This window comes from Hyla sarda, unplaced genomic scaffold (genome assembly GCF_029499605.1).
Source record: "Hyla sarda isolate aHylSar1 unplaced genomic scaffold, aHylSar1.hap1 scaffold_288, whole genome shotgun sequence".
NCBI classification, from domain to species: domain Eukaryota; kingdom Metazoa; phylum Chordata; class Amphibia; order Anura; family Hylidae; genus Hyla; species Hyla sarda.
In genome coordinates, this window is record NW_026609586.1 from 4,705 (window position 1) to 148,883 (window position 144,179).

Here is a 144,179-nt window from a genome sequence, read left to right on the forward strand (position 1 = left end):
CATTGTTGTCCCATAGGGACCTATAACTGCACACACTGATCTCTTATACTGATCATTGTTATCTCATAGGGACCTATAACACTGCACACACTGAACTCTTATACTGATCATTATTATCCCATAGGGACCTATAACACTGCACACACTGATCTCTTATACTGATCATTGTTATCCCATAGGGACCTATAACACTGCACACACTGATCTCTTATACTGATCATTGTTATCCCATAGGGACCTATAACACTGCACACACTGATCTCTTATACTGATCATTATTATCCCATAGGGACCTATAACACTGCACACACTGATCTCATACTGATCATTGTTATCCCATAGGGACTTATAACACTGCACACACTGATCATTATTATCCCATAGGGACCTATAACACTGCACACACTGATCTCTTATACTGATCATTGTTATCCCATAGGAGACTAGAACACTGTACACACTGATCTCTTATACTGATCATTGTTATCCCATAGGAGACTAAAACACTGTACACACTGATCTCTTATACTGATCATTGTTATCCCATAGGAGACTATAACACTGCACACACTGATCTATTATACTGATCATTATTATCCCATAGGGACCTATAACACTGCACACACTGATCTCTTACACTGATCATTATTATCCCATAGGGACCTATAATACTGCACACACTGATCTCTTACACTGATCATTGTTGTCCCATAGGGACCTATAACACTGCACACACTGATCTCTTATACTGATCATTGTTGTCCCATAGGGACCTGTAACACTGCACACACTGATCTCTTATACTGATCATTGTTATCTCATAGGGACCTATAACACTGCACACACTGAACTCTTATACTGATCATTATTATCCCATAGGAACCTATAACACTGCACACACTGATCTCTTATACTGATCATTGTTATCCCATAGGGACCTATAACACTGCACACACTGATCTCTTATACTGATCATTGTTATCCCATAGGGACCTATAACACTGCAAACACTGATCTCTTATACTGATCATTATTATCCCATAGGGACCTATAACACTGCACACACTGATCTCTTATACTGATCATTGTTATCCCATAGGGACCTATAACACTGCACACACTGATCTCTTATACTGATCATTGTTATCCCATAGGGACCTATAACACTGCACACACTGATCTCTTATACTGATCATTATTATCATATAGGGACCAATAACACTGCACACACTGATTTCTTATACTGATCATTGTTATCCCATAGGGACCTATAACGCTGCACACACTGATCTCTTATACTGATCATTGTTTTCCCATAGGGACCTATAACACTGCACACACTGATCTCTTATACTGATCATTATTATCCCATAGGAGACTATAACACTGCACACACTGATTTCTTACACTGATCATTATTATCACATAGGGGACTATAACACTGCACACACTGATCTCTTATACTGATCATTATTATCCCATAGGGACCTATAACACTGCACACACTGATCTCTTACACTGATCATTATTATCCCATAGGGACCTATAACACTGCACACACTGATCTCTTATACTGATCATTGTTATCCCATAGGGACCTATAACACTGCACACACTGATCTCTTATACTGATCATTGTTATCCCATAGGGACCTATAACACTGCACACACTGATCTTTTATACTGGTCATTGTTATCCCATAGGGACCTATAACACTGCACACACTGATCTCTTATACTGATCATTATTACCCCATAGGGACCTATAACACTGCACACACTGATCTCTTATACTGATCATTGTTATCCCATTGGGACCTATAACACTGCACACACTGATCTCTTATACTGATCAATGTTATCCCATAGGGACCTATAACACTGCACACACTGATCTCTTATACTGATCATTGTTATCCCATAGGGACCTATAACACTGCACACACTGATCTCTTATACTGATCATTGTTATCCCATAGGGACCTATAACACTGCACACACTGATCTCTTATACTGATCATTATTATCCCATAGGAGACTATAACACTGCACACACTGATCTCTTACACTGATCATTATTATCCCATTGGGACCTATAATACTGCACACACTGATCTCTTACACTGATCATTGTTGTCCCATAGGGACCTATAACACTGCACACACTGATCTCTTATACTGATCATTGTTGTCCCATAGGGACCTATAACACTGCACACACTGATCTCTTATACTGATCATTGTTATCTCATAGGGACCTATAACACTGCACACACTGAACTCTTATACTGATCATTATTATCCCATAGGGACCTATAACACTGCACACACTGATCTCTTATACTGATCATTGTTATCCCATAGGGACCTATAACACTGCACACACTGATCTCTAATACTGATCATTGTTATCCCATAGGGACCTATAACACTGCAAACACTGATCTCTTATACTGATCATTATTATCCCATAGGGACCTATAACACTGCACACACTGATCTCTTATACTGATCATTGTTATCCCATAGGGACCTATAACACTGCACACACTGATCTCTTATACTGATCATTGTTATCCCATAGGGACCTATAACACTGCACACACTGATCTCTTATACTGATCATTATTATCCCATAGGGACCAAAAACACTGCACACACTGATTTCTTATACTGATCATTGTTATCCCATAGGGACCTATAACGCTGCACACACTGATCTCTTATACTGATCATTGTTATCCCATAGGGACCTATAACACTGCACACACTGATCTCTTATACTGATCATTATTATCCCATAGGAGACTATAACACTGCACACACTGATTTCTTACACTGATCATTATTATCACATAGGGGACTATAACACTGCACACACTGATCTCTTATACTGATCATTATTATCCCATAGGGACCTATAACACTGCACACACTGATCTCTTACACTGATCATTATTATCCCATAGGGACCTATAACACTGCACACACTGATCTCTTATACTGATCATTGTTATCCCATAGGGACCTATAACACTGCACACACTGATCTCTTATACTGATCATTGTTATCCCATAGGGACCTATAACACTAAACACACTGATCTTTTATACTGGTCATTGTTATCCCATAGGGACCTATAACACTGCACACACTGATCTCTTATACTGATCATTATTACCCCATAGGGACCTATAACACTGCACACACTGATCTCTTATACTGATCATTGTTATCCCATTGGGACCTATAACACTGCACACACTGATCTCTTATACTGATCAATGTTATCCCATAGGGACCTATAACACTGCACACACTGATCTCTTATACTGATCATTGTTATCCCATAGGGACCTATAACACTGCACACACTGATCTCTTATACTGATCATTGTTATCCCATAGGGACCTATAACACTGCACACACTGATCTCTTATACTGATCATTATTATCCCATAGGAGACTATAACACTGCACACACTGATCTCTTACACTGATCATTATTATCCCATTGGGACCTATAACACTGCACACACTGATCTCTTATACTGATCATTGTTATCCCATAGGGACCTATAACACTGCACACACTGATCTCTTATACTGATCATTATTATCCCATAGGAGACTATAACACTGCACACACTGATCTCTTACACTGATCATTATTATCCCATAGGGACCTATAACACTGCACACACTGATCTCTTATACTGATCATTGTTATCCCATAGGGACCTATAACACTGCACACACTGATCTCTTATACTGATCATTATTATCCCATAGGGACCTATAACACTGCACACACTGATCTCTTACACTGATCATTATTATCCCATAGGGACCTATAACACTGCACACACTGATCTCTTATACTGATCATTGTTGTCCCATAGGGACCTATAACACTGCACACACTGATCTCTTATACTGATCATTGTTGTCCCATAGGGACCTATAACACTGCACACACTGATCTCTTATACTGATCATTATTATCCCATAGGAGACTATAACACTGCACACACTGATCTCTTACACTGATCATTATTATCCCATAGGGACCTATAACACTGCACACACTGATCTCTTATACTGATCATTGTTATCCCATAGGGACCTATAACACTGCACACACTGATCTCTTATACTGATCATTATTATCCCATAGGAGACTATAACACTGCACACACTGATCTCTTACACTGATCATTATTATCCCATAGGGACCTATAACACTGCACACACTGATCTCTTACACTGATCATTATTATCCCATAGGGACCTATAACACTGCACACACTGATCTCTTATACTGATCATTATTATCCCATAGGAGACTATAACACTGCACACACTGATTTCGTACACTGATCATTATTATCCCATAGGGGACTATAACACTGCACACACTGATCTCTTATACTGATCATTATTATCCCATAGGGGACTATAACACTGCACACACTGATCTCTTATACTGATCATTATTATCCCATAGGGACCTATAACACTGCACACACTTATCTCTTACACTGATCATTATTATCCCATAGGGACCTATAACACTGCACACACTGATCTCTTATACTGATCATTGTTATCCCATAGGGACCTATAACACTGCACACACTGATCTCTTATACTGATCATTGTTATCCCATAGGGACCTATAACACTGCACACACTGATCTCTTATACTAATCATTGTTATCCCATAGGGACCTATAACACTGCACACATTGATCTCTTACACTGATCATTATTATCCCATAGGGACCTATAACACTGCACACACTGATCTCTTATACTGATCATTATTATCCCATAGGAGACTATAACACTGCACACACTGATCTCTTACACTGATCATTATTATCCCATAGGGACCTATAACACTGCACACACTGTTCTCTTATACTGATCATTGTTATCCCATAGGGACCTATAACACTGCACACACTGATCTCTTATACTGATCATTATTATCCCATAGGAGACTATAACACTGCACACACTGATCTCTTACACTGATCATTATTATCCCATAGGGACCTATAACACTGCACACACTGATCTCTTACACTGATCATTATTATCCCATAGGGACCTATAACACTGCACACACTGATCTCTTATACTGATCATTATTATCCCATAGGAGACTATAACACTGCACACACTGATTTCTTACACTGATCATTATTATCCCATAGTGGACTATAACACTGCACACACTGATCTCTTATACTGATCATTATTATCCCATAGGGGACTATAACACTGCACACACTGATCTCTTATACTGATCATTATTATCCCATAGGGACCTATAACACTGCACACACTGATCTCTTACTCTGATCATTATTATCCCATAGGGACCTATAACACTGCACACACTGATCTCTTATACTGATCATTGTTATCCCATAGGGACCTATAACACTGCACACACTGATCTCTTATACTGATCATTGTTATCCCATAGGGACCTATAACACTGCACACACTGATCTCTTATACTGATCATTGTTATCCCATATGGACCTATAACACTGCACACACTGATCTCTTATACTGATCATTATTATCCCATAGGAGACTATAACACTGCACACACTGATCTCTTACACTGATCATTATTATCCCATAGGGACCTATAACACTGCACACACTGATCTCTTATACTGATCATTATTATCCCATAGGGACCTATAACACTGCACACACTGATCTCTTATACTGATCATTGTTGTCCCATAGGGGGCTATAACACTGCACACACTGATCTCTTATACTGATCATTATTATCCCATAGGGACCTATAACACTGCACACACTGATCTCTTATACTGATCATTGTTATCCCATAGGGACCTATAACACTGCACACACTGATCTCTTATACTAATCATTGTTATCCCATAGGGACCTATAACACTGCACACACTGATCTCTTACACTGATCATTATTATCCCATAGGAGACTATAACACTGCACACACTGATCTCTTACACTGATCATTATTATCCCATAGGGGACTATAACACTGCACACACTGATCTCTTATACTGATCATTATTATCCCATAGGGGACTATAACACTGCACACACTGATCTCTTATACTGATCATTATTATCCCATAGGGACCTATAACACTGCACACACTGATCTCTTATACTGATCATTGTTATCCCATAGGGACCTATAACACTGCACACACTGATCTCTTATACTGATCATTATTATCCCATAGGGACCAATAACACTGCACACACTGATTTCTTATACTGATCATTGTTATCCCATAGGGACCTATAACGCTGCACACACTGATCTCTTATACTGATCATTGTTATCCCATAGGGACCTATAACACTGCACACACTGATCTCTTATACTGATCATTATTATCACATAGGAGACTATAACACTGCACACACTGATTTCTTACACTGATCATTATTATCACATAGGGGACTATAACACTGCACACACTGATCTCTTATACTGATCATTATTATCCCATAGGGACCTATAACACTGCACACACTGATCTCTTACACTGATCATTATTATCCCATAGGGACCTATAACACTGCACACACTGATCTCTTATACTGATCATTGTTATCCCATTGGGACCTATAACACTGCACACACTGATCTCTTATACTGATCATTGTTATCCCATAGGGACCTATAACACTGCACACACTGATCTCTTATACTGATCATTATTATCCCATAGGAGACTATAACACTGCACACACTGATCTCTTACACTGATCATTATTATCCCATAGGGACCTATAACACTGCACACACTGATCTCTTACACTGATCATTATTATCCCATAGGGACCTATAACACTGCACACACTGATCTCTTATACTGATCATTATTATCCTATAGGAGACTACAACACTGCACACACTGATTTCGTACACTGATCATTATTATCCCATAGGGGACTATAACACTGCACACACTGATCTCTTATACTGATCATTATTATCCCATAGGGACCTATAACACTGCACACACTTATCTCTTACACTGATCATTATTATCCCATAGGGACCTATAACACTGCACACACTGATCTCTTATACTGATCATTGTTATCCCATAGGGACCTATAACACTGCACACACTGATCTCTTATACTGATCATTGTTATCCCATAGGGACCTATAACACTGCACACACTGATCTCTTATACTAATCATTGTTATCCCATAGGGACCTATAACACTGCACACATTGATCTCTTACACTGATCATTATTATCCCATAGGGACCTATAACACTGCACACACTGATCTCTTATACTGATCATTATTATCCCATAGGAGACTATAACACTGCACACACTGATCTCTTACACTGATCATTATTATCCCATAGGGACCTATAACACTGCACACACTGTTCTCTTATACTGATCATTGTTATCCCATAGGGACCTATAACACTGCACACACTGATCTCTTATACTGATCATTATTATCCCATAGGAGACTATAACACTGCACACACTGATCTCTTACACTGATCATTATTATCCCATAGGGACCTATAACACTGCACACACTGATCTCTTACACTGATCATTATTATCCCATAGGGACCTATAACACTGCACACACTGATCTCTTATACTGATCATTATTATCCCATAGGAGACTATAACACTGCACACACTGATTTCTTACACTGATCATTATTATCCCATAGTGGACTATAACACTGCACACACTGATCTCTTATACTGATCATTATTATCCCATAGGGGACTATAACACTGCACACACTGATCTCTTATACTGATCATTATTATCCCATAGGGACCTATAACACTGCACACACTGATCTCTTACTCTGATCATTATTATCCCATAGGGACCTATAACACTGCACACACTGATCTCTTATACTGATCATTGTTATCCGATAGGGACCTATAACACTGCACACACTGATCTCTTATACTGATCATTGTTATCCCATAGGGACCTATAACACTGCACACACTGATCTCTTATACTGATCATTGTTATCCCATATGGACCTATAACACTGCACACACTGATCTCTTATACTGATCATTATTATCCCATAGGAGACTATAACACTGCACACACTGATCTCTTACACTGATCATTATTATCCCATAGGGACCTATAACACTGCACACACTGATCTCTTATACTGATCATTATTATCCCATAGGGACCTATAACACTGCACACACTGATCTCTTATACTGATCATTGTTGTCCCATAGGGGGCTATAACACTGCACACACTGATCTCTTATACTGATCATTATTATCCCATAGGGACCTATAACACTGCACACACTGATCTCTTATACTGATCATTGTTATCCCATAGGGACCTATAACACTGCACACACTGATCTCTTATACTAATCATTGTTATCCCATAGGGACCTATAACACTGCACACACTGATCTCTTACACTGATCATTATTATCCCATAGGAGACTATAACACTGCACACACTGATCTCTTACACTGATCATTATTATCCCATAGGGGACTATAACACTGCACACACTGATCTCTTATACTGATCATTATTATCCCATAGGGACCTATAACACTGCACACACTGATCTCTTACACTGATCATTATTATCCCATAGGGACCTATAACACTGCACACACTGATCTCTTATACTGATCATTATTATCCCATAGGAGACTATAACACTGCACACACTGATTTCGTACACTGATCATTATTATCCCATAGGGGACTATAACACTGCACACACTGATCTCTTATACTGATCATTATTATCCCATAGGGGACTATAACACTGCACACACTGATCTCTTATACTGATCATTATTATCCCATAGGGACCTATAACACTGCACACACTTATCTCTTACACTGATCATTATTATCCCATAGGGACCTATAACACTGCACACACTGATCTCTTATACTGATCATTGTTATCCCATAGGGACCTATAACACTGCACACACTGATCTCTTATACTGATCATTGTTATCCCATAGGGACCTATAACACTGCACACACTGATCTCTTATACTAATCATTGTTATCCCATAGGGACCTATAACACTGCACACATTGATCTCTTACACTGATCATTATTATCCCATAGGGACCTATAACACTGCACACACTGATCTCTTATACTGATCATTATTATCCCATAGGAGACTATAACACTGCACACACTGATCTCTTACACTGATCATTATTATCCCATAGGGACCTATAACACTGCACACACTGTTCTCTTATACTGATCATTGTTATCCCATAGGGACCTATAACACTGCACACACTGATCTCTTATACTGATCATTATTATCCCATAGGAGACTATAACACTGCACACACTGATCTCTTACACTGATCATTATTATCCCATAGGGACCTATAACACTGCACACACTGATCTCTTACACTGATCATTATTATCCCATAGGGACCTATAACACTGCACACACTGATCTCTTATACTGATCATTATTATCCCATAGGAGACTATAACACTGCACACACTGATTTCTTACACTGATCATTATTATCCCATAGTGGACTATAACACTGCACACACTGATCTCTTATACTGATCATTATTATCCCATAGGGGACTATAACACTGCACACACTGATCTCTTATACTGATCATTATTATCCCATAGGGACCTATAACACTGCACACACTGATCTCTTACACTGATCATTATTATCCCATAGGGACCTATAACACTGCACACACTGATCTCTTATACTGATCATTGTTATCCCATAGGGACCTATAACACTGCACACACTGATCTCTTATACTGATCATTGTTATCCCATAGGGACCTATAACACTGCACACACTGATCTCTTATACTGATCATTATTATCCCATAGGGACCTATAACACTGCACACACTGATCTCTTATACTGATCATTATTATCCCATAGGGACCTATAACACTGCATACACTGATCTCTTATACTGATCATTGTTGTCCCATAGGGGGCTATAACACTGCACACACTGATCTCTTATACTGATCATTATTATCCCATAGGGACCTATAACACTGCACACACTGATCTCTTATACTGATCATTGTTATCCCATAGGGACCTATAACACTGCACACACTGATCTCTTATACTAATCATTGTTATCCCATAGGGACCTATAACACTGCACACACTGATCTCTTACACTGATCATTATTATCCCATAGGAGACTATAACACTGCACACACTGATCTCTTATACTGATCATTATTATCCCATAGGGACCTATAACACTGCACACACTGATCTCTTATACTGATCATTGTTATCCCATAGGAGTCTATAACACTGCACACACTGATCTCTTATACTGATCATTGTTATCCCATAGGAGACTAAAACACTGTACACACTGATCTCTTATACTGATCATTGTTATCCCATAGGAGACTATAACACTGCGCACACTGATCTATTATACTGATCATTATTATCCCATAGGGACCTATAACACTGCACTCACTGATCTCTTACACTGATCATTATTATCCCATAGGGACCTATAATACTGCACACACTGATCTCTTACACTGATCAATGTTGTCCCATAGGGACCTATAACACTGCACACACTGATCTCTTATACTGATCATTGTTGTCCCATAGGGACCTATAACACTGCACACACTGATCTCTTATACTGATCATTGTTATCTCATAGGGACCTATAACACTGCACACACTGAACTCTTATACTGATCATTATTATCCCATAGGGACCTATGACACTGCACACACTGATCTCTTATACTGATCATTGTTATCCCATAGGGACCTATAACACTGCACACACTGATCTCTTATACTGATCATTGTTATCCCATAGGGACCTATAACACTGCACACACTGATCTCTTATACTGATCATTATTATCCCATAGGGACCTATAACTTCACACACTGATCTCTTATACTGATCATTGTTATCCCATAGGAGACTATAACACTGCACACACTGATCTATTATACTGATCATTATTATCCCATAGGGACCTATAACACTGCACTCACTGATCTCTTACACTGATCATTATTATCCCATAGGGACCTATAATACTGCACACACTGATCTCTTACACTGATCATTGTTGTCCCATAGGGACCTATAACACTGCACACACTGATCTCTTATACTGATCATTGTTGTCCCATAGGGACCTATAACACTGCACACACTGATCTCTTATACTGATCATTGTTATCTCATAGGGACCTATAACACTGCACACACTGAACTCTTATACTGATCATTATTATCCCATAGGGACCTATGACACTGCACACACTGATCTCTTATACTGATCATTGTTATCCCATAGGGACCTATAACACTGCACACACTGATCTCTTATACTGATCATTGTTATCCCATAGGGACCTATAACACTGCACACACTGATCTCTTATACTGATCATTATTATCCCATAGGGACCTATAACACTGCACACACTGATCTCATACTGATCATTGTTATCCCATAGGGACCTATAACACTGCACACACTGATCTCTTATACTGATCATTATTATCCCATAGGGACCTATAACACTGCACACACTGATCTCTTATACTGATCATTGTTATCCCATAGGAGACTAGAACACTGTACACACTGATCTCTTATACTGATCATTGTTATCCCATAGGAGACTATAACACTGCACAAACTGATCTCTTATACTGATCATTGTTGTCCCATAGGGTCCTATAACACTGCACACACTGATCTCTTATAACACTGCACACACTGATCTCTTATACTGATCATTATAATCCCATAGGGACCTATAACACTGCACACACTGATCTCTTATACTGATCATTATTATCCCATAGGGACCTATAACACTGCACACACTGATCTCTTATACTGATCATTGTTATCCCATAGGAGTCTATAACACTGCACACACTGATCTCTTATACTGATCATTGTTATCCCATAGGAGACTAGAACACTGTACACACTGATCTCTTATACTGATCATTGTTATCCCATAGGAGACTATAACACTGCACACACTGATCTCTTATACTGATCATTATTATCCCATAGGGACCTATAACACTGCACACACTGATCTCTTATAACACTGCACACACTGATCTCTTATACTGATCATTATAATCCCATAGGGACCTATAACACTGCACACACTGATCTCTTATACTGATCATTGTTGTCCCATAGGGACCTATAACACTGCACACACTGATCTCTTATACTGATCATTGTTGTCCCATAGGGACCTATAACATTGCACACACTGATCTCTTATACTGATCATTGTTATCCCATAGGGACCTATAACACTGCACACACTGATCTCTTATACTGATCATTGTTATCCCATAGGGACCTATAACACTGCACACACTGATCTCTTATACTGATCATTGTTATCCCATAGGGACCTATAACACTGCATACACTGATCTCTTATACTGATCATTGTTATCCCGTAGGGACCTATAACACTGCACACACTGATCTCTTATACTGATCATTATTATCCCATAGGGACCTATAACACTGCACACACTGATATCTTATACTGATCATTGTTGTCCCATAGGGACCTATAACACTGCACACACTGATCTCTTATACTGATCATTGTTGTCCCATAGGGACCTATAACACTGCACACACTGATCTCTTATACTGATCATTATTATCCCATAGGGACCTATAACACTGCACACACTGATCTCTTATACTGATCATTATTATCCCATAGGGACCTATAACTTCACACACTGATCTCTTATACTGATCATTGTTATCCCATAGGGACCTATAACACTGCACACACTGATCTCTTATACTGATCATTGTTATCCCATAGGGACCTATAACACTGCACACACTGATCTCTTATACTGATCATTGTTATCCCATAGGGACCTATAACACTGCACACACTGATCTCTTATACTGATCATTATTATCCCATAGGAGACTATAACACTGCACACACTGATCTCTTACACTGATCATTATTATCCCATAGGGACCTATAACACTGCACACACTGATCTCTTACACTGATCATTGTCATCCCATAGGAGAGTATAACACTACACACACTGATCTCTTACACTGATCATTGTTGTCCCATAGGGACCTATAACACTGCACACACTGATCTCTTATACTGATCATTGTTGTCCCATAGGGACCTATAACACTGCACACACTGATCTCTTATACTGATCATTGTTATCCCATAGGGACCTATAACACTGCACACACTTATCTCTTATACTGATCATTATTATCCCATAGGGACCTATAACACTGCCCACACTGATCTCTTATACTGATCATTGTTGTCCCATAGGGACCTATAACACTGCACACACTGATCTCTTATACTGATCATTGTTGTCCCATAGGGACCTATAACACTGCACACACTGATCTCTTATACTGATCATTGTTATCCCATAGGGACCTATAACACTGCACACACTGATCTCTTATACTGATCATTATTATCCCATAGGAGACTATAACACTGCACACACTGATCTCTTACACTGATCATTATTATCCCATAGGGACCTATAACACTGCACACACTGATCTCTTACACTGATCATTGTCATCCCATAGGAGAGTATAACACTACACACACTGATCTCTTACACTGATCATTGTTGTCCCATAGGGACCTATAACACTGCACACACTGATCTCTTATACTGATCATTGTTGTCCCATAGGGACCTATAACACTGCACACACTGATCTCTTATACTGATCATTGTTATCCCATAGGGACCTATAACACTGCACACACTTATCTCTTATACTGATCATTATTATCCCATAGGGACCTATAACACTGCCCACACTGATCTCTTATACTGATCATTGTTGTCCCATAGGGACCTATAACACTGCACACACTGATCTCTTATACTGATCATTGTTGTCCCATAGGGACCTATAACACTGCACACACTGATCTCTTATACTGATCATTGTTATCCCATAGGGACCTATAACACTGCACACACTGATCTCTTATACTGATCATTATTATCCCATAGGGACCTATAACACTGCACACACTGATCTCTTATACTGATCATTGTTATCCCATAGGGACCTATAACACTGCACACACTGATTTCTTATACTGATCATTGTTATCCCATAGGGACGTATAACACTGCACACACTGATCTCTTATACTGATCATTATTATCCCATAGGGACCTATAACACTGCACACACTGATCTTTTATACTGATCATTGTTATCCCATAGAAGTCCATAACACTGCACACACTGATCTCTTATACTGATCATTGTTATCCTATAGGAGACTATAACACTGCACACACTGATCTCTTATACTGATCATTATTATCCCATAGGGACCTATAACACTGCACACACTGATCTCTTATACTGATCATTATTACCCCATAGGGACCTATAACACTGCACACACTGATCTCTTATACTGATCATTGTTATCCCATAGGGACCTATAACACTGCACACACTGATCTCTTATACTGATCAATGTTATCCCATAGGGACCTATAACACTGCACACACTGATCTCTTATACTGATCATTGTTATCCCATAGGGACCTATAACACTGCACACACTGATCTCTTATACTGATCATTGTTATCCCATAGGGACCTATAACACTGCACACACTGATCTCTTATACTGATCATTGTTGTCTCATAGGGACCTATAACACTGCACACACTGATCTCTTATACTGATCATTGTTATCCCATAGGGACCTATAACACTGCACACACTGATCTCTTATACTGATCATTATTATCCCATAGGAGACTATAACACTGCACACACTGATCTCTTATACTGATCATTATTATCCCATAGGAGACTATAACACTGCACACACTTATATCTTATACTGATCATTGTTATCCCATAGGAGACTATAACACTGCACACACTGATCTCTTATACTGATCATTGTTATCCCATAGGAGACTATAACACTGCACACACTGATCTCTTATACTGATCATTGTTATCCCATAGGAGACTATAACACTGCACACACTGATCTCTTATACTGATCATTATTATCCCATAGGAGACTATAACACTGCACACACTGATCTCTTATACCGATCATTGTTATCCCATAGGGACCTATAACACTGCACACACTGATCTTTTACATTGATCACTGGTTTCTCATAAGAAACCAGTGATTGATGATTCTGCCGCATGACTGCTCAGGCCTGGATCTCAGGCACTGAGCAGTCATTCGGCGATCGGAAAGCGAGGAGGCAGGTAGGGGCCCTCCTGCTGTCCTGTAAGCTGTTCGGGATGCCGCGATTTCGCCGCGGCTATTCCGAACAGCCGACTGAGTTAACCGACACTTTTTACTTTTGCTTTTAGCCACGCGGCTCAGATCTGAGCGCGCAACTAAAGGGTTAATAGCGCGCGGCGCCGAGATCGGCAGTGCGCGCTATTAGCGGCGGGTCCCGGCTTCACTATGATGCCGGGCCCGCCGTGATATGATGCGGGGTTACCGTGTAACCCCGCGTTATATCACGGGAGCAGGAACAAGGACGTACTGGTACGTCCTTGGTCCTTAAGGGGTTAATGATCACCCGACCCTGAGACAGCAAAGTGGCCCCAAACCACAACGCCTCCTTCCCCGGACCGGAGGAGCAGTACACAGTAAGAGGAGGCCTGCAGCTATATAGGGGCACAGAGAGGGGGCCACAACCATATGGCCCTGATTTATCAGAGAATGTCTACAGTAGAGAGATTATCCCACGTTTATCTGGGTGGGGGGTTTGACTAGAGTCCATCTTATTTATCGAGAAGGTGCAGCAGGATGATGAATTTTGCGCAGCTCTGCTGTGGTGGGAAAAGCTCGACCACATACACTTTTTCTAGACTCTTGTGAGGGAGGGAAACAGACACTTTCCCGGCTCCTGAATTTGGCAGGTTCGGTGTTTTTACATTTACAGAGCTGCCGGGGACATTTTTACTTGCATTTTAGATGCTACAATCAAATATGATTGCGGTGTCTAAGGGGTTAAAGCAGGGCATCACCGTGATCGGTGATGTCTGGCATTAGAGATGGGTCCTGGTGGCAGATAATTGCCAGGACCACCCAGCTACGACCCGCGCTAAGCTCCTGAGTATGTGTCATATAATGGGAGTGGGACGCTGTTGTCCACAAGGGGTTAAAGATTGAATTGTGGAAGGTAGAAAAAAAACTACGTACAGGTAGGAAAAAAAAAAGAGTTAAACTGTCTATATCAAAAGGCGTATAAAAGTCTAAAAATATGCTGCTTGCGCCTGAACTGCGCCAAAACAGAAAAAAAATGCACTAAAAGCAATGATAAATCTCCCCTTATATGCAGGAGGGTATACAACTATACATTGGGGCCTCCAACTTTATATATACACAATATGGAGGGGCAATACACATGGGGAGTTTGTTAGGAGACAAAAATGTGTCTGGAAGGTTCTGAGGAGACAAATCTTGGCCGGAAGAATTCATTTTCACTTCTAGAAGGTGTCCCCTGTGAGTCACTTAGAGAAGGCGTCCCCTGTGAGTCACTTAGAGAAGGCGTCCCCTGTGAGTCACTTAGAGAAGGCGTCCCCTGTGAGTCACTTAGAGAAGGCGTCCCCTGTGAGTCACTTAGAGAAGGCGTCCCCTGTGAGTCACTTAGAGAAGGCGTCCCCTGTGAGTCACTTAGAGAAGGCGTCCCCTGTGAGTCACTTCTAGAAGGCGTCCCCTGTGAGTCACTTAGAGAAGGCGTCCCCTGTGAGTCACTTAGAGAAGGCGTCCCCTGTGAGTCACTTAGAGAAGGCGTCCCCTGTGAGTCACTTAGAGAAGGCGTCCCCTGTGAGTCACTTAGAGAAGGCGTCCCCTGTGAGTCACTTAGAGAAGGCGTCCCCTGTGAGTCACTTAGAGAAGGCGTCCCCTGTGAGTCACTTCTAGAAGGCGTCCCCTGTGAGTCACTTCTAGAAGGCGTCCCCTGTGAGTCACTTAGAGAAGGCGTCCCCTGTGAGTCACTTCTAGAAGGCGTCCCCTGTGAGTCACTTCTAGAAGGCGTCCCCTGTGAGTCACTTAGAGAAAGCGACCCCTGTGAGTCACTTCTAGAAGGCGTCCCCTGTGAGTCACTTCTAGAAGGCGTCCCCCGTGAGTCACTTCTAGAAGGCGTCCCCTGTGAGTCACTTAGAGAAGGCGTCCCCCGTGAGTCACTTAGAGAGAGACAGACAGAGACAGAGAGAGACAGAGAGACAGAGAGACAGAGAGACAGAGAGAGAGAGAGAGAGAGAGAGAGAGAGAGAGAGAGAGAGAGAAAGATGGGGCCTCTTTAGACCCTTAGGTAGTGGCTGCTCACCTTGCAGCAAGTAAAAAAAACTTGCATATCAACCCACAACAGGGTGTAGGGAAAGAATCCGGAACCGCTGCTGAGCTTTAGGTTGCAAGAGTGGTGAAAACCGCCTCCTGAGTAGAATAATCAAGAGCAAAGCGAAAAAGAACATTTGAATGGCGCTGCTGGTTCCAATGGTGTAGGCAACAAACTGTAGCCAGAGATGCAGGTAGTACAAGACACTGGACAGTTTATTGGATGAACCATAAAACAATAAAATGAGAGGATTACGTGTTTCGGGGGAGCCTCCCCCTTCTTCAGATCAGTATATCAACAGTTACAAGCTTGCAGGTATATATACACAGGAGAAAATGGGCACTGGGAGGAGCTACAAACAGGTAAGTTGCATAATAGGTAGTAGTTGGGGTTGCAAAACATAATAAATAAGTGTACAAAGATATATTATTGCCAAGATCTCTAGTACATATGAGAATATACAAATCTGCAAAATGGATGAGCAGTGATAAAGATAAAAGCCCGTAGCTAATGTCAGCATCCGGGCTCCAGATGTGCATGCTGAGAGCTACAGTGCCGTCAGTGAACATTGTAGCCGAGTGAGCGATCGCAATCCCTAGCATAATGCGTGGTTGCTAGAGACGCGTCGCACGGGGGCAGTGCCACGTGACCGGCTGTGATTGGGTGAGCGAACGCGGTCCCCAGCAGGGCAAGTGGTTGCTAGAGACGCGTCGCACGGGGGACGGGTACCACGTGACAAGTTCCGTCCAGTGGTGCGTGCAGCAGGGAGGTGTACATGTGTCTGTGCTGCTGGAGGTTGTGCTGTGCTGTCAAAGAGACAGATGTATAGCGATACTTGACTCGCGCTGCTACGTGCGGCACAGAGGTATAATACATGTGGTGGTACAGTCTGAATGTAAACATAGCACCCTATTTTGGCGCATGCGAAATAAAGGATGGATGCATGGAGGAGGTTATCGAGTGGAAGAGGAGGCGTGTCACAGGATGCGACAGTAATGAATAAAATCACCATGGGAAAAAACGGGGGGGGGGGGGGGGGGAGCATAATATCTATGTATACAGAATTATCAGTAGTTGGGATGTAAACTGTGGATCAGTTAAAATACACCAAGATAAAAGTAGAGAACACAAGTGGTTAATACAAGAAAAACTATGTAGGGCGGTAAAGTCATTATTGGTATATAATATATAATAAACTATGTAGGGCGGTAAAGTCATTATTGGTATATAATATATAATAAACTATGTAGGGCGGTAAAGTCATTATTGGTATATAATATATAATAAAACTATGTAGGGCGGTAAAGTCATTATTGGTATATAATATATAATAAACTATGTAGGGCGGTAAAGTCATTATTGGTATATAATATATAATAAACCATGTAGGGCGGTAAAGTCATTATTGGTATATAATATATAATAAAACTATGTAGGGCGGTAAAGTCATTATTGGTATATAATATATAATATATAATAAACTATGTAGGGCGGTAAAGTCATTATTGGTATATAATATATAATAAACTATGTAGGGCGGTAAAGTCATTATTGGTATATAATATATAATAAACTATGTAGGGCGGTAAAGTCATTATTGGTATATAATATATAATAAACTATGTAGGGCGGTAAAGTCATTATTGGTATATAATATATAATAAACTATGTAGGGCGGTAAAGTCATTATTGGTATATAATATATAATAAACTATGTAGGGCGGTAAAGTCATTATTGGTATATAATATATAATAAACTATGTAGGGCGGTAAAGTCATTATTGGTATATGATATATAATAAAACTATGTAGGGCGGTAAAGTCATTATTGGTATATAATATATAATAAACTATGTAGGGCGGTAAAGTCATTATTGGTATATAATATATAATAAACTATGTAGGGCGGTAAAGTCATTATTGGTATATAATATATAATAAACTATGTAGGGCGGTAAAGTCATTATTGGTATATAATATATAATAAACTATGTAGGGCGGTAAAGTCATTATTGGTATATAATATATAATAAACTATGTAGGGCGGTAAAGTCATTATTGGTATATAATATATAATAAACTATGTAGGGCGGTAAAGTCATTATTGGTATATAATATATAATAAACTATGTAGGGCGGTAAAGTCATTATTGGTATATGATATATAATAAAACTATGTAGGGCGGTAAAGTCATTATTGGTATATAATATATAATAAACTATGTAGGGCGGTAAAGTCCTTATTGGTATATAATATATAATAAACTATGTAGGGCGGTAAAGTCATTATTGGTATATAATATATAATAAAACTATGTAGGGCGGTAAAGTCATTATTGGTATATAATATATAATAAACTATGTAGGGCGGTAAAGTCATTATTGGTATATAATATATAATAAACTATGTAGGGCGGTAAAGTCATTATTGGTATATAATATATAATAAAACTATGTAGGGCGGTAAAGTCATTATTGGTATATAATATATAATAAACTATGTAGGGCGGTAAAGTCATTATTGGTATATGATATATAATAAAACTATGTAGGGCGGTAAAGTCATTATTGGTATATAATATATAATAAACTATGTAGGGCGGTAAAGTCCTTATTGGTATATAATATATAATAAACTATGTAGGGCGGTAAAGTCATTATTGGTATATAATATATAATAAAACTATGTAGGGCGGTAAAGTCATTATTGGTATATAATATATAATAAACTATGTAGGGCGGTAAAGTCATTATTGGTATATGATATATAATAAAACTATGTAGGGCGGTAAAGTCATTATTGGTATATAATATATAATAAACTATGTAGGGCGGTAAAGTCCTTATTGGTATATAATATATAATAAACTATGTAGGGCGGTAAAGTCATTATTGGTATATAATATATAATAAAACTATGTAGGGCGGTAAAGTCATTATTGGTATATAATATATAATAAACTATGTAGGGCGGTAAAGTCATTATTGGTATATAATATATAATAAACTATGTAGGGCGGTAAAGTCATTATTGGTATATAATATATAATAAAACTATGTAGGGCGGTAAAGTCATTATTGGTATATAATATATAATAAACTATGTGAGCAAAATAAACGCTGCCAAGTAAAATGCAATCTTCAAGTGTGATTGCAAGGATATAAAAATGAATGTATCTAAAGATACAGAGATATATATAATATAGTACGAAAACATGACAGATAAGTAAAAAAAAGATCTGTCGGGAAGGGTGTCCAGGAAGTATCTCCCATTATCCCCAATGAAAATAGGGCATGCAGTCACCTCCAGCCCCCACGGCCGAACTGAGGGTTTGGGGGGTGGGTTAATATTAGAGTGGGGTGGTAATGTGAGTGGTGGGATGCTCGACAAACACTGAGAGGGTGTAACTAGAAGATGCATTCTATCATGTCGTTCAAGCCACCAGGAGATAAGGTGCGGAGGGTGTGAATCCAGAAATGTTCCCGTCTTCTCAGGGTGTTAAATCTCTGGTTCACATTTATGGAAATCTGTTCAATGGGGGGGGGCCTGAATGACTGAAATCTCCGTTGGGATGTTCTGTGAGGTGGCGGGAGACGCTGTGTAAGAGGAAGCCATGTACGGTATTATTCCGATGTTTGTTCATGCGTTCCCTAAAGCAGCGTATAGTTCTGCCTATATATTGTTTCTTACAGGTACATTGCAGTAGATAAATAATGTATTGGGAACCACAATTCAGAAATTATTTGATAATGTGGGTCTCTCCAGTGACAGGAGAGGAAATCATGTGGCATCTGTGCTTAATATTTGGGCAGCATTTACAGCGAGACAAACCGCACCTGTAGCTACCAGTGATGTCTGGAATAATGGATGGGATTGTTGGGATGCGGGTTTTAATTTACTAGGAGCCACCAGATTTTTTTGGGTACGTGCCCTGCGGAACGTAGGCGATGGTTTGGATGGAAGGATACTGCTGAGGTGTGGGTCACGTAGGAGGACACACCAGTGTTTGGTTAGTATGGTTCTAATGGCCTTGTGTTCTCTGCTGAAAGTGGTGATGAAATTGTGTGAGTGGTCAGTGGGTTCCATGGTAGATACAGGTTTTACTCCCAAAACCCATCCTGTTTACTCCCAAAACCTGTATCTACCATCGAACCCACTGACCGCTCACACAATTTCATCACCACTTTCACACCCTCCGCACCTTATCTCCTGGTGGCTTGAACAACATGATAGAAACACTGAGAGGGTGTAACTATAAGTTGCATTCTGTCGAGCATCCCACCACTCACATTACCACCCCACTCTAATATTAACCCACCCCCCAAACCCTCAGTTCGGCCGTGGGGGCTGGAGATGACTGCATGCCCTATTTTCATTGGAGATAATGGGAGATACTTCCTGGACACCCTTCCCGACAGATCTTTTTTTTTACTTATCTGTCATGTTTTCGTACTATATTATATATATGTCTGTATCTTTAGATACATTCATTTTTATATCCTTGCAATCACACTTGAAGATTGCATTTTACTTGGCAGCGTTTATTTTGCTCACATAGTTTATTATATATTATATACCAATAATGACTTTACCGCCCTACATAGTTTATTATATATTATATACCAATAATGACTTTACCGCCCTACATAGTTTTTCTTGTATTTACCACTTGTGTTCTCTACTTTTATCTTGGTGTATTTTAACTGATCCTCAGTTTACATCCCAACTACTGATAATTATGTATACATAGATATGATGCTTCCCCCTCCTGTGTAGTCCTTTGAGACCGCCGCAACACCACCTCCATGTCATCAGGAGTTCCTTCACTTGAGGATTCTTCAAGAACTTCAGTCCCCGAGGGACCAGATGGAGGGCTGGAAACAGGAACAACTTCTTCGGTAGAACTGAGGGGTTCTCTTAAGACAGATGGAGGAGTGGCTTCAACATCCGGAGCGGTCACTGGAGCAGGAATGAGGTTGGGTGTGGCGTCCAATGGTGGTTGACATGGGGCAACAGCTACTGACAACTGACTGGTTGGTGCGACCAGTGTCGGCTGACTGGATGGAGCTGGGAACGGTATGCCCCAATACATGGTGGGCTGCTGAGATGGGAACAAAGGAACGTCCATAGTGGGATGAATTCCTTCTCCCGGCACATACTCTCTCACAGACCTTGTCGGAAGTGGAGTAGAAGTAGCAGGAGGAGAAGGAGGAGATGGGCCAAGCATATCTTCTTTCCGGCACACTTTTATCCTATTCCGGTGGAACACCTGTGGCTCGAACCCATATTTTTGTATCTCATACACGTCCGTTTCGGGGTAAGGAACCGCAGTAATGGTGTATGGCTCCGTTTCCCACAGGGAGTCACACTTATGGGTTCTAGGAAATTTTCTGAGCCACACTTTATCTCCAAGCTGTAAGGGCTGAGCCGAAGCGTGCCGATTATAATCTTTCTGCTGGCGCTCATGAACTTCACCCATTTTTTTCTCAACAATGTCTTTGGCTTCCTCAATTCTTCGTCGATGCTCTGACACCCAACCTTGCGAAGCCTGAGGAGAGTTGTTGAAAGGTGCCTGTAGCCCAAAGGTTTGATCCTTTGGCAATTGACCGTGTCGGCCCATCATCAAGAAAAAGGGTGTATACCCCGTAGAGCAGTGAGCAGTGAACAGTGTTGTTGTAGATTTCCAGGAGTTCTGGCAGCATTTGAGGCCACTCTTCATGCTTTGAGACAGAGGCTGCTCTGAGCATGGATGAACACTTGATTGATCCTCTCAAAGAGTCCATTCCCTTGGGGATGGTAGGCTGTTGTCCGGAGCTTCTTGCAATCATGCAGTCAGCAAAGTTCCTGGAACAACTGGGCTTCAAAGGCGGTTCTCCGATCCGTGAGGACCAATTTGGGACACCCCAACGGTTGTATCCAATGCCGATAGAAGAGTTGAGCAGCAGTCTTGGCGGTAAGGTCCTTGACGGGGACCACGACCACCCACTTAGAGTAATGATCCACCATTGTTCGGGCATGACAATAGCCAGATCGAGTGGGGGCCAGCTTCACATGGTCCAAGGCAACAATTTGATTCGGTCTTTCTGTACAGATGGGATGTAAAGGGGCTCTTGCGTCCCTCCGGGGGTTCTTTATCACGTTGCACACGGCGCACTCGGCACACCATTTCTCGATGTCTCCCCGCATCCCAATCCAGTACAATTTCCTCCTGACTGTGATCTCAGTCTCATGGACCCCGAAGTGTCCGGATTGGTCATGATAGGCATTTAGAACCATGGCTGCATCCCTCCTGGGAACCACAATCTGGTGGATGCAGTCCCCTGAGACTGGGTCCAGAGAGTTTCGGTTGACCAACCCCTTGTGTAGGAACAGGTGATTTCTCTGCCGCCACAGCCGCTTCAATTCAAAGTCTCCGTGGACCTTGCGCACCCGAGTAGGTACCTTCTTGTGGAGGCAGTAGTCGAGGAGGTCCCCGATAACTCTGCTCTCATCCTGAAGTGTCTTCCAGGTGGACAGATCTTCAGTGACTTTGGGAGATTCAGGTCCGTCACCCACCTGGGTAGTTAGAGCATTCTGGCTCACGAACCTTCGGTAGAAGGGAGGCATTTCTACATCTTACCATACGTCTTCGGCAGGGGGTACTTCTCCCGGGGCCATGCGAGAAAGTACATCCGCATTAAAGTTGTTTTTTCCGCTGCGGTACTTGATGTTAAAATCATAGTTGGCCAACCTAGAGGCCCAACGCTGTTCAAGGGCTCCCAACTTAGCAGTGTTCAAATGGGCCAAGGGGTTGTTATCAGTGTAGACCGTGAAGGGAGTAGCAGCCAAATAGTCCTTAAACTTCTCAGTAATAGCCCAAACCAGGGCCAGGAGTTCCAGCTTGAAGGAGCTATAGTTAGCATCATTCTTCTCAGCACTTCGAAGATGCCGGCTGGCATAGGCAATCACCCTCTCCTTGCCATCTTGCACTTGAGACAAAACCGCCCCCAGACCTTTAAAGCTAGCGTCTGTGTATAACCGGAACGGCAGGCTGTAGTCAGGATATGCCAATATAAGGGTGTTCCGTGAGGAGATACTTCAGGGCTCGAAAGGCATCTTCTTGTTCTTCTGCCCACTGGATGGGAAGCCTCCCATTATAATTATCCTGGGCAGTCCCTCTCAGTAATTCGGTCAAGGGTCCAGCAATTTGCGCAAATTGAGGGATGAAACGCCGGTAATAGCCACCAAACCCCAGGAAACTTCGGACGTCTCGCACCGTCCTGGGTGTAGGCCACTCTTTCACAGCACTCACTTTGTCTGGACCAGGCTGGACTCCGTGAGCACTGATGACATGTCCTAAGTAGTACACTTGAGGCTTTAGCAAGTGACATTTGGAAGATTTAACCTTGAGTCCATGTCGGATAAGAACTTCGAAAACTTCTTTCAGGTGATCCAGGTGTTCCTGATATGTTCGAGAGTAGACTATGACGTCATCTAGATACAACAAAACACTATGGAAGTTAAGGTGCCCTAAGCATCGCTCCATTAGGCGTTGGAAAGTAACTGGTGCATTGCACAGTCCAAAGGGCATACTTTTGAACTCAAAGAGACCCATGGGGGTCACAAATGCAGTCTTCTCTCTGTCCTCCTCTGCCATTGGCACCTGCCAGTAGCCGCTCGTCAGATCCAGTGTGGAAAAGTATGCAGCAGACCCCAACGCAGTCAAGGATTCTTCAATGCGTGGGAGAGGATGGGCATCCTTATGAGTTATGTTGTTTAGTTTCCGGTAATCCACGCAAAAGCGGATGGTGCCATCTTTCTTTTTCACCAGGACCAAAGGTGCAGCCCACGGACTCTAGCTTTCTTGGATGACATTGGCCTCTTTCATCTCCACCAGCATTTTCTTTATGGTCTGATACATCCCAGGAGCCACAGGGCGATGTCTCTCTTTAATGGGTGGATTGTCTCCGGTGAGAATCCTATGTTTGATCATGGTGGTCCTGCCAAAGTCTGTGGGGAACATGCTGAAAGCTTCTTGATGTTTTTTAGCCACCTGGATGACTCCTTCCACCTGCTCCTTGGGGGTATCTTTGTCTCCTATCTGTAGTTGGTTCCACCAAAGTTCCGCAGGGTTCTGGTCAGGTCCTCGTTGGACCACCTGTGACTTCGAGACTACATCTCGGACGTCTAGATGGTGTAAAGTAGCCACTGGGGTGTACTTGGATAGTTGGACAGCAACTTGAGAGAGATTGATAAGTCTCACTGGGACCTTCCCATTCCGAATGGTTACCAGGCTTCTAGCAGCTCGCGCAAAGGGACAATCTTCCAGCAGAAGGGGCTCCAAGAGTGCTTTGTAATCTTGATTTTTCACCCCGGGTCGGGCACGGCACCAAATAACAGTCTACAGCCACAGACAGAGACTAACGGCTCGGATATCTTGAATCCTTACCCGACAGATTTCTCCATGATGATTTACGAACTTCTGTTCTGCTTGGAGGATTTTGAGGTGGTGTTCGGCAGCTCGCCGGCCTGGGGGTGACAGGAGAGGGAGAGATGCATGCAGTGCACAGACAATACCATCAAAACAGTGCCTCATAATGTTCATGCCTAAAAGGAAATCGGCTGCTCCCTCATCTCTAACATTTGTGACAATCACCCCTTGTCTTCGTAACACATGTTTTCCCACCTGCACCGTGGGCTCCCAGTAACCATGCCTGGGTACTGGTTTCCCGTTCCCTGCAATTACTCTGAACTCCGCTTCCTGAGGGTCACACAACTTTTCTGGGCCCCAGTACTTATAGAAACCCCCTGCGGAATAGTGGACACCTGAGACCCCGTATCTATCAGAGCTTGTAACCGGACACCTTCAACTATCACCTGTACATAAGGGCAAGGAGCAACATACATAGACAGTCCTTTCTTGTCGCTGGTTAGTTCTGGACCTTCTTCCATTAAAGCCCAGCATTGGCTCTTCCAATGTCCAATCTTACCACAATGGCTGCAGGCAGGCCTCTGATTACCAGGCAGTCTCACAGGAGGGGTATTAGGTGGATCAGCAGGACGAGGGGTCAGGTTTCTTAGGTGGGAGTGTTGCAGATCTAGTGGGATTGGGCCGGATGGCCATTTCTTTAAAGGCCTTGGCTAACTGTTCAATGTCCTGCTTAATGTCTCGCAAATCAGCTGTCCCAGGGCTAGGAGGAGTTGTTGTAAGGGCAGGCTGAGAAGGGACAGGTGACTGGGGCGAGGGTCCCGGGGGTTCGATCACTTTAACCGCCAGTCTGTCTCTTTAAAGCTGGGAAGGCCATATCGGGATTTTGCACAGCTAGCATCCCAAGTTGAGCCTTGTCCCATTTATTCAATGCTCCCTCTATAAAACGGTCCATCAGCACTCGGTTACCCTGATCGGGCGTGATGCCATCCAGCTTCTGCACCGCCTCTAATGCGTTCTGTAAAGCTACTGCATATGCTCTGAGAGTCTCACCTGGTTTCTGACGTCGCTCATATAGTCTGAGGCGTACTTCAGAGGGGGAATAAGATTCAAACACTTGAGAGAGCCCCTCGAAAATCTGTCCCACTGTGGCCTTGTCAGCCGCTGGCCAGGAGCGGACTTCCTCCAGGGCAGGTCCCTGGAGCTGTCCTAGAAGCAACTGTACCTGTTGATGAGGAGGGATTGCATAAAACCCGAAGATCCTGTAAATCTTCTCCCTAAAATCTCTCAACGTGAAGGGATCTCCGCTGTATGTGGGAAGGACAGGGTTTCCCAGGAAGACAGGTGCAGCAACAGGAGCTCCCAACATGTAGAGAGCAGCTGGGGATGAAGGTTGATCCGTTGGTGTAGCAGGAGGTCTATGCTGTTGTCGGTCAGGCAACACCGGTGTGGGTGGCAGCATTCTTCTGACTTGTGGTGGGGTCCTTATTGGCGGGGTCCCAGGAGCACGACCTTCCTGTTGGTCAAGTGATGGTGGTGGTGTTGCAGGCTCTGACATTCTTTTGAGTGCGCTGGCCCTTTAAATGAAGCTTGTATCTGTATGTCCCCAACTTTGGGCTCCGGCAAGATGGCCGCCACACCGACTTCGGTGGGACGGAGTTTCTGAATCCCACGCGCGGGAAGGCCTCGCGCCGGTTTTAACTCTTTTCAACGCGGATTGCAGCTCTGCTGTACTTTTCGCCTCCCCCCTTACTTTTCGTGTGGCCCCCCTGTAACGCTTGCCACATGCGTCACTCTTATACATTAAACACAGTCTCTTATATAGGGGGGGGGCACAATTCCACTAGTGGCAACAGTAGGCACACGCCCGAATCCTGTTCGTGACGCCAGAAAGGCTTTGTGGTAGCCCTTGGGGGGGGGGGGGTGTATGGTAGTGGTGGTATGGTAACGGTATATGAGGGGTTAATATTAACCCTGTCACTCATGATGCCAGGGTGAGGGCTGGTATTGAGGTATAGCTTCAGCCTATCGCCGCCCTTCCCAGAAACGACAGACGTATACAGATAATGACTGAAGGTCCACACTGGAGTTAAACTTGAACTGAAGTAAACTTTACTCTTGAATTGCGGTACATTCAGAATACAGTAACAGTCTCTGTAACACACTTCTATAGACTTCAATGACTGACAGTTGCTGCGGACCTTGCGTCTTTTGCAGGTTAATAGAATCAAGGTAATTGGTGCGTGGATCTGTCCGGATTTAGGGGTAGATTAGGTCCGGTGGTCCCGCAGAGTGTTTGGGAATTGATACACTCTATAACTATAATTGTTCAGCCGTTGCCGCAAGGCTCAGGCCTAACTCACTGTGATTACTGCTTTACAGGTCTTCTCTCATCAAGAGCACAGGAGCAAGAGAACTAAAATGGCTGCTGCGTCCCTTATATGGACAGGGGGCGGAGCCTAATTTGATAGGTCCAAGGTCATCTGACTTCTTATACACATAATACCAAAACGAGGCTAGAAATACCAAAGTGAGGCCTGGAACGCATCCAGAGTGAGGCTTGGAACGCATCACATGACCCGAAGGCCCTGCGACGCCATAGAAACAAGTAATTAACCATTTATTTACATATAATATGCTATTTACATTAGTCTATGTATAAATTACTAACTATACACTAGAATAGAGGCGACTAGGGGTAGACTGACTAATAGGGATCCCTACGTCCTAGGGACTCTGGCTATGGAGACCCATAAATAAACAAGTACCGTATAGAATGCGGTACTCGGACACCACACCTGCATCTCTGGCTACAGTTTGCTACCCACAGCATTGGAACCAGCAGCGCCATTCAAAGGTTCTTTTTCGCTTTGCTCTTGATTACCTACGTCACTGGGTCGGACGTCCCCTGTGAGTCACGTAGAGAAGACGTCCCCTGTGAGTCACGTAGAGAAGACGTCCCCTGTGAGTCACGTAGAGAAGACGTCCCCTGTGAGTCACTGTATGTTACTATAATCACTTTATAATCTGTCTCCCCAAAGTTTATTCGTTGTGCTATAAAGTTTCACTTTGTGCTCTGGGACTGATCTGGACAGGATACATGTCATAGTCAGAGCAGCCACAGACCGGGATTTCCTCCAATTGTAGAAAATTTGTCTCTCTCTGGATTGATATTGTTACGCCGAGCGCTTCCAGTCCCTGCTCCTCCCCGGAGCGCTCGCGGCGTTCTCCTCTCTGCAGCGCCCCGGTCAGACACACTGACCGGGAGCGCTGCACTGTCACTGCTGGCGGGGATGCGATCCGCGTAGTGGGACGCATCCCAATTTACTCACCTGTCCCGTTCCCTGGCTGTCACGTCCTGGCGCACGCGGCTCCGCTCTCTAGGGCGCACGCGCCGGCTCTCTAAGATTTCTCTCCAATCAGTGTAATCAGCTTCCCTGCTCCAGGTGTATATAAACCCACTTCCCCTTTCTATCATCGCCGGATCTTGTTGTCTCAGTGCCCAGTGAAATCTTTTTTGTGAGTGCCCCTAACAGTGTTACCAGACCTTCTGCCGTTGCCCTTGACTACGAACCTTGCCGCCTGCCCTGACCTTCTGCTACGTCTAACCTCGCCTCTGTCTAGTCCTCCTGTCCCACGTCACTCTCAGCAGTCAGTGAGGTTGAGCCGTTACCGGTGGACACGACCTGGTTGCTACCGCCGCAGCAAGACCATCCCGCTTTGCGGCGGGCTCTGGTGAAAACCAGTAGCAACTTAGAACCGGTCCACCGATACGGTCCACGCCAATCCCTCTCTGACACAGAGGATCCACCTCCAGCCTGCCGGATCCGGCCATGGATCCCGCTGAGGTGCCACTGCCAAGTCTCGCTGACCTCGCCCAACAAGGACAACAGCTGTCGCAGTTGACCGCCATGCTACAGCCGCTTCTGCCTCTACTGCAGCAACCATCTCCTCCGCCAGCTCCTGCTTCTCCTCCGCAGCAAGTTGCCACTTCCAGACTTCGCTTGTCCCTACCTTACAAGTTCGATGGGAACTCTAAATTGTGCCTTGGGTTCCTGTCCCAGTGTTCTTTGCACTTGGAGATGATGTCGGACCAATTCCCCATTGAAGGGTCTAAGGTGGCTTTCGTGGTCAGTCTCCTTGTCATGAGCCACACCGCTCTGGGACCGCAACGATCCTGCCACTGCTACAATCCAGTCCTTCTTCGCTAAAGTTCGTAGTGTCTTTGAGGAGCCAGCCCGGGCCTCCTCAGCCGAGACTGCTTTGCTGAACCTCGTCCAAGGGAGTTCTTCCGTAGGCAAATATGCCATCCAGTTTCGTACCCTCGCCTCTGAGCTATCCTGGAACAATGAGGCTCTCTGCGCGACCTTCAAGAAAGGCTTATCCAGCAACATCAAAGATGTGCTGGCCGCACAAAAAATTCCTGCTACCCTATCTGAACTTATCCAGTTGGCCACCCGCATTGATATGCGTTTTTTCTGAAAGACGCCAGGAGCTCCGCCAGGAAAAGGACCTTGATCTCTGGGTACCTCTCTCCCAGAATCCTCTGCAATCTACTCCTGTGCCTCCCGCCGAGGAGGCTATGCAAGTGGATCGGTCTCGCCTGAACCAAGAAGAGAGGTCTCGTCGCAGAGATGAAAATTTGTTCCTGTACTGCGCTAGTACCGAACATTTCCTAGTGGACTGCCCTATTCGTCCTCCGCGTCTGGGAAACGCACGCACCCAGCTCACGTGGGAGTGGCGTCTCTTGGCATAAATTCTGCTTCTCCACGTCTGACTGTACCTGTGCGGATTTCTCCTTCTGTTAACTCCTCCTTCTCTGCTGTGGCCTTCTTGGACTCCGGTTCTGCAGGAAATTTTATTTTGGCCTCTTTCGTTAATAGGTTCAGTATCCCAGTAACCCGTCTCGTCAAGCCGCTCCATATTTCTTCTGTCAACAGAGAAAAATTGGATGCACTGTGCATTACCGCACAGAACCCCTGCTTATGAGCATTGGACTGAATCACGAAAGAATAGAATTTCTTGTTCTGCCCAACTGCACCTCTGAAGTCCTCCTCGGTCTGCCATGGCTCCAATATCATTCTCCCACCCTTGACTGGACCACCGGGGAGATCAAAAATTGGGGTCCTTCTTGTCACAAACGATGCCTCACATTTGCTCCCACTTGTCTAACTCCTGAGGTTCCACCCTTACCGAGCCCTCCCAAGGCTTACCAGGAATTTTCTGATATTTTCTGCCAAAAAAAAGCAGAGATCTTATCTCCTCATAGCCTCCTTCCTGGTACCACTCTGCCCCGTGGCAAGCTTCAACCTCTGCCCCCCCCCCCTCCCCATTCCCACTTCTGGGTTACTTCATCTACGGCAGGAACTCCAGAAGGACTTCTCCGTTATCTGGAAGGAGACTCAAGAGTCGCTCCCACTGGCCTTGTCTCGTATGAAGGGACAAGCAGATAAAAAGAGGGGGAGACTTAAGGGGGGGGTACTGTTACGCCGAGCGCTCCGGGTCCCTGCTCCTGCCCGGAGCGCTCGCGGCGTTCTCCTCTCTGCAGCGCCCCGGTCAGACCTGCTGACCGGGAGTGCTGCACTGTCACTGCCGGCGGTGATGCGATCCGTGTAGCCCGACGCGCCCGCTCGCAGGTCGCATCCCAATCTACTCACCTGTCCCGTTCCCCGGCTGTCACGTCCTGGCGCGCGTGGCTCCACTCTCTAGGGCGCGCACGCCGACTCTCTAAGATTTAAAGGGCCAGTGCACCACTAATTGGTGCCTGGCCCAATCAGTGTCTATTAGCTTCCCTGCTCTAGGTGTATATAAACCCACTTCCCCTTCCTGTCAGCACCGGATCTTGTTGCCTCAGTACCTAGTGTAAGCGATTTTGTGAGTGCCCTTACCAGTGTTACCAGACCTTCTGCCGTTGCCCTTGACTACGAACCTTGCCACCTGCCCTGACCTTCTGCTACTTCTGACCTCGCCTCTGTCTAGTCCTCCTGTCCCACGCCACTCTCAGCAGTCAGTGAGGTTGAGCCGTTACCGGTGGACACGACATGGTTGCTACCGCCCCTGCAAGACCATCCCGCTTTTCGGCGGGCTCTGGTGAAAACCAGTAGCAACTTAGAACCGGTCCTCCGGTACGGTCCACGCCAATCCCTCTCTGACACAGAGGATCCACCTCCAGCCTGCCGAATCCTGACATATCCCCAGACATTCACTTACTTTCCTCCCTGCACTGTGGATGTTTACTCACTATGTACAATTGTAGACATGAACGGTACAGCTGTCCGTGTTTTATTAGTTTAGTTACAAAGAAAACTACATTTTTAGTTTTTTTGTTTCCGACAGGTATTTTTCTGTGGTATTTACTATTATATCTTCTTTTTGGAGATTTTCCCTAAGTTTGGATATAACAAAGACTTAGAATCCGATCACATAAGTCAAAAGACAAAAAGGTTTATTGACTTTTACAGCAACTTATAAAATGGTGTTGGGAGCCGAGTCCGCACTATATACCTTATATATAATCAGATTAGAGCTCACACTATATACCTTATATATAATCAGATCAGAGCTCACACTATATACCTTATATATAATCAGATCCCACACTATATACCTTGTATATAATCAGATCAGAGCTCACACTATATACCTTATATAATCAGAGCCCGCACTATATACCTTATATAATCAGAGCCCGCACTATATACTTTATATAATCAGAGCCCGCACTATATACCTTATATAATCAGAGCCCACACTATATACCTTATATAATCAGAGCCCACACTATATACCTTATATAATCAGAGCCCGCACTATATACCTTATATAATCAGAGCCCACACTATATACCTTATATAATCAGAGCCCGCACTATATACCTTATATAATCAGAGCCCGCACTTTATACGAGTTTGTAACAAGGACAGCCGCATTGTTTTCCCTCCACATTAGAATAATACAAGTCTAATAATTACACGAAGCCTTTGTTCACAATGAGACAATTCACAGTTCAATAAACAACTTGTCACAATTACCGGATGAAAGGCGAATAACTTGTCAGCGCAAACACTTAGCACGTAGGCAACTGAATAAATTGGTCTCTTAGGTAAATACATCGGGCAGCATTGTGGCGTATGGGCCGGCTCGGTCCCACAAGGCTTCATGAATTGTCTTATTTACATATTCCACTTAATATTTGCTTATTCACACATGAGAGAAAAAAAATCTAAAGATTTGGGCAAAATAATAGAAATAAATGTTTGGACTTTTGGGAAACCAAAGTAACGTCAATATCGTCTGAGCACGTGCGCAGTGACCCAAAGATATCACCAGTAGGGCTGGAGACTGAGCTGTCAGGAGAGGAGAGAGAGGGGCTGGAGACTGAGCTCTAAGGAGAGGTTGGGGGCGATGTGTGCTCTCCGAGGTCCGATGTGTGATCTCCGAGGTCCGATGTGTGCTCTCCGAGGTCCGATGTGTGATCTCCGAGGTCCGATGTGTGCTCTCCGAGGTCCGATGTGTGATCTCCGAGGTCCGATGTGTGATCTCCGAGGTCCGATGTGTGATCTCCGAGGTCCGATGTGTGCTCTCCGAGGTCCGATGTGTGCTCTCCGAGGTCCGATGTGTGCTCTCCGAGGTCCGATGTGTGATCTCCGAGGTCCGATGTGTGATCTCCGAGGTCCGATGTGTGATCTCCGAGGTCCGATGTGTGCTCTCCGAGGTCCGATGTGTGATCTCCGAGGTCCGATGTGTGATCTCCGACGTCCGATGTTTTTGCAGATAGAAGACATATAGAAGGTGCTCCCCACAGTCTCTCCATGTGTAGTTTGAACACGGAGTATAGCCCCAGTCCAATCCTTCCCCCGCTCCAGATCCTGATTCCATTCACAGCTTGGTATAAATTCAGTGTTGCGCTGTAGATATAATGCAGCTGCACCAGAAAGTATTTTAATAAAAGCCGATAAAATCTAAAAAATAAATAAATAAATAAAAAGTCTAAGAAGATGATTAAATAATAGCTGTGGTCGGATTACATGTCCCGTCAGTAGGGTACCATTTGTATTAATAATTAGGCCTGGGCAGCCGTGAAGGGTATCCTATAGAAAGGGGAGGGAGGGTCATGACATCTTGCATGCTGCCGACAGCACCTGTGTGGATGAGGTGGGTATATAAGGACCAGACTCCTCCCACAAATTAGGTTAACTGTTTCAGCTAACCTCCACTTGTGGTCGGATTACGTGTCCCGTAAGTGAATAATTAGGCCTGGGGTGTGCCTGACCGGCCGTGAAGGGTATCCTATAGAAAGGAGGCAAAAAATACATCAGTTAGGTAATGCACAAATTAATGGTTGAGCATAACCTACATCATATGAACCCAAGATCACAGACAAAAGGCTCCAGTTAACAGCCGGAGGTTGGAATGTGCCAATGGAACAGAGCGATAACAGTGCCCTAACTTACTTAACATCTAAGTGATAACTGACAGAGAGGGGCCCCTACCCAGAAGCTGGCTCAGCTCTTATGGAACCGAAACCAAAAAGGAATTCTGGATATACCATTTGGCACCACTGGACCCATAGCACCTACCAGAATGGTACTACCAGGGTGCGCATGGATAAAGGTAACCCAAGTGTCAAATATAGAAAATGTTGGAGAAGTGCTAGATAGACAGAAGGTACAATGAGTCGGTTAGATTGAGAAGTGGCCAAAACACAGACGTCAGTAGGTATTTAGATAGTGCCAGGAGAGAAAAATACGCAAGTGTCCCGAGTTACACATATAAGTATTCCTATTGAACCATGCCATACATAAGTGACAACAACAGACCCCCATAGACAAAACATAAAAGGATATAACATATTTAACCTGAGGTTTCGTGTACCAGTATGGCAGTATCCTCATACTTGCAGGTGTAAAGATGATAATTACTGCTGCGCCCTGAGGCTTATCACAAAAGAAAATATACATGACCAGCAGGTTACAAAGACCAATAAGGGCAAATTTACCAACAGGTACACGTTTGACAAGACAAACATACAACAAAAGGCCCAGAAGCTACATCCACACCAAAGAACTTAACACTAAGACGTGTACAACTAAGACCACAATCAGACGCAGAGTAACAAACATAAGAGGAACATAGAGATGACAATAACATGAAGCTCGTGGACTGACAGTGCAATCTGCCTCGGACAGAATCGTATGAAACGCAGAAACGGAAACATGAGGCTCGTGGACCGACAATGCAATCTGCCTCAGACAGAATCGTATGAAACGCAGAAACGGAAACATGAGGCTCGTGGACCGACAATGCAATCTGCCTCAGACAGAATCGTATGAAACGCAGAAACGGAAACATGAGGCTCGTGGACCGACAGTGCAATCTGCCTCGGACAGAATCGTATGAAACGCAGAAACGGAAACATGAGGTTCGTGGACCGACAATGCAATCTGCCTCGGACAGAATCGTATGAAACGCAGAAACGGAAACATGAGGCTCGTGGACCGACAATGCAATCTGCCTCGGACGGAATCGTATGAAACGCAGAAACGGAAACATGAGGTTCGTGGACCGACAATGCAATCTGCCTCAGACAGAATCGTATGAAACGCAGAAACGGAAACATGAGGCTCGTGGACCGACAGTGCAATCTGCCTCGGACAGAATCGTATGAAACGCAGAAACGGAAACATGAGGCTCGTGGACTGACAGTGCAATCTGCCTCAGACAGAATCGTATGAAACGCAGAAACGGAAACATGAGGCTCGTGGACCGACAATGCAATCTGCCTCAGACAGAATCGTATGAAACGCAGAAACGGAAACATGAGGTTCGTGGACCGACAATGCAATCTGCCTCGGACAGAATCGTATGAAACGCAGAAACGGAAACATGAGGTTCGTGGACCGACAATGCAATCTGCCTCGGACAGAATCGTATGAAACGCAGAAACGGAAACATGAGGCTCGTGGACCGACAATGCAATCTGCCTCGGACGGAATCGTATGAAACGCAGAAACGGAAACATCATGAGGCTCAATCGTCAAGCAATCTGCCTCTAACAGGGGCATATGTAACGTACAAAAACAAAAGACGACAAGAGGCTTGTGGATTGCCGATACAATCTGCCCCAAACAAGAACGTTTGTAATGTACAAAGGAATGACAACAATATGAAGGCGCGAGGATTGTCGGGCAGCCCATCTCTCACGGGAGCATGTGATGTACAAAAGGCATGTAAGTATGTGACCCTGTATGCGTATGACCCTGTAGGGAGCCGTATGTATGCGACCCTGTAGGGAGCCTTATGTATGCGACCCTGTAGGGAGCCTTATGTATGCGACCCTGTAGGGAGCCGTATGTATGCGACCCTGTAGGGAGCCGTATGTATGCGACCCTGTAGGGAGCCGTATGTATGCGACCCTGTAGGGAGCCGTATGTATGCGACCCTGTAGGGAGCCGTATGTATGCGACCCTGTAGGGAGCCGTATGTATGCGACCCTGTAGGGAGCCGTATGTATGCGACCCTGTAGGGAGCCGTATGTATGCGACCCTGTAGGGAGCCGTATGTATGCGACCCTGTAGGGAGCCGTATGTATGCGACCCTGTAGGGAGCCGTATGTATGCGACCCTGTAGGGAGCCGTATGTATGCGACCCTGTAGGGAGCCGTATGTATGCGACACTGTAGGGAGCCGTATGTATGCGACCCTGTAGGGAGCCGTATGTATGCGACCCTGTAGGGAGCCGTATGTATGCGACACTGTAGGGAGCCGTATGTATGCGACACTGTAGGGAGCCGTATGTATGCGACACTGTAGGGAGCTGTATGTATGCGACACTGTAGGGAGCTGTATGTATGCGACACTGTAGGGAGCCGTATGTATGCGACACTGTAGGGAGCTGTATGTATGCGACACTGTAGGGAGCTATGGTATCAACGCCTGGTACTGAATATCGATATAACAACGTGAAGCATGGTATCAGTTCAGGTAACGCATGCCATCAGAACTAATGTAGCATAAATGTCATAGTCACGTGTGCATCATGTGACAGCTCCAGAATGGTATACCTAATTTTATGCGTGATGTGCCTGCTATAGGAATATTTGCGTAGTGTGAACGTTATGGGGTAAAATGACTCATGTTCAATGAGAAATATAAGAGTAACATGACAGCACTGAACATGAAAAAACTTTACCATAAGCCAACAATACTGTAAGAAACATATGTGGGTCACATTGAAGGAAGATGTACATGTTACACCGCTAGGGAACCATATGCACGTACACCGAGTAGGAACCTTACTAATACACCGTGTTGAACACAAGCGTGGTATACTGTGTGGGACATAAGCATGGAACACTATGTGGAAGGTAAGTGTGATATACTGTGTGGGACATAAGCATGGAACACTATGTGGAAGGTAAGTGTGGTAAATAAGCATGGAACACTATGTGGAAGGTAAGTGTGATATACTGTGTTGGACATAAGCATGGAACACCATGTGGAAGGTAAGTGTGGTACATAAGCATGGAACACCATGTGGAAGGCAAGTGTGGTATATAGAGGATGGTATTAACAGCTCTGTTTCTATCTTTGCAGATGACACCAAGCTTTGTAGCACGGTACAGTCTATAGAGGATGTGTATATAGAGGGGGGCTGTGTATATAGAGGGGGTACAGTCTATAGAGGATGTGCATAAGTTACAAGATGACTTGGATAGACTAAGTGTCTCGGCCTCCACTTGGCAAATGAGGTTCAATGTGGATAAATGTAAAGTTCTGCATCTGGGCACTAATAACCTGCAGCATCGTATGTCTTAGGGGAGCTGTGTATATATATAGAGGGGGCTGTGTATATAGAGGGGGGCTGTGTATATAGAGGGGGGCTGTGTATATAGAGGGGGGCTGTGTATATAGAGGGGGGGCTGTGTATATAGAGAGGGGCTGTGTATACTAATAACCTGCAGCGTCGTATGTCTTAGGGGAGCTGTGGATATAGAGGGGGGCTGTGTATATAGGGGGGGCTGTGTATATAGAGGGGGGGCTGTGTATATAAAGGGGGGCTGTGTATATAGAGGGGGCTGTGTATATAGAGGGGGGGCTGTGTATATATAGAGGGGGCTGTGTATATAGAGGGGGGCTGTGTATATAGAGGGGGGCTGTGTATATAGAGGGGGGGCTGTGTATACAGAGGGGGGGCTGTGTATACAGAGGGGGGGGGCTGTGTATATAGAGGGGGGGCTGTGTATATAGAGGGGGGGCTGTGTATACAGAGGGGGGGCTGTGTATACAGAGGGGGGGGCTGTGTATATAGAGGGGGGGCTGTGTATATAGAGGGGGCCTGTGTATATAGAGGGGGCCTGTGTATATAGAGGGGCTGTGTATACTAATAACCTACTAATAACTCGTATGTCTTAGGGGGGATTAAACTGGCAGAGTCACTGGTAGAGAAGGATCTGGGTGACTTGTAGATCACAGACTACAGAATAGCACAATGTCAGGATGGTAACCACGAGTGAAACCCGCGACCGCCACTATGCTGGGGTTAGCTACTTGGTTCTTGGGGGGGGTTATGAACCCAGGGTCGGATGGTATTAACCCTTAATGTCACGTGACACCACTGTAGTCTTGGTATCTCCTGGGGTACTACAGGTCCGGGGAACTCCGTCTCCCCACAGGTTAGTAAGGAAAGAATTGACTCCACACTAGGTTGCAGTATAACGGAGGCTTTACTAACTTGAAGATAGGTGGTACAATCCCCACAGCGCTCAACCAATGTCTCCCAAAGGGTTAACAGACAGTCTCTAGAGGACCACACAGCTTGCAGTGCCTGGACTTGATATTGCATATATGCTTTGCTCTTACGGCCGGACTAGGAGTGTTAGGTCTGCGCTATATTAGGCTTGAGATTAAAGTCACTTACTGAAGTGTTGGTAGATTTGTGGATTTTCGCCGGAAGATAATGAATTGTCCTTTAGGAATCCTCTGATCAAGGCTGAAGTAAAGGCTGGATATTCCTCCACTCTGTACTCTGACTGACAGAAGATAATGAATTGTCCTTTAGGAATCCTCTGATCAAGGCTGAAGTAAAGGCTGGATATTAGTTAAGGTTACTTCATGCTTTTCTTATCTCTCTCTCTCATCTTTTCTCTCACTCCTCTGCGGATTCTCTCTGCTACTCCGGAGCTTCACCTCCTCTGAACTTGCTCGGACCTCCACTCAACTCCTCTACTGCTCTCTTACTCTCTTCTCCTCCTCCCACAGGAAATACCACCCCTTTTAAGGGAAGGCTAAACTAAAGCCCATTGGCCAGGCAGCTGTGGATCATAGAGTTGTCTGTATCCCCTTTAGGATTAACAATAAAGTTACATACAAGTAATAACATAATACCTTACACAAAAGTTTAGTCTAGCCCTCAGTCCTCCACTCTCACATACCCTGACTGAGCATGAGGTTGCTAGGTAACATACTTAAAGCTACAGACACCTAATAACGGATTGCTAAGTTATAACAGTGCAAATACACATTTGCACTGTTATAACTGCAGGGGAGCCCCCAGGACACTGGAGGTCAGGGGCGTACCTAGAGCATTTGGCACCCGGGGCGGACCCTTTGTTTGGCACCCCCCCCCCCCCCCCGCCCACCACACACATGCACCCCCCTTAATTACACCCCCTCCCTCCCTCCCTTCCCCCCCAGGGGCGGACAGACAACACTCGGGGCCCCCGGACCAAAAAAAAAAAAGCAAGGGCCCCTGCTAGGCTCTGCAGCTCATCAATATTCTGCCACACTCCTATTCCACCCAAATCCCACACACAATAAATTAAAATTTATATATGTAAGAAACACTTTAACGTAAGTAAATTTCCATGACCAATAATACTGGTATACAAGGAGTAAATATATACCACGACACAATAACTGGATAATACCGCCATACTGTACTGAATAAAACCACTATACTATAAAGGATCTGTATAAGTGATTATATAAGGACCATATGGTGGTAGATATCAGCTGTACACAGGATGTGTATACCATATAAGTGATTATATACAGGACCATATGGCGGTAGATATCAGCTGTACACAGGATGTGTATACCATATAAGTGATTACAGTTACATTTTGGGACTCACAATTACGTCTTTTCTGATCAGCGGCGTCCTCTTTCCTTTTCTTCTCCGTCTGGATAAGACATCTGCAAGAAAAACATGTCAGACTCTGCATATGTTCAGTGCCCTCCCCTCCTCTACAATCTTCCCATCTATAAGCCCACACACTATAATAATGCCCTCCTTGGTGTCCCGCACAGTAAAATGGCAGGTAGGTAGCCAGGAAACCCCCTCTTTCCCATAGGTAAATGCAGAGTTACACCCCCCTCTTTCCCATAGGTATATGCAGAGTTACACTCCCCCCCCTCTTTCCCATAGGTATATGCAGAGTTACACTATATACCCATGGGGAAGGGGGGGGTGTAGCTCTGCATATATTTATTGGAAAGAGGGGTGGTAGCTCTGCATATACCTATGGGGAAGAGGGGGGGGTGTAGCTCTGCATATACCTGTATATTACCTGTACGGCCACAGTAGCGGGAGGCCTGGCGCTGCAACATTCTGCTGGAGGGCGCATGCTCATCTCCAGCGCGCTCCTCTCTGCCGGCACCACATCTCACGCGTCATCACTAATCCTAGGCAGCCACAGCGATTCTGTAGGGCCGCAGGCTGCCTGGGAGGTAAGGAAAGGGGGGGCGTGGGGGAACGGCTCGGGGGGGGGGGTTGCGGGCGGTCACAGAGCGCGGGCGGCGGCAAAGTGTTAAACCCCCCCAAAAAAAAAAAAAACCTTGAGAGTGGCACCCGGGGCGGCCCGCACCCCCCCCCCCCCCCCCCGCGCCCCCCTAGGTACGCCACTGCTGGAGGTCTCAATCTGACTGGGCCTACAATACCTTGACACAATGTACCTATAATATAATATAATCTATATTCCTGCATACAGGAGCAGTACCACAGTATATATATATATATATTCCTGTATACAGGAGCAGCACCACAGTATATATATATATATATTCCTGTATACAGGAGCAGCACCACAGTATATATATTCCTGTATACAGGAGCAGCACCACAGTATATATATTCCTGTATACAGGAGCAGTACCACAGTATATATATTCCTGTATATAGGGACAGTTTATGTAAGTGACTTAACCTTAATAACCTTAACTGCACAACAAGAAATGTTTATCAATCACCGTGCTGAAGAACGTGACCCCTGGCAACCTTGCGCGGCCCCCGTGATGCCCCTCAGTAAATTGCAAGGCGGCGCTCAACAACTTCTCCTCACGCACCGCTCCGCAATGTTCACATGACAGCGCCTGCGCCCGTAACTAATATGCAGTGTAAACAAAGCGAGACATGAGCACAGACGCCGCTCTGCAACACTCACACCCCGCGTGTATGCCAGTAACCATGGCGCCAAGTAAACAAAGCGGGCTCATGCACACGTAATACCTAGCTAGCCGCCCCCCGAAGGGAACGTCCGTACCTGCTGTAGTGACAACCGGAACCATGGCGGAGGCAATCTGCGCTCTTACCTGACCCCTGGAGAATGTAGGACCCAGAAGTGACCACCGGCCTAGACAGGACCCCAATCAGAATGACGCCCTGCATGCTGCCGACAGCACCTGTGTGGATCAGGTGGGTATATAAGGCTCCTCCCACAAATTAGGTTAACTGTTTCAGCTAACCTCCACAAAACATACAAAACAGACAATTCATGATACAAAAAAAAGCTTTATTATTTATCCAAAATACTAGAGATGAGCGAATCGAAGTTGACAAACCCGAATTCGTTACGAATTTCATGAAATATTAGATTCGCAATGAATGCGAATATGGCCGCGATTCGATCGCGCGAATCGCTTAATTAAACTCCATTTACTGCGGTCCAGGCTCCAGGGCATCTAAAATGGCGGATCCACATGTCAGTACATGGGGCATGGGGTGCTGGGAAGGTGGCCAGTCACCCCTGTGATGTCACAGACCTATATAATTGGCAGCCATATTGCGTCCAGCCACTTCATTCATTACACTGCAGAGAGAGAACGGACATCGCTGTGTGTTACAGCAGAGAAAAGCTCATTCCAGCAGCGTTTCACCTCCTAGTCACAGCAGCGTTTCACCTCCTAGTCACAGCAGCGTTCTCATGGACGGAGAGCAGTGTTTTTTTCACTGAAAAGGATTTTTGCTGCAGACATTAAAGGGGTATTCCAGGCAAAAACTTTTTTTTATATATCAACTGGCTCCAGAAAGTTAAACAGATTTGTAAATTACTTCTATTAAAAAATCTTAATCCTTCCAATAGTTATTTGCTTCTGAAGTTTTCTGACTAACTGCTCAATGATGATGTCACGTCCCGGGAGCTGTGCATGATGGGAAAATATCCCCAAAGGAACTGCACAGCTCCCGGGACGTGAGTCATCAGAGAGCAGTTAGACAGAAAACAGCAACTCAACTTCAGAAGCAAATAACTATTGGAAGGATTAAGATTTTTTAACAGAAGTAATTCACAAATCTGTTTAACTTTTCGGAGCCAGTTGATATATAAAAAAAAAGTTTTGGCCTGGAATACCCCTTTAACCTCCCAGTGACGTTCTTCGGCATAGTATTACAGATAGCTGTGTGTTGTCTCATACATTTCAACAAGCTGCCTCAACTTCATAAACCTTAGCAGAGGAGGCAGGAAGAATTTGTCAGCGCAATTCAGTCTGACACCCCCAGTCAAGAGTCGGTGGGTTCCTCAGACACAACCCTCAGTTGTCCTGGCCCGGGAGCAGTCCCTGTCCTCCCATTGCCTTTGTCCTATGCTGTTCCCTCTCCTGGAGAAGTATCTTATGCTGCGGGTTCAGCTCCACTATTTACTGAGGACGCTCTAATAGAGCACGGTCAGCAGCTACTGGACAGCCAAGAAGGGCAGGAGACATGCGCCGCTTCCTCCGCTAGGCGGCCAAGTAGTGATGCGGAGAGTGACGGGGGAGGCGGTGTTGCCAGGGTTCAGGCTCCTGAAGCAGACACTGTTGGGGAACCTGAGGAGGACATCAGTGACGTGCAGACACTTGATGATGATGATGAAGCCGATCGCAGTTGGGAGCCGGGTGCAGAAGGGGCTTCATCATCATCATCATCAGGAGAAGAGAGTTGCAGGTTGCCCGTGAGGCAGCAGCTGAGTCAGCAAGGCAGTAGCACGGTTGGCAGTCAGCGTGGTGGCAGAAGTGGAAATTCAGGAGCCAAAAGTGCCCGGGGGAGACACCAGCTTTGCAGCAGCCTACCTTTCCAGGAGGTAGTGGAGCAGGGGTTCCTGGTGACGGCGGCAGTAGCAGTCAATTAGAGAGGACTGCGGGTGGGAAAATCAGCTACTCGGTGGTGTGTCAGTTTTTCATAAGGCATCCGGAGGAGGTTCACGTAGCCACATGCAAGGTGTGTCGGCAGAAGGTGAAGCGTGGCCAGGGGCCCAATGTCGGCACCACGGCCCTGCGTCATCATATGCTTCACCACCATAAAGCGGCCTGGGAGAACCGTGGCTCCAATGTAGTGGTCCAGCCTGATGCATCACCTAGTGGCCATCCGTTCCCTCGTTCATCCAGCCAAGGCTCCACCACCTCAGCCGAAGGGAGCTGTGTGTCATACCCTCCTTCTGTCGCTCCAGATGCTCCTGCTCCTCCCACTTTTAGTCAGCCATTCCACCAACATCAATCGGCGAAGCCATGTCCAAGAGACAACAGTATGCGCCCACTTATCCAATGGAGCAGAAGTTGAATGTGCTCCTGTCCAAGTTGCTGGTGCTGCAGTCCCTCCCTTTCCAACTGGTGGACTCTGCAGCTTTCAGGGAATTGATGGCTTGTGCCGAGCCGAGGTGGTGAGTCCCAAGCCGTCATTTCTTTGCGAAGAAGGCAGTACCAGCCCTCTACAATTTTGTGGAACAGAAGGTGGTCCAGTCCTTGAGCCTGTCGGTGTGTACCAAAGTGCACGGCAGCGCTGACGTCTGGAGCTGTAACTACAGTCAGGGACAATACATGTCCTTTACAGCTCACTGGGTGAATGTGGTTCCTGCACAGCCACAACACCAACTTGGATAGGTCACGCCGCTTCCTCCTCCATGCTCTCACGCCGTTGATCCTGTGACAGTGTGCGACTCCGCCTCCTCATCCTCCATCGTGTCCTCAGCCTCCACTGCCTGGACAAGTCTCAGTGCCCCTTCAGCATACCATATATGTAGGGCAGGGCGGTGTCACGCTGTTCTTCGCATGGTTTGCCTTGGCGAAAAGAGTCACACAGGGGAGGAACTGCTAAAATAAGTCACATGGTGACTAAGAACGGGAAGAACATCTTGCATGCGCTGCGACTGGGAAGGCTGAGCCATGTGCCCAGGTGTTAAATCTGGTTGTTAAGCGGTTCCTGAAGTGTTCCCCCCATTTGCAAGACATCCTAACAATGGGAAGTAAACTCTGCATGCACTTCAGCCACTGTTACACCTCAAAGCACACCTTCCTTGAGCTGCAGCGTCAGAACGGTGTCCCCCAACATAGTTGGAATTCCACCCTCCATATGTTGGACCGACTATTCGAACAGAGAAAAGCCATCACCGATTTCTTTATGATCCAAGCGGATAGGGGGACTCTGTGTAGCTTCTATGTCAACCAGTGGCAGCTTATCAGTGACTCCTGCCGTTTGCTGAGGCCCATTGAGGAAGCCACATTATACGTAAGTCGCCACATTATACGTATAGTCATCTGACAGGAGAGGAGGAGCAGCCAGAGGAGCTAGAGGGTTGTGTCATTCAGCCACTATATGGTCTCCTCATGCTGCCAACACCTCCACGCTGTGTCATTCAATCACTATATGTTCTCCTCATGCTGCCAACACCTCCACGCTGTGTCATTCAGCCACTATATGGTCTCCTCATGCTGCCAACATGTCCACACTGTCCCATTCAGCCACTATCTGGTCTCCTCATGCTGCCAACACCTCCATGCTGTGCCATTCAGCCACTATATGGTCTCCTCATGCTGCCAACACCTCCACGCTGTGCCATTCAGCCACTATATGGTCTCCTCATGCTGCCAACACCTCCACGCTGTGTCATTCAGCCACTATATGGTCTCCTCATGCTGCCAACACCTCCACGCTGTGTCATTCAGCCACTATATGGTCTCCTCATGCTGCCAACACCTCCACGCTGTGTCATTCAGCCACTATATGGTCTCCTCATGCTGCCAACACCTCCATGCTATGTCATTCAGCCACTATATGGTCTCCTCATGCTGCCAACACCTCCACGCTGTGCCATTCAGTCACTATATGGTCTCCTCATGCTGCCAACATGTCCACGCTGTGTCATTAAGCCACTATATGGTCTCCTCATGCTGCCAACACCTCCACGCTGTGTCATTCAGCCACTATATGGTCTCCTCATGCTGCCAACACCTCCACGCTGTGTCATTCAGCCACTATATGGTCTCCTGACACTGATGCCACCACCAGGCTCTGTCATTGTGCTGCTGTGCAGCAGTGATTCGAAAAGCGATGCCGGTAATCTGCATGTTATTCTGAATAACAGTATTATTTCACTACCCCAGCACACTCCATATGTGTTTTAGAATGCAGCAAAGTGTTCTATACCCCTATTGAGGCTGTATGTAGGCTAGAAATAGCAGTTTATAATATAGATTCACCACGAATAAATTCGGCCAATCAGCCAAATCCAATTTTTGAAAAGTTCGTTCATCTCTAGATAATACACATGTATGCAAAAAATTCCAACAAGGACCCACCCCTAAAAACTTCCCACCCTTAAAATCCATAAACCGCAGAACACCAGCAGGGACATCACAAGCATAAGTCCTCAATGTGCTTCCATACAATGTGGTAACAATAGCACTGCTGTATATAAGAGACATTAATATTCACCTGATTGAGACATCCGGAGACATCCTGATGCACCTTTATTACACACAAACATCACTGAAATTCCAAATTCCACCAAAAAGAAACAAAGACGAATACTAGATATGAAATGACTGTCTGCGCCACGTCCGGGATTTATGAGCATCTAGTAAACTGCAGATTTATCTAGAAACGACTCCATGGGAAGATTATCGGCCCCGGCCGAGTCCATTTATCAGACGTCGCCCAGGAAAGTTTAATAAAGATTAAAAAAAGAAAAACAAATATTTGCTGTATCCTAAAGGAAAGCGGGAAAAATATTCGGGAGGGTGGGCGGGGGTCTCCAGAGAACATAAGTCTGACTGACGTGAAGAAACGTTACCCCGCGGGGCAATGCTCTGCGCCCAGGAGGACAGAGAAGTGTGGAGATCGCTGATTAGTCTGACAACCTTTATAGGATCAGACTGGAGCCTCATTGCCTGCTGGGTAATCCTCACGGTAATATCCACCTATCTGAGAGGACAGAACCTTGGTGCACAAGACGGAGTAGGAAACGCCACAATAGGGGACGGTATCTTGTCCTGGACTTTATATGTGAGAACACAAAGGGTGCAGGGGGATTAGGACTGACGATGGATGAGAAGATAGTGAATATGTGAGATTGGCATCACCATATTACAGCCCGGGGTGTCAACCGATCAATGGTCACCGCAGCGATTTGACTAAGTGCTTCTCCTTGTCATTGAGTCTTCAGAAACTGATCTGAATGGACAAACTGAGCGTAAATGATTCCGATAGGACAATCTGTAATATGGACCGAGAGGACCTGTGGACAACCCTCAGACCATCGGAGGTGTGCATGGACCATCGGAGGTGTGCATGGACTATGGGAGGTATACATGGACCATGGGAGGTATACATGGAACATGGGAGGTGTGCATGGACCATGGGAGGTATACATAGCCCATGGGAGGTGTGCATGGACCATGGGAGGTGTGCATGGACCATGGGAGGTATGCATATAGCATGGGAGGTGTGCATGGACAATGGGAGGTATGCATGGACTATGGGAGGTATGCATGGACTATGGGAGGTGTGCATGGACCATCGGAGGTGTGCATGGACCATGGGAGGTATGCATGGACTATGGGAGAAATGCATCGACCATGGGAGGTGTGCATAGACCATCGGAGGTGTGCATAGACCATGGGAGGTGGGCATGGACCATCAGAGGTGCGCATTGACCATCAGAGGTGTGCATTGACCATCAGAGGTGTGCATGGACCATCAGAGGTGTGCAGTGCAGGGACCATCAGAGGTGTACAGTGCATGGACCATGGGAGGTGTGCATGGACCATGGGAGTTGTGCATAGACCATGGGAGGTGTGCATGGACTATGGGAGGTATACATGGACCATGGGAGGTGTGCATAGACCATGGGAGGTGTGCTTGGACCATGAGAGGTGTACATGGACCATGGGAGGTGTGCATGGACTATGGGAGGTATACATGGACCATGGGAGGTGTGCATAGACCATGGGAGGTGTGCTTGGACCATGGGAGGTGTGCATAGACCATGGGAGGTGTGCATGGACTATGGGAGGTGTGCTTGGGCCATGAGAGGTGTGCATGGACCATGGGAGGTGTGCATGGACCATGGGAGAGGTGCATGGACCATGGGAGGTGTGCATAGACCATGGGAGGTGTGCATAGACCATGGAAGGTGTGCATGGACCATTGGAAGTGTGCATAGACCATGGGAGGTGTGCATGGACCATCAGAGGTGTGCATGGACTATCAGAGGTGTGCAGTACATGGACCATCAGAAGTATGCATAGACCATGGGAGGTGTGCATAGACCATGGGAGGTGTGCATGGACTATGGGAGGTATACATGGACTATGGGAAGTGTGCATGGACCATGGGAGGTGTGCATAGACCATTGGGGGTAAGCATGGACCATCAGAGGTGCGCATGGATCATGGGAGGTGTGCAAGGACCATGGGAGGTGGGCATAGACCATGGGAGGTATGCATGGACCATTGGAGGTGTGCATAGACCATGGGAGGTTTGCATGGACCATCAGAGGTGTGCATGGACCATCAGAGGTGTGCAGTGCATGGACCATCAGAAGTGTACAGGGCATGGACCATGGGAGGTGTGCATGGACCATGGGAGGTGTGCATAGACCATGAGAGGTGTGCATGAACTATGGGAGGTATACATGGACCATGGGAGGTGTGCATGGACCATGGGAGGTGTGCATAGACCATGGGATGTGTGCATGGACCATCAGAGGTGTGCAGTGCATGGACCATCAGAGGTGTACATAGACCATCGGAGGTGTGCAGTGCATGGACCATCAGAGGTGTACATGGACCATTGGAGGTGTGCAGTGCATGGACCATCAGAGGTGTACATGGACCATTGGAGGTGTGCAGTGCATGGACCATCAGAGGTGTACATGGACCATCGGAGGTGTGCAGTGCATGGACCATCAGAGGTGTACATGGACCATCGGAGGTGTGCATGGACCTCTTGCCAGCTTCAGACCACCATATACAGTAGTCAGTGGTCTCCAGACTGTGGTCCTGTTGCAAAACTCCAACTCCCAGCATGCCCGGACAGCTGTTGGCTTTCCGGGCATGCTGGGAGTTGGAGTTTTACATTATCTGGAGGTCCACAGTTTGGAGAAGAATGCGTTAGTCCAACATGATGTCCTATATCCAATCTATAATACACACATCACCACCATGAGCCACAAATGTGACCCGCTCCGTGGCTATCCTCCCTGTACTGTGGAGACACTCGTATTAATGGACGCAGGGAGGACCGGTCGCTTGTCCTTTGGAGTTGATATTTCAGCTGGGGATTTGCGCAGTGTAGCGATGAGTTGTCCTGACTGAAGCCGTAACACCGCCGCCGTTCCTAACGTCTCTTTCCTGCTACATTGGGACACGTCTGATGGAGGATCACAAGTGAATGTATCACATAGACTTATTTTTACTCATTGGAGACAGAGGCTTTAACTGGTTCTTTTGTTTTAATCGATTTCTTTTTTCTGATTGTCGTGTGTTTTATTTTATTATTTATGAATTTTATTATGGTGGCATTCAGCTTGCTTGATCTGTTTTTAAAAGCCTTAATGGTAAGCCCCATGAACATAGACAAGAATAGACAGGAATTGTCCCGTTGACATGAATAGGAAATGTTACTGGGCGGCATGCTCTGTGACCTGTGCATAGATCACTCTACAGGGAGGGAGAGGCTGAGCTCCTATTGACTTCTCTATCTACAGGACGGGGAGGCTGAGCTCCTATTGTCTTATCTATCTACAGGGAGAGGGAGACTGAGCTCCTTTGCCTTCTCTATCTACAGGGAGGGGGAAGAAGAGCTCCCCCCCCCCAATATATTTGTTTTGAGCTTAACATACTCTTATTTAATAAAATAAATTACAGAATACACCTGATTAACACATTAAGGACCATTAATTGTATAATTAGTGAATTGTGTTACAGAAATAAAAACCTCCAGAAACTTTAATTATATAAATGAGAGTCGAGCGCCGCGACAAAGATTAAAATCGTTTTAATTGCTCTTCTTTTTCTTGATGTGATTCTCGCTGTGAGTCAAACCAGCAGGAGGAATTAATGGCACAGCTGTAAATCAAGTGACACGAAAACACGGCGCCCATTAATGGTAGGGGAGGGGGAGGCGCAACGGATGGTGAGGTGGATGGTGCGGCAGACAGTATGGCAGATGATGCGGTGGATGGTGCAGAGGACAGTATGGCAGATGGTGTGGCAGATGGTGCAGTGGACAGTATGGCAGATGGTGAGGGAGATGGTGCAGCGGACAGTATGGCAGATAGTGCGGCGGTCAATATGGCAGATGGTGCGGCGGATGGTGCAGCGGACAGTATAGCAAATGGCGCGGCGGATGGTGCGGCGGACAGTATGGCAGATGGTGCGGCGGATGGTGCAATGGACAGTATGGCAGATGGTGCGGCGGATGGTGTGGCGGACAGTATGGAAAATGGTGCGGCGGATAGTGCAGCGGACAGTATGGCAGATGGTGCGGTGCATGGTGCAGTGGACAGTATAGCAAATGGTGCGGTGGATGGTGCAGCGGACAGTATAGCAAATGGTGCGGCAGATGGTGCAGCTGACAGTATGGCGGTGGATGGTGCAGCGGACAGTATGGCAGATGGTGCCGCAGACAGTATGGCGGTGGATGGTGCAGTGGACAGTATGGCAGATGGTGCGGTGGATGGTGCAGCAGACCGTATGGCAGATGTTGCGGCGGATGGTGCAGTAGACAATATGGCAGATGGTGCAGTTGGTGGTGCAGCTGACAGTATGGCAGATGGTGCAGCAGACAGTATGGCAGATGGTGCGGTGGATGGTTCATCTAACAGTATGGCAGATGGTGTGGTGGATGGTGCAGTGGACAGTATGGCAGATGGTGTGGTGGATGGTGCAGCGGACAGTATGGCAGATGGTGTGGTGGATGGTGCAGCGGACAGTATGGCAGATGGTGTGGTGGATGGTGCAGCGGACAGTATGGCAGATGGTGCGGTGGATGGTGCAGCGGACAGTATAGCAGATGGTGCGGTGGATGGTGCAGCGGACAGTATAGCAGATGGTGCGGTGGATGGTGCAGCGGACAGTATAGCAGATGGTGCGGTGGATGGTGCAGTGGACAGTATAGCAGATGGTGCGGTGGATGGTGCAGCGGACAGTATAGCAGATGGTGTGGTGGATGGTGCAGTGGACAGTATAGCAGATGGTGTGGTGGATGGTGCAACGGACAGTATGGCAGATGGTGTGGTGGATGGTGCAGCGGACAGTATAGCAGATGGTGCGGTGGATGGTGCAGCGGACAGTATAGCAGATGGTGCGGTGGATGGTGCAGTGGACAGTATAGCAGATGGTGCGGTGGATGGTGCAGTGGACAGTATAGCAGATGGTGCGGTGGATGGTGCAGCGGACAGTATAGCAGATGGTGCGGTGGATGGTGCAGTGGACAGTATAGCAGATGGTGCGGTGGATGGTGCAGCGGAGAGTATGGCAGATGGTGCGGTGGATGGTGCAGCGGGCAGTATGGCAGATGGTGCGGCGGATGGTGCGGCGGGCAGTATGGCAGATGGTGCGGCGGATGGTGCGGCGGGCAGTGTGGCAGATGGTGCGGCGGATGGTGCAGCGGACAGTTTGGCAGATGGTGCGGCGTCAATGTGTTTGTATATTCTCTCTATATGGGGGGGGGGCTGGCTGTCGCCCGAGGAGACTCCTCACTGTCACCACCCTAGTAAAATCCTCCCATCACAAATTTGCGCTCAGGTTCCAGATTCTCAGGTGTGAAATTAAGAAGCAGAAGGAAAGAATACAGGACAGGATTGATGTTCCTGCACACACGACATAACAATATATATTCCCAGCAGCGCCGTGTCCTGGGGTCAAGGTTCAGCTGGGTCACGGAATCCGAGGAAGGATTAATGGATAATAAATTACTAGCGTATCCGATGACGCGGCAGTCGCTCCTGTACAGGTATTTATGACACGCGGCTCCACTGACTCCATATTACGTAGCGCCAAAGTCGCGGTTGTTACTTTTCCGTCTTTGGCCCCAGATGTCATCATTTCTGGATCCTCTCTGGGGACAATGACGGCCGGCGGGTGACGTATTGTGGTATAAGACGCGATTCCTTTCTCCATGGCGGTAAATTAAAGCCTCATATCTGGTGACATTTCCCTCATTGATAATTTGTCTCTTTTCTCTGTTCGGGACTTGTTCAGACCGTATCTCCATATCTTTGCGCCATTTATCTTCTCCCCTCTAGTGTTATGGTTTGTGCGCACTGGGGAAATTCCACAAGGCATTCGCATCGCTCGGGGTCGACACTTATTTTGCTCAGAGTTTTACAGCAGAGGTTAAAGCGCTGACTAATGGCGTTTTCAGGGCAGATTCCACCGAAAGAATCAAAGAGTAAGAACCAGATTCTGTGTTGGACGAATCACTGCGGATCTTCTGAGGTGTGAACAGGAACCAACACGAGGCAGACTAATGTCTGAGCAGATTGTCTCTAGTGCGCACGCTCACTCAGGTCGGTCATACACCTCCAGTAGTTGAATCTACTTTTGTCCTGAGTTTCTTATACACATGCACGCTCAGCTCCATACAGCTGATGCCAGGCTACATACAGCTGATGCCAGGCTACATAGAGCTGATGCCAGGCTACATAGAGCTGATGCCAGGCTACATAGAGCTGATGCCAGGCTACATAGAGCTGATGCTAGGCTCCATACAGCTGATGCCAGGCTACATACAGCTGATGCCAGACTACATAGAGCTGATGCCAGGCTACATACAGCTGATGCCAGGCTACATAGAGCTGATGCCAGGCTACATACAGCTGATGCCAGGCTACATAGAGCTGATGCCAGGCTACATAGAGCTGATGCTAGGCTCCATACAGCTGATGCCAGGCTACATACAGCTGATGCCAGGCTACATAGAGCTGATGCCAGGCTACATACAGCTGATGCCAGGCTACATAGAGCTGATGCCAGGCTACATACAGCTGATGCTAGGCTCCATACAGCTGATGTCAGGCCATATAGAGATGATGCCAAGCTCCATACAGCTAATGCCAGGCTCCATACAGCTAATGCCAGGCTCCATACAGCTAATGCCAGGCTCCATACAGCTGATGCCAGGCTACATAGAGCTGATGCCAGGCTACATAGAGCTGATGCTAGGCTCCATACAGCTGATGCCAGGCTCCATACAGCTGATGCCAGGCTCCATAGAGCTGATGCCAGGCTACATAGAGCTGATGCCAGGCTACATAGAGCTGATGCTAGGCTCCATACAGCTGATGCCAGGCTACATAGAGCTGATGCCAGGCTACATACAGCTGATGCTAGGCTCCATACAGCTGATGCCAGGCTACATACAGCTGATGCCAGGCTACATAGAGCTGATGCCAGGCTCCATACAGCTTATGCCAGGCTACATAGAGCTGATGCCAGGCTCCATACAGCTGATGCCAGGCTACATAGAGCTGATGCCAGGCTCCATACAGCTGATGCCAGGCTCTATACAGCTGATGTCAGGCCATATAGAGATGATGCCAGGCTCCATACAGCTGATGCCAGGCTCCATACAGCTGATGCCAGGCTACATAGAGCTGATACCAGGCTCCTTACAGCTGATGCCAGGCTACATACAGCTGATGCCAGGCTCCATAGAGCTGATGCCAGACTACATACAGCTGATGCCAGGCTACATAGAGCTGATACCAGGCTCCATAGAGCTGATGCCAGACTACATAGAGCTGATGCCAGACTACATACAGCTGATGCCAGGCTCCATAGAGCTGATACCAGGCTCCATAGAGCTGATGCCAGACTACATAGAGCTGATGTCAGGCTACATAAAGCTGATGGCAGGCTCCATACAGCTGATGCCAGGCTACATACAGCTGATGTCAGGCCATATAGAGATGATGATAGGCTCCATATAGCTGATGTCAGGCTACATTGAGCTGATGCCAGGCTCCATACAGCTGATGCTAGGCTACATAGAGCTGATGCCAGGCTCCATACAGCTGATGCCAGGCTCCATACAGCTGATGCCAGGCTCCATACAGCTGATGCCAGGCTACATAGAGCTGATACCAGGCTCCGTACAGCTGATGCCAGGCTACATACAGCTGATGCCAGGCTACATACAGCTGATACCAGGCTACATACAGCTGATGTCAGGCTCCTCAGACAGGTGATGTCAGGCTCCTCAGACAGCTGATGCCAGGCTCCAAACAGCTGATGCCAGACTACATAGAGCTGGTGCCGGGCTCCATAAAGCTGATGCCAGGCTACATACAGGTGATGCCAGGCTACATACAGCTGATGCCAGGCTCCAAACAGCTGATGCCAGGCTACATAGAGCCGATGCCGGGCTCCATAAAGCTGATGCCTGGCTACATACAGGTGATTCCAGACTACATAGAGCTGATGCCAGGCTACATACAGCTGATGCCAGGCTCGATACAGATGATGCCAGGCTCCATAAGCTGATGCCAGGCTACATACAGCTGATGTCAGGCTCCATACAGCTGATGCCAGGCTCCATACAGCTGATGCCAGGCTCCATACAGCTGATGCCAGGCTCCATACAGCTGATGCCATGCTACATAGAGCTGATGCAAGGCTTCATAGAGCTGATATCAGGCTCCATACAGCTGATGCCAGGCTCCTCAGTCAGCAGTTCAGGTATCAGGCCATGAAACCCTACATGCCCAATCCTTCTCTTCACTCTACAGATCCCGCTGAACTTTTCTCTAATATGTATGGGAGCCTTTAAGGGATACGATTTTGGATGCCTGTGGCCCCTCAGATTCCCCATAGATTACTGCTGAGAGACATATAAAGAAAGCCCCCGTATCGGACGCAAATTGGGAGAGGAGGGGGCACATGACAGGGGGCAGCGCAGCGGGAAAGTAGGGGTCAATGGCAGGTCAAGGGGAGGGGGGCATAGAGGAGGGGGAGAAGAGGAGGGGGTCCGAGGGGTTAAAAGGGGGAATGGCCGATAGCGTGGAGGGTGGAAGGCTTGGTGCGCAAATTGGTGCTCCTGGAACTTTTTCCCATTGTAGTGGCGGTGGCGATTTGGGGGGAGCGGTTGCGCAATCGGAAGATCTGTTTCCAGTGTGACAACCTGGGAGTGGTGCAGGCTGTGAACGCGCAGACGGCAAAATTCCCTCCAATGGTGAGGCTGTTGCGGCGTTTGGTTTTAAGTTGCTTATTATTGAACGCGCAGTTTGTGGCTTTGCATGTCCCGGGGATCCGTAATGAGATTGCTGACTCTCCCTCTCGTTTTCAGTGGGATAGGTTTCGGGAGCTAGAGCCAGAGGCGGAGTCGCAGAGGATCCCCTGTCCAGAGGAGTTATGGCAAGTGCTTTAAGGACGGCCTTTGCCTTGATTCGTCAGTCGGTCTGTGATAGCACCTGGGCTGGGTATAGTAGGAGTTGGAGGGAGTGGGAGCTTTTGGTGGCAGAGTTGGGGGGTATTGGAGATGGAGAATGGGAAATGGCTGTTTTGTTTTACATAGGGAGATTGTTTGGGGACGGAGTGTCCCCGTCGGGGCTGAGCCGCCGGCTGGCGGCTTTGGGGTTTTGGTTTAAATGTCAGGGTTTTTCTGATGTAACAAAATCGTTCCAGGTGCGTTTATCTGCCAGGGCTTTTCGGAGAGGGGTGGTGCAGCGTGACGCTAGGCGGCCTGTTTCTTTTCAGCTGTTGCTGGATATTGGAGTGGTTTTGGGGTCGGTGTGTTCGTCAGGATTTGAGGTAGTGCTGTTTCGGCTGGCTTTCTCGCTGGCGTTCTTTGGGGCGTTCAGGGTTTCTGAGCTGGTCGCGCCTAGTAAGATTAAGGAGGGAGGTTTGTTGTTTGGGGACGTTTGCTTCGAAGGTTCTATTTTAGTGTGTAGAGTGTGCAGGTCCAAGACGGACCAGTTGGGTAGAGGATTTGCTGTGCGGCTGGCGGCGCTGGGTGACGGAGGTATGTGTCTGGTGCAATGTTTTCGGGATTACTTGGGGGTTAGGCCAGTGATGGGTGGCCACCTGTTAGTTCACGTAAACGGGGACTTCATGTCCAGGTACAAGTTCGTGCAGGTTTTTCGGTTTTGCCTGGAAAAGCTGGGGAGGGATGTGGGTGCTTTCAGCTCTCACTCCTTTCGGATAGGAGCGGCTATGGAGGCATCATGGTGGGGTTTGGGGCCTGAAGCGATACAGAGGATTGGTAGGTGGGAATCTGACAGGTTCTGGATATATGTGCGCCCGCAGTTATTGTAGGATCGGGTTTGTTGGGGAGGGTGATTCTTTCTGTTGGGTTTTTTTCTGGGGGCAAAAAATTTGGTGTAGTGGGGCAGGAATAGTGATAGGTTGTTTTCGGTTTATGTCTTACAGGGGGACAGCCGTGCTTGGTCTGGATCGGGGGACATTCGTACGTTCGTCCGGCCGGCAGGCAGCTGGGCCTGGCCAGGGAACAGGCTCAGGTGCGGTGGATCGGTCGGGGGGCTTGTAGTGGGCGGGATTACTCCCTCTCTTGCAGATGTATGTGGTGCTGGACAGGCCCCCCAACGTGTTGTTAGTCCACCTAGGCGGCAATGATCTCGGGGGAAGGACGGCCAGGGCCTTGATGAGGGATATAAAGTTGGACATGCTTCGGATATGGTCGTCCTTCCCCGGGATCGTGGTTGTCTGGTCTGACATTGTGGCGCGGTTCAAATGGAGGGAGGCGAGGTCAGTCGTGCGCCTGAATAAAGCTAGGGCCAAGGTCAACCGGGTGGTGGGTCATTTCATGGCATGGAACGGGTGCCTGGTAGTGCGCCACCGGGAGTTAGAGAATCCTTCATGGGATTTTATGGACGCTAACGGTATCCATCTGAACCCCCTGGGAATTGATTTGTGGGTGCTAGAAATTAAAGAGGCGGTGGTGAGAGCAGTCGGGCTGTGGGTGGCCGGCCGTGTGTGAGGAGTCACACAAGGCCGTCGTGGGAGGTAGTGGGGGGGACCTGGAGGCACTTGATGGAGAATTGGAGTGAGGTGTGAACAGAATGGTGTGGTAGGGCTGGGGGCGGTGCCCCAGTCACTGGTGACACCTCAGCGGTTGAGGTGAAAAATGGGGGCTCTGAAGGGGGTGTCCTTGGGTCGGTGATTTACGGCCAAGGGCAAAGTAGGAGCCCGGGGAATAACTCAGGTTGCCTTCAGGTCCCCTTACCTTTGGGGTAGGAAATGAAAACTGTTTACAATGTTATGCACTATGATTTGTAAATGTTATAATGTTAATGGGTAATGTTTACCCGACTGTTTCTGTGTTATTGTAAAGTTAAAGGATATTTATTTTATTATGGTTATTTAATAAATGTGGCCGCTGTGGCCGGGTGGGGGTGGCAGGGTGGTACGGGGTCACAGCGCAGGTAGCAGATCCCCTAGTCATGTCTTACCTTATATAGCACCAACATATTCTGTAGCACCGTGCAGAGCTTCTCATCACCCATTGGCCCCAGTCAATTCTGAGGTAACTTATCAGTACGTCCTGGACATCCTATCAGAATGTCCAGATAATCTGGCCTATAGGAAGGTGTGGAAGCCGGGCCAATCAGCAGCGGCCCCAGCACAAACACCTCCCAGCGGAGGAATATTTCAATCCCTGCTCAGTCTCCAGCCATTGCTCATGATTGTGGCTCTTTCACCAGCGTTTGTTCCTGCCCGTTTGTTCTGCCAGCTCTTCACTATACTTTGCCTTCTGTTCTGCACCTTGTAGTCCTCCTGGCTCTGACCTTGGCTTGCCTGACACCACTTGTTTGTTCGTCTTTCTTGCTATGTTCTGGTTATGTACCGTGGCCTGTTTGATCATTCGTATGCCCAGCACTGATTCAGTGTAGGGAACGTTGCCCAGTTGGGGGTCTGTAGCCGAGAGCATATCTTCAGACAGGGGCAGGGGCTCTGGGCGTGCTCAGGACTGCACTATTCCTTTCCTGATGTCAGATGACCCCTCAGCCTTATGGAGACCTCATCTTAGTGTAGTGCCTTGTCTCGTGCCGTGTTGGACGACATTTATTTTAGGAGAGAATCGTTCATTAATGGATGAGCAGAAAATAGTTTGTACCTTTTGGTTAATTTTCTTCCCTGTGTTGTAGGGAGCGGCTCCGCCCCAGCGGTATTTATCGCTTTGTTCTCCACGTGGACAGGTAAATGTCAGGATGTTTGTTCAGGATGAATGACTGACAGAAGACATTTCAGGAGACACCAGGTGACCTTCTCATTTACACCTGATGATTAGTAGTGTTGCTCGCGAATATTCGCAATGCGAATTTTATTCGCGAATATCGCATATTCGCGAATTCGCGAATATTCACGAATATAGCACTATATATTCGTAATTACGAATCTTCGTTTTTTTTTCGTTTTTTTTTCACAGTATACATCACAGTGATCACCCCTCTCTGCTTCCAGCTTGTGTGGTGTAAAGAAGGTTCTAATACTACTGTGTGAGACTGGTGTGTGCGAATTTTTGCATATGTTAATTTTCGCATGCACAAATTTTTCGCATATGCGAAAATAAAACGTAAATATTGTGAATATTCGCGAATATATGACGAATATTCGTCCATATATTCGCGAATATTCGTGAATTCGAATATGGCCTATGCCGCTCAACACTAATGATTAGTGTAAATGTGATACAATTATAGGGCCTCCAAACTTACAGGTCACATGGGTCACACAATGGTTATTTATTGTATAAAACTGAGAGAACAAACTGCATGTTCAGAACCGCCAACGATAAACGGAGAGGAGCCAAAAGTAGGGGGTTCTGGAAATCCGGGACGTAAAAGAATCTCTCAGAATGATGTCTTCTACTACTACCCCTGCTGACATTACTACTACCCCTGCTGTCACTAATACTTCTAATATTACCCCTGCTGACACTACTACTACCCCTGCTGTCACTAATACCCCTGCTGACACTTCTACTTCTATCCCTGCTGTCACTACTACTACTACCCCTGCTGTCACTACTACTACTATCCCTGCTGACACTACAACTACCCCTTCTGTCACTACTACTATCCCTGCTGATACTACTACTACCCCTGCTGTCACTACTACTACTATCCCTGCTGACACTACAACTACCCCTGCTGTCACTGCTACTACCCCTGCTGATACTACTACTACCCCTGCTGTCACTACTACTACTATTCCTGATGTCACTACTACTATCCCTGATGTCACTACTACTATCCCTGATGTCACTACTACTATCCCTGCTGTCACTGTTACTACCCCTGCTGATACTACTACTACCCCTGCTGTCACTACTACTACCCCTGCTGATACTACTACTACCCCTGCTGTCACTGCTACTCCCCCTGCTGATACTACTACTACCCCTGCTGTCACTACTACTATTATCCCTGCTGTCACTACTACTACTATCCCTGATGTCACTACTACTATCCCTGATGTCACTACTACTATCCCTGCTGTCACTGCTACTACCCCTGCTGATACTACTACTACCCCTGCTGTCACTACTACTATCCCTGATGTCACTACTACTACTATCCCTGCTGACACTACTACTATCCCTGATGTCACTACTACTATCCCTGCTGTCACTACTACTACTATCCCTGCTGACACTACTACTATCCCTGCTGTCACTACTACTATCCCTGCTGACACTACTACTATCCCTGATGTCACTACTACTATCCCTGCTGTCACTACTACTACTATCCCTGCTGACACTACTACTACTATCCCTGATGTCACTACTACTATCCCTGCTGACACTACTACTATCCCTGCTGTCACTACTACTACTATCCCTGCTGACACTACTACTACTATCCCTGATGTCACTACTACTATCCCTGCTGTCACTACTACTACTATCCCTGCTGTCACTACTACTACTATCCCTGCTGACACTACTATCCCTGATGTCACTACTACTATCCCTGCTGACACTATTACTACTATCCCTGCTGACACTACTACTACTATCCCTGATGTCACTACTACTATCCCTGCTGTCACTACTACTACTATCCCTGCTGTCACTACTACTACTATCCCTGCTGACACTACTACTACTATCCCTGATGTCACTACTACTATCCCTGCTGACACTACTACTATCCCTGCTGTCACTACTGCTATCCCTGATGTCACTACTACTATCCCTGCTGTCACTACTACTATCCCTGATGTCACTACTACTATCCCTGCTGACACTACTACTATCCTTGATGTCACTACTACTACCCCTGCTGTCACTACTACTACTATCCCTGCTGTCACTACTACTATCCCTGATGTCACTATTACTACTATCCCTGCTGACACTATTACTACTATCCCTGCTGACACTACTACTACTATCCCTGCTGACACTATTACTACTATCCCTGCTGACACTATTACTACTATCCCTGCTGACACTACTACTACTATCCCTGCTGTCACTGCTACTATCCCTGCTGACACTATTACTACTATCCCTGCTGTCACTGCTACTATCCCTGCTGACACTACTACTACTATCCCTGCTGTCACTACTACTACTATCCCTGCTGTAACTACTACTACTACTATCCCTGCTGACACTACTACTACTACCCCTGCTGACACTACTACTACTATCCCTGCTGTCACTACTACTACTATCCCTGCTGACACTACTACTACTATCCCTGCTGACACTACTACTACTACCCCTGCTGTCACTACTACTAGTATCCCTGCTGTCACTACTACTACCCCTGATGTCACTACTACTATCCCTGCTGACACTACTACTACTATCCCTGCTGTCACTACTACTACCCCTGATGTCACTACTACTATCCCTGCTGACACTACTACTACTATCCCTGCTGACACTACTACTACTATCCCTGCTGTCACTACTACTACTATCCCTGCTGTCACTACTACTACTATCCCTGCTGTCACTACTACCACTATCCCTGCTGACGCTACTACTACTAACCCTGCTGACACTACTACTACTATCTCTGCTGTCACTACTACTATCCCTGCTGACACTACTACTATCCCTGCTGTCACTACTACTACTATCCCTGCTGTCACTACTACTACTATCCCTGCTGTCACTACTACTATCCCTGATGACACTACTACTACTATCCCTGCTGTCACTACTACTACTATCCCTGCTGACACTACTACTACTATCCCTGCTGACACTACTACTACTATCCCTGCTGACACTACTACTACTACTATCCCTGCTGTCACTACTACTACTATCCCTGCTGACACTACTACTACTATCCCTGCTGTCACTACTACCACTATCCCTGCTGACACTACTACTACTAACCCTGCTGACACTACTACTACTATCCCTGCTGTCACTACTACCACTATCCCTGCTGACACTACTACTACTATCCCTGCTGACACTACTACTAACCCTGCTGACACTACTACTACTATCCCTGCTGACACTACTACTACTATCCCTGCTGACACTACTACTACTATCTCTGCTGTCACTACTACTATCCCTGCTGACACTACTACTATCCCTGCTGACACTACTACTACTACTATCCCTGCTGTCACTACTACAACTACTACTATCCCTGCTATCACTACTACTACCCCTGCTGTCACTGCTACTACAACTACTACTACCCCTGCTGTCACTACTACAACTACTACTACCCCTGCTGTCACTACTACTACAACTACTACTATCCCTGCTATCACTACTACTACCCCTGCTGTCACTACTACTACAACTACTACTATCCCTGCTATCACTACTACTACAACTACTACTATCCCTGCTGTCACTACTACAACTACTACTACCCCTGCTGTCACTACTACAACTACTACTACCCCTGCTGTCACCACAACATTAATAATATGATAATAATGGAGGCCGGAAAACGTATCGGAGAGAGGACGCCATATTATACAACACTGCTGAACATGGAGACGATGACGATCGTCCTCTGTACAGGAATAAAGAAACAAAACTGACTGCGTCCTGAGGGGGTTAATGGCGGCCTCCATGTATACATCTGATGATGGCGGCCTCCATGTATACATCTGATGATGGCGGCCTCCATATATACATCTAATGATGGCGGCCTCCATGTATACATCTGATGATGGCGGCCTCCATGTATACATCTGATGATGGCGGCCTCCATGTATTCATCTGATGATGGCGGCCTCCATGTATACATCTGATGATGGCGGCCTCCATGTATATATATGACGATGACGGCCTCCATATATACATCTAATGATGACGGCCTCCATGTATACATCTGATGATGGCGGCCTCCATGTATACATCTGATGATGGCGGCCTCCATGTATCCATCTGATGATGGCGGCCTCCATGTATACATCTGATGATGACGGCCTCCATGTATACATCTGATGATGGCGGCCTCCATATATACATCTAATGATGGCGGCCTCCATGTATACATCTGATGATGGCGGCCTCCATGTATACATCTGATGATGGCGGCCTCCATGTATATATCTGATGATGGCAGCCTCCATGTATACATCTGATGATGGCGGCCTCCATATATACATCTAATGATGGCGGCCTCCATGTATACATCTAATGATGGCGGCCTCCATATATACATCTAATGATGGCGGCCTCCATGTATACATCTGACGATGGCGGCCTCCATATATACATCTGATGATGGCGGCCTCCATGTATTCATCTAATGATGGCGGCCTCCATATATACATCTGACGATGGCGGCCTCCATATATACATCTAATGATGGCGGCCTCCATGTATACATCTAATGATGGCGGCCTCCATATATACATCTAATGATGGCGGCCTCCATGTATACATCTGACGATGGCGGCCTCCATATATACATCTAATGATGGCGGCCTCCATGTATACATCTAATGATGGCGGCCTCCATATATACATCTGATGATGGCGGCCTCCATGTATTCATCTAATGATGGCGGCCTCCATATATACATCTAATGATGGCGGCCTCCATGTATACATCTGACGATGGCGGCCTCCATGTATACATCTGATGATGGCGGCCTCCATGTATACATCTGATGATGGCGGCCTCCATATATACATCTGATGATGACGGCCTCCATGTATACATCTGATGATGGCGGCCTCCATATATACATCTGATGATGGCAGCCTCCATGTATACATCTGATGATGGCGGCCTCCATGTATACATCTGATGATGGCGGCCTCCATGTATACATCTGATGATGGCAGCCTCCATGTATACATCTAATGATGGCGGCCTCCATGTATACAGCTGATGATGGCGGCCTCCATGTATTCATCTGATGATGGCGGCCTCCATGTATACATCTGATGATGGCGGCCTCCATGTATACATCTGATGATGGCGGCCTCCATGTATACATCTGATGATGGCAGCCTCCATGTATACATCTAATGATGGCGGCCTCCATGTATACATCCGATGATGGCGGCCTCCATGTATTCATCTGATGATGGCGGCCTCCATGTATACATCTAATGATGGCGGCCTCCATATATACATCTAATGATGGCGGCCTCCATATATACATCTGATGATGGCGGCCTCTATGTATACATCTGATGATGGCGGCCTCCATATATACATCTGATGATGGCGGCCTCCATATATACATCTAATGATGACGGCCTCCATATATACATCTGATGATGGCGGCCTCCATGTATACATCTGATGATGGCGGCCTCTATGTATACATCTGATGATGGCTGCCTCCATATATACATCTGATGATGGCGGCCTCCATATATACATCTAATGATGACGGCCTCCATATATACATCTGATGATGGCGGCCTCCATGTATACATCTGATGATGGCGGCCTCCATGTATACATCTGATGATGGCAGCCTCCATGTATACATCTGATGATGGCGGCCTCCATGTATACATCTGATGATGGCGGCCTCCATATATACATCTAATGATGGCGGCCTCCATGTATGAATCTGATGATGGCGGCCTCCATGTATATATATGACGATGGCGGCCTCCATGTATTCATCTGATGATGGCGGCCTCCATGTATACATCTGATGATGGCAGCCTCCATGTATACATCTGATGATGGCGGCCTCCATATATACATCTGATGATGGCGGCCTCATGTATTCATCTGATGATGGCGGCCTCCATGTATACATATGATGATGGCGGCCTCCATGTATACATCTGATGATGGCGGCCTCCATGTATACATCTGATGATGGCGGCCTCCATGTATACATCTGATGATGGCGGCCTCCATGTATACATCTAATGATGGCGGCCTCCATATATACATCTAATGATGGCGGCCTTCATGTATACATCTAATGATGGCGGCCTCCATGTATACATCTAATGATGGCGGCCTCCATGTACACATCTGATGATGGCGGCCTCCATGTATACATCTGATGATGGCGGCCTCCATGTATATATGACGATGGCGGTCTTCATGTATACATCTGATGATGGCGGCCTCCATGTATTCATCTGATGATGGCGTCCTCCATATACACAACTGATGATGGCGGCCTCCATGTATACATCTAATGATGGCGTCCTCCATATACACAACTGATGATGGCGGCCTCCATGTATACATCTAATGATGGCGTCCTCCATATATACAACTGATGATGGCGGCCTCCATGTATTCATCTAATGATGACGGCCTCCATGTATACATCTAATGATGGCGGCCTCCATGTATACATCTGATGATGGCGGCCTCCATGTATACATCTGATGATGGCGGCCTCTATGTATACATCTGATGATGGCGGCCTCCATATATACATCTGATGATGGCGGCCTTCATGTATACATCTGATGATGGCGGCCTCCATGTATACATCTAATGATGACGGCCTCCATATATACATCTAATGATGACGGCCTCCATATATACATCTGATGATGGCGGCCTCCATGTATACATCTGATGATGGCAGCCTCCATGTATACATCTGATGATGGCGGCCTCATGTATTCATCTAATGATGGCGGCCTCCATGTATACATCTGATGCTGGCGGCCTCCATGTATACATCTGATGATGGCGGCCTCCATGTATACATCTGATGATGGCGGCCTCCATATATACATCTGATGATGGCGGCCTCCATATATACATCTAATGATGACGGCCTCCATGTATACATCTGATGATGGCGGCCTCCATGTATATATATGACGATGGCGGCCTCCATGTATTCATCTGATGATGGCGGCCTCCATGTATACATCTGATGATGGCGGCCTCCATATATACATCTGATGATGGCGGCCTCCATGTATACATATGATGATGGCGGCCTCCATGTATACATCTGATGATGGCGGCCTCCATGTATACATATGATGATGGCGGCCTCCATGTATACATCTGATGATGGCGGCCTCCATGTATACATCTGATGATGACGGCCTCCATATATACATCTGATGATGGCGGCCTCCATGTATACATCTGATGATGACGGCCTCCATATATACATCTGATGATGGCGGCCTCCATGTATACATCTGATGATGGCGGCCTCCATGTATACATCTGATGATGGCGGCCTCCATGTATACATCTGATGATGGCGGCCTCCATGTATACATCTGATGATGGCGGCCTCCATATATACATCTGATGATGGCGGCCTCCATGTATACATCTGATGATGGCGGCCTCCATGTATACATATGATGATGGCGGCCTCCATGTATACATCTGATGATGGTGGCCTCCATGTGTACATATGATGATGGTGGCCTCCATGTGTACATATGATGATGGCGGCCTCCATGTATACATCTGATGATGGCGGCCTCCATGTATACATCTGATGATGGCGGCCTCCATGTATACATCTGATGATGGCGGCCTCCATGTATACATCTGATGATGGCGGCCTCCATGTATACATCTGATGATGGCGGCCTCCATATATACATCTGATGATGGCGGCCTCCATGTATACATCTGATGATGGCGGCCTCCATGTATACATCTGATGATGGCAGCCTCCATGTATACATCTGATGATGACGGCCTCCATGTATTCATCTGATGATGGCGGCCTCCATGTATACATCTGATGATGGCGGCCTCCATATATACATCTGATGATGGCGGCCTCCATGTATACATATGATGATGGCGGCCTCCATGTATACATCTGATGATGGCGGCCTCCATGTATACATATGATGATGGCGGCCTCCATGTATACATCTGATGATGGCGGCCTCCATGTATACATCTGATGATGACGGCCTCCATATATACATCTGATGATGGCGGCCTCCATGTATACATCTGATGATGACGGCCTCCATATATACATCTGATGATGGCGGCCTCCATGTATACATCTGATGATGGCGGCCTCCATGTATACATCTGATGATGGCGGCCTCCATGTATACATCTGATGATGGCGGCCTCCATGTATACATCTGATGATGGCGGCCTCCATATATACATCTGATGATGGCGGCCTCCATGTATACATCTGATGATGGCGGCCTCCATGTATACATATGATGATGGCGGCCTCCATGTATACATCTGATGATGGTGGCCTCCATGTGTACATATGATGATGGTGGCCTCCATGTGTACATATGATGATGGCGGCCTCCATGTATACATCTGATGATGGCGGCCTCCATGTATACATCTGATGATGGCGGCCTCCATGTATACATCTGATGATGGCGGCCTCCATGTATACATCTGATGATGGCGGCCTCCATGTATACATCTGATGATGGCGGCCTCCATATATACATCTGATGATGGCGGCCTCCATGTATACATCTGATGATGGCGGCCTCCATGTATACATCTGATGATGGCAGCCTCCATGTATACATCTGATGATGACGGCCTCCATGTATTCATCTGATGATGGCGGCCTCCATGTATACATCTGATGATGGCGGCCTCCATGTATACATATGATGATGGCGGCCTCCATGTATTCATCTCATGATGGTGGCCTCCATGTATATATCTGATGATGACGGCCTGCATGTATACATCTGATGATGGCGGCCTCCATATATACATCTAGATGATGGCGGCCTCCATATATATATCTGATGATGGCGGCCTCCATGTATTCATCTGATGATGGCGGCCTCCATGTATACATCTGATGATGGCAGCCTCCATGTATACATCTGATGATGGTGGCCTCCATGTATTCATCTGATGATGACGGCCTCCATGTATTCATCTGATGATGGTGGCCTCCATGTATTCATCTAATGATGGCGGCCTCCATGTATTCATCTAATGATGGCGGCCTCCATGTATTCATCTAATGATGGCGGCCTTCATGTATACATCTAATGATGCCGGCCACCATGTATTCATCTGATGATGGCGGCCTCCATATATACATCTGATGATGGTGGCCTCCATGTATACATCTGATGATGGTGGCCTCCATGTATTCATCTGATGATGGCGGCCTCCATGTATACATCTAATGATGGCGGCCTCCATGTATACATCTGATGATGGGGGCCTCCATATATACATCTGATGATGGCGGCCTCCATGTATACATCTGATGATGAAGGCCTCCATGTATACATCTGATGATGGCGGCCTCCATGTATACATCTGATAATGGCGGCCTCCATGTATACATCTGATGATGGTGGCCTCCATATATACATCTGATGATGGCGGCCTCCATGTATACATCTGATGATGGTGGCCTCCATATATACATCTGATGATGGCGGCCTCCATGTATACATCTGATGATGACGGCCTCCATATATACATCTGATGATGGTGGCCTCCATGTATAAATCTGATGATGATGGCCTCCATGTATACATCTGATGATGGCGGCCTCCATGTATACCTCTAATGATGGCGGCCTCCATGTATACATCTAATGATGGCGGCCTCCATGTATTCATCTAATGATGGCGGCCTCCATATATACATCTGATGATGGCGGCCTCCATGTATACATATGATGATGGCGGCCTCCATGTATACATCTGATGATGACGGCCTCCATGTATACATCTGATGATGGCGGCCTCCATGTATACATCTGATGATGACGGCCTCCATGTATACATCTGATGATGGCGGCCTCCATGTATACATCTGATGATGGCGGCCTCTATGTATACATCTGATGATGGCGGCCTCCATATATACATCTAATGATGGCGGCCTCCATATATACATCGAATGATGGTGGCCTCCATGTATACATCTAATGATGGCGGCCTCCATGTATACATCTGATGATGGCGGCCTCCATGTATACATCTAATGATGGCGGCCTCCATGTATACATCTGATGATGGCGGCCTCCATGTATACATCTGATGATGGCGGCCTCCATGTATACATCTGATGATGGCGGCCTCCATGTATACATCTGATGATGGCGGACTCCATGTATACATCTGATGATGGCGGCCTCCATGTATACATCTGATGATGACGGCCTCCATGTATACATCTGATGATGGCGGACTCCATGTATACATCTGATGATGGCGGCCTCCATGTATACATCTGATGATGACGGCCTCCATGTATACATCTGATGATGGCGGCCTCCATGTATACATCTGATGATGGCGGCCTCCATGTATACATCTAATGATGGCGGCCTCCATATATACATCTAATGATGGTGGCCTCCATGTATACATCTAATGATGGCGGCCTCCATGTATACATCTGATGATGGCGGCCTCCATGTATACATCTAATGATGGCGGCCTCCATGTATACATCTGATGATGGCGGCCTCCATGTATACATCTGATGATGGCGGCCTCCATGTATACATCTGATGATGGCGGCCTCCATGTATACATCTGATGATGACGGCCTCCATGTTTACATCTGATGATGGCGGACTCCATGTATACATCTGATGATGGCGGCCTCCATGTATACATCTGATGATGGCGGCCTCCATATATACATCTGATGATGGCGGACTCCATGTATACATCTAATGATGGCGGCCTCCATGTATACATCTGATGATGGCGGCCTCCATGTATTCATCTGATGATGGCGGCCTCCATGTATTCATCTGATGATGGCGGCCTCCATGTATACATCTGATGATGGCGGCCTCCATGTATACATCTGATGATGGCGGCCTCAATGTATACATATGATGATGGCGGCCTCCATGTATACATCTGATGATGGCGGTGTCCATGTATACATCTGATGATGGCGGCCTCCATGTATACATCTGATGATGGCGGCCTCCATGTATACATCTGATGATGACGGCCTCCATGTATACATCTGATGATGGCGGCCTCCATATATACATCTAATGATGGCGGCCTCCATGTATACATATGATGATGGCGGCCTCCATGTATACATTTGATGTTTGCGCCTCCATGTATACATCTGATGATGACGGCCTCCATATATACATCTGATGATGGTGACCTCCATATATACATCTGATGATGGCGGCCTCCATGTATTCATCTGATGATGGCGGCCTCCATATATACATCTGATGATGGTGACCTCCATGTATTCATCTGATGATGGCGGCCTCCATGTATACATTTGATGTTTGCGGCCTCCATGTATACATCTGATGATGACGGCCTCCATATATACATCTGATGATGGTGACCTCCATGTATACATATGATGATGGCGGCCTCCATGTATTCATCTGATGATGGCGGCCTCCATGTATTCATCTGATGATGACGGCCTCCATGTATACATCTGATGATGGCGGCCTCCATGTATTCATCTGATGATGGCGGCCTCCATGTATACATTTGATGTTTGCGGCCTCCATGTATACATCTGATGATGACGGCCTCCATGTATTCATCTGATGATGGCGGCCTCCATGTATACATCTAATGATGGCGGCCTCAATATATACATCTGATGATGGCGGCCTCCATATATACATCTGATGATGACGGCCTCCATATATACATCTGATGATGGCGGCCTCCATATATACATCTGATAATGGCGGCTTCCATGTATACATCTGATGATGACGGCCTCCATATTTACATCTGATGATGGCGGCCTCCGTATATACATCTGATGATGACGGCCTCCATATATACATCTGATGATGGCGTCCTCCATATATACATCTGATGATGGCGGCCTCCATGTATACATCTGATGATGGCGGCCTCCACGTATTCATCTGATGATGGCGGCCTCCATATATACATCTGATGATGGCGGCCTCCATGTATACATCTGATGATGGCGGCCTCCATGTATACATCTGATGATGGCGGCCTCCATGTATACATATGATGATGGCGGCCTCCATGTATACATCTGATGATGACGGCCTCCATGTATACATCTGATGATGGCGGCCTCCATGTATTCATCTGATGATGGCGGCCTCCATGTATTCATCTGATGATGGCGGCCTCCATGTATACATCCGATGATGGCGGCCTCCATGTATACATATGATGATGGCGGCCTCCATGTATACATATGATGATGGCGGCCTCCATGTATACATCTGATGATGGCGGCCTCCATGTATACATCTGATGATGGCGGCCTCCATGTATACATCTGATGATGACGGCCTTCATGTATACATTTGATGATGGCGGCCTCCATGTATTCATCTGATGATGGCGGCCTCCATGTATACATCTGATGATGGCGGCCTCCATGTATACATCTGATGATGACGGCCTCCATGTATACATATGATGATGGCGGCCTCCATGTATACATCTGATGATGGCGGCCTCCATGTATACATCTGATGATGGCGGCCTCCATGTATATATATGACGATGGCGGCCTCCATGTATACATCTGATGATGGCGGCCTCCATGTATACATCTGATGATGGCGGCCTCCATGTATACATCTGATGATGGCGGCCTCCATGTATTCATCTGATGATGGCGGCCTCCATGTATACATTTGATGATGGCGGCCTCCATGTATACATCTGATGATGATGGCCTCCATATATACATCTGATGATGACGTCCTCCATGTATACATCTGATGATGACGGCCTCCATATATACATCTGATGATGGTGACCTCCATATATACATCTGATGATGGCGGCCTCCATGTATACATATGATGATGGCGGCCGCCATGTATTCATCTGATGATGGCGGCCTCCATATATACATCTGATGATGGCGGCCTCCATGTATTCATCTGAAGATGGCGGCCTCCATGTATACATTTGATGATGGCGGCCTCCATATATACATCTGATGATGACGGCCTCCATATATACATCTGATGATGGTGACCTCCATATATACATCTGATGATGGCGGCCTCCATGTATACATATGATGATGGCGGCCTCCATGTATACATTTGATGATGGCGGCCTCCATGTATACATCTGATGATGACGGCCTCCATATATACATCTGATGATGACGGCCTCCATATATACATCTGATGATGACGGCCTCCATATATACATCTGATGATGGCGGCCTCCATATATACATCTGATGATGGCGGCCTCCATGTATTCATCTGATGATGACGGCCTCCATGTATACATATGATGATGGCGGCCTCCATGTATTCATCTGATGATGGCGGCCTCCATGTATACATCTGATGATCGCGGCCTCCATGTATTCATCTAATGATGACGGCCTCCATATATACATCTGATGATGGCGGCCTCCATGTATACATCTGATGATGGCGGCCTCCATATATTCATCTGATGATGGCGGCCTCCATGTATACATCTAATGATGGCGGCCTCCATGTATTCATCTAATGATGATGGCCTCCATATATACATCTGATGATGGCGGACTCCATGTATATATCTGATGATGGCGGCCTCCATGTATACATCTGATGATGGCGGCCTCCATGTATACATCTGATGATGGCGTCCTCCATGTATACATCTGATGATGGCGGCCTCCATGTATACATCTGATGATGGCAGCCTCCATGTATACATCTGATGTTGGCGGCCTCCATGTATACATCTAATGATGGCGGCCTTCATGTATACATCTAATCATGGCAGCCTCCATGTATATATGACGATGGCGGCCTCCATATATGCATCTGATGATGGCGGCCTCCATATATACATCTAATGATGGCGGCCTCCATATATACATCTGATGATGGCGGCCTCCATGTATTCATCTAATGATGACGGCCTCCATATATACATCTGATGATGGCGGCCTCCATGTATACATCTGATGATGGCGGCCTCCATGTATACATCTGATGATGGCGGCCTCCATGTATACATCTGATGATGGCAGCCTCCATGTATACATCTGATGATGGCGGCCTCCATATATACATCTGATGATGGCGGCCTCCATGTATACATCTGATGATGGCGGCCTCCATATATACATCTAATGATGACGGCCTCCATGTATACATCTGATGATGGCGGCCTCCATGTATACATCTGATGATGGCGGCCTCCATGTATACATCTGATGATGGCGGCCTCCATGTATACATATGATGATGGCGGCCTCCACGTATTCATCTGATGATGGCGGCCTCCATGTATACATCTAATGATGGTGGCCTCCATGTATACATCTGATGATGACGGCCTCCATGTATACATCTGATGATGGCGGCCTCCATATATACATCTGATGATGGTGGCCTCCATGTATACATCTGATGATGGCGGCCTCCATATATACATCTGATGATGGCGGCCTCCATGTATTCATCTGATGATGGCGGCCTCCATGTATTCATCTAATGATGACGGCCTCCATATATACATCTGATGATGGCGGCCTCCATGTATACATCTGATGTTGGCGGCCTCCATGTATACATCTAATGATGGCGGCCTCCATGTATTCATCTAATGATGACGGCCTCCATATATACATCTGATGATGGCGGCCTCCATGTATACATCTGATGATGGCGGCCTCCATGTATACATCTGATGATGGCGTCCTCCATGTATACATCTGATGATGGCGGCCTCCATGTATACATCTGATGATGGCAGCCTCCATGTATACATCTGATGTTGTTGGCCTCCATGTATACATCTAATGATGGCGGCCTTCATGTATACATCTAATGATGGCAGCCTCCATGTATATATGACGATGGCGGCCTCCATATATACATCTGATGATGGCGGCCTCCATATATACATCTAATGATGGCGGCCTCCATATATACATCTGATGATGGCGGCCTCCATGTATACATCTGATGATGGCAGCCTCCATGTATACATCTAATGATGGCGGCCTCCATATATACATCTGGTGATGGCGGCCTCCATGTATTCATTTGATGATGGCGGCCTCCATGTATTCATCTGATGATGGCGGCCTCCATGTATTCATCTGATGATGGCGGCCTCCATGTATATCTATGACGATGGCGGCCTCCATGTATTCATCTGATGATGGCGGCCTCCATGTATACATCTGATGATGGCGGCCTCCATGTATACATCTGATGATGACGGCCTCCATATATACATCTGATGATGGCGGCCTCCATGTATACATCTGATGATGGCGGCCTCCATATATACATCTGATGATGGCGGCCTCCATGTATACATCTGATGATGACGGCCTCCATATATACATCTGATGATGGCGGCCTCCATGTATTCATCTAATGATGGCGGCCTCCATGTATACATCTGATGATGACGGCCTCCATATATACATCTGATGATGGCGGCCTCCATGTATACATATGATGATGGCGGCCTCCATGTATTCATCTGATGATGGCGGCCTCCATGTATACATCTGATGATGACGGCCTCCATGTATACATATGACGATGTCGGCCTCCATGTATTCATCTGATGATGGTGGCCTCCATGTATTCATCTGATGATGGCGCCCTCCATGTATACATCTGATGATGGCGGCCTCCATGTATACATCTGATGATGGCGGCCTCCATGTATATATGACGATGGCGGCCTTCATGTATACATCTAATGATGGCGTCCTCCATATACACAACTGATGATGACGGCCTCCATGTATACATCTAATAATGGTGGCCTCCATGTATACATCTGATGATGGCGGCCTCCATATATACATCTGATGATGGCGGCCTCCATATATACATCTAATGATGACGGCCTCCATATATACATCTGATGATGGCGGCCTCCATGTATACATCTGATGATGGCAGCCTCCATGTATACATCTGATGATGGCGGCCTCCATGTATACATCTGATGATGGCGGCCTCCATATATACATCTGATGATGGCGGCCTCCATATATACATCTAATGATGACGGCCTCCATATATACATCTGATGATGGCGGCCTCCATGTATACATCTGATGATGGCAGCCTCCATGTATACATCTGATGATGGCGGCCTCCATGTATACATCTGATGATGGCGGCCTCCATATATACATCTAATGATGGCGGCCTCCATGTATATATATGACGATGGCGGCCTCCATGTATTCATCTGATGATGGCGGCCTCCATGTATACATCTGATGATGGCGGCCTCCATGTATACATCTGATGATGACGGCCTCCATATATACATCTGATGATGGCGGCCTCCATGTATTCATCTGATGATGGCGGCCTCCATATATACATCTGATGATGGCGGCCTCCATGTATATATCTGATGATGGTGGCCTCCATGTATACATCTGATGATGGCAGCCTCCATGTATACATCTGATGTTGGCGGCCTCCATGTATACATCTAATGATGGCGGCCTTCATGTATACATCTAATGATGGCGGCCTCCATGTATACATCTGATGATGGCGGCCTCCATGTATATATGACGATGGCGGCCTTCATGTATACATCTAATGATGGCGTCCTCCATATACACAACTGATGATGACGGCCTCCATGTATACATCTAATAATGGTGGCCTCCATGTATTCATCTAATGATGACGGCCTCCATGTATACATCTGATGATGGCGGCCTCCATGTATTCATCTGATGATGGCGGCCTCCATGTATACATCTGATGATGGCGGCCTCCATGTATACATCTGATGATGGCGGCCTCCATGTATACATCTGATGATGGCGGCCTCCATATATACATCTGATGATGGCGGCCTCCATATATACATCTAATGATGGCGTCCTCCATATATACATCTGATGATGACGGCCTCCATATATACATCTGATGATGGCGGCCTCCATGTATACATCTGATGATGACGGCCTCCATGTATACATCTGATGATGGCGGCCTCCATGTATATATCTAATGATGACGTCCTCCATATATACATCTGATGATGACGGCCTTCATGTATACATCTAATAATGGTGGCCTCCATGTATTCATCTAATGATGACGGCCTCCATGTATACATCTGATGATGGCGGCCTCCATGTATACATCTGATGATGGCGCCCTCCATGTATACATCTGATGATGGCGGCCTCCATGTATACATCTGATGATGGCGGCCTCCATATATACATCTGATGATGGCGGCCTCCATATATACATCTAATGATGACGGCCTCCATATATACATCTGATGATGGCGGCCTCCATGTATACATCTGATGATGGCAGCCTCCATGTATACATCTGATGATGGCGGCCTCCATGTATACATCTGATGATGGCGGCCTCCATATATACATCTAATGATGGCGGCCTCCATGTATATATATGACGATGGCGGCCTCCATGTATTCATCTGATGATGGCGGCCTCCATGTATACATCTGATGATGGTGGCCTCCATGTATACATCTGATGATGACGGCCTCCATGTATATATCTGATGATGGTGGCCTCCATGTATACATCTGATGATGGCAGCCTCCATGTATACATCTGATGTTGGCGGCCTCCATGTATACATCTAATGATGGCGGCCTTCATGTATACATCTAATGATGGCGGCCTCCATGTATACATCTGATGATGGCGGCCTCCATGTATATATGACGATGGCGGCCTTCATGTATACATCTAATGATGGCGTCCTCCATATACACAACTGATGATGACGGCCTCCATGTATACATCTAATAATGGTGGCCTCCATGTATTCATCTAATGATGACGGCCTCCATGTATACATCTGATGATGGCGGCCTCCATGTATACATCTGATGATGGCGGCCTCCATATATACATCTGATGATGGCGGCCTCCATGTATACATCTGATGATGGCGGCCTCCATGTATATATGACGATGGCGGCCTTCATGTATACATCTAATGATGGCGGCCTCCATGTATACATCTGATGATGACGGCCTCCATGTATACATCTGATGATGGCGGCCTCCATGTATTCATCTAATGATGACGGCCTCCATGTATACATCTGATGATGGCGGCCTCCATGTATACATCTGATGATGGCGGCCTCCATGTATACATCTGATGATGGCGGCCTCCATGTATACATCTGATGATGGCGGCCTCCATATATACATCTGATGATGGCGGCCTCCATATATACATCTAATGATGGCGTCCTCCATATATACATCTGATGATGACGGCCTCCATATATACATCTGATGATGGCGGCCTCCATATATACATCTGATGATGACGGCCTCCATGTATACATCTGATGATGGCGGCCTCCATGTATACATCTGATGATGGCGGCCTCCATGTATATATGACGATGGCGGCCTTCATGTATACATCTAATGATGGCATCCTCCATATACACAACTGATGATGATGGCCTCCATGTATACATCTAATAATGGTGGCCTCCATGTATACATCTGATGATGGCGGCCTCCATGTATACATCTGATGATGGCGGCCTCCATATATACATCTGATGATGGCGGCCTCCATATATACATCTAATGATGGCGTCCTCCATATATACATCTGATGATGACGGCCTCCTTATATACATCTGATGATGGCGGCCTCCATATATACATCTGATGATGACGGCCTCCATGTATACATCTGATGATGGCGGCCTCCATGTATACATCTAATGATGGCGGCCTCCATGTATATATGACGATGGCGGCCTTCATGTATACATCTAATGATGGCATCCTCCATATACACAACTGATGATGACGGCCTCCATGTATACATCTGATGATGGCGGCCTCCATATATACATCTGATGATGATGGCCTCCATATATACATCTGATGATGGCGGCCTCCATATATACATCTGATGATGGCGGCCTCCATATATACATCTGATGATGGCGGCCTCCATGTATACATCTGATGATGACGGCCTCCATGTATACATCTGATGATGGCGGCCTCCATATATACATCTGATGATGATGGCCTCCATATATACATCTGATGATGGCGGCCTCCATATATACATCTGATGATGGCGGCCTCCATATATACATCTGATGATGGCGGCCTCCATGTATACATCTGATGATGGCGGCCTCCATGTATTCATCTGATGATGGCGGCCTCCATATATACATCTGATGATGGCGGCCTCCATGTATACAGGATCAATGCTGGATATGTATATTGTATAATATTGAGATCCAGTAAATAACTCATATGGCTTCTCTCCAGCACGGCTCACGGATGGGTTAAGCGGTATCGGGGGCTGGAGATGTTCGGCGCACTCTGCACACGCCGCAGCCTCAGTATAATAACTATAACCGCGCAGATAATGGCTCAGAAAATGACTTTGACCAGTGAAAACAATTGCTCCGTCTTTTGGTTTCTCGTCCCAGTGATTTTGGGAATTAGATTTTATTCTCTGCACTCACAGCTCGTCCAGAGGATCCACGAAAACAATGTAAAAATAACTCAGTGCGCAGCCAAGTGTGCGGCCAGACATGGCGGGAGCGGCGGACATTTGTTTACGTCTGATGTACAATGTGATAAGTCGTCATTCCCAGAACTAATCCCAATGATCTAAACGCTGAATAAATCCTCGGAGGATGATCTCTGCGCCACCGGACACGACATCTCCTTATAATAATAAAAAGAAGACACAATATGAAGTATTGTATGAGCTGTATATACAGTGGGGATAAAAAGTTTGGGCCCCCCAGGTAACAATTTGTATTAATGTGCATAAAGAAGCCAAGGAAAGATGGAAAAATCTCCAAAAGGATCAAATTACAGATTAGACATTCTTATAATATGTCACCAAAAGTTACATTTTATTTCCATCATTTACATTTTCATAATAACAGAAAACAAAAAAATGGCGTCTGCAAAAGTTTGTGCACCCTGCAGAGTTAATATCTTGTACTGCCCCCTTTGGTAAGTATTTGTTTGAGGTATCTTTGCCCATTCTTCCTTACAAAAGTCTTCCAGTTCTTTGAGATTTCTGGGCTGTCTGTCACGCACTGCTCTTTTAAGGTCTATCCATAGATTTTCAATTATGTTGAGGTCAGGAGATTGTGAAGGCCATGGCAAAACCTTCAGTTTACGCCTCTTGATGTAATCCCCCGTGGATTTCGAGGTGTGTTTAGGATCATTATCCATTTGTAGAAGCCATCCTCTCTTTAACTTCAGCTTTTTCACAGATGGCATCAAGTTAGCATCCAAAATTTGCTGAAATTTTATTGAATCCATTTTTCCTTCTACTCATGAGATGTTCCCTGTGCCACTGGCTGCAATATAACCCCAAAGCATGATTGATCCACCCCCATGCTTAACAGTTGGACAGAGGTTCTTTTCATTACATTCTGTTCTCCTTCTTCTCCAAACGTAACTTTGCTCATTCTGGCCAAAAAGTTCAATTTTAACCTCATCGGTCCACAGAACTTGTTTCCAAAATGCATCAGACTTGTCTATATGTTCATGTGCAAAGTTGAAACGCTGATTTTTGTAGTGAGGACGTAGAAGAGGTTTTCTTCAGATGACACTTCCATGAAGACCATATTTGTACAAGTATCTCTTTATAGTGGAATAGTGTACCACAACTCCAGTGTCTGCCAGATCTTTCTGGAGGGATTGTGCAGTCAAACGTGGTTTTGAATAGTTTTCTCACAATCCTGCGAGCTGTTCTGTCTGATATTTTCTTGGTCTTCCAGATCTTGCTTTAACTTCCACTGTTCCTGATGACTGCCATTTCTTACTTACATTCCGAACAGTGGATATTGACATCTAAAAACGTTTTGCTATCTTCTTATAGCCTTCTCCAGCTTTGTGAGCGTCAACTATTTTCAGTTTCAGATTTCTAGACAACTGCTTAGAAGAACCCGTGGTGCTGATTGTTGGGGCAAGGTCAGATGAGTCTGGGCATTTACAACCTTTGAGATTGATATCACCTGGTCTTCCCAGATGATGATTGAGAACAATCCATGACACTGGCAGGTCTCAGCTTTACAAAGGGGTCAGTGCATGCTATAAATTCTGCAGGGTGCCCAAACTTTTGAAGACGCCATTTTGTTATTGTTTTCTGTTATTTTGAAAGTGTAAATGATGGAAATAAAATGTAACTTTTGGTGACATATTATAAGAATGTCTAATCTGTAATTTGATGCCTTTTGGAGATTTTTCCATCTTTCCTTCTTTCTGCACATTAATACACATTTTTACCTGGGGGGCCCAAACTTTTCATCCCCACTGTATAGGCTTCAGACAATGATTGTTCAAGGTAAAGGGGTATTCCGAACCCATACTTACCCCAGACCTTATGGTCGGGGTTATCTCTCCCTCCATATAAGCCCTCATGGTCAAGGTCATCTCTCGCTCCACCCATCCCCTATACATTGTAAGTCCTCATGGTTGGGGTCATCTCTCCCTTCATCCATCCCCCATACATTGTAAGCCCTCATGGTCAAGGTCATCTCTCCCTCCATCCATCCCCAATACATTGTAAGCCCTCATGGTCAGGGTCATCTCTCCCTCCACCCACCCCCCATACATTGTAAGTTTTCATGGTCGGGGTCATCTCTCCCTCCACCCATCCCTTTTACATTGTAAGCCCTCATGGTCGGAGTCATCTCTCCCTCCATCCATCCCCCATACATTGTAAGTCCTCATGGTTGGGGTCCTCTCTTCCTCCATCCATCCCCTATACATTTTAAGCCCTCATGGTCGGGGTTCACTCTCCCTCCACCCATCCCCTATACATTGTAAGCCCTCATGATCGAGGTCCTCTCTCCCCCATTCATCCCCTATACATTGTAAGCCCTCATGGTCAAGGTCCTCTCTCCCCCATTCATCCCCTATACATTTTAAGCCCTCATGTCGGGGTCCTCTCTACCTCCACCCATCCCCTATACATTGTAAGCCCTCATGTCGCCTTCCTCTCTCCCTCCATCCATCCCCTATACATTGTAAGCCTTCATGTCGAGGTCCTCTCTCCCCCCATCCATCCCCCATATATTGTTAGCCCTCATGTTGGGGTCCTCTCTCCTTATATCCACCCATCCCCTATACATTGTAAGCCCTCATGTCGGGGTCCTCTCTACCTCCACCCATCCCCTATACATTGTAAGCCCTCATGTCGCCTTCCTCTCTCCCTCCATCCATCCCCCATACATTGTAAGCCTTCATGTCGAGGTCCTCTCTCCCCCCATCCATCCCCCATATATTGTTAGCCCTCATGTTGGGGTCCTCTCTCCTTATATCCACCCATCCCCTATACATTGTAAGCCCTCATGTCGGGGTCCTCTCTACCTCCACCCATCCCCTATACATTGTAAGCCCTCATGTCGCCTTCCTCTCTCCCTCCATCCATCCCCCATACATTGTAAGCCCCCAAAGTTTTCTCTCCACTCATTTAGCTTCTGCTTATTGTTGCTTTTCCTATATATGTTATGTATGTGAATCCTTTATCAAATGGACAGTGCCCGGGCATTATGGGAAATTTATAATGAATAATAGTAATGGTGATAAAGACTAGGTTCCCCTTTTCAGTTCAGATTCCCCAGATGGTCTTATTATATAATAATTCTAATACAAAGAGATAAGACTCGGAGGGAACTCAGAGAAGATAAATGGTATTTCAGTTTTGGATGAAGGGTCTGCGTCCTGAGATGTCCCTACACTATGGTCTGTACACAATAATGCGGTTCACTCTCTCTCCTCCGTGAGGGTTTACATTCAGGCCAAGGTGTAGACAGACGTCTCCTCAGCGCGGTGGTCTGTTCCCCTCAGGAGGCGTGTGTCCCGGCACTTAGTCATTAGTATCTGAGCTCTTGAGATGTGGTGGTGACGCCGGATGAGCGCCGGATGTTCCACATAATGATTTTCTAATCTCCCAAACATTTGTCTTTCCATTATAATTTTAATCGGTTTATTAGGAATTGCAGCACGAGCCGAGCCCGATCCACATGAAGTCACTCGTATCTATAGACATTTCCCATACGACTCCCTCAGATCCCACTGAGTGACACCAATTTCCAATTATAAAGTAACAATGGGACCGGCCCACGATGGGGCCCCGATGGCGTCTGTCACAATCCACAATGTAATGGACTCTTATATAACACCGTGCATTTCCATATCCATATTTATGTTGTTCTATTCTCTACAACTATTTTGCTCCTTTGAGAGTAGATTAGGTTCCCAGCTTGAGTCCATTGTATAGTTCCAGTGGGGTCCATGCAGCCCGCCGTTACTTTGAAGGATATTCTGATTTCCTTCTTTATCTTGACTCAAAGACCACTTGAGAAGCTGACGATGTTATTATTCATACTGCGGTTCACATACAACCTCTGGCTGTTTTATTGTATTTTAGATGAAGAAATATCAGGACTGGCTATTTTCCACCCTGTGTGAGCTCCATAACTGCAGCAAACAAATAATGAAGAGGGGATTATCCGCATCGACATCTGGGGTCCTAAATGAGAAAACTAATAATACTGAAAAATTAAAAAACAGTCGAGGACTAATTAAAATGAAGGAAAGTGCAATTCTGACTAATCCCTCCTGCCCTCCCCAGGCTCCATGTAATACAGTATAAATAACTCCAATAAATTACTGAAGAGACAAGGAACTGGTGATATCTGGTGGAGTTGTCCATTGGTGGCCATGAATACGGTATAAATAACCAATTAAATTACAGAAGTGTTGAGGAACAGTTTATACTGGGTGGAAACATCTATTGGTGGCCATGAATACAGTATAAATAACCCATTAAATTACTGAAAAGGCGAGGAACCGGTGATATCTGGTGGAGACGTCCATTGGTGGCCATGAATTCAGTATAAATAGCGCCAATAAATTACTGAAGAGACAAGGAACTGGTGATATCTGGTGGAGACGTCCATTGGTGGCCATGAATACAGTATAAATAGCGCCAATAAATTACTGAAGAGACAAGGAACCGGTGACATCTGGTGGAGACATCTATTGGTGGCCATGAATACAGTATAAATAACTTCAAAAATTACTGAAGAGATGAGGAACCGGTGATATCTGTTGGAAACGTCCATTGGTGGCCATGAATACAGAATAAATAACTCCAATAAATTACTAAAGAGATGAGGAATAGGTGATATCTGGTGGAAACATCCATTGGTGGCCATAAATACAGCATAAATTTATCATTAAATTACTGAATATCGGCGATATCTGGTGGTGAAGTCTATTGGGCGCCATGAATACAGTATAAATAACTCCAATAAATCACTGAAGAGATGAAAAATGGGTGATATCTGGTGGAGACGTCCATTGGTGGCCATTAGAGATGTCGCAAATTGTTCACCAGCGAACAGTTCCCGGTGAATTTAGCATGTTCATGTTCGCGTTTGCATTGCAGTAAACTTTGACCCTGTGAGCCAGAGTCAGCAGATACATTACAGCCAATCAGCAGCAGTCCCTTCCTTCCAGACCCTCCTACCTCCTGCACGGACGCCATTTTAGCCTCATTCAGCATGCTGCAGGCTTAGGAAGTGGAGGGACAGAGAAGCTGCTCCTGCTGTATAGGGAAAGCGATAGCTAGGTTGCTGCTAGGTGGTGTATTCAGGGTCCAGTTTACTTCTAAAGCACAAGTGTAACATCTGCTTTAAGGACAGCCCATTTTAGGGCTGAAAGATATCAGTCCGTGTGTCTTGCAACAGCTGGAGGCACCCTGGTTGGGAGGGAACCGCTGGTTAAAAGGGATACTCCAGTATAAAACTTAAGATCCTTCAAGCAACTAACTACTACAGTCAGTATTCAAAGGGCTGAAATATATCAGTCCGTGTGTTTTGCAACAGCTGGAGGCACCCTGGTTGGGGACCACTGCTTAAAAGGGGAACTCCGCTGGCAAGCTTTTTTGCTCATTGTAACACAAGTGCAAATCACATTAGGTGTGACAGTTGTGCAAATTAAAAAAAAAATACCTTTTTTGGCTGTTAAATAAAACCAGTCGTCACTGTCAGTTCACGACACAGTTGCCAGGTTTTTTGCCTGCAGGGCAAATTGTGTCACCCTAGTGCAAATCACATTAGGTGTGACACTTGTGCAAATTTTACCAAAAAAATGACAGGCAGAGGAAGGCCACCCCGCAGGGGCCGTCGTGGTGCTGGGATTCCCTTTGGCCCTAGAACGGCCAGTGTTCAGAGGCCACGTACCCTGAACCCCCAAAGTTCTGAGGACTTAGTTGACTGGCTATCACAAGACACCCAATCTACTACAGCTTCCGCTTGGAACCTTGACGCACCGTCCTTCTCCTCCTCTAGCTTAGCTTCGGGCACCTCTCATGCTACCACTTGCCCGCCTGCCGCCACCACCAACACTAGCACCGCAGCAGGTTTACTTCGTCAGAGGAGTTATTTACACATCAGTTTGAAGACATGAGTGATGCACAACCATTATAGCCAGAGGATGTAGATAACAGGGATATGTCTCAGTCAGGCAGCATTACACACATGGACGTACGGTGTGATGATGATGTTGTACCCGCTGCTGCTTCCTTTCTTGAGGTGTCAGATAGCGGTGAAGGTGTTGATGATGACGATGTGTCCGTGGATGCCGTGTGGGTGCCCGCTAGAAGAGAAGAAGAGGGGGAAAGTTCAGATGGGGAGACAGAGAGGAGGAGGCGACGAGTTGGAAGCCGGGGGAGGTCGTCGCAAGGAGCTAGTGGCACAGTCAGACAGCATGCATCGGCACCCGGGGTCAGCCAGACGGGACGCCAATCAACGCATGCTGTTGCCACCACCAGAATGCCGTCATCGCAGAGCTCAGCAGTGTGACATTTTTTTTGTGTGTCTGCCTCTGACAACAGCGAGGCCATTTGCAACCTGTGCCAGAAGAAACTGAGTCGTGGGGAGTCCAACACCCACCTAAGCACAACTGCTTTGCGAAGGCACATGATGTCACATCACAAACGCCTATGGGATCAACACGTCAGTACAAGCAGCACACTAAGTGACACAAAGGAGATGGTGACACCGCCAGGACTTGCAGGCAGGCCTGCTGCCACCTCCTCTACTCCTCCTACTCCATCCTCTTCCATAACATCCTCGGCCGAGTCCTCTTCCACTGCTGCGTCTTGCTCCACATCACTGGCACCCCCAGCTCCCAGGTGCTATTCCACATCCCGGATACAGCAGTGTCACGCCATCTTGGGGTTGACTTGCCTCAAAGTGGAGAGTCACACCGCACCAGCGCTCCTGTCGGCCCTGAACGCACAGGTGGACCAGTGGCTGACTCCGCACCAACTGGAGATCGGCAAGGTGGTTTGTGACAGTGGAACAAATTTGTTGGCGGCATTGAGGTTGGGCAAGTTGACACATGTGCCGTGCATGGCACATGTGTGTAATCTGATTGTACAACGCTTTGTGCTCAAGTACCCAGGCTTACAGGATTTCCTGAAGCAGTCCAGGAAGGTGTGGCTATTTCAGGCGTTCCTACACGGCCATGGCGCACTTGTCAGATATCCAGCGGCGAAACAACATGCCAGTGAGACGCTTGATTTGTGACAGCCCGACACGTTGGAATTCAACACTCCTAATGTTCGACCGCCTGTTCCAACAAGAAAAAGCCGTCAACAAATATTTGTATGACCGGGGTGCTAGGACATCATCTGCGGAGCTGGGAATGTTTTTGCCACGTTACTGGAGGCTCATGCGCAATGCCTGTAGGCTCATGCGTCCTTTTGAGGAGGTGACAAACCTGGTCAGTCGCACCGAAGGCACCATCAGTGACATCATACCGTTTGTTTTCTTCCTGGAGCGTGCCCTGCGAAGAGTGCTGGATCAGGCAGTAGATGGGGGTGAAGAGGAAGAGTTGTGGACACCATCACCACCAGAAAAAGCCTTATCAGCATCACTTGCTGGACCTGCGGCAACGCTGGAAGAGGATTGTGAGGAAGAGGAGTCAGAGGAGGAATGTGGCTTTGAAGAGGAGGAGGAAGAACAACCACAGCAGCCATCCCAGGGTGCTCTTTGTTACCTATCTGGTTCCTGTGGTGTTGTACGTGGCTGGGGGAAGAAGATTATACCTTCCCTGACATCAGTGAGGACGAGGAACGGGACATGAGTAGCTCGACATCCATCCTTGTGCAAATGGGGTATTTCATGCTGTCGTGCCTGTTGAGGGACCCTCGTATAAAAAGGATAAAGGAGAACAACCTGTACTGGGTGTCCACGCTACTAGACCCCCGGTATAAACATAAAGTGCCTGACATGTTACCGCATTACAGCAAGGCGGAAAGGATTCAGCAGGTCCAAAATAAATTAAGAAGTATGCTGTACACAGTGTATAAGGGTCATGTCACAGCACAACAGGGATCTAACAGGGGAAGAGGTGAAAGTAATCCTCCTCCTCCTCCCACGAACACGCTGGCAAGGACAGGAGAGCCCTACGCATCGCCACAGCCCTTCAGGGTCCACCATCAGAGAACGACTTGACCGACAGGTAGCAGACTATCTGGCCTTAACCGCAGATATCGACACTCTGAGGAGCGATGAACCCCTTGACTACTGGGTGTGCCGGCTTGACCTGTGGCCTGAGCTATCCCAATTTGCGCTCGAACTTCTGTCGCAAAATCCACCCAGGGGGACCAGATCATACGGTATTTAAGGAGCTGTTTGCTCGACTCAGCCAACAGTTCCTCCATCCTATGAAGCCTGGAGACCTCTGACAGCCATGTTGAGATGGAGGGGGGTGTGGGTGATTTCCACAGTCTTGGGATCACAGACCTAGCTGCTAAGAGTAGGAATAAGATCAGGCGAGTCGTGTGTCTAGGTATCGACGGGGGTAGAATCGAGAGAAGGAGGATTTCGGGCGTGCGTTGCAGTTGTATATTCGTGATACGTTTGATCACGTCTAGAACCCTTGACAAAAAGGGGGCTAGGGAGGGACAGGTGAGCCACGTGTGGAGCATTGTACCTTTATCTGAGAGGCATCTCCAACAGGAGTCTGACACGTTGGGGTACATGGATGCCAACAATGCTGGAACTCTGTACCACCTAGTTAACAATTTGTAGTTGATTTCCTGCGCTTTACAGGACATAGAGGTACTATGACAATTGCGGAGTGCCGTCCTCCAGTCTAGGTCTGAGATTGTGTGTCCCATGTCCCTCTCCCAACCCAGTCCAAAGGGCAAGGGTTTGGTGGTGAATTTCGCTAGGAGCAGGGAATATAGTACACTAACTGAGTGTTGGATAGGCGTGGGAGAGACACAGAGAGTTGCTCAAAATTGGAGAGAGACCTGTGCAAATCCAGTCCCCGTTTTTTCGCAGTGTGAAAGTGCATCAATTGTGTATATTGGTACAGTTGAGTCGCTGTGGGGGGACGTCTGTCAAGTATTTCAGAGAGCGGTTTAAGTCCTGTGTGCATCAGCAATGATGAAAACATAGTGTACGTCTCTCTATTAAATGTTAGGAAGGAAGACTGGTGTAGTGCCGGGGGGAATGTCGGGTTATGGAAAAGAGGCATGAGAGGGCCATTTTGATCAAATATGTTAAGGCTGGACATGTATGTAAATCTGGACTTACAAATGGAGGAGAGCACTGGGGTAAACGACTTTAGGATCCTACTGTTGCTCCCTGTAGTTGGGTCCCACAAGACTGTTCTTGGATCGTATCCCTGTGAGTGATGTTCTAAGTGTACCCATTGTTTGTCTTTAGTGTTGTGGAAGCAATCTAGAATGCGTGTCAGGATGGTAGCTAAGTAGTAGGAGACGTAGTCAGGGAGTGCCAGTCCACCTTCACGCTTCCGCCTAATCAGCACATGTCTAGCTAATCTAGGATGTTTATGCAGCCATATGAAGTCAGATTGCCTCGAGGTCAGGTCGTTGAAGAAGGATCGGGGTAGGGCAACTGGTAGACTGGAAAACAAATATAGCAAACGTGGTAGGAAATTCATTTTAAAAATGTTGACCCTGCCTAGCCAGGAAAAGTCTTTTTTGTCCCACTTGGAGAGATCTTTGTCAAGTTGGAGCAGGAGCGGGGGGAAATTCAGTCTGTATGTGTCTTCTATATTTGTGGGGACTCTGATTCCCAAATATGTGCTGGAGACTGGTTGCCACTTGAACGGGTATGAGGAGTGCAGTTGTTGGACCATCTGTTGAGATAGGGTAACGTTCAGAGCTTCGCATTAGGACATATTCAGCTTATAGTTACTGAGGGTAGAGAAGCGCCTGATGGTGAGGAGAAGAGAAGAGAAGAGAAGGGAAGTAAGGGGCGAAGATAAGTACAGCAGCAAGTCGTCCGCAAAGGCCGCACACTTGGAATGGTTCATTCTAATGGCTGTTAGCAGGTGTTCCATACAAAGGACATAAAGTCCCAGTCCACCCTATCAAAGGCTTCCTCTACATCTAACGATAACAGAAGAAGCGGGGTTTTTGTTTGCAGGCTTGATGCATAACAGAGAATGTACGAGAGTGTTGTCTCTAGCCTCTCTTCCTTGGATGAAGCCTACTTAATCTGGGTGGACCAGGGATGTCATGTGAGGGGCCAGTCTGTTAGAAATATATTTGGCAAATAACTTGGTGTCCAAGTTAACCCCTTAAGGACTTGGGGTTTTTCAGTTTCTGCACTTTTGTTTTTTCCTCCTTACGTTTAAAAAACCATAACCCTTTCAATTTTCTACCTAAAAATCCATATTATGGCTTATTTTTTGCATCACCAATTCTACTTTGCAGTGACATCAGTCATTTTACCCAAAAATTCACGGCGAAACGTAAAATAAAATCATTGTGCGACAAAATCGAAGAAAAAACGCCATTTTGTAACTTTTGGGGGCTTCCGTTTCTACGCAGTGCATATTTCGGTAAAAATTACACCTTATCATTATTCTGTAGGTCCATACGATTATAATGATTCCCTACTTATATAGGTTTGATTTTGTCGCACTTCTGGAAAAAATCATAACTACATGCAGGAAAATGTATACGTTTAAAATTCTCATCTTCTGACCCCTATAACTTTTTTATTTTTCCACGTACAGGGCGGTATGAGGGCTCATTTTTTGCACCGTGATCTGAAGTTTTTATCGGTATGATTTTTGTTTTGATCGGACTTTTTTATCACTTTTTATTCATTTTTAATGGTGTAAAAAGTGACCAAAATACGCTTTTTTGGACTTTGGAATTTTTTTACGTGTACGCCATTGACCGTGCTGTTACGCCGAGCGCTCCAGCTCCTCCTCCACCTCCGGAGCGCAAGTGGAATCTCCTGCCCTGCAGCGCTCTGGTCGGCAGTGCTGACCGGAGACGCTGCTCAGTTGTGCCCGGCGGGGATGCAATCCACCTAGCGCAGGGGTCTGCAGCCTTTAAGACAAAAAGAGCAACTTGGACCCATTTCCGAAGAAAATAAAAAAAACTGGGAGCCGCAAAACCATTACGACATTTAAAACAAATATAACACTGCATATATTGTTTCTTACCTTAATGCTATATATACAGGATCGTGCAGTCAGCTGTCAATCTGAAGAAAAAAGGACTTTCATTTAACAATGTAAAATATATTTTTGCTGGGGTGGGCTTTTTTGGGGCCCAGGCCTGGGGTGGGCTGGGGAAAGGGGGGTTAATGCACTGAGGAGATGTGGGTTAATGCTGCAGTGGGGTGAGGGGTTAATGCTACCGCTGCCATGGGGTGAGGGGTAACTTAACCCCTTAAGGACCAGGCCATTTTACACCTTAAGGACCAGAGCGTTTTTTGCACATCTGACCACTGTCACTTTAAACATTAATAACTCTGATGCTTTTAGTTATCATTCTGATTCCGAGATTGTTTTTTCGTGACATATTCTACTTTAACATAGTGGTAAATTTTTGTCGATACTTGCATCCTTTCTTGGTGAAAAATCCCAAAATTTGATGAAAAAAAATGAAAATTTTGCATTTTTCTAACTTTGAAGCTCTCTGCTTGTAAGGAAAATGGATATTCAAAATACATTTTTTTTTGTTCACATATACAATATGTCTACTTTATGTTTGCATCATAAAATTTATGAGTTTTTACTTTTGGAAGACACCAGAGAGCTTCAAAGTTCAGCAGCAATTTTCCAATTTTTCACAACATTTTCAAACTCGCTATTTTTCATGGACCAGTTCAGTTTTAAAGTGGATTTGAAGGGTCTTCATATTAGAAATACCCCATAAAAGACCCCATTATAAAAACTACACCCCCCAAAGTATTCAAAATGACATTCAGTAAGTGTATTGACCCTTTAGGTGTTTCACAGGAATAGCAGCAAAGTGAAGGAGAAAATTCAAAATTTTCATTTTTTACACTCGCATGTTCTTGTAGACCCAATTTTTTAATTTTTGCAAGGGCTAAAAAAGGAGAAAATTTTTACTTGTATTTGAAACCCAATTTCTCTCCAGTAAGCACATACCTCATATGTCTATGTAAAGTGTTCAGCGGGCGCAGTAGAGGGTTCAGAAGGGAAGGAGCGACAAATGGTTTTTGGGGGGCATGTCACCTTTAGGAAGCCCCTATGGTGCCAGGACAGCAAAAAAAAAACACATGGCATACCATTTTGGAATCTAGACCCCTCAGGGAACGTAACAAGGGGTAAAGTGAACCTTAATACCCCACAGGTGTTTCACGACTTTTGCATATGTAAAAAAAAAAAAAATTTTTACCTAAAATGCTCTGTTTCCCAAAAATGTTACATTTTTAAAAAGGGTAATAGCAGAAAATACCCCCCACAATTTGAAGCCCAATTTCTCCCAATTCAGAAAACACCCCATACGGGGGTGAGAAGTGCTCTGTTGGCGCACTACAGGTCTCAGAAGAGAAGGAGTCACATTTGGCTTTTTGAAAGCAAATTTTGCTCTGGGGGCATGCCGCATTTAGGAAGCCCCTATGGTGCCAGAACAGCAAAAAAAAAACACATGGCATACCATTTTGGAAACTAGACCCCTCGGGGAACATAACAAGGGGTAATGTGAACCTTAATACCCTACAGGTGTTTCACGACTTTTGTATATGTAAAAAAAATATATTTTTTTTACCTAATATGCTTGGTTTCCCAAAATTTTTACATTTTTAAAAAGGGTAATAGCAGAAAATACCCCCCACAATTTGAAGCCCAATTTCTCCCGATTCAGAAAACACCCCATATGGGGGTGAAAAGTGCTCTGCTGGCGCACTACAGGTCTCAGAAGAGAAGGAGTCACATTTGGCTTTTTGAAAGCAAATTTTGCTCTGGGGGCATGCCGCATTTAGGAAGCCCCTATGGTGCCAGAACAGCAAAAAAAAAACACATGGCATACTATTTTGGAAACTAGACCCCTCGGGGAACGTAACAAGGGGTAAAGTGAACCTTAATACCCCACAGGTGTTTCATGACTTTTGTATATGTAAAAAAAAAAAATTTTTTTTTTACCTAAAATGCTTGGTTTCCCAAAAATTTAACATTTTTAAAAAGGGTAATAGCAGAAAATACCCCCCAAAATATGTAACACAATTTCTCCCGAGTACGGCGATACCCCATATGTGGCCCTAAACTGTTGCCTTGAAATACGACAGGGCTCCAAAGTGAGAGCGCCATGCGCATTTGAGGCCTAAATTAGGGACTTACATAGGGTTGGACATAGGGGTATTCTATGCCAGTGATTCCCAAACAGGGGGCCTCCAGCTGTTGTAAAACTCCCAGCATGCCTAGACAGTCAGCGGCTATCTGGCAATACTGGGAGTAGTTGTTTTGCAACAGCTGGAGGCTCCGTTCTGGAAACAGTGGTGTACCAGACATTTTTCATTTTTATTGGGGAGGGGGGCTGTGTAGGGGTATGTGTATATGTAGTGTTTTTTTACTTTTTATTAAATTTTTTGTTAGTGTAGTGTAGTGTTTTTAGGGTAGAGTCACACGGGCGGGGGTTCACAGTAGTTTCTCGCTGGCAGCTTGAGCTGCGGCAGAAAATTTGCCGCAGCTCAAACTTGCAGCTGGATACTTACTGTAAACCTCCGCCCATGTGAGTGTACCCTGTACGTCCACATTGGGGGGGAACATCCAGCTGTTGCAAAATTACAACTCCCAGCATGTACGGTCTATCAGTGCATGCTGGGAGTTGTAGTTTTGCAACCGCTGAAGGCTCCGTTTTGGAAACAGTGGTGTACCAGACGTTTTTCATTTTTATTGGGGAGGGGGGCTGTATAGGGGTATGTGCATATGTAGTGTTTTTTACTTTTTATTTTATTGTGTGTTAGTGCAGTGTAGTGTTTTTAGGGTACAGTCACACGGGCGGGGGTTCACAGTAGTTTCTCGCTGGCAGTTTGAGCTGTGGCAGAAAATTTGCCGCAGCTCCAACTTGCAGCCGGATACTTACTGTAATCCTCCGCCCATGTGAGTGTATCCTGTACGTTCACATTGGGGGGGGGGGGGGACATCCAGCTGTTGCAAAACTACAACTCCCAGCATGTACGGTCTATCAGTGCATGCTGGGAGTTGTAGTTTTGCAACAGCTGGAGGCACACTGGTTGTGAAACACCGAGTTTGGTAACAAACTCAGTGTTTTGCAACCAGTGTGCCTTCAGCTGTTGCAAAAGCTACAACCCCCAGCATGTACGGACAGCGGAAGGGCATGCTGGGTCTTGTAGTTATGCAACAGCCGGAGGCATACTACTTTGGCTGGGGATGCTGGGGATTGTAGTTATGCAACAGCTGGAGACACAATGGTTTGCTACTTAACTCAGTGTGCCTTCAGCTGTTGCAAAACTACAACTCTCAGCAGTCACCGACAGCCAACGGGCATGCTGGGAGTTATGCAACCACCAGATGCACCACTACAACTCCCAGCATGCACTTTAGCTGATTGTGCAAGCTGGGAGTTGTAGTTATACAACAGCTGAAGGTACACTTTTCCATAGAAAAATGTGCCTCCAGCTGTTGCAAAACTACAAGTCCCAGCATGCCCAAAAGGGAATGCTGGGAGTTGTGGTGGTCTGCCTCCTGCTGTTGCATAACTACAGCTGTCACTCACCTCCTGCTGCTGCTCCACGCCGCCGCACACAGGTCAGTCCCTTGCCGCCGCCGTCGCTCCTGGGGCCCCAATCCCAACAGGGACGCCGGGGATCGGGGTCCCCAGCACCCGGGGTCTTCTGCCCGCACTCGCTCACGTCCTCCGGAAGAGGGACGGAGCGGGTTGCGGGAGTGACACCCGCAGCAGGCGCCCTGATTGGTCGGCTGGGAAACCGGCCGACGAATCAGGGCGATCGTGAGGTGGCACCAGTGCCACCTCACCCCTGCTGGCAATGGCTGTTCGGGGCCGGCCCCGATCAGCCAGTAATTCCGGGTCATCGGGTCACTGGAGACCCGATTGACCCGGAATCCGCCGCAGATCGCTGGACTGAATTGTCCAGCGATCTGCGGCAATCGCCGACATGGGGGGACATAATGACCCGCCTGGGCGATATGCCGGGATGCCTGCTGAACGAATTCAGCAGGCATCCGGCTCCGCTCCAGCTAGCGGCTGGGGCCGGAAATGCTCAGGGCGTATCCATACGCCCTGTGTCCTTAAGGACTTGGAAACAGGGGGGTATGGATACGCCCTGTGTACTTAAGGGGTTAACCCCTCACCCCATGGCAGCGGTAGCGTTAACCTCTCACCCCGTGGCAGCGATAACACTGTTGCGGGGTGAGGGGTTAACGCCCCGCTGTCAAGTGAGTAATGTACTTTACATACTCACCAGCTCTTCACGTGGCGTCTTCCTCTCCCAGCGGTGCTCCTCGACAGAGGCGCAGGCCGGCGACGTCACTGTCATGTGACGTTACATTGTCACATGACAGTGAGCATCCGCGGGGCCCCGGAAGAAGAGACTCCGCTCCGATGGCACCAGGGCAGGTAAGTAAACCGACGATGCTGTGACAGATCATTCCGGGACACTGCATTGTCCCGGAATGAGGGTGACCGGGATAGACTCGCGGAGCAGCGGCAAAGGAATAAAAGAGACGCATGCGGCTCTGGAGCCGCGGGTTGCCGACCCCTGGCCTAGCGGGACGTGCCCGCTCGCGGATCGTACCCCGTCCCACTCACCTGTCCCGATCTCCTGCTGGGTCCCGGTGCGTGAGGCCCCACTCTCTAGGGCGCGCGCACGCCGGGGCTCTAAGATTTAAAGGGCCAGCGCACCGCTAATTGGTGCCTGGCCCAATCTTCCTAATTAGCTCCCACCTGCTCCATGTGAATAAAAACCCACTTCCCCTTCCTGTCCTTGCCGGATCTTGTTGCCTTGTGAAAGCGTTTAGTGTGTTCCCAAGCCTGTGTACCCAGACCTTCTGCTGTTGCCCTGACTACGATCCTTGCTGCCTGCCCTGACCTTCTCCTACGTCCGACCTTGCTCTTGCCTTGTCCCTGTGTACCGCACCTGTCTCAGCTGTCAGTTGGGGTTGAGTCGCTATCGGGTGGAATGACCTGGGGGTTACCTGCCGCTGCAAGTCCATCCCGCTTTGCGGCGGGCTCTGGTGAAAACCAGTAACCCCTTAGACTCCGTTCCCCTGGTACGGCCCACGCCATCACCCCACTGAAACAGAGGATCCACCTCCAGTGTCCTCGCTGCATACCAGTCCGGATCCTGACACGTGCGGTTTAATTAACTATATATTTTTATAGTTCGGACATTTACGCACGCGGCGATATTTTTATTTTTATTTACACTGTTTTATTTTTTTTATGGGAAAAGGGGGTGATTCAAACTTTTATTAGGGAAGGGGTTAAATGACCTTTATTAACACTTTTTTTTACTTTTTTTTAGCAATGTTATATATAGGAGACTATAACACTGCACATCAGTGATCAGTGTTATCGGCGCTTGACTGCTCCTGCCTGGATCTCAGGCACAGAGCAGTCATTCGTCGATCGGACACCGAGGAGGCAGGTAAGGGCCCTCCCGGTGTCCTGTAAGCTGTTTGGGACGCCGCGATTTCACCACGGCGGTCCTGAACAGCCCGACTGACTAGCCGGGATAGTTTCACTTTCACTTTAGAAGCGGCGGTTAAAGCTTCTAAAGGGTTAATACCGCACATTGCCGCGATCGGCGATGTGTGGTATTAGCCGCGGGTCCCGGCCATTGATAAGCGCCGGGACCGACGCGATGTGTTGCGACCCCGCTTCATATTGCGGGAGTCGGCGCAGGACGTAAATATACGTCCTGCATCGTTAAAGGGTTAAGGAGGAAGATGGGTCTATAGCTTGGGCAAAGGAGGGGGTCTTTGTCTTCTTTAGGTATAACAGTGATGAAGGCTTTTAAGAAAGATGGGGAGGGGGGGTTTGAGGTTGATATACCATTGAATGCCTCCAGGAGAAGAGGAGCCACTTCAGTTTGGAGAGTTTTATAGAATTAAGAGATATACCCGTCAGGGCCCGGGCTTTTACCTGCGGGCATTGAGGCTATTGCCTCTGACAGTTCATTTTGTGAGAAAGGCTCCTCTAAAGCCTGGATGGCAGCCATGGGCAATCTGGGTAGGGCAGTCTCTGATATATATTGGGATAAAGAGGGGGAGTCTGGGTCTAGCGATGGGGTCGCTGGCGGCTTAGGTAGGTTATACAGTGACATGTAATATTCTCTGAAGGATGTTAGTATATGAGATGTCAGGTGTGAGACCCGGCCAGACGGGGACTTAATAGCTGGGACAAAGAGCGAGGATTTTCTATTTTTCAGAGAGTTTGCAAGTAGTTTCCCAGACTTGTTTCCCCATTCATAGAAGAGTTTTCCCGTCATCTGCTTGTAGTATCGATGTGTTCATATGTGCAAGCAATTCAGAGCGGATTTTAGTGAGTTCCCGGAATACCATGTCCTGCGCAATTCCGAGCGGATTTTAGTGAGTTCCCGGAATACCATGTCCTGCGCAATTCCGAGCGGATTTTAGTGAGTTCCCGGAATACCATGTCCTGCGCAATTCCGAGCGGATTTTAGTGAGTTCCCGGAATACCATGTCCTGCGCAATTCAGAGCGGATTTTAGTGAGTTCCCGGAATACCATGTCCTGCTGTGTACGTTTATGGAGCGCCTCAAGTGTCTGTAGTTTAGATTGCAAAGCTAGAAATTTAGCCGATTTCTCTCTTTTCAATCTAGCCCCGTGTCTCATCAATACACCTCTGAGGGTACATTTCAAGGCTTCCCATTTGGTTAGAGGGGGCTTAGGGTCATTCGCATGATCCGTCTCGAAGTGCAAAATGGAGCTTTTCAGTTCCTGAAGGCATATCTCGTCCATCAAGAGAGACTCATTCAGGCGACAGTTGAAGGGGGTTTAGCGAAGGGGGGAAGTGAAAGTGAGCAGAACACCGGGGCGTGGTCCGACAAAGTAATGTTACCCATCTGGGTGTGAGTCACTGAGTCTAAGAGATGGTGCGGACAGAACAGGTAGACCAGTCTGCTATATGATTGTCGGGGGTGCGAAAAGAGTGTATAGTCTCTATCTTGGGGGTGCAGGGATCTCCAGACATCACTGAGTTGCGTACTATGAAGCTTCCTTCTCAGGGCACGGAGCCTATTGTGGGAGATAATGGTCGTACCCGTGGTCGTGTCTACTTAAGGAAAAAGAGGCAGATTGAGGTCTCCCCCCATAAGTATGGTACCGGTGGCGAAGGACGCTAGGGCATCCAGAGTCCTGAGAAGGAAAGGGACCTGATCTCTATTAGGGGCATAAATGGAGGCAAAGGAGAACTTTCTACCAACGATTTCACAGTTGATAAAGACATGTCTAGCGTGGGGATCTATGTCTGTGGAGGAAATTACTGCCGGGAGTGATCTGTGAAAAGCAATAGACGTCCCTTTAGAGCGGGAATCTGGGTTGACGCTGTGAATCCATGTAGGATAATATTGGTTGCGTAGGTTGGGGATATGACCTTCCTTGAAGTGGGTCTCTTGTAGGAGTAGGACGTGCACTTTCTGTCTGTGGAAAGAGTAAAGCGTCTGGGCGCATTTCTCAGGAGAATTAAATTCCTTAACATTAAGGGATGCTAACTTAAGATCAGTCATCATGTCTAGTCAGAGTCAATATGGTCCACTTACTGTGAATGTCAGGGAGCTCCGCCATGTCCAGGGCGAGGTCTATCAGGAAATGAGTTGCTGCAGTTCTGTGGGAAGAAAGGAACAGAAAAGACATGTCAGAAAAAGACAGGGTAAAAGAAAAGACAGGTATCCATAAAGGAATGGAAACACGGGTCCTAGGAGGAGGGGCCATAAGGGCCAGAGGTAAGACTAGAACCAGTCTAGTCCCCAACTAATGGGGATAACGTGGAAGGTCACCAGGCGTGAGGGCAGGTGCACCACTAGTAATCAGGAGGGGAACATGTGCTTCGACCGCGTTGTCAATATAGTATGTATAGTACGCCAGTATCAACACTGCAGGGGCTGTGGAGACATGGCAGTGGGGCATTATGTGTTTAGGAGGGTCGATCAGTAGATCAACCCCCGACGTAAAAGGTATGCTATGGGAGATAATGGTCCAGTGACATATCAATCAGGAAGAGAGGAGACAGAACAGGGGGGGTAAGCAATTAATCAGGGGAAATTGAACACATTAGCATGAATGAATTTAAAGAAGCCTCTCTCATGGCCTGTCGTAGCGCAATTATATAGATATCAAGAGAGACGTCTAAAACAGCAATGAGAACAAAAGAAAAAGTAAACAGTGACTTTCAGCAGGCAATCATTGAAGTAGTAAAGGTACCGCCGAAGGGCAGACAGTGAAGTCAGATGTCGGCAGAGCGTCAAACAGAAAAGCATGTGCAGAGGACCACCCATTGAGCGTTCAAGTCTTGAGTCTCGGCGATGAGGTCTGTGGTGGTGTGCGGTGCACAACTAGATCAGGTCTAGTCGGTCTTTGCACGGTGGGCTTCGTTTGAGGAGGGGCGGTGGTCAGGTCAAACAGCTTATTCCAGTCCGGGAGCTGCACATGTGGCAGTTTAAACGTAGCTAGGAAATTCCGGAGATCTGTGGGGTGTCTAAGAACAGCGGTGGTCGAGCCATGTGTAGCGGTCAGGGAGAAAGGAAAGCCCCACCTGTATATTATCTGAGTATTCTGTAGCATTTGGAGGAGCGGCTTCAGTGCGGCCCTAAGTTGCAGGGTGCGTAGGAATAAATCAGGAAAGAGGCTAATTGGGGCTCCATTGTATGTGAGGTTTTTCAGTGTCCTGGTGTTCCTCATAATTTCCTCTTTCAGGATATAGTGATGAACTCTACAGATGATGTCCCTTGGTCTAGATGGATCCGGATTCTTCGCTCGGAGAGCTCTGTGCGCTCTATCTAATTCTAGGGGAGCATCTGAGGGTTTCTGGAGAGTAGTCGCAATGTTTTGGGGAGGGACCGATTCAGGAATGCCTTTCACTCTGATATTATTTCGATGGTTCCTGTTGTCCAGGTCGTCAATATGATTTATTTCAACCACCTGGTGCAGGGATAATTTTCTTGCGGCATCTTGCAGGGATTTGATTTGTGCAGAGGCGCTTACACGAAATTCCTCCAGGGATTGAACCCTGGTTTTCAGGTGGTCTATATGTTTTTTAACCGGTTTCAGGTCTTGTCGCCAGGCATGGTGCAAGTCCGCCGCCATTGCTTGTATATCAGATTTGGTCGGTATCAACGCCAACAAAGCCTGCAATTCAGGGTGATTTTTCAGGGTGTGTGCCGCCATCTCGGGTGATGGTAGAGCTTGGTCAGGGCGTGGTAGGTGGTCAGGGGAAGATTTGTCAGTACGTTTGCATCTGGCACACTGTCGGTCGGAGTGTCGTCTGACGAGGAATTGGCAAGTCTTTGAGAAGGTCCCCCTTTGGCCTTCAGGGGGGTTTTGAAGAGCTTTTTCTTGGCGGGGGGGGGGGGGGCTATCTCCCCAATACTCAGGTGTGTCGCTATCATATGCCGAATTCTGGGAATCGCCACCTGAGTGAGACACGTCAGAGTCCATAGTTTCCGCCCAGTTCACTGCATCAATAGCTGATGGGTTGGGAATGGGTTGTTTAGCAGGTATCCGTTTATGGTCAGCTAAAGTCCCTTTATGTGAAGTTTTAGTAACAGCGACTGAGTAGCTAAGCTGTTCAGGGTTGTGAATCACGCTGGGTGCATTAGGGGATGAAGTACACTTTAATGGGGGCCACTGAGGCTTTAACACAGTCTCTGGCAGTGGCGTCACTAGGGGGGGGCCAGAGGGGGCCATGGCCCCCCCTAGATCAGGCCGTGCCCCCCCTTGGGCCCCCCCAATTTAAAATAAATAGGGATGTCCCGATACATTGATGGCTCCGCCCCTAGCACAGGAGAGGAGGGGCCGAGAGGTGACAGGTCACACAGCAGAGCGGCCGCTTCGTGTGAGGTGAGTGATGTCCCGTGTCCTCCCTCTCTCCCCCTGATCAGCAGTCTATCCTGGGGCTGGGTCACGTGTCCTCCCTCTCTCCCCCCTGATCAGCAGTATATCCTGGGGCTGGGTCATGTGTCCTCCCTCTCTCCCCCTGATCAGCAGTCTATCCTGGGGCTGGGTCACGTGTCCTCCCTCTCTCCCCCCTGATCAGCAGTCTATCCCGGGGCTGGGTCATGTGTCCTCCCTCTCTCCCCCTGATGAGCAGTCTATCCTGGGGCTGGGTCATGTGTCCTCCCTCTCTCCCCCTGATCAGCAGTCTATCCTGGGGCTGGGTCATGTGTCCTCCCTCTCTCCCCCTGATCAGCAGTATAACCTGGGGCTGGGTCATGTGTCCTCCCTCTCTCCCCCTGATCAGCAGTCTATCCTGGGGCTGGGTCATGTGTCCTCCCTCTCTCCCCCTGATCAGCAGTTTATCCTGGGGCTGGGTCATGTGTCCTCCCTCTCTCCCCCTGATCAGCAGTATAACCCGGGGCTGGGTCATGTGTCCTCCCTCTCTCCCCCTGATCAGCAGTCTATCCTGGGGCTGGGTCATGTGTCCTCCCTCTCTCCCCCTGATCAGCAGTTTATCCTGGGGCTGGGTCATGTGTCCTCCCTCTCTCCCCCTGATCAGCAGTCTATCCTGGGGCTGGGTCATGTGTCCTCCCTCTCTCCCCCTGATCAGCAGTATAACCCGGGGCTGGGTCATGTGTCCTCCCTCTCTCCCCCTGATCAGCAGTCTATCCTGGGGCTGGGTCATGTGTCCTCCCTCTCTCCCCCTGATCAGCAGTATAACCCGGGGCTGGGTCATGTGTCCTCCCTCTCTCCCCCTGATCAGCAGTATAACCCGGGGCTGGGTCATGTGTCCTCCCTCTCTCCCCCTGATCAGCAGTATAACCCGGGGCTGGGTCATGTGTCCTCCCTCTCCCCCTGATCAGCAGTATAACCCGGGGCTGGGTCATGTGTCCTCCCTCTCTCCCCCTGATCAGCAGTATAACCCGGGGCTGGGTCATGTGTCCTCCCTCTCTCCCCCTGATCAGCAGTCTATCCTGGGGCTGGGTCATGTGTCCTCCCTCTCCCCCTGATCAGCAGTATAACCCGGGGCTGGGTCATGTGTCCTCCCTCTCTCCCCCTGATCAGCAGTATAACCTGGGGCTGGGTCATGTGTCCTCCCTCTCTCCCCCTGATCAGCAGTATAACCCGGGGCTGGGTCATGTGTCCTCCCTCTCTCCCCCTGATCAGCAGTCTATCCTGGGGCTGGGTCATGTGTCCTCCCTCTCTCCCCCTGATCAGCAGTATAACCCGGGGCTGGGTCATGTGTATAGTAACAGTCCAGAGGGGTCACTTTCCCTCCTCCAGTGTCCACAGGTCACCAACAGGTCACATTATCACAACAATTTTTAGGAAAAATCGCGGCAAAAATTGCGCGATTTTACCGCGATTTTTCGTAAAACAGCGCAATTTTTGCCGCGATTTTTCCATAAATTGTTCTGGTAATGTGACCTGTTGGTGACCTGTGGACACTGGAGGAGGGAAAGTGACCCCTCTGGAAGGACAACATGTGAACACATTAACCCCTCATTAACCCCTCAAGGGTACATTCACATGTACAGGATCTGCTGCATACTTTTGCTGCATATTTTGTGCAGCTGATTTTGCAACCCATTAGCTTCAATAGGTAGCACAATCAGCTGCAGAAAATATGCAGCAGATCCTGTACGTGTGAGCATATCCTAAGGGCTCATTCAGGGGTGGATACACAGTGTATTTTACGCTGCGAATCCGCCGACAATGGACCCTACAGTGCTGCCTCCATCTGTGCCTGCTCATAATGGCAATCCTCCGCTACGAGCAGACACGCTTTGATGTGTATACTCACGCACATCATGGCCGCTCCTCCTGCTCTCTGAGCTAGGCCCAGAGCAGCCGCGATGTGTGCGTGTATACACATCAAAGCGTGTCTGCTCGTAGCGGAGGATTACCGTTATGAGCAGGCACAGATGGAGGCAGCACTGTAGGGTCCATTGTCGGGGGATCCATCCGTGTAAATGAGACCTAAGGACACAAGGCGTATGTGTACGTCCAGTGCCTGCTCCCACTGTGTTGTATAAATCATTAGCTAGAACCCTCGGCTAATGCCAGACATCACCAATCAGGCTGATGTCTGACATTAACACCTTAGATGCCGCTATCAAAGTTGATGGTAGTGTCCAAAAGTTTTAACACCTCAAGGACCGAGCGTTTTTTCCGTTTTTGCTTACTTTTGTTTTTTCCTCCTTACCTTTTAAAAATCATAACCCTTTCAATTTTGCACCTAAAAATCCATATGATGCTTATTTTTTGCGCCACCAATTCTACTTTATAATGACATCGGTCATTTACCCAAAAATCTATGGCAAAAATGTAAAAAAAATCATTGTGTGTATATATATATATGTGTGTGTGTGTGTGTGTGTATATATATATTATATATATACATATATATATATATAATATATTTATACACGCACACACGTTTTAAAATTGCCCCCCCACTTTTGTCACTGGCCCCCCATGTGCCCCCCTAAATATGAATGCTGGAGACGCCACTGGTCTCTGGTGCTGAAGAAGTTAATATGGCGGCGGGAAGATGGCTTATAGCAGGTCCCTGTGCAGGGTCTGGGTATGCAGTGTTCATCTTACATGTGGCGGCACTGTGACCGGGTGTCAGAGGAGAGTCCATTTGGGAAGGTCGCCTATGCAGTGGGGGGAGTATGTCTGCCTCACCTGTGACAGTGGTGGTATCAGTGGTGGAGGGGCCCGGAGATGGTCTGGGGACCAGGGAGGAGGCCTCCCTCTGGTTCTCATTCAGAGGGAGTGCTGGAGGAGCAGTCCGGTCGCCCCTTCTGGCAAGTGGGGGCTCCGGGGTCAGCTCCCTGAGTGGGCTGCGTTCCCTAGCAGCCGCCGCCCTTTCAGCCGTCTGTGGTGCTGCTGTGCGCTGGGTCTTGGCGGCCTCACTAAGGACGGGGCTCCCAGAAGTGCGCAGATGCCGAGCGTTCGCAGCAGGGCTGTTCCGAGGCGGCACTGGGGTCAGAGGCCTCTGCGAGGAAGCGGTGTGTTGCGGCTGGGTGAAGTAAGTAGTGATTGACTTGGGGGGTTCTCTGGGAAAACGGAGCTTCTTGCGGTGTTGTTTCCTCCTGGATCTGCCTCCCATAGCATTAGAAAAGGGCCCCAGAGCAGCGGTGCAGGCAGGAGCTCCTAACACATGCGGCTCATCCCAAGCACGAAAAAGCCATGCCCCTGGGGCTGCAATTTTTATGGCCGCTGCTTCAGCTGCGACAATACCAAATTTTCCAGCCAGGTGTACATGCCTAATTTTTCTGGCCTCTGCTGCTGCACTTGTTATGGTCCTGCAATTTTTATGGCCGCTGCTACAGAAGTGGCTGCAACAATACCAAATTTTTCAGGCATGTGTACATGCCTAATTTTTCTGGTACTCTCTGCTGACATCTCTGTCCATTTTAGCAACCGTGGATATTAGATGTATGGTAAGGGTAACATGGTGGCTCAGAAGTTAGCACTGCTGCCTTGCAGCGCTGGGGCCTATGTGCTGCCTCAAGGGGGGCTCTAACTATGTGCTGGTACTGGTGACATCTGGTGGAGACGTCCATTGGTGGCCATGAATACAGTATAAATAACTCCAATAAATTACTGATGAGACGAGGAACCGGTGATATCAGGTGGAGACGTTCATTGGTGGCCATGAATACAGTATAAATAACTCATTAAATTACTTAAGAGATGAGGAACTGGTGATATCTGGTGGAGACCTCCATTAATGGCCATGAATACAGTATAAATTGTAACACTCACGTTTCAAGAGGAACCCCGGTGGATGTGGATCTGCTGGACCTGTGTGGCAAATGACTCGGACCATACCAGGGAGCTGAGTCTAAGGTGTCGCTGGTTTTCACCAGAGCCTGCCGCAAAGCGGGATGGACAGGTAGCACCTAGGTCGCTAGCCCTGGCACAGCTCGGTTACACAGGAGATGCAAGGAGAGGAGGAATAAGACAGCATGTAGTCAGGATAGCAGAAGGGCAGGCGGCACAGCAGTGTAGTCAGGAACATAGCAAATGGTCAGTAGGCAGGCGACAAGGAGCAAGGTCAGGTCACGGAGCAAAGGATCAGATAAACGGCAAGGTAATAACAGGAATGCTTTCTCTCAGGCTCAAGGCAACAAAGATCCGGCAGAGGAGGGTGGAGGAATTTATCAATGAGCCACAGGTGAATTACACAAATGAGCGCACTGGCCCATTAAATCTTAAAGCTACGGCGTGCCCACGGGGACACGTGCGCCGAAGCCGAGAGGCGGGGGCAGGAGAAGCACCAGGTGAGTGACTGACTGGGGCTCACATGCGGGCATGTCCCATGTGAGTGACAGACTGAGGCTCACATGCGGGCACGTAATGTGACAGTACCCCCCCCCCTTTGGTCTCCCCCTCCTTTTACGAGTCAGAAAACTCCTGAGAAGATAACGGTCCAGGATATTCTCCTCAGGCTCCCAAGATCTCTCCTCAGGACCATAACCCTCGAAGTCGACCAAAAAAAATGATTTAACGGGGACAAGATTCTTCTGATAAAACCGGTTTATGGCAAGAGGCTTGAGGAGAGAGACGTGGAAGGAATTGGGAATACATAACGTAGCAGGTAGACAGAGTTTGTAGGAGACAGGGTTTATGTTGTTGTAGAATCTGGAGGGGACCAAGGTAGCGGGGACCGAGCTTGTAACAGGGGATCTTGAAGTGGATGTATTTGGATGAAAGCCACACCATGTCACCAGGAGAGAAGGATGGAGGAGGTCTTCTACTTTTATCCGCTTGTGCCTTCATGCATGAAGAAGCCTGGGATAACGACTGTTGGGTCTATTGCCAGATGGTGGAGAAGTCATGGACCAGCTCATCAACAGCAGGCACATGGGAGGAAACTGGGAGAAGAAGAGGAGGATGGAGATGGCGTCCGTACACAACACAAAAGGGAGACGACCTCATGAACTCGGAAACCTTATGATTATATGAGAATTCAGCCCAGGGGAGAAGTTCAACCCAATCGTCTTGGCGAGCTGAAACAAAATGCCAAAGATAAGTCTCTAGGATTTGATTAACCCTCTCCACCTGACCGTCGGACTGAGGGTGATAGGCCGAGGAGAAGTCCAGATTGATGTCCAGGGCTCGCCAGAACTTAGAGGCAAACTGCACACCTCGATCCAAAACAATATGCTCAGGAAGACCATGTAAATGAAAGACATGTAACAAGAAGTACTTCGCCAGCTGCGGGGCAGAAGGAAGACCTGGTAGAGGAATGAAATGAGCCATCTACAATGACCCAGATGACAGTGTTATTATGAGATGGTGGCAAATTGGTGATGCAGGTCTCTGCAGGTCTCTGTTGAGGAGTTTTATCATGGGCACAAGTTTCACAGGAACGAACAAAATCAGAAACATCACGTTCAAGATGGGGCCACCAGTAGTGCTGGGAGATAAGAAGTAGAGTCTTGCGTATTTTAGGATGTCTTGCTGTCAAGGAAGAATGACCCCATTTCAGGACCTTGTGTCTCAATTTTCCCAGAGGAACTTGATGAATCTCGGCAGGAGCGGCAGGAATCAAATGGTCAGGAGGAATAATATGTCTAGGCGTGGAGTCCAAACCAATCACGTCAGAGGACCTGGAGAGAGCATCAGCCCTGATGTTCTTGTCTGCTGGATGGAAGTGAATGAAGAAGTTGAACCTAGAAAAGAATAGTGACCACCTTGCCTGGCGGGGGTTCAAACGCTGAGCAGACTGAAGGTATAGAAGATTCTTATGGTTGGAGTAGATGCTGACCGGATGAGAAGAACCTTCCAATAAATGTCACCATTCCTCCAAAGAGTGCTTGATAGCGAGGAGTTCACAATCTCCAAAGGAGTAATTCCTCTCAACAGGAGAGAAAGTCTTGGCGAAGAACCCACAAGTTACACTCTTGCCCTTGGCGTTTTTCTGTGTGAGGACGGCACCCGCTCCAATAGATGAGGCATCAACCTCCAAAGCAAAGGGCCTCTCCGGATCAGGTCTTGTAAGCACAGGAGCAGAGGCAAACACAGACTTTAAATGGGAGAAGGCCTCTTCAGCCTCTTGAGGCCAAGACTTAGGATTAGATGCCTTCTTAGTGAGAGCCACAATTGGAGCAGCCAAAGATGAAAAATGTGGGATAAATTGACGATAATAGTTTGCGAATCCCAGAAAGCATTGAATAGCACATAGGCCCAAAGGACGAGGCCAATCTAACACTGCAGACAATTTATCTGGATCCATCTGCAGGCCCCAATGAGTGACAATGTAGCCAAGAAACGGAAGACTAGACTTCTCGAACAGGCATTTCTCCAATTTGGCGTAGAGATGATTCTTCCGTAGTCGCTGAAGAACCAGACGAACATGAGTATGATGCTCCTCTAAGTTGGAAGAGAAGATCGTGATGTCATCTAGGTATACGACAACACAGGTGTAGAGAAGATCACAGAAGATATAATTGACAAACTCTTGAAAAACGGCTGAAGCATTGCAGAGGCCAAAAGGCATTACGAGACACTCAAAATGTCCATCACGAGTATTGAAGGCCGTTTTCCAATCATCTCCGTTGCGGATATGAATGAGGTTATACGCTCCACGTAAGTCCAACTTGGAGAAGACCTTGGCACCACATAAACTGTCAAAAAGTTCAGAGATAAGAGGTAGAGGGTAACGGTTCTTGACCGTGATTTTATTAAGTCCCCTGTAGTCAATGCATGGACGGAGTGAGCCATCCTTCTTCCCTACAAAGAAGAAACCTGCTCCAGCAGGAGAAGAGGACTTACGGATAAATCCCTTTTGGAGATTCTCCTGGATATACTCAGCCATGGCTTTGGTCTCAGGAACTGAAAGAGGATATATCCTCCCACGAGGAGGAGTGGTACAAGGCAGAAGATCAATAGGGCAGTCGTAAGGACGATGTGGAGGCAGAGATTCAGCCTGTTTCTTGCAGAAGACATCCGAGAAATCATGGTTCCATGTCTAAGAGCAGTTCCTCCTGTCTCTCAGCAAAACGCACATCAATGCGTGTGGCCAAGTGGATAAGTACAGTCAAAGAAGATGAAGGATCACATGCTGCAAGGGCATCTTTAATCCTGCTAGACAGTCCCTTTTTGAACATGGCACACAAGGCCTCATCATTCCATGCTAGTTCTGAGGTTAGAGTGTGGAATTGAACCACGCAGTCACCAACGGAAGAATTCTCCTGACAGAGGTTCAGCAAAGCAGTCTCAGCTGAGGAGGCACATGCGGGTTCCTCAAAGATACTGTGAAATTCCGCCAAGAAAGCCAACAAATTGGAAGATACCAGATCACCATGGTCCCAAAGGGGTGTAACCCAGGCCAGGGCTTTTCTGGACATTAGACTAATGACAAAGGCCACCTTAGCACGTTCCGTCGGAAGCTGTTGAGACATGAGCTCCAAGTGCATGGAGCACTGTGTAACGAAGCCTCTGCATAACTTGGAATCTCCATCATACTTAGAAGGTAAAGGCAAACGTGGCTTGGAGCCAGAAGACACTGCAAGAACTGGTGGTGGGAGTTGGCCTTGTTGCGGTACCTGTTGCTGTTGAAAGGCCAAAAGCTGTTGCATCATAGCAGAAAGTTAAGAAAGTTGCTGCGCCTGTCGGGCCAACTGCTGTGCCTGACATAAGATCTGCAACTTCAGGCAGGGGTACCTCAGCAGGATCCATGGCCGAATCTTACTGTAACACTCGCATTTCAGAAGACAGGAACCCCGGTGGATGTGGATCCGCTGGACCTGTGTGGCAGATGACTGTACCAGGGAGCGGAGTCTAAGGTGCTGCTGGTTTTCACCAGAGCCCGTCGCAAAGCGGGATGGACTTGCTGTGGCAAGCAGCACCTAGGTCGCTACCCCTGGCATGGCTCCACCACACAGGCGGCTGAGGAAATGTGAAGCACAGGAGGGAAAAGGCAGCTTGTAGTCAGGATAGCAGAAGCTCAGAGCAGGTGGCACAGCAGTGTCAGGAACATAGCAAATGGTCAGTAGTCAGATGGCAAGGTCAGGTCTCGGAGCAAAGGATCAGATACACGGCAAGGCAATAACAGGAATGCTTTCTCTCAGGCTCAAGGCAACAAAGATCCGGCAGAGAAGTGAGGAGGGTGGAGGAATTTATCAATGAGCCAAAAGGTGAATTACACTAATGAGCGCACTGGTGCGCCGAACCAGAGAGGCAGAGGCGGGGCAGGAGAAGCACCAGGTGAGTGACGGACTGGGACTCACATGTGGGCGCATCCTGCGATGCAAGTCCCAGCCCCGCCAGCAGCAGGTAAGGGGGCCATGCGTGTGTGGTCGGAGCACATAATGTAACATAAATAACTCCAATAAATTACTGAGGAGATGAGGAATCGGTGATATCTGGTGGAGACGTCCATTGGGCTCCATGAATACAGTATAAATAACTTCAATAAATTACTGAAGAGATAAGAAACGGGTGATATGTGGTGAAGACGTCCATTAATAAAGGTGAGGTAATCCAAACTTTGTTGACCAAGGCGACTCCTCTTCTCAGGGACAATACCTCCTGCTGCACTGAAGGTCCTTTCTGACAGGACACTTGAAGCGGGACAGGCCAGAAGTTCTAGGGCAAATTGGGATAGCTCAGGCCACAGGTCAAGCCGGCACACCCAGTAGTCAAGGGGTTCATCGCTCCTCAGAGTGTCGATATCTGCGGTTAAGGTCAGGTAGTCTGCTACCTGTCGGTCAAGTTGTTCTCTGATGGTGGACCCCGAAGGGCTGTGGCAATGCGTAGGACTTAAAAAGCTCTGCATGTCCTCCATCAACAGCATGTCTGTACAGCTTCCTGTCCTTGCCGGCGTGTTCGTGGGAGGAGGAGGAGGATTACTTTCACCTCTTCCCCTGTTAGATCCCTGTTGTGCTGTGACATGACCCTTATACGCTGTGTACAGCATACTTCTTCATTTATTTTGGACCTGCTGAATTTCCCTGGGCTGAGGGCTGCACTACAGGACATAGACTGGGGGGAGGGGTTCTCAAATACTGATACAGAAGGTAAATGGGACATCTTTAAATCAACTCTAAATAACTATGCAGCTAAATATATACCAAAGGGGAACAAATATAAACGATTAAAACTAAATCCTACATGGCTGAAACATGATATTAAAAGAGCAATAAACAACAACAAAATAGCCTTAAAAAAAATACAAATCTGATGGGTCAGCTATAACATTTAAACAGTACAAGGAGCTTAATAAAATCTGTAAAAATGTAATAAAAACAGCAAAAATTCAAAATGAGAGACAGGTGGCCAAAGAAAGCAAAACTAATCCTAAATATTTTTTTTGATATATAAATGCAAAAAAACCAAGGACAGAGCATGTAGGACCCCTTATAATGATAATGGGGAGGTTGTCTCAGGCGATCAAGAGAAAGCGGAGCTACTGAATGGGTTCTTTAGTTCTGTATACACTATGGAAGAAGGAGCTGACATTGGCCAGGTCAGTGCTGGTAACACATCATGTACAGGTCAGTGCTGGTAACACATCATCTACAGGTCAGTGCTGGTAACACATCATGTACAGGTCAGTGCTGGTAACACATCATGTACAGGTCAGTGCTGGTAACACATCATGTAATGAACTGAACTGGCTTAATGTAGAGATGGTACAAGGTAAGTTAAGTGATATAAATGTAAGCAAATCCCCAGGACCGGATGGACTACACCCAAGAGTTCTTAGAGAGGTAAGTTCAGTAATATCTGTACCCTTGTTCATGATATTTAGAGATTCTCTGGTGTCTGGTATTGTGCCAAGGGACTGGCGCAAGGCGAATGTGGTGCCAATCTTCAAAAAGGGCTCTAGGTCTTCCCCAGGAAACTATAGACCGGTAAGTTTAACGTGCATTGTGGGTAAATTGTTTGAAGGACTTATAAGGGATTACATACAGGAATACATAGGGGATAATTGTATTATAAGTGATAGCCAGCATGGGTTTACTAAGGATAGAAGGTGTCACCAATCTAATCTGCTTTTATGAAGAGGTGAGTAGAAGCCTTGACAGAGGAATGGCTGTGTATATAGAGGGGGGGGCTGTGTATATAGAGGGGGGCTGTGTATATAGAGGGGGGCTGTGTATATAGAGGAATGGCTGTGGATATAGAGGGGGGCTGTGTATATAGAGGGGGGGGGCTGTGGATATAGGGTTTCTGGATTTTGCTAAAGCGTTTGATACTGTCCCTCATAGACGTCTGACAGGTAAGTTAAGGTCTTTGGGTTTGGAAATTTTAGTTTGTAACTGGATTGAACACTGGCTCATGGATCGTACCCAGAGAGTGGGGGTCAATGATTCGTACTCTGATTGGTCCCCGGTTATTAGTGGTGACCCCAAGGTTCAGTACTGGGCCCGCTGTTGTTTCATTTATTTATCAATGATATAGAGGATGGTAATAACAGCTCTGTTTCTATCTTTGCAGATGACACCAAGCTTTGTAGCACGGTACAGTCTATAGAGGATGTGTATATAGAGGGGGGCTGTGTATATAGAGGGGGGTACAGTCTATAGAGGATGTGCATAAGTTACAAGATGACTTGGATAGACTAAGTGTCTGGGCCTCCACTTGGCAAATGAGGTTCAATGTGGATAAATGTAAAGTTATGCATCTGGGTACTAATAACCTGCAGCATCGTATGTCTTAGGGGGGATTAAACTGGCAGAGTCAGAGAGGTAGAGAAGGATCTGGGTGACTTGTAGATCACAGACTACAGAATAGCACAATGTCAGGCTGCTGCTTCCAAAGCCGGCAGGATATTGTCATGTATCAAAAGAGGCCTGGACTCAAGGGACAGGGACATAATACTCCCCCTTTATAAAGCATTGGTACAGTCTATAGTGTATAATACTCCCCCTTTATAAAGCATTGGTACAGTCTATAGTGTATAATACTCCCCCTTTATAAAGCATTGGTACGGCCTCACCTGGAATATGCTGTTCAGTTTTGGTCGCCTGTTCATAAAAGGGACACTGCAGAGTTGGAAAGGGTGCAGAGACGCGCGACTAAACTAATATGGGGCCTGGAACATCTTAGCTATGAGGAGCAATTAAAGGAGTTACAATTGTTTAGTCTTGAGAAGAGACGTATAAGGGGGGATATGATAAACGTATATAAGTATATAAATGGCCCATACAAAAAATATGGAGAAAAACTGTTCCAGGTTAAACCCCCCCAAAGGACGAGGGGGCACTCCCTCCATCTGGAGAAGAAAAGGTTTAGTCTAAAGGGGCTACACGCCTTCTTTACCGTGAGGACTGTGAATTTATGGAACGGTCTACCTCAGGAACTGATCACAGCAGGAACGATTAACAGCTTTAAAACAGGATTAGATACATTCCTGGAACAAAATAACATTAATGCTTATGAAGAAATATAAAATCTCATCCCTTCCCCAATATCGCGCCACACCCCTACCCCTTAATTCCCTGGTTGAACTTGATGGACATATGTCTTTTTTCGACCTTACTAACTATGTAACTATGTAACTATGAATCCTTTCCGCCTTGCTGTAATGCGGTAACATGTCAGGCACTTTATGTTTATACCGGGGGTCTAGTAGCGTGGACACCCAGTACAGGTCGTTCTCCTTCATCCTTTTCTTACGGGGGTCCCTCAACAGGCACGACAGCATGAAAGACCCCATTTGCACAAGGACGGATGCCGAGCTACTCATGTCCCGTTCCTCGTCCTCAGTGATGTCAGGGAAGGTATCATCTTCTTCCCCCCAGCCACGTACAACACCATGGGAACCAGATAGGTGACAAGGAGCACCCTGGGATGCCTGCTGTGGTTGGTCTTCCTCCTCCTCTTCAAAGCCACATTCCTCCTCTGACTCCTCTTCCTCACAATCCTCTTCCAGCGTTGCTGCAGGTCCAGCAAGCGATGCTGATAAGGCTTTTTCTGGTGGTGATGGTGTCCACAACTCTTTCTCTTCACGCTCATCTACTGCCTGATCCAGCACTCTTCGTAGGGCCCGCTCCAGGAAGAAAACAAACGGTATGATGTCGCTGATGGTGCCTTCGGTGCGACTGACCAGGTTTGTCACCTCTAGTGTTGCTCACGAATATTCGCAATTCAAATTTTATTGGTGAATATCGCATTCGTTTTTGTTTTTTTTCACAGTACACATCACAGTGATCATCCCTCTCTGCTTCCAGATTGTGTGGTGTAAAGAAGGCTCTAATACTACTGTGTGAGACTGGCGCACAAATTTTCGCATATGCTAATTTCCGCATATGCGAATTTGGAATATCGTGAATTCGAATATGGCCTATGCCGCTCAACACTAGTCACCTCCTCAAAAGGACGCATGAGCCTACAGGCATTGCGCATGAGCGTCCAGTAACGTGGCAAAAAAATTCCCAGCTCCGCAGATGATGTCCTAGCACCCCGGTCATACAAGTATTCGTTGACGGCTTTTTCTTGTTGGAGCAGGCGGTCGAACATTAGGAGTGTTGAATTCCAACGCGTCGGGCTGTCACAAATCAAGCGCCTCACTGGCATGTTGTTTCACCGCTGGATATCTGACAAGTGCACCATGGCCGTGTAGGAACACCTGAAATAGCCACACACCTTCCGGGACTTCTTCAGGACATCCTGTAAGCCTGGGTACTTGAGCACAAAGCGTTGTACAATCAGATTACACACATGTGCCATGCACGGCAGATGTGTCAGCTTGCCCAACCTCAATGCCGCCAACAAATTTGTTCCGTTGTCACAAACCACTTTGCTGATCTCCAGTTGGTGCGGAGTCAGCCACTGATCCACCTGTGCGTTCAGGGCCGACAGGAGCGCTGGTGCGGTGTGACGCTCCGCTTTGAGGCAAGTCAACCCCAAGATGGCGTGACACTGCCGTATCCGGGATGTGGAATAGCACCTGGGGAGCTGGGGGGGGGGTGCCGGTGATGTGGAGCAAGACGCAGCAGTGGAAGAGGACTCGGCCGAGGATGTTATGGAAGAGGATGGAGTAGGAGGAGTAGAGGAGGTGGAAGCAGGCCTGCCTGCAAGTCGTGGCGGTGTCACCAACTCCTCTGCAGAGCCACGCATTCCATGATTGGCAGCCATCACAGGTTTACCCAATGAGCAGTGTAGGTGATATACCTTCCCTGACCATGCTTTGCAGACCAGGTATCAGTGGTCAGATGGACCCTTGCCCCTACACTGTGTGCCAGACATGCCATAATTTTCTTTTGCACAATGGAGTAAAGGTTGGGGATTGCCTTTCGTGCAAAAAAATTTCGTCCGGGTACCTTCCACTGCGGTGTCCCAATGGCTACAAATTTTTTAAAGGCCTCAGACTCCACCAGCTTGTATGGTAAAAGCTGGCGGGCTAGCAGTTCCAACAAGCCAGCTGTGAGACGCCGGGCTAGGGGGTGACTTTGAGACATTGTCTTCTTGCGCTCAAACATGTCCTTGACAGACACCTGACTGTGGGCAGATGAGCAGGAACTGCTCAAGGCGATAGACTGAGAGGCGGATGGTTGAGAGGGGGCAAGGAGGGCAGTAGTGGTTGACCTGGCTGAAGATGCTGGACCAGGAGGAGGATGGTGGCTTTGACTTTGTGTGCTGCTTGTACTGACGTGTAGTGTTGCTCGCGAATATTCGCCATACAAATTTTATTCGCGAATATCGCATATTCGCGAATTCGCGAATATTCGCGAATATAGCGCTATATATTCGTAATTACGAATATTCGTTTTTTTTTTGTTTTTTTTTTCACAGTACACATCACAGTGATCATCCCTCTCTGCTTCCAGCTTGTGTGGTGTAAAGAAGGCTCTAATACTACTGTGTGAGACTGGTGTGCGAATTTTCGCATATGCGAAAATTAGCATATGCAAATTTTCGCATATGCATATTTTTAGTATGCTAATTTTATATATGCAAATTTTTGCATATGTTATTTTCGCATGCACGAATATACGCATATGCGAAAATAAAACGAGAATATTACGAATATGCGAATATTCGTGAATATATGCCGAAATTCGTCCATATATTAGCGAATATTCGCGAATTCGAATATGGCCTATGCCGCTCAACACTACTGACGTGTTGATCCCATAGGCGTTTGTGATGAGGCATCATGTGCCTTCGCATAGCAGTTGTGCCTAGGTGGGTGTTGGACTTCCCACGACTCAGTTTCTTCTGACACAGGTTGCAAATGGCCTCGCTGTTGTCAGAGGCAGACACACAAAAAAAATGCCTGTTAGGATTCGGCAGGCTGGATGTGGATCCTCTGTGTCAGCGAGGGATTGGCGTGGACCGTGTCGGTGGACCGGTTCTAAGTTGCTACTGGTATTCACCAGAGCCTGCCGCAAAGCGGGATGGTCTTGCTGCGGCGGTAGCAACCAGGTCGTATCCACCAGCAATGGCTCAACCTCTCTGACTGCTGAGAAGGCGTGGGACAGAAGGACTAGACAGAGGCAAGGTCAGACGTAGCAGAAGGTCGGGGCAGGCGGCAAGGTTCGTAGTCAATGGTGATAGCAAGAGGTCAGGAACACTGGTGAGGCAAACACTATAAATGCTTTCAATGGCACAAGGCAACAAGATCCGGCAAGGAAGGGAAGGGGAAGTGAGGTTAAATAGACATTGAGCAGGTGGAGGCTAATAGACTGATTGGGCCAGGCACCAATCATTGGTGCACTGGCCCTTTAAATCTTAGAGAGCTGGCGCGCGCGCGCCCTGAGGAGCGGAGCCGCGCGCGCCAGGACGTGACAGCCGGGGTCCGGGACAGGTGAGTGACTTGGGATGCAATTCGCGAGTGGTCGCGTCCCGCTATGCGAATCGCATCCCCGCCGGCAGTGTTAGTGCAGCGTTCCCGGTCAGTGGGTCTGACCGGGGCGCTGCAGAGATAGGAACGCCGCAAGCGCTCCGGGGAGGAGCAGGGACCCAGAGCGCTCGGCGTAACAATGCCACACTGCTGAGTTCTGCGATGAAGGCATTCTGGTGGTGGCAACAGCATGCGTTGATTGGCGTCTCGTCTGGCTGACCCCGGGTGCCGATGCATGCTGTCTGACTGTGCCACTAGCTCCTTGCGATGACCTCCCCCTGCTTCCAACTCGTCTCCTCCTCCTCTCTGTCTCCCGATCTGAACTTTCCCCCTCTTCTTCTCTTCTAGCGGGCACCCACGTGGCATCCACGGACACATCGTCATCATCAACACCTTCACCGCTATCTGACACCTCAAGAAAGGAAGCAGCTGCGGGTACAACATCATCATCACACCGTACGTCCATGTGTGTAATGCTGCCTGACAGACATATCCCTGTTAACTACATCCTCTGGCAATAATGGTTGTGCATCACTCATGTCTTCAAACTGATGTGTAAATAACTCCTCTGACGAAGTAAACCTGCTGCGGTGCTAGTGTTGGTGGTGGTGGCAGGCGGGCAAGTGGTAGCATGAGAGGTGCCCGAAGCTAAGCTAGAGGAGGAGAAGGGCGGTGCGTCAACGAGCGGAAGCTGTAGTAGATTGGGTGTCTTGTGATAGCCAGTCAACTAAGTCCTCAGAACTTTGGGGGTTCAGGGTACGTGGCCTCTGAACACTGGCCATTCTAGGGCCAAAGGGAATCCCAGCACCACGACGGCCACTGCGGGGTGGCTTTCCTCTGCCTGTCATTTTTTGGGGTTAAATTTGCACAAGTGTCACACCTAATGTGATTTGCACTAGGGTGACACAATTAGCCCTGCAGGCAAAAAAACTCACAATTGTGACGTGAACTGACTGGTTTTATTTCACAGCCAAAAAAGGTATTTTTCATTTTTTATTTGAACAACTGTCACACCAAATGTGATTTGCACTAGTGTGACAATGAGCAAAAAAGGTTGCCAGCGGAGTTCCCCTTTTAAGCAGAGGTCCCCAACCAGGGTGCCTCCAGCAGTTGCAAGAAACACCGACTGAACTTGTAGCCCTTTTAATACTGTAGTTAGTTGCTTGAAGGAAATTAAGTTTTACACCGGAGTACCCCTTTTAACCAGCGGTTCCCTCCCAACCAGGGTGCCTCCAGCTGTTGCAAGACACACGGACTGATATTTGAGCCCTAAAAAGGGCTTTTTTGGGTGCTGTCCTTAAAGCAGATGTTAGACTAGTGCTTTAGGAGTAAACTGGACCCTGAATACACCACCTAGCAGCAACCTAGCTATCGCTTTCCCTATACAGCAGGAGCAGCTTCTCTGTCCCTCCACTTCCTAAGCCTGCAGCTGAATGAGGGTAAAATGGCGTCCGTGCAAGAGGTAGGAGGGTCTGGAAGGGAGGGACTGCTGCTGATTGGATATAATGTGTCTGCTGACTCTGACTCACAGGGTCAAAGTTTACCACAATGTTAAAGTATAGGGGGCGGATCGAACTTCACATATATTCGCCCGGCGATGCGAATGCGATTATGCTAAGTTCGCCGGGAACTGTTCGCGGGCGAACAGTTCGTGACATCTCTAATTAACAGGTATAAAATAGTACACTACTGAGATATAGGTATGTAGTATGCACTGATGAGGGCAGAAAGATGCTCTACAGTATCTTTAAAAACATATATATTTTTGTAAAACACCAGCAGTACACAGCAGTGCTACAGCAAAATTGCACTCTATTACAGACTATTAGGAATGGACTGCTGGGTATTCTACCGTCCACAGACTAGTATAACCAGCAGATGATTTGTTGTGGAAAAATTCTTCCTGCCTCCTCTGCTAAGGTTTATGAAGTTGAGGCAGCTTGTTGTAATGTATGAGACAACACACAGCTCTCTGCCCCTCTCTGTAATACAATGCCGAAGAAAGTGACTGGGAGGTTAATGCTGCAGCAAAAATCCTTTTAAGTGAAAAAAAACACTGCTCTCCGTCCACGAGAACGCTGCTGTGACTAGGAGGATGTTAAATGCTGCTGGACTGCACTTTTCTCTGCTGTAACACACACAGCGATGTCCGTCCTATCTCTCTGAAGTGTAATGATGATGACAAGCTGCAAAATGGCTGCCGAATATATAGGGCTGTGACATCACAGGGGTGACTGGCTGCTGATAGGCTGCATCCTACATGTGATTAAGGGTCATCCCGCCTACTTCTCTTCCCGCCTTCCCAGCGTCCCTTGCCCCATGTACTGACATGTGGATCCACCATTTTAGATGCCCTGGAGCCTGGAACGCTGTAAAATGGAGTTTAATGAAGCAATTTGCTCAATAGAATCGCGGCGCTATTCACATTTGTTGCTGTCACGTAGGGGCAGGGAAGGAGTGCACTCTGATCTCGCCCGCTCCCCTATCCCTGCCTACTTACATACCTGCCCTAAGCGACAGGTCCGTAACCACGATGACAGTCCCTTCCTGAATATGTGAGGGGAGTAAATGTCAACACAATAAAATACAAAGAAACTGTCAAAGTCCGGGACCAGTAGGAGACAGGCAACATAACAAAATAAAACTAAACACACACACAAAAGTCAGAGTCAGCAAACCGCATCAAAGCCAGGAGAGGACAGAAGTACCGAATCTCCACAACTAGAGGGCGGTCGAGTATATAGCCAGAAGTCAAGGATGCCGGAAATACAAAAGATACAGAGAAGGCGCACTAGCTACATAAGTCAAAAGACTGTTTAACAGGCACCGTCTGAGAGCCAACTGCTGGGTTAAATAGGTAGGTCACAGGTGCTCAATCAGTCAGCTGACCAGCCAGACAGCAGGGTGTAACCCAGCAACCAAATAAACAAAGAACCTGTCAGAACTCATTAACCCTGCAGGTTCAGACAGTTGCGAATCGAATATTTCCTGAAACTCGTAATGAATTTGGGTTTGTCAGCTTCAATTCACTAATAATAATTAATTAATAATAACTATAGGGTAATAATAACCATAGGGTCATAATAACTATAGGGTAATAATAACCATAGGGTCATAATAACTTTAGGGTAATAATAACTATAGGTAATAATAACCATAGGGTAATAATAACTTTAGGGTAATAATAACCATAGGGTAATAATAACTATAGGGTAATAATAACTTTAGGGTAATAATAACTATAGGGTAATAATAACTTTAGGGTAATAATAACCATAGGGTAATAATAACTATAGGGTAATAATAACTTTAGGGTAATAATAACTATAGGGTAATAATAACCATAGGGTAATAATAACTTTAGGGTAATAATAACCATAGGGTAATAATAACTATAGGGTAATAATAACTTTATGGTAATAATAACTATAGGGTAATAATAACTTTAGGGTAATAATAACCATTGGGTAATAATAACTATAGGGTAATAATAACGTTAGGGTAATAATAACTATAGGGTAATAATAACCATAGGGTAATAATAACCATAGGGTAATAATAACTTTAGGGTAATAATAACCATAGGGTAATAATAACTTTAGGGTAATAATAACCATAGGGTAATAATAACTATAGGGTAATAATAACCATAGGGTAATAATAACCATAGGGTAATAATAACTTTAGGGTAATAATAACTATAGGGTAATAATAACTGTAGGGTAATAATAACTTTAGGGTAATAATAACTATAGGGTCATAATAACTATAGGGTAATAATAACCATAGGGTCATAATAACTTTAGGGTAATAATAACCATAGGGTAATAATAACTATAGGGTAATAATAACCATAGGGTAATAATAACTTTAGGGTAATAATAACTATAGGGTAATAATAACTTTAGGGTAATAACTATAGGGTAATAATAACCATTGGGTAATAATAACTATAGGGTAATAATAACCATAGGGTAATAATAACTTTAGGGTAATAAAAACCATAGGGTAATAATAACTTTAGGGTAATAATAACTTTTGGGTAATAATAACTTTAGGGTCATAATAACTATAGGGTAATAATAACTTTTGGGTAAAAATAACTATAGGGTAATAATAACTATAGGGTAATAATAACTTTATGGTAATTATAACTTTTGGGTAATAATAACTTTAGGGTCATAATAACTATAGGGTAATAATAACTATAGGGTAATAATAACGTTAGGGTAATAATAACTATAGGGTAATAATAACCATAGGGTAATAATAACTTTAGGGTAATAATAACCATAGGGTAATAATAACTATAGGGCAATAATAACTATAGGGTAATAATAACCATAGGGTAATAATAACTTTAGGGTAATAATAACCATAGGGTAATAATAACTTTAGGGTAATAATAACTATAGGGTAATAATAACTTTAGGGTCATAATAACTATAGGGTAATAATAACTGTAGGGTAATAATAACCATAGGGTAATAATAACTTTAGGGTAATAATAACTATAGGGTAATAATAACTGTAGGGTAATAATAACTTTAGGGTAATAATAACTATAGGGTAATAATAACCATAGGGTAATAATAACTTTAGGGTAATAATAACCATAGGGTAATAATAACTATAGGGTAATAATAACCATATGGTAATAATAACCATAGGGTAATAATAACTATAGGGTAATAATAACTTTAGGGTAATAATAACTATAGGGTAATAATAACTGTAGGGTAATAATAACTTTAGGGTAATAATAACTATAGGGTAATAATAACTTTAGGGTAATAATAACCATAGGGTAATAATAACCATAGGGTAATAATAACTTTAGGGTAATAATAACCATAGGGTAATAATAACTATAGGGTAATAATAACCATAGGGTAATAATAACTGTAGGGTAATAATAACTTTAGGGTAATAATAATTATAGGGTAATAATAACCATAGGGTAATAATAACTTTAGGGTAATAATAACTATAGGGTAATAATAACTGTAGGGTAATAATAACTTTAGGGTAATAATAACTATAGGGTAATAATAACTTTAGGGTAATAATAACCATAGGGTAATAATAACCATAGGGTAATAATAACTTTAGGGTAATAATAACCATAGGGTAATAATAACTATAGGGTAATAATAACCATAGGGTAATAATAACTATAGGGTAATAATAACTTTAGGGTAATAATAACTATAGGGTGATAATAACTATAGGGTAATAATAACTGTAGGGTAATAATAACAATAGGGTAATAATAACTTTAGGGTAATAATAACTATAGGGTAATAATAACTTTAGGGTAATAATAACCATAGGGTAATAATAACTATAGGGTAATAATAACTTTAGGGTCATAATAACTATAGGGTAATAATAACCATAGGGTAATAATAACTTTAGGGTAATAATAACTATAGGGCAATAATAACTATAGGGCTGTTACGCCGAGCGCTCCGGGTCCCCGTTCCTCCCCGGAGCGCTCGCCTCATCCTCGTTGCTGCAGCGCCCCGGTCAGATCCACTGACCGGGTGCGCTGCGGTCCCGCCTCCAGCCGGGATGCGATTCGCGATGCGGGTGGCGCCCGCTCGCGATGCGCACCCCGGTCCCCGTACCTGACTCGCTCTCCGTCGGTCCTGTCCCGGCGCGCGCGGCCCCGCTCCCTAGGGCGCGCGCGCGCCGGGTCTCTGCGATTTAAAGGGCCAGTGCACCTATGATGGTGCCTGGCCCAATCTTCCAATTAGCTTAATTAGTTTCCACCTGTGCACTTCCCTATATCACCTCACTTCCCCTGCACTCCCTTGCCGGATCTTGTTGCACTTGTGCCTAGTGAAAGCGTTCCCTTGTTTGTTCCTAGCCCGTGTTCCTGACCTCCTGCCGTTGCCCCTGACTACGATCCTTGCCGCCTGCCCCCGACCTTCTGCTACGTCCGACCTTGCTTCTGTCTACTCCCTTGTACCTCGCCTATCTTCAGCAGTCAGAGAGGTGAGCCGTTGCTAGTGGATACGACCTGGTTACTACCGCCGCAGCAAGACCATCCCGCTTTGCGGCGGGCTCTGGTGAAAACCTGTAGTGGCTTAGAACCGGTCCACTAGCGCGGTCCTCGCCATCCCTCTCTGGCACAGAGGATCCACTACCTGCCAGCCGGCATCGTGACAGTAGATCCGGCCATGGATCCCGCTGAAGTTCCTCTGCCAGTTGTCACCGACCTCCCTACACTGGTCGCCCAGCAAGCCCTAAAGATCGCCCAACGAAATCAACAGCTGGCATACTTGACCTCCGTGACACTGCATCTTCAGTCACAGATACAGCAAATTCAGTCACAGCTACAGCTGCAACAACCATCTCCTCCGCCGGCTCCTGCAACTCCTCCGCAGCAACCGGCCGCTCCTAACCCCTGCTTGTCCCTGCCGGACAAATTTGATGGGGTCCGCAATGATCCTGCCACAGCCACAGTCCAGTCCTACTTCGCTGAGGTCCGTGGTGTCTTCGAGGAGCCTGCCCGAGCCTCTTCTGCCAAGACTGCCCTGCTGAACCTGGTCCAGGGTGTTTCTTCCGTTGGCGAGTACGCCATTCAGTTCCGTGCTCTTGCTTCCGAGTTGTCCTGGAATAGTGAGATTCTCTGCGCGACCTTTAAAAAAGGCCTATCCAGCAACATTAAAGATGTTCTGGCCGCACGAGAAACTCCTGCTAACCTGCATGAACTCATTCATCTTGCCACTCGCATTGACATGCGTTCTTCCGGATGGCGTCTGGAGCTCCGCCTGGATATGGACTTTGTTCGCACGAGGCGTTTTTTCTCCCCGGCTCCTCTCTCCTCTGGTCCTCTGCAATCCGTTCCTGTGCTTCCCGCCGCGGAGGCTATGCAAGTTGACCGGTCTCGCTTGACACCTCAAGAGAGGACACGACGCCGCATGGAGAATCTTTGCCTGTACTATGCCGGTACCGAACACTTCCTGAAGGATTGTCCTATCCGTCCTCCCCGCCTGGAAAGACGTACGCTGACTCCGCACAAAGGTGACACAGTTCTTGATGTCAACTCTGCTTCTCCACGCCTTACTGTGCCTGTGCGGATATCTGCCTCTACCTTCTCCTTCTCTACTATGGTCTTCTTGGATTCCGGATCTGCAGGAAAAAATTTTTTGGCCTCTCTTATCAACAGGTTCTACGTCCCTGTGACCAGTCTCGCCAGACCCCTCTACATCTATTGTATTAACAATGAAAGATTGGACTGTCTCATGCGTTTCCGCACAGAACCCCTCCTAATGTGCATCGGACCTCATCACGGAAAAATTGACTTTTTTTTCCTCAGGTTCTTTGGCCCCAAGAAGAGGGGGAGACCCAAGGGGGGGGGTACTGTTACGCCGAGCGCTCCGGGTCCCCGTTCCTCCCCGGAGCGCTCGCCTCATCCTCGTTGCTGCAGCGCCCCGGTCAGATCCACTGACCGGGTGCGCTGCGGTCCCGCCTCCAGCCGGGATGCGATTCGCGATGCGGGTGGCGCCCGCTCGCGATGCGCACCCCGGTCCCCGTACCTGACTCGCTCTCCGTCGGTCCTGTCCCGGCGCGCGCGGCCCCGCTCCCTAGGGCGCGCGCGCGCCGGGTCTCTGCGATTTAAAGGGCCAGTGCACCTATGATGGTGCCTGGCCCAATCTTCCAATTAGCTTAATTAGTTTCCACCTGTGCACTTCCCTATATCACCTCACTTCCCCTGCACTCCCTTGCCGGATCTTGTTGCACTTGTGCCTAGTGAAAGCGTTCCCTTGTTTGTTCCTAGCCCGTGTTCCTGACCTCCTGCCGTTGCCCCTGACTACGATCCTTGCCGCCTGCCCCCGACCTTCTGCTACGTCCGACCTTGCTTCTGCCTACTCCCTTGTACCTCGCCTATCTTCAGCAGTCAGAGAGGTGAGCCGTTGCTAGTGGATACGACCTGGTCACTACCGCCGCAGCAAGACCATCCCGCTTTGCGGCGGGCTCTGGTGAAAACCTGTAGTGGCTTAGAACCGGTCCACTAGCGCGGTCCTCGCCATCCCTCTCTGGCACAGAGGATCCACTACCTGCCAGCCGGCATCGTGACAAGGGCAATAATAACTATAGAGTAATAATAACTTTAGGGTAATAATAACTATAGGGTAATAATAACTATAGGGTAATAATAACCATAGGGTCATAATAACTATAGAGTAATAATAACTATAGGGTAATAATAACTATAGGGTAATAATAACTATAGAGTAATAATAACTATAGAGTAATAATAACTTTAGGGTAATAATAACTATAGGGCAATAATAACTATAGAGTAATAATAACTTTAGGGTAATAATAACTATAGGGTAATAATAACTATAGGGTAATAATAACTTTAGGGTCATAATAACTATAGGGTAATAATAACTTTTGGGTAATAATAACTTTTGGGTAATAATAACTATAGGGTAATAATAACCATAGGGTAATAATAACTATAGGGTAATAATAACTATAGGGTAATAATAACCATAGGGTAATAATAACTATAGGGTAATAATAACTTTTGGGTAATAATAACTATAGGGTAATAATAACCATAGTTTAATAATAACTATAGGGTAATAATAACTTTTGGGTAATAATAACTATAGGGTAATAATAACCATAGTTTAATAATAACTATAGGGTAATAATAACTTTTGGGTAATAATAACTATAGGGTAATAATAACTATAGGGTAATAATAACTATAGGGTAATAATAACCATAGTTTAATAATAACTATAGGGTAATAATAACTTTAGGGTACTAATAATTATTCAGACTATCTACATGCGGTTGGGTCTGTCAGGCAGGTGTCAGATCAGCGTCTATGGTTGCAAACCCCTTATTACACCAATTAAACGGATGAAAAACGGATTCCTCAAAACCGGACCAAACTGTATTAAAACGTGTGTACAAATTTTAACCCGTATACGGTTTGAAAAATGATGTCCGGTTGCATCCGTTTTTTAAGAAAAAAAATGTATATGTTTTTAACTTTTCACTCAATTATGAATAAAGTTTCACTTGTTTGATTGAAATGCCAAGAAAAAAAGTCAAAAACCGTATGTGAGAACTGGATGGGACCGTACACACATACGGTTCTGTGCGATTCCCATTGACTCCCATGTTTAAAAAAAAAATGTATACAGTTTAATATGGTGTTTCCTTCGGACCAAAAACCATGGTAGGCTATGGTTTTGGGTACCGGAAAAAACAGACAAGATGCAAAATGGATGCGACCGGATGCATCTTTTGGCGTACGGTTTTCAATGGAGAGTCAATGCATGCGGTTTTCAATACGGTTCTGTACGGTTTTCACATTGAAAATTTATACGGGAAGTGTATTGCAAAAACGTGGTGTGAACCCGGCCTAAGATCCCGACCGCTGAGGAGTCATCACACAAATCCAACAAAATGACTCATTTTAAGAATTTAACTATTAGATATCTCTAGTTCCTATCGCTGTATATTCAGGGTCATTGTTCTGTGTTATTTCATGTGAATACATCCCGATAGTGTCTGCATAGACCAGGCTTCTGGTCAATGGTCCTCCTCAGGGGTCTGATGTACACATATTGTATGAGTCCAGGATTGGGGATTTCTGTATTATTTAGCAGGTTCAGGTGTCACTGAGCATCATAATAATGTGCCGGAGAATGACAGCCACCAAAATCTGACATCAACATCTCAAACCATCGAGAGGAACAAAATCCCCCAACATCTCCACCATCAGTTGCCAAGAACCGAACAAAATCACCTACATCTCCATCAGCCGCCAAAAACCAAACAAAATCACCAACATCTCCACCACCAGCCGCCAAAAAACAAACAAAATCACCAACATCTCCACCATCAGCCGCCAAAAAACAAACAAAATCCCCAACATCTCCACCATCAGCCGCCAAAAAACAAACAAAATCACCAACATCTCCACAAGTGTAAACATGACACTGTCTCCTACTAAAGTGTAAACATGACACCGTCTCCTACTAAAGTGTAAACATGACACAGTCTCCTACTAAAGTGTAAACCTGACACAGTCTCCTACTAAAGTGTAAACATGACACAGTCTCCTAATAAAGTGTAAACATGACACAGTCTCCTACTAAAGTGTAAACCTGACACAGTCTCCTACTAAAGTGTAAACATGACACAGTCTCCTAATAAAGTGTAAACATGACACAGTCTCCTACTAAAGTGTAAACATGACACAGTCTCCTACTAAAGTGTAAACATGACACAGTCTCCTACTAAAGTGTAAACATGACACAGTCTCCTACTAAAGTGTAAACATGACACAGTCTCCTTTTAAAGTGTAAACATGACACAGTCTCCTACTAAAGGGTAAACATGACATTGGCTCCTACTGAAGTGTAAACATGACTCCCACTAAAGTGTAAACATGACACAGACTCCTACTGAAGTAGTAAACATGACACGTCTCCTGCTCAAGTGTAAACCTTCTCCTACTGAAGTGTAAACATGATACCGTCTCCTACTGGAATGTAAACTTAACACAGGCTCCTACTAAAGTGAAAACATGACACAGTCTCATACGAAAGTGTAAATACGGCGCCGACTCCTACTGAAGTATAAACATGATTCCGGCTCCTACTGAAGTGTAAACATGACGCTGGATCATTCTAAAGTGTAAACATGACACCAGCTCTGACTCAAGCGTAAACATGACACCGTCTCCTACTAAAGTGTAAACATGACATTGGCTCCTACTCAAGTGTAAGCATGACTCCTACTAAAGTGTAAACATGACATTGGCTCCTACTCAAGTGTAAACATGACACAGTCTCCTACTAAAGTGTAAACATGACATCAGCTCCTACTCAAGTGTAAGCATGACTCCTACTCAAGTGTAAACATAACACAGTTTCCTACTGAAGTGTAAACATAACACCGGCTACTACTGAAGTGTAAACATGACGCTGTCTCCCACTGAAGTGTAAACATGACACAGTCTCCTACTGAAGTGTAAACGTGACGTCGTCTCCTACTGAAGTATAAACATGACTCCGGCTCCTACTAAAGTATAAACATGACGCCGTCTCCTACTGAAGTATAAACATGACGCCAGCTCTGACTGAAGTGTAAACATGACACTGTCTCCTACTGAAGTGTAAACATGACACCGTCTCCTACTGAAGTGTAAACATGACACCGTCTCCTACTGAAGTGTAAACATGACGCCGTCTGCTACTGAAGTATAAACATGACGCTAGCTCTGACTGAAGTGTAAACATGACACTGTCTCCTACTGAAGTGTAAACATGACACCGTCTCCTACTGAAGAGTAAACATGACACTGTCTCCTACTGAAGTGTAAACATGACGCCGTCTCCTACTGAAGTGTAAACATGACGCCGTCTCCTACTGAAGTATAAACATGACGCCGGCTCCTACTGAAGTATAAACATGACACCGTCTCCTACTGAAGTGTAAACATGACACCGTCTCCTACTGAAGTGTAAACATGACACCGTCTCCTACTGAAGTGTAAACATGAAGCCATCTCCTACTGAAGTATAAACATGATGCCGGCTCCTACTGAAGTATAAACATGACACCGTCTCCTACTGAAGTGTAAACATGACGCCGTCTCCTACTGAAGTATAAACATGACGCCGGCTCCTACTGAAGTGTAAACATGACACCGTCTCCTACTGAAGTGTAAACATGACGCCGTCTCCTACTGAAGTATAAACATGACGCCGTCTCCTACTGAAGTATAAACATGACGCCGGCTCCTACTGAAGTATAAACATGACGCCGGCTCCTACTGAAGTATAAACATGACGCTGTCTCCTACTGAAGAATAAACATGACACTGTCTCCTACTGAAGTATAAACATGACACCGTCTCCTACTGAAGTATAAACAGGACGCCGTCTCCTACTGAAGTATAAACATGACACCAGCTCTGACTGAAGTATAAACATGACGCCGTCTCCTACTGAAGTATAAACATGACGCCGTCTCCTACTGAAGTATAAACATGACGCCGTCTCCTACTGAAGTATAAACATGACACCGTCTCCTACTGAAGTATAAACATGACGCCGTCTCCTACTGAAGTATAAACATGACGCCGTCTCCTACTGAAGTATAAATATGACGCCAGCTCTGACTGAAGTGTAAACATGACACCGTCTCCTACTGAAGTGTAAACATGACACTGTCTCCTACTAATGTGTAAATATGGCACTGACTCCTGCCTAAGTATAAACATGACGCCGTCTCCTACTGAAGTGTAAACATGACACTGTCTCCTACTGAAGTGTAAACATGACACAGTCTCCTACTAATGTGTAAATATGGCACCGACTCCTGCCTAAGTGTAAACATGACACCGTCTCCTACTGAAGTGTAAACATGACACTGTCTCCTACTGAAGTGTAAACATGACACCGTCTCCTACTAATGTGTAAATATGGCACTGACTCCTGCCTAAGTATAAACATGACACTGTCTCCTACTAATGTGTAAATATGGCACCGACTCCTGCCTAAGTGTAAACATGACACCGTCTCCTACTAATGTGTAAATATGGCACCGACTCCTGCCTGAGTGTAAACATGACACCGTCTCCTACTAATGTGTAAATATGGCACCGACTCCTGCCTGAGTGTAAACATGATGTGGACTCCTGCAAAGGCTGATAAGACACTGGCTCCTACTGAAGTGTAAACATGATGGCTTTACAATACGGAAATAGAAGAAACTTTTCATGCCCTCAATGGCGCCCGCTGTCATCCTTCCAGATAATCCGGTTGTAAGGAACTGATAGTGACACAAGGGCCGGGTGCGGATTCTGAAGCTCACTCCACGTATACTATTTATTTATGGAGTTGCTTGGGTGTCTGTAGAATTCGGCGGCATTTATGTTGGTGTCTTTGTTCACATAAAATGGATCTGGCATTTATCCTTTCATAAACTATTCTGTAACATTTGCGCGGTTCTCGTGAACCAATTGATGCTCCTTTAAATGCTCCTACAAATAACGTCTCGATTCGAGGATTCTTCTTCTTCTTTTTTCTTATTTCTTTTTTTTTTTTCCGCATAATGTAATAAGGAGATAAAAGAATTTTTTACTTTAGCGAGAGACTTTACAAAGCGAGTGGAGACATTATTAAGAGCGTGAACATGCTCCTAATGGCATAAAAAAACCTTTTAAGTGTCTGGTGTAGAACATGTTTCTGTTCCGCTTCCACATATTATGATAATTGGCGCCGTTCTCAGATTCTTTAAATGTGAAACTGCAAACAGGTATGAAGAGCGCGAGGAGCCGCCTAAAATATTCATTACAGACTCATACGGTTCCTCTGCTATCGGGATCAGTTATTTTAATTGATATCTATGAGTCCAAAAAAATCATCCATCTAATTACGGGAGGCGGCGTGAGCGGCGAGGCAAATGTGCAGCGTGATGGTTCCTATGGTGTCACTGCCAAGAAGTATCAGGATAACATGGCCTGTATCAGTGTTTCCCAACCAGGGTGCCTCCAGCTGTTGAAAAACTACAATTGCCTCCAGTTATTGGCTGTCTGGACATGCTGGGAGTTGTAGTTTTGCAACAGCTGGAGTCGCCCTGGTTTGGAAACACCGGCCTGGATACTGAGCTATATTCATCCTTATATACATATAACTGGGATTCTCCTATAGCAGTTACCTTTTCTGTTACCACTAGTACTTAGATGCCCCTAAGACTTATAGTACGATGCATATACTATAATCCGCACCATACTGCAAGATATATACAGACATGGCAGCTGCCCCACACTTATTGACAGCTCCCACCAAAGTGTAAACATGATACCAGCTCCTCAGATGCCCCCAGGACTTATAGTATGGAGCACATGGTAAAATCCGCACCGTACTGCAAGATATATTCAGATATATAGAGAGCGCAGAGCTGAGCAGCATCCAGAGGAAAAGAATTTCATGGCAGCTGCCCCAGACTAATGATCACAGCTCCTATCGAAGGGTAAACATGATGCCAGATGCCCCCAGGAGTATGGTAGAGCAGAATAGTACCACAAGCAGACAGTTACAAGAACAAATCTGTGAAGCACAATGGATGGATCTGACCAATAACAAGAATTGGGAGAATGAAGATGATTGGATGATGGTACAGATGGATGATGAAGGTGGCGGTCAGGATCTGATACAGAATAGGATAAAGAAACAATACAAAGTGAACCTCGCTAACTGTCCCTAATCTGTCCCTGAACAATGACCCTAAAACCAGACACCACTAAGCTTTTCTGTTCCTACAAATATCCCAATAATAACTCTGCAAACTAAGTGTAACAGGGCAACAAACAGGCACTAAGACCCAGAGACGTGCAAGACTGAAGACAAACCAAGTAAAGGAACAAAGCAACAAGGTAAGTGAATGCGACAACTACAAAATACAGACACAAAGAAAAGCCAAGAACAAACTAAACCAAGGCACTGAAAAACTCACAAGAATGCTGTAAGCAAAGGCATATGCTATAATCCGCACCGTACTGCAAGTTATACATGTATATACAGATATATAGAGAGATGCAAACCAATACGGGAGGCGGTGTGAGCGGCGAGGCAAATGTGCTGCGTGATGGTTCCTATGGTGTGACCGCCAAGAATTATCAGGATAACATGGCCTGTATCAGTGTTTCCCAACCAGGGTGCCTCCAGCTGTTGCAAAACTGCAACTTTCAGGCATGCTGGGAGTTGTGGTTTTGAAACAGCTGGAGTCACCCTGGTTGGGAAACCCTGGTCTGGATACTGAGCTATATACATTGCATACACTATAATACGCACCATACTGCAAGATATATACAGATATATAGACAGAGGCAAATCAATACGGGAGGCGGCTTGAGCGGCGAGGCAAATGTGCAGCGTGATGGTTCCTATGGTGTGACCGCCAAGAATTATCAGGATAACATTGTATCAGTGTTTCCCAACCAGGGTGCCTCCAGCTGTTGGAAAACAACATCTCCCAGCATGACTGGACAGCCGTTGGCTGTCTACGCCTGCTGGGAGTGTTGGTTTTGCAACAGCTGGAGTCACCCTGGTTGGGTAACCCTGGCCTGTATACTGAGCTATATACATGTAACTGGGATTCCCAATAGCAGTCCCCTTTCCTGTTACCACTAGTACTTAGATGCCCCCAGGACTTATAGAACGGTGCATATACTATAATACGCACCATACTGCAAGATATATACAGATATATAGGGAAACCAGGAAGATTCCTGCGTCTGTAACAAGATCTTTGCAGCCTTTCAGTGGTCTCAGTTGCCTCCCTGGCTTCTCATTTTGATTGTTATCCTGTTACGGCGCGTTCCCTCCTCGGCAGCCTGATCTGGTGAAATGATGAGGAGGAGTGGAAAGGAAACGCTTGAGTACCGGCACTGCGACTTTAAAGCATGAAGACAATAAGGTTCAAGTGGAGGTAAAAGATCCTAGGCAGGACCGTTTATTAAACAAAATTGGTAAAAAAAAAACAATAAAAGACAATAGATTACGCGTTTCGGGAGGAGCCCTTCCTTCCTCAGATAAGGCGCCCTGATCTGAGGAAGGGAGAGCTCCTCCCGAAATGCGTAATCTATTGTCTTTTATTGTTTTTTTTTTACCAATTTTGTTTAATAAACGGTCCTGCCTAGGATCTTTTACCTCCACTTGGACGTTATTGTCTTCATGCTTTAAAGTCGCAGCGCCGGTACTCAAGGGTTTCCTTTCCACTCCTCCTCATCATATCTACAGGACGACTTGGGTCGATTCCTGCTACCCACTGGCTGAGCAGCGACGCCCCACTGTTTGTACCTCTTTATATAGGAGTTACATGCTTGATATTTCCATATTGTGGTGAGCGGCCATCTATAAGCCCCGTGGGGACATCCCCCTCTGTTTACACCTCCCACGTATATCCTGGGGTAATACACGAGGCGAAGCTTGTCGGTCCTTTTATTTTCGTTTCTTTTATTGATCTGGTGAAAGAATTTCCAAACTGCCTCCTGCTGTATCCCTGCCGCACCCGGATACAATCGGAAAATGAGCCGACCGGAGACATTGGAGAGAACAGGCATCCGGCTGCCGGGGAGTGAACCTGTCATGTGACTGCAGCATTACCTTTGTGGCAGTATTATGTGGGCACTATATGGCACTTCGTATTATATTGAGTGTTATTATTGACCGGAAGTTGCTTTTCGTGAAAAACAAGTTATTTCTGTGGTGAAATGGCCGCCCCCCATTAGTCTCCGGGGATTGTGGGAGTTGGTGACTGTGCGGTCGTACGTATTACATCACCGCCTGTTACTTTTGTCTTCGGTTTAGTTTCTCATCTTTATCTCACAGTTAATTTAAGAATAAAGTTTTTTCGTATTTATAATGTCCATCACGCCGGCTGCGTTCTCTCACATGATGAGATTATCCGCGGCGGCTGTAAAGGATCTGACCCATAGCGGGCGTTTTATCCGTCATCTTATATTCTCGGCCACATTCACATTCACAGACTTCACATCTGACCTCATAATTAAATTTACATGTGACTGAAATAGCAAACTGCGGGCTGCGGAAGGCGGTATCCAGGAAACGCTCCTCGCCGTATCCGAGCCCACTCGTACTCTACAGCAGGATCACAGGTAGGGGCAATTACTTCATGTAAACAGCCGCGCAGAACATACGGATCCTCTCATTATAGAAGCTTTTCTCCTTCTTCTATAAATACACGACGTCTCGTGAAGAGCGTCATTAAGTGTCGCCTCCGATCTCGCTGCACGGAAAGAAGAGAATCCAGGTGTACAGAGAACGCAAAGGTCCTCATCACCTCCAGAACGTGTTCCTCAGCAGCTCCTCCGGGAAACTTAATGAAATAATTCACATATAAGTTACTTTCTCCATCGGCCCACACAGGGCGCGGGGCGACACTTCTGAAGAATTACAGCGTATTCTACATATAACGTTTTATGCTGATATAATTCTGCACACATCAAGTCTTAAAGGGGTACTCCAGTCCTAGACATCTTATCAACATCCAAAAGATAGGGGATAAGATGTCTGATTGGTGTCCGGCCGCTGGGACCCCCGCGATCTCCAGCCCAATCCAATCTTTTCTTCGATACTTGTATCATTTCTTGGTGAAAAATTCCAAAATGTTATAAAAAATGTTAATTTTTTTTCACTTTGCAGCTTTCTTGCTTATAAGAAAAATAGACGCACTACAATGCTCAGAAGAAGAGGAGCGCCATTGAGCTTTTGGAGAGAGAATTTGTTTGGAATGGTAGTCAGGGGTGTTACGCCGAGCGCTCCGGGTCCCCGCTCCTCCCCGGAGCGCTCGCTTCACTCTCTCCGCTGCAGCGCTCCGGTCACGTCCTCTGACCCGGGGCGCTGCGATCCCGCTGCCAGCCGGGATGCGATTCGCGATGCGGGTAGCGCCCGCTCGCGATGCGCACCCCGGCTCCCCTACCTGACTCGCTCCCCGTCTGTTCTGTCCCGGCGCGCGCGGCCCCGCTCCCTAGGGCGCGCGCGCGCCGGGTCTCTGCGATTTAAAGGGCCACTGCGCCGCTGATTGGCGCAGTGGTTCCAATTAGGGTAATCACCTGTGCACTTCCCTATATTACCTCACTTCCCTTGCACTCCCTTGCCGGATCTTGTTGCCTTAGTGCCAGTGAAAGCGTTCCTTGTGTGTTCCTTGCCTGTGTTTCCAGACCTTCTGCCGTTGCCCCTGACTACGATCCTTGCTGCCTGCCCCGACCTTCTGCTACGTCCGACCTTGCTTCTGCCTACTCCCTTGTACCGCGCCTATCTTCAGCAGCCAGAGAGGTGAGCCGTTGCTAGTGGATACGACCTGGTCACTACCGCCGCAGCAAGACCATCCCGCTTTGCGGCGGGCTCTGGTGAAAACCAGTAGTGGCTTAGAACCGGTCCACTAGCACGGTCCACGCCAATCCCTCTCTGGCACAGAGGATCCACTACCTGCCAGCCGGCATCGTGACAGTAGATCCGGCCATGGATCCCGCTGAAGTTCCTCTGCCAGTTGTCGCTGACCTCACCACGGTGGTCGCCCAGCAGTCACAACAGATAGCGCAACAAGGCCAACAGCTGTCTCAACTGACCGTTATGCTACAACAGTTACTACCACAGCTTCAGCAGTCATCTCCTCCGCCAGCTCCTGCACCTCCTCCGCAGCGAGTGGCCGCTCCTGGGCTACGCCTATCCTTGCCGGATAAATTTGATGGGGACTCTAAGTTTTGCCGTGGCTTTCTTTCCCAATGTTCCCTGCATCTGGAGATGATGTCGGACCTGTTTCCCACTGAAAGGTCTAAGGTGGCTTTCGTAGTCAGTCTTCTGTCCGGAAAAGCCCTGTCATGGGCCACACCGCTCTGGGACCGCAATGACCCCGTCACTGCCTCTGTACACTCCTTCTTCTCGGAAATCCGAAGTGTCTTTGAGGAACCTGCCCGAGCCTCTTCTGCTGAGACTGCCCTGTTGAACCTGGTCCAGGGTAATTCTTCCGTTGGCGAGTATGCCGTACAATTCCGTACACTTGCTTCAGAATTGTCCTGGAATAATGAGGCCCTCTGCGCGACCTTCAAAAAAGGCCTATCCAGCAACATTAAAGATGTTCTGGCCGCACGAGAAATCCCTGCTAATCTACATGAACTCATTCACCTAGCCACTCGCATTGACATGCGTTTTTCTGAAAGGCGCCAGGAACTCCGCCAAGATATGGACTCTGTTCGCACGAGGCGTTTCGTCTCCTCGGCTCCTCTCTCCTCTGGTCCCCTGCAATCTGTTCCTGTGCCTCCCGCCGTGGAGGCTATGCAGGTCGACCGGACTCGCCTGACACCTCAAGAGAGGACACGACGCCGTATGGAGAACCTCTGCCTGTACTGTGCTAGTACCGAACACTTCCTGAGGGATTGTCCTATCCGTCCTCCCCGCCTGGAAAGACGTACGCTGACTCCGCACAAAGGTGAGACAGTCCTTGATGTCTACTCTGCTTCTCCACGTCTTACTGTGCCTGTGCGGATGTCTGCCTCTGCCTTCTCCTTCCCTGCTGTGGCCTTCTTGGACTCTGGATCTGCAGGAAATTTTATTTTGGCCTCTCTCGTCAACAGGTTCAACATCCCGGTGACCAGTCTCGCCAGACCCCTCTACATCAATTGTGTAAATAATGAAAGATTGGACTGTACCATACGTTTCCGCACGGAGCCCCTTCTTATGAGCATCGGATCTCATCATGAGAGGATTGAACTTTTGGTCCTCCCCAATTGCACCTCGGAAATTCTCCTTGGACTTCCCTGGCTTCAACTTCATTCCCCTACCCTGGATTGGTCCACTGGGGAGATCAAGAGTTGGGGGTCCTCTTGTTCCAAGAACTGTCTAAAACCGGTTCCCAGTAACCCTTGCCGTAACTCTGTGGTTCCTCCAGTAACCGGTCTCCCTAAGGCCTATATGGACTTCGCGGATGTTTTCTGCAAAAAACAAGCTGAGACACTACCTCCTCACAGGCCTTATGATTGCCCTATCGACCTCCTCCCGGGCACTACTCCACCCCGGGGCAGAATTTATCCTCTCTCTGCCCCAGAGACTTTTGCCATGTCCGAATACGTCCAGGAGAATCTAAAGAAGGGCTTTATCCGTAAATCCTCCTCTCCTGCCGGAGCCGGATTTTTCTTTGTGTCCAAAAAAGATGGCTCCCTACGTCCTTGCATTGACTACCGCGGTCTTAATAAAATCACGGTTAAGAACCGCTACCCCTTACCCCTCATCTCTGAACTCTTTGATCGCCTCCAAGGTGCCCACATCTTCACTAAATTGGACTTAAGAGGCGCCTATAACCTCATCCGCATCAGAGAGGGGGACGAGTGGAAAACGGCATTTAACACCAGAGATGGACACTTTGAGTATCTGGTCATGCCCTTTGGACTGTGCAACGCCCCTGCCGTCTTCCAAGACTTTGTCAATGAAATTTTTCGTGATCTGTTATACTCCTGTGTTGTTGTATATCTGGACGATATCCTAATTTTTTCTGCCAATCTAGAAGAACACCGCCAGCATGTCCGTATGGTTCTTCAGAGACTTCGTGACAACCAACTCTATGCCAAAATTGAGAAATGTCTGTTTGAATGCCAATCTCTTCCTTTTCTAGGATATTTGGTCTCTGGCCAGGGACTACAGATGGATCCAGACAAACTCTCTGCCGTCTTAGATTGGCCACGCCCCTCCGGACTCCGTGCTATCCAACGCTTTTTGGGGTTCGCCAATTATTACAGGCAATTTATTCCACATTTTTCTACCATTGTGGCTCCTATCGTGGCTTTAACCAAAAAAAGTGCTGATCCCAAGTCCTGGCCTCCTCAAGCAGAAGACGCCTTTAAACGACTCAAGTCTGCCTTTTCTTCGGCTCCCGTCCTCTCCAGACCTGACCCTTCCAAACCCTTCCTATTGGAGGTTGATGCCTCCTCAGTGGGAGCTGGAGCTGTTCTTCTACAAAAAAATTCTTCCGGGCATGCTGTCACTTGTGGTTTTTTCTCTAGGACCTTCTCTCCAGCGGAGAGGAACTACTCCATCGGGGATCGAGAGCTTCTAGCCATTAAATTAGCACTTGAGGAATGGAGGCATCTGCTGGAGGGATCAAGTTCTCCTGTTATTATCTACACCGACCACAAGAACCTCTCCTACCTCCAGTCTGCCCAACGGCTGAATCCTCGCCAGGCCCGGTGGTCTCTGTTCTTTGCCCGATTTAATTTTGAGATTCACTTTCGTCCTGCCGATAAGAACATTAGGGCCGATGCTCTCTCTCGTTCCTCGGATGCCTCAGAAGTTGATCTCCCTCCGCAACACATCATTCCACCTGACTGCCTGATCTCCACTTCTCCTGCCTCCATCAGGCAGACTCCTCCAGGGAAGACCTTTGTTTCTCCACGCCAACGCCTCGGAATCCTCAAATGGGGTCACTCCTCCCATCTCGCAGGTCATGCGGGCATCAAGAAATCTGTGCAACTCATCTCCCGCTTCTATTGGTGGCCGACTCTGGAGACGGATGTTGGGGACTTTGTGCGAGCCTGCACTATCTGTGCCCGGGATAAGACTCCTCGCCAGAAGCCCGCTGGTTTTCTTCATCCTCTGCCTGTCCCCGAACAGCCTTGGTCTCTGATTGGTATGGATTTTATTACTGATTTACCCCCTTCCCGTGGCAACACTGTTATTTGGGTGGTCGTTGATCGATTCTCCAAAATGGCACATTTCATCCCTCTTCCTGGTCTTCCTTCTGCGCCTCAGTTGGCTAAACAATTTTTTGTACACATTTTTCGTCTTCACGGGTTGCCTACGCAGATTGTCTCGGATAGAGGTGTCCAATTCGTGTCTAAATTCTGGAGGGCTCTCTGTAAACAACTCAAGATTAAATTAAATTTTTCCTCTGCATATCATCCCCAGTCCAATGGACAAGTAGAAAGAATTAACCAGATCTTGGGTGATTATTTGCGACATTTTGTTTCCTCCCGCCAGGATGACTGGGCAGATCTCCTTCCATGGGCCGAATTCTCGTATAACTTCAGGGTCTCTGAATCTTCCTCCAAATCCCCATTTTTCGTGGTGTACGGCCGTCACCCTCTTCCCCCCCTCCCTACCCCCTTGCCCTCTGGTCTGCCCGCTGTGGATGAAATTTCTCGTGACCTTTCCATTATATGGAGAGAGACCCAAAATTCTCTCTTACAGGCTTCTTCACGCATGAAGAGGTTCGCGGATAAGAAAAGAAGAGCTCCCCCCGTTTTTTCCCCTGGAGACAAGGTATGGCTCTCCGCTAAATATGTCCGCTTCCGTGTCCCTAGCTACAAGTTGGGACCACGCTATCTTGGTCCTTTCAAAATTTTGTGTCAAATTAATCCTGTCTCTTATAAACTTCTTCTTCCTCCTTCTCTTCGTATCCCTAATGCCTTTCACGTCTCTCTTCTCAAACCACTCATCCTCAACCGTTTTTCTCCCAAATCTGTTCCTCCCACTCCTGTTTCCGGCTCCTCGGACGTCTTCTCGGTCAAGGAAATTTTGGCTGCCAAAAAGGTCAGAGGGAAAAATTTTTTTTTAGTAGACTGGGAGGGTTGTGGTCCTGAAGAGAGATCCTGGGAACCTGAGGACAACATCCTTGACAAAAGTCTGCTCCTCAGGTTCTCAGGCTCCAAGAAGAGGGGGAGACCCAAGGGGGGGGGTACTGTTACGCCGAGCGCTCCGGGTCCCCGCTCCTCCCCGGAGCGCTCGCTTCACTCTCTCCGCTGCAGCGCTCCGGTCACGTCCTCTGACCCGGGGCGCTGCGATCCCGCTGCCAGCCGGGATGCGATTCGCGATGCGGGTAGCGCCCGCTCGCGATGCGCACCCCGGCTCCCCTACCTGACTCGCTCCCCGTCTGTTCTGTCCCGGCGCGCGCGGCCCCGCTCCCTAGGGCGCGCGCGCGCCGGGTCTCTGCGATTTAAAGGGCCACTGCGCCGCTGATTGGCGCAGTGGTTCCAATTAGGGTAATCACCTGTGCACTTCCCTATATTACCTCACTTCCCTTGCACTCCCTTGCCGGATCTTGTTGCCTTAGTGCCAGTGAAAGCGTTCCTTGTGTGTTCCTTGCCTGTGTTTCCAGACCTTCTGCCGTTGCCCCTGACTACGATCCTTGCTGCCTGCCCCGACCTTCTGCTACGTCCGACCTTGCTTCTGCCTACTCCCTTGTACCGCGCCTATCTTCAGCAGCCAGAGAGGTGAGCCGTTGCTAGTGGATACGACCTGGTCACTACCGCCGCAGCAAGACCATCCCGCTTTGCGGCGGGCTCTGGTGAAAACCAGTAGTGGCTTAGAACCGGTCCACTAGCACGGTCCACGCCAATCCCTCTCTGGCACAGAGGATCCACTACCTGCCAGCCGGCATCGTGACAAGGGGCCATGTGTGTTTACAAAGCCCCCCGTGGTGCCAGAACAGTGGACCCCCCCCCCCCCACATGTGACCCCATTTTGGAAACTACACCCCTCACAGAATTTAATAAGGGGTGCAGTGAGCATTTACACCCCACTGGCGTTTGACAGATCTTTGGAACAGTGGGCTGTGCAAATGAAAATGTAATTTGTCATTTTCACGGACCACTGTTCCAAAAATCTGTCAGACACCTGTTGGGCGTAAATGCTCATTGTACCCCTTATTACATTCTCTGAGGGGTGTAGTTTCCAAAATGGGGTCACATGTTGAGGGGTCCATTGTTCTGGCACTATGGGGGCTTTGTAAACACACGTGGCCTTCAATTCCAGACACATTCTCCCTCCAAAAGCCTAATGTTGCTCCTTCTCTTCTGAGCATTGTAGTTCGCCCACAGAGCACTTTACATTCACATGTAATTTTTAGGGGGGGGGGGGGCTTATTTCCTATCAACCCTTGCGAAAATAAAAAAAAAATTGGGATAACAGCAGCATTTTAGTGAAAAGATACAACTTTTTCATTTTCACGTCCAACTTTAACGAAAATTCTTCAAACACCTGTGTTTTTTTTTGTGTTTATGTCACAACCGCTGTAATGATCAGCCACCCCTGTGCAAATCACCTCAAATGTACATAGTGCGCCTGAAGAGCATTTTACACCCACTTATGGGGTATTTCCGTACTCAGGAGAAATTGCGTTACAAATTTTGGGGTCTTTTTTTCCTTTTACCTCTTGTGAAAATGAAAAGCATGGGGCAACACCAGCATGTTAGTGTAAAAAAAAAAAAAAAAAAAATTTGCAATAACATGCTGGAATAGACCCCAACTTTACCTTTTCATAAGAGGTGAAAGGAGAAAAAGCCCCCCAAATTTGTTAGGCAATTTCTCCCGAGTTAGGAAATACCCCATATGTGGCCCTAAACTGTTGCCTTGAAACACTACAGGGCTCCGAAGTGAGAGGGCGACATGCGCATTTGAGGCCTGAATCGGGGGTTTGCACAGGGACGAACCCAGATGCAAGAATGACACTTGTCTCCCATAACAAAATTACCCTACAGCAGTGTTTACAGTGTTACAAACAAGGGCCTCCAGCTGTTCCAAAACTCCCAGGATGCCTGGACAGTCAATGGCTGTCTGGCAATACTGGGAGTTGTTGTTTTGCAACAGCTGGAGGCTCCGTTTTGAAAACACTGCCGTACCAGATGATTTTCATTTTTATTGGGGGGGGGGGGTTACTGTGTAGGGGTGTAGTGTAAATGTAGTGTTTTACTCTTTATTTTGTGTAGTGTAGTTTAGTGTACCCTGTACATTCACATGGGGGGGGGGCAAACCTTCAGCCATCACACATGACTACAACTCCCAGCATGTCCTTTGGCTCTCCATGCATGCTAGGGGTTGTAGTTATGCAACAGCTGGAGGCACACTACTACAACTCCCAGCATGCCCTTTGGTAGTTTGGCATGCTGGGGGTTGTAGTTATGCAATTGATGGAGGCACACTTTTTCATAGAAAAAAATGTGCCTCCAGCTGTTGCATAACTACAACCTCCAGTATGCACAAACTACCAAAGGGCATGCTGGGAGTTGTAGTTGTGCCTTCTCCTGTTGCATAACAACAACTCCCAGCATGCCCTTTTGTGCATGCTGGGAGTTGTTGCTAAGCAACAGCAGTAGGCCCGGCCTGACCTCCTGCTGCTTCACACGCCGGATCCTGCCTGCTGCCGCTGTCTCCGCTCCGGGGGCCCCGATCCTGCCGCTGATGTCGGGGATCGGGGGCCCCCACTTCAGGTACATACTCCCAACAACCGCTCTCTCCCTCCTGAGTAGGGGCAGAGCGGGTGCTTTTAGGGACACCCCCACAGCAGGTGTCCTTATCAGGACGATGGTGAGGTGGCACCAGTGCCAGCTCACTCCTGCTGCTAAAGGGTGATAGGTACCATGTCGAACGGCACCTATCGCCCTTTTTTTCCACGTCACCGGGGACCTGATTGACCCGGAATCACCACAAATCGCTGATCTGAATTGATCGGCAATTTGCGGTGATCGCCAACATGGGGGGGTCTCAGAACCCCCCCCAGGGATTTTCACAGGGTGCCTGCTAAATGATTTCAGAAGGCATCCTGGTCCGGTCCCTGCCAGGCGCATAACGGGGACCAAAATTCCCACAGGCATACAGGTACGCCCTGTGTCCTTAACAGGTTAAATTGGGATTCCTAGATTTTTGGTTCTTTGTCAGACAGGGGGCAGCAGAGTTGGTCCAGTTACTAATATCCTTCACTTACCTGTGTTCGGTGGCTGGTATTGAATTTCTTTCTTTTCCCAGAAGTTCATTTTCTTCAGCCTAAATAATAAGCATTGTCTCGGACCTTTCCCATGCTGCCCGAGTTATTACATCACAAGTCAGGTGCTGAAAGGGGGCTTGGCTGCGTGTGTATTGTGTGTGAAGCCACCCCCTGATGATGTTACCGGCGCACATGTGCATTCATCATCATACAGATCCACAGCTTGTGTGTCAGGGTATGTCGGGCAAGTCATGTGATCAAAGGGAGCGTGGCTGTGCAGCAAAGGGTGAGGCGACCGATGTGTAGAAGAGAAATAAGTCACCTCCCACCTTGAAACAAAGGATCCTGGGGATTGTAGTCTGAGGAAGGCCACAGAAACAGTGAATAGTCAGTTCCTAAAAACAAGCCAGCAGTGTGATGGGGGACACAGGACACGGCCATTTACCACCAACACAAGCACAAATCCTTGGTAAGCATGTCCATTACTGTATGACACTTAATAACTAATGTCACCTTATGCTGGATAACCCTTATGCTACAAAGCGATTACCACTGACGTATACAATGTGCGCATAGACACTGGCCAATGTGTGTTTGGCACCCCTACTCTGTTTAGGCCAGGTTACATGAATGGGGTTCTGTTTCTCCCTGGAGTGGAGCTGGTGGAGTTAGTTTTAGGTAGGCTGTATACTGCTCTGCTATATACCGCCCCCTCCCCTTGGGTTCTCTGTAATTCTAACCATTTACACAGATGGTTGGTGGGGATGGGCTCAGGTCTGCAAATGTCTGCTCCGGCTGTTATTCTGGCTGTCTGCTCCGGCTGTTATTCCGGCTGTCTGCTCCGGCTGTTATTCCGGCTGTCTGCTCCGGCTGTTATTCCGGCTGTCTGCTCCGGCTGTTATTCCGGCTGTCTGCTCCGGCTGTTATTCCGGCTGTCTGTTCCGGCTGTTATTCCGGCTGTTATTCTGGCTGTCTGCTCCGGCTGTTATTCTAGCTGTCTGCTCCGGATGTTATTATGGCTGTCTGCTCCGGCTGTTATTCTGGCTGTCTGCTCTGGTTGTTATTCCGGCTGTCTGCTCCGGCTATTATTCTGGCTGTCTGCTCCAGCTGTTATTCAGGGTGTCTGCTCCGGCTGTTATTCTTGCTGTCTGCTCCGGCTGTTATTCCGGCTGTCTGCTCCGGCTATTATTCTGGCTGTCTGCTCTGGTTGTTATTCCGGCTGTCTGCTCCGGCTATTATTCTGGCTGTCTGCTCTGGTTGTTATTCCGGCTGTCTGCTCCGGCTATTATTCTGGCTGTCTGCTCCAGCTGTTATTCAGGGTGTCTGCTCCGGCTGTTATTCTGGCTGTCTGCTCCGGCTGTTATTCTGGCTGTCTGCTCCGGCTGTTATTCAGTGTCTGCTCTGGCTGTTATTCTGTCTGTCTACTCCGGCTGTTATTCTGGGTGTCTGCTTTGGCTGTTATTCTGTCCGTCTGCTCCTGCTGTTATTCCGGCTGTTATTCAGGGTGTCTGCTCCGGCTGTTATTCTGGCTGTCTGCTCTGGCTGTTATTCCGGCTGTCTGCTCCGGCTGTTATTCCGGATGTCTGCTCCGGCTGTTATTCTGGCTGTCTGCTCCGGCTGTTATTCTGGGTGTCTGCTCCGGCTGTTATTCCCGCTCTCTGCTCCGGCTGTTATTCCGGCTGTCTGCTCCGGCTGTTATTCTGGCTGTCTGCTCCGGCTGTTATTCCGGCTGTCTGTTCCGGCTGTTATTCTGGCTCTCTGCTCCGGCTGTTATTCTGGGTGTCTGCTCCGGCTGTTATTCTGGCTGTCTGCTCCGGCTGTGATTCTGGATGTCTGCTCCGGCTGTTATTCTGGCTGTCTGCTCCGGCTGTTATTCTGGCTGTCTGTTCCGGCTGTTATTCTGGCTCTCTGCTCCGGCTGTTATTTTGGGTGTCTGCTCCGGCTGTGATTCTGGCTGTCTGCTCCGGATGTTATTCTGGCTGTCTGCTCCGGCTGTTATTCTGGCTGTCTGCTCCGGCTGTTATTCTGGCTGTCTGCTCCGGCTGTTATTCCGGCTGGCTGCTCCGGCTGTGATTCTGGCTGTCTGCTCCGGCTGTTATTCCGGCTGGCTGCTCCGGCTGTTATTCTGGCTATCTGCTTTGGCTGTTATTCTGGCTGGCTGCTCCGGATGTTATTCTGGCTGTCTGCTCCGGCTGTTATTCCGGCTCTCTGCTCCGGCTGTTATTCTGGCTGTCTGCTCCGGCTGTTATTCTGGCTGTCTGCTCCGGCTGTTATTCAGGGTGTCTGCTCCGGCTGTTATTCTGGCTGTCTGCTCCGGCTGTTATTCAGTGTCTGCTCTGGCTGTTATTCCGTCTGTCTACTCCGGCTGTTATTCTGGGTGTCTGCTTTGGCTGTTATTCTGTCCGTCTGCTCCTGCTGTTATTCCGGCTGTTATTCAGGGTGTCTGCTCCGGCTGTTATTCTGGCTGTCTGCTCTGGCTGTTATTCCGGCTGTCTGCTCCGGCTGTTATTCCGGGTGTCTGCTCCGGCTGTTATTCTGGCTGTCTGCTCCGGCTGTTATTCTGGGTGTCTGCTCCGGCTGTTATTCCCGCTCTCTGCTCCGGCTGTTATTCCGGCTGTCTGCTCCGGCTGTTATTCTGGCTGTCTGCTCCGGCTGTTATTCCGGCTGTCTGTTCCGGCTGTTATTCTGGCTCTCTGCTCCGGCTGTTATTCTGGGTGTCTGCTCCGGCTGTTATTCTGGCTGTCTGCTCCGGCTGTGATTCTGGATATCTGCTCCGGCTGTTATTCTGGCTGTCTGCTCCGGCTGTTATTCTGGCTGTCTGTTCCGGCTGTTATTCTGGCTCTCTGCTCCGGCTGTTATTTTGGGTGTCTGCTCCGGCTGTGATTCTGGCTGTCTGCTCCGGATGTTATTCTGGCTGTCTGCTCCGGCTGTTATTCTGGCTGTCTGCTCCGGCTGTTATTCCGGCTGGCTGCTCCGGCTGTTATTCCGGCTCTCTGCTCCGGCTGTTATTCTGGCTGTCTGCTTCGGCTGTTATTCTGGCTGTCTGCTCCGGCTGTTATTCTGGCTGTCTGCTCCGGATGTTATTATGGCTGTCTGCTCCGGCTGTTATTATGGCTGTCTGCTCCGGTTGTTATTCTGGCTGTCTGCTCCGGCTGTTATTCTGGCTGTCTGCTCCGGATGTTATTATGGCTGTCTGCTCCGGTTGTTATTCTGGCTGTCTGCTCCGGCTGTTATTCTGGCTGTCTGCTCCGGATGTTATTCTGGGTGTCTGCTCCGGATGTTATTCTGGGTGTCTGCTCCGACTGTTATTCCGGCTGTCTGCTCCGGCTGTTATTCTGGCTGTCTGCTCCGGATGTTATTCTGGGTGTCTGCTCCGGATGTTATTTTGGCTGTCTGCTCCGGCTGTTATTCCGGCTGGCTTCTCCGGCTGTTATTCTGGCTGTCTGCTCTGGCTGTTATTCCGGCTGGCTGCTCCGGCTGTTATTCTGGCTGTCCGCTTTGGCTGTTATTCTGGCTGGCTGCTCCGGATGTTATTCTGGCTGTCTGCTCCGGTTGTTATTCCGGCTCTCTGCTCCGGCTGTTATTCTGGCTGTCTGCTCCGGATGTTATTATTGTCACGATGCCGGCTGGCAGGTAGTGGATCCTCTGTGCCAGAGAGGGATTGGCGTGGACCGTGCTAGTGGACCGGTTCTAAGCCACTACTGGTTTTCACCAGAGCCCGCCGCAAAGCGGGATGGTCTTGCTGCGGCGGTAGTGACCAGGTCGTATCCACTAGCAACGGCTCACCTCTCTGGCTGCTGAAGATAGGCGCGGTACAAGGGAGTAGGCAGAAGCAAAGTCGGACGTAGCAGAAGGTCGGGGCAGGCAGCAAGGATCGTAGTCAGGGGCAACGGCAGAAGGTCTGGAAACACAGGCAAGGAACACACAAGGAACGCTTTCACTGGCACTAAGGCAACAAGATCCGGCAAGGGAGTGCAAGGGAAGTGAGGTAATATAGGGAAGTGCACAGGTGATTACCCTAATTGGAACCACTGCGCCAATCAGCGGCGCAGTGGCCCTTTAAATCGCAGAGACCCGGCGCGCGCGCGCCCTAGGGAGCGGGGCCGCGCGCGCCGGGACAGAACAGACGGGGAGCGAGTCAGGTAGGGGAGCCGGGGTGCGCATCGCGAGCGGGCGCTACCCGCATCGCGAATCGCATCCCGGCTGGCAGCGGGATCGCAGCGCCCCGGGTCAGAGGACGTGACCGGAGCGCTGCAGCGGAGAGAGTGAAGCGAGCGCTCCGGGGAGGAGCGGGGACCCGGAGCGCTCGGCGTAACAGTACCCCCCCCCCTGGGTCTCCCCCTCTTCTTGGAGCCTGAGAACCTGAGGAGCAGACTTTTGTCAAGGATGTTGTCCTCAGGTTCCCAGGATCTCTCTTCAGGACCACAACCCTCCCAGTCTACTAAAAAAAAATTTTTCCCTCTGACCTTTTTGGCAGCCAAAATTTCCTTGACCGAGAAGACGTCCGAGGAGCCGGAAACAGGAGTGGGAGGAACAGATTTGGGAGAAAAACGGTTGAGGATGAGTGGTTTGAGAAGAGAGACGTGAAAGGCATTAGGGATACGAAGAGAAGGAGGAAGAAGAAGTTTATAAGAGACAGGATTAATTTGACACAAAATTTTGAAAGGACCAAGATAGCGTGGTCCCAACTTGTAGCTAGGGACACGGAAGCGGACATATTTAGCGGAGAGCCATACCTTGTCTCCAGGGGAAAAAACGGGGGGAGCTCTTCTTTTCTTATCCGCGAACCTCTTCATGCGTGAAGAAGCCTGTAAGAGAGAATTTTGGGTCTCTCTCCATATAATGGAAAGGTCACGAGAAATTTCATCCACAGCGGGCAGACCAGAGGGCAAGGGGGTAGGGAGGGGGGGAAGAGGGTGACGGCCGTACACCACGAAAAATGGGGATTTGGAGGAAGATTCAGAGACCCTGAAGTTATACGAGAATTCGGCCCATGGAAGGAGATCTGCCCAGTCATCCTGGCGGGAGGAAACAAAATGTCGCAAATAATCACCCAAGATCTGGTTAATTCTTTCTACTTGTCCATTGGACTGGGGATGATATGCAGAGGAAAAATTTAATTTAATCTTGAGTTGTTTACAGAGAGCCCTCCAGAATTTAGACACGAATTGGACACCTCTATCCGAGACAATCTGCGTAGGCAACCCGTGAAGACGAAAAATGTGTACAAAAAATTGTTTAGCCAACTGAGGCGCAGAAGGAAGACCAGGAAGAGGGATGAAATGTGCCATTTTGGAGAATCGATCAACGACCACCCAAATAACAGTGTTGCCACGGGAAGGGGGTAAATCAGTAATAAAATCCATACCAATCAGAGACCAAGGCTGTTCGGGGACAGGCAGAGGATGAAGAAAACCAGCGGGCTTCTGGCGAGGAGTCTTATCCCGGGCACAGATAGTGCAGGCTCGCACAAAGTCCCCAACATCCGTCTCCAGAGTCGGCCACCAATAGAAGCGGGAGATGAGTTGCACAGATTTCTTGATGCCCGCATGACCTGCGAGATGGGAGGAGTGACCCCATTTGAGGATTCCGAGGCGTTGGCGTGGAGAAACAAAGGTCTTCCCTGGAGGAGTCTGCCTGATGGAGGCAGGAGAAGTGGAGATCAGGCAGTCAGGTGGAATGATGTGTTGCGGAGGGAGATCAACTTCTGAGGCATCCGAGGAACGAGAGAGAGCATCGGCCCTAATGTTCTTATCGGCAGGACGAAAGTGAATCTCAAAATTAAATCGGGCAAAGAACAGAGACCACCGGGCCTGGCGAGGATTCAGCCGTTGGGCAGACTGGAGGTA